The 144,179-nt window shown below is 37.9% G+C and overlaps 1 protein-coding gene across 2 annotated transcripts; it reads right to left on the bottom strand.

Moving 5' to 3' along the window:
* Window positions 1-36,909: 36,909 nt before the first annotated feature.
* Window positions 36,910-140,477, bottom strand: GABRA2 (gamma-aminobutyric acid type A receptor subunit alpha2; the record flags this gene model as incomplete). 2 transcript variants are annotated; one of them, XM_079772649.1, is made up of 10 exons in its annotated part: window positions 36,910-37,206; window positions 41,137-41,316; window positions 47,291-47,493; window positions 69,158-69,310; window positions 70,749-70,892; window positions 75,532-75,614; window positions 77,534-77,754; window positions 92,393-92,460; window positions 137,779-137,894; window positions 140,404-140,474. In XM_079772649.1, the coding sequence occupies 10 exons, from the start codon at window positions 140,472-140,474 to the stop codon at window positions 36,910-36,912; spliced, it is 1,536 nt and encodes a 511-aa protein (XP_079628775.1). The 2 variants fall into 2 exon arrangements, with proteins under 2 accessions (XP_079628775.1, XP_079628776.1); XM_079772650.1 differs by lacking the exon at window positions 41,137-41,316 and having other exon boundaries at window positions 140,404-140,477.
* Between the last annotated feature and the right edge of the window lie 3,702 nt (window positions 140,478-144,179).

The following is a 144,179-nucleotide window of genomic DNA, read 5'->3' as shown; positions in this document are numbered from 1 at the left end:
TGGGATAGACAAAGAGAGAGAAATATCTATGTGAGAGAGACACATCAATTGGTTGACCAGGGCACATTGCCTGACCAGGGCCAGGGATTCAACCTGCAACAGAAGTACATTCCCTTGAATGGAACTGAGCCAGAATTCTTTAGTCTGCAGGCTGACGCTCTATCCACTGAGCCAAATTGGCCAGAGCTATCCTTATATTTTTAAAAATCTGTAATCCAGTTTAAATTCTGCCATAAATATATTTATTGCTTTCTTAAAGTTAGTTTAAGACATGTGTCTTCCAACCCCAGGGTTGATGGACTCCTGTTGGGACTTACTAGTAGGGCTGGGTAAACTTCAAAGATCGAGGACTTTCTAGAATTGTTTTCAAAATATTGTAGTAAATGAATTATTAAAGAAACCCATGATCCTGAACTAACTTACTGAAGTTGAATCTCACTTTTCTTCTTATTAGCTGGTTGACCTTTGACAGATTAATTAAATGCTCTTCCTTATCTAAGAAATAAAAATAGCTAATAGGTCTATGACATAGGGTTGTTGTGAGCTCATTTACATAAGGTACTTGGTGCTTGGCACATAATAAGCAACATGTATGCATTGATTATTACTATAACAATTATTATAAAACTAGAGGCATGGTACACGAAATTCGTGCAAGGGGCTCGGCCCCCACAGCTGCAGCAGCTGGGGCCCTCTGCCGCCTTTGTCTCCTCTGCCTCAGCCCCCACCGCAGTGGCTTCATCCAGAAGAATGTCTGGTCTAATTAGCATATTATGTTTTTATTATTATAGATGCTTCTGAAATAACATGTATAAGCACCATCTGTGAAATTCCAAACTAACAGAAAATCAGAATAATGTGGTCCTGGAATCTGGAAGGCTTTGATTCCTACCTCTGCCCTTTAACAGCCTATTATTCAAGCTACTAGGTAAGCCTTCTGGGCCTCAATTTCCTAATCTGTAAAACAGGGAAAGTGACTTTACAGTATTGTTCTGGGGATTCAATGATATAAATAGAAGCATGCTTCCATGGAGCTCATACAAAATCCCCAGCATGAGTATCCTTTACTCATTCCATTTGTTTTGATACCTGCCTCAGGTGTGTTTTTATTTAGCCTATAGTCACTTGACAAGGGTAAAATAACCAATGTGCAAGGTGTTAGTAGATTAGAGGTAGAGAGACAAAATAAACCATCACACCTAAACCTGTCACATTTTACTCTACACTCCTGCTAAACAAAGCAACAGAAAAGCATAAAGTGTGGGATCTTCAAAAGAATGAAATCTGTTACACACATAAAATATGTCACATTTTATTCCTGACAGTTTCTGTAGCTCAGCAAGATTTATTTTTACACTCTTTAAACAAAAATATGGATGTAACTCAAGTTGGTAAGATTTGTAAACATCATGATATTAGATTAAAATAAAATTCAAGCAATGACTTATAATCACAAGGATTATTATTTTCTTTAATTTCAGAAAATGCAGTTGAAAATATTTAATACTCCAATTTTTTCTTTGCTGATAGTTTCAATTATAAAATACATGATTTGGAGAGAGGAAAAGAATGATCAAAATTTCAAGAACAATTAACTTGCTCTACAATAAAGCTGGTGACTTTTAAAGAACAAATTTCTAGAGATTTCATACATGTAATCATTTGTTAGTTACCGATGCTAATGGAAGAGAGTTAATGATATTAAATTGTATCCAAAAACCACCCAGCTGGGTGTGGCTCAGTGGTTGAGCGTGGACCCAGGAACCAAGAGGTCACCAGTTGGATTCCCCCAGGGTTGTGGGCTCCATCTCCAGTAGGGGGTGTGCAGGAGCTGTAGCCAATAGATGATTCTCTCTCATCATTGATGTCACCATCTCTCTCTCCCTCTCCCTTCTTTTCTGAAATCAATAAAGATATATTTAAAAAAATAAATTGTACCCAAAAAACCTCTTCTAAATATTCATTTTTTGCAAGATAATAAGAGAATAACCAAATAGCCACAAATATACATTGTTGTGTATGTATATCTACTAATACAACAAATCAGGTACTGCAATTTCCTTTTTAAAATAGAAGCTAATGAATGAACAAATGGATATAAGCTGAGAACCAGAATATATTCTTCTCTTTTAATTTTTAAAATTATAGCTAATGTCATTTTGGAAAGGGAGGAAAAAAGAAAGAGCAGAAAGAGATTTGGGGCTCTCAAATTTCTAAGTTGTTGTTTTTCTTGTTGTTGTTATTTTATTTTGTAATAATGAGAAATCTTTGCATCCATAAAACAGCTATACAATATACCATATTCTTGAAATATTTACTACTAAATATAATTATTCTTTAGACATCTTGAGATTAAAACACAGATGAAGTAAAAATACAGTGTCTATTATAGCAGGGGTCAAAAACAATTTGTGATTTCAGATTAAAGGGAACCTTGTGTTCTATATCTGGGTGCTTTGGTGTTCAACCCAACAGATAAATCCCATTTTCTGTCTGTCTTCCTGAAACTAGCAAAATTAGCATTTTTAAATAGTATAACTCCAGAGCCAGTCCATCCACGCAGTGGTTCTCAACCTTTCTGATGCCGCGACCCTTTAATACAGATCCTCATGTTGTGGTGACCCCCAACCATAAAATTATTTTCATTGCTACTTCATAGCTGTAATTTTGCTACTGTTATGAATAGTAATGTAAATATCTGTGTTTTCCGATGGTCTTAGGAGACCCTGCTAGCAGTTCTAGGGGGAAAGGTCAACTCAAGAATGTTGAGGAAGTGTAATACCTTTAATACCTTTAATATTTTAAATATTTTAAAAATTTCCTATTGACAGAACATTTGTAAAAGACATAATGACATTTCTTGTTCTCTTGGGGGTACTATTTGGATCCATATATACTGTTTTAGTTAGCATTGCCATATTTACTATCCTTTCAGTTCCTAAAACCAGAAAGATGGAATTAATCTTCCATCTTGTTTCTCCCTTTATAACCTACTAGAGGTCCGGTGCATAAAAATTCACTGGGTTCCTCAGTCCGGCCTGCCCCTCTTACAGTCCAGGAGCCCTTAGGGACAGGAGGGAAACTGGCAACAGGGGAAGGCGACACCCCATCACACCTCTGCTGCTGCCACTGCTGGCAGGACAAGCCTTGGCTGGCCCTGGTTACCTGAGCCTCGGGCAGCCCTGGGCAGCTGGGCAGCCGCCATCTGAGGCTTGCCTGCACCTTGGAACAACTTTGGGCAGCTGGGGGACTGAGGGGACTGGGGGACTCCAGAGGCAGGGGCGGGCCCGGCCTTGCCACATGCCTGCTGCCCCTGCCGGGCTGAGGGGACTGGGTTCTGCCATCTTGTGACTGTGGGCATCGCCATCTTTGAGGGTGGGGCAGTCAATTAGCATATTCCCTCCTTGTTGGTTGTGGGTGCTGCCATCTTTGCAATGGTGTGAGAGTCAATTAGCATATTCCTTCTTTATTAGATAGGATGCCTAATAAGTCACTGAGATCAATTCATTCAACCCATAATTGGCTCTCTAATCTACTTATGCCCATATTTCCATCATTTATGTGAAGAAATATCATTTCTTGCTAGAATCACTGCAACAATCTCCTAAGTCAGTGGTCGGCAAACTCATTAGTCAACAGAGCCAAATATCAACAGTACAATGATTGAAATTTCTTTTGAGAGCCAAATTTTTTAAACTTAAACTCTTTCTAATGCCACTTCTTCAAAATAGACTCACCCAGGCTGTTGTATTTTGTGGAAGAGCCACACTCAAGGGGCCAAAGAGCCGCATGTGGCTCACCAGCTGAGCCGCGGTTTGCCGACCACTGTCCTAAGTGATATCTGTGTATTCAGCACCCCCCCCAACCTTTTCCCATTATCCCCAGTATAGCCAGAATGATTCTAAAATGAAAATGTTGACATATTCCCATGCATAAACCTTTGATGTCTCCCCAAAGTACAGAGAATAAAGCCCACATTTAGAATAAATTAACTCCCAAGACCCTTTATAACTTGATGTTTCCTTACCTCTTCATAAAATCTTTAATATTTTAAATATTTCACTTCATCAACTTATATTCTAGTTACATGGTACTCCATTTTTTCCTTTAAATCCATACACTTTACACACCATCTTTCTGAAACATCCTCTTCCTCCCTGACTAACTCCTACTCATTATTCAGTTCTTAGCCTAGATGTCTCTGTCTCTTGGACTCTTTCCTGAACATTGTTCTCAGCCATACACCCCAAAGTCAGTGTGAGGAAGGCAGATTGGCTAAATTCAATGCATAATCTGCCTACAGGGCTATTACAATTAAAATGAGTGGCAAAATGTACTGTTAATTTAATATAGCTGAAGAAAAATTCTCTGCAACTTTAATTTTTATTTATCATAGCATTTTAATAAACAGAATTCACCAGTTTTCTAACACACCAGATAATAGTGCTCTTATGATTATTTAAAGTGAATCAAATATCCCTGAGACTGAATGGAGGAGAAAAGAGAAAAAAATACATGTAAACAAATATTTAGCAGGCTTTAAATTCCCACTTCAATATTTACTAGTTCTATGAATGTGGGAAGTAACTTACTATTAAATTGTTTGAATTTTAGTGTCTCCCTGTGGAAAAAAAACAACACATGATAAAAATATTGCCTATCTCATAGGGCTTTTGTGATAATTAAATGAATTAATACACAAAAAAGGATTCATATTATAGTGTCAGATACATAGTAATCATCCATAAGTATTATTAGAAGTAGTAATATTGGTAATTGTTTTAAGAAAAGTAAACTTCTGTAAATAAGAGTAATTTAGAACATTCAATAAACTTTATAAATTCAGCAAAATGAACTATTATATCAGTGATCTCCTTCACAGCGGGCCTTTAATATTATACATGAGGCCAACTCTCATTAAGTAGTTTTTATTTCTAGAAATACTGAATCACCAAAGAAATATATTTGAAAACTCATTAAAGCCAAAAGGTATTTGTTCTTACAATATGTTAATAAAATTAGTAAACTTTCAGTTAGAATTCTGTCTCAATAGAATCCCTCTTATTGGCTAGGCACTGGGTTGCGCCCAGAGTAATTGCTACATTTTTCAGCCTCTCTGGCAGCTAGTTTTATTCAACTTTGATTAAGATCTGAGCAATAAGATGAAAGTAGACTCTTCCTTATAAGACAGCTGGCACATGCCACATGTCCCTTTTTCTTTGTCCTTTATACCTTCCTTTTGGCTGAATAGAAATATGATGGGTGAGGATAAAAGAACCATTTTAATCCACGAAGTGCTTTAAGGAGTGGAGGCAGTGAAAGAGTGAACAACAGGCTGGAACAAGATGAATTCCAGTAAACCTGGAGCAAAGCCATGACTGCCTGCCTTCAGACATAAACAAAAGTAAATCCATGTATTTCCGTCTGACTTAAGCCCACTGTTATTTTTAGTCACTGCTTACTTAAATCCAAAATTACTTCTAATTGATAGAGATAGATATTTGTGGGAGGAAAAGACTCTCACAAGAGATACCTTCTATTTCTTTAATTAAAAATAAGGTGACTCATCAATAGAGAATTAATTATAGGGGTGAGATGAAGTTGAAGTTTTGAATAGAGATAAGAAATGAAATTATCTTTTCAGAAAGTAAGAAGATTAGGGAACAAGATAGTTTTGATAGATAATTCTAATTCACTCTGGCAGTAGTGACAGTGATTTAAGATTGTACTAGTTTAACAAGTAGTATAACTTTTCTCCATCATGGTTCAGATATCTGGATTGAAGTGCAGAGAAGGAAAATAAGTTAGAAACAACCAGATATGGGTTTTACCAAGAGACTATGAAGGAGACAAAGTATAGCAGAAATTGAGGGTGTTCGCCAGAGATTTATTATAATAAATGGAGCAGGGGACCTAGATTAGTCCAAAAGGAAAGATAAATGATGAGGTCAGTAGCTGTAGGTTTTACTGAAGTTTTAAATTTTATAGAAACTCAGGAAGGGACATGGAGAATTGAAAATTTTTGTCTGAAATCATCAAATTCAAGATTTTCTAACTTCTCTCCATGACTTTTATTTTCTTTCCTGCCCTTGTAAAAACAGGATTGGACAAAATGTTGGCACAACTGCCTTATGCATCCTATATAATAAAAGGGTAATATGCAAATTGACCCTAACGGCAGAATGACTTGGGAATGACCAGTTGCTATGACGTGCATTGACCACCAAGGGACAGATGCTCAATGCAGGAGCTGCCCACCAGTGATCAGTGCGCTTCCACAGGGGGAGCGCCACTCAGCCAGAAGCTGGCTTATGGCTGGCCAGTGCAGCAGCGGTGGTGGGAGCCTCTCCCATCTCCATGGCAGTGCTAGGAATGTCCAACTAACAGCTTAGGCCTGCTCCCCGTAGGACATCCCCCAAGGGCTCCTGGACTGCGAGAGGGATGTCTGGCTGCCTGCTTACTGAGGGATTGGGCCTAAGCTGGCAGGTGGCCATCCCCCGAGGGGTCCTGGACTGCGAGAGGGCACAGTCTGGGCTGAGGGACCCCCCCGAGTGCACGAATTTTCATGCACCAAGCCTCTAATACACAAATAAAACCAATACTGTATAATGAGAAAATTCTAAACCTTTAAAAAATAAATAAATAAAATGGTCTTTAAAAACATGTTCTCAGTGGCTATACATAAGGTCTTCTTGAGATATAGAATCACTATTGCACAAAGAATCATCTTAGTAATTATTATAAACATATACAATGCTGATACAAACATAGGCATCCCTTATTATCCAAACTCTCATATGTGCACTTGCAAACCCAATAGAATTGAATGTATTTTCTTTTTAGATTCTTGTGAAGGAAACTGTATTCCTTATTAAATAAATTCTTACTCTCAGGACTCTTTTTTTTTTATTTGAAATAGTAAGTTCAATATATCCATATAGTAAGTGAATATATTATATTTTTTCTCTCAATCTTCAATTTAAATAGCATTTTATTCAAACATTTTGAACTATCTGTAATAATAAAAGTGTAATATGCTAATTAGACCGGACATCCTTCCAGACAACCTTCCAGATGAAACCTGGGCTGCAAGGGCCGAGGAAGCCACCACAGCTCTGAGGGCTGAGCCCCTTGCGTGAATTTCGTGCATCGGGCCTCTAGTATTATTAATAAAGCTTAGTAAAACTCTTTAGCACTGTTCACATTTCTTATTCATTTGTCCATTGAATCTGTCTCTCTTATTCACTGATATCCTGCTTAGATTTGGTCTTAAGATTTTTCTGCCTCCTCAGAAGTTTTTAAGCCATTTTACTTTGATTCTTCATTTGACTATTTTTAAAAAGGAAATCTTGCCAAAAACACACAAAAAATCCATAGAAAATCTATGTTCCTGACATTTTTTCATGTAAAATGGCTTATAAGATTTCAAACAGCTGCATATGTCAGAAGTCATTTTCAAAGATTGAAGTTTAATGTGCAGAGCTGGCCAGGCTGGGCTGAGATTGCTACTACTAATGGGTGTCTACATCTCTTTTGTATTTCACAGGTGGTGTTCATTAGCATTGCCAAGTGATTTAAATTGGATAGGTTATGAGCATAATTTCACATGGTTGAAAGTCGGCAGACAAAGGAAGATCATAAATTGTAATATATGATCGTGGAAGTTAATTTCATTCCCAGGGGGATTAGGATTCTTGCAACAGACGTACACTTTAACCTTCTTGTTATTTCCATTAAGGAGGGGAGTTGAAAAAATGCCACCTCAGTATAATGTATAGATCCTGAAGAATTATGGGCTTTGAGAATTTATTAAAGGCATGATTTAAAAGGTCCTGCAGAAATCACAGCCATCCATAGGCCATTAGCTTCAGACACATTGGACAGAGCCTCAAAGATAGACTATAGTCAGATAGAAAATGAATATACTCCACTTCAGCAGAATCATTCTATGTTCTTTGAACATAAAAACTTATTTAATTTAAAGTTCTAATGAGGCAGAAAGACAAAAATGAACTCTGAGAAAATATGAAAAATAATTCACAGGAGAAGTTACAGGTGAAGCTGTGTCTTGGAGGCTGAAAGGGTTTTCAGCAAGCAAAGGTGGCAGGAACGTAGGGTGCATGCCAGAGAAATGGGAAACACACAAAGCCACACAGAAGGAATACATACAAGCTATGTAGAGATAGGAAATACCCCACTGCCCAGAGAGGATGAAGTAAGTGCGTGAAGGAAAGGGCAAAGGAAAATGGCAATGTAATAGGGTCTATAATTTAGAATATGGTCATTTTATGAAGGGCTCCTATGTTTAGTTTGAATGTTATCTTTGTGAGATGGTTAGCTATTAAACAGCACCCTGACATGATCGGACTTTGCTTTTAGAAAGAAACCACTGCTTGAGAGAATGAAGGGTGATAAGAATGGAAAGAGACAAGGTGAGGAGGTCTTTCGAGATGCTGAGGGAAAGAGACAGACGCTATGTGAAAGCAGTGGTATTAGGAGTGAAGAAAAGGGAAGGCTCCAAGGGACACTTCCAAGGAAAGAGCAACACTTTTTTTCCAGCTGGACACAGGGTATTTGTTCTTTACAAAATTGATGCAGGAGTGAAAACAAGAGTGGGGGGAAAATAGAGACAACGGTGACTGTAGACATTCTCTTTTGACTAATTGCAGGGGTGTGGCCACCCAGATGGCCAGAACCTCAGATACCTTTCTGACTGGGTGGTTCTGCCACTCAGGAATTTGTATGGTGGTAAGTATGAGAATACTCATGCATGTGAAGGTGTTCATGTATGTTCCCACAGCAGCTTTCAGATGTCAATCCTCTTTGAAATGGCTTCTTAACAGTAAACAAAACAGAACAATAAAGTTAAGTGGGTGGATAAGGTGAATACGAAATTACTTCACACTTACTGAAGACCCCTGGCAGTCAATCCTATGCTGCAAGGACAATTCATTTTGTGAAATTAAGACATTGTATAGTAAACCTAAAGCTCTTCAATATGATTTTCCCCTAAATTCCACCATTAGTATTTATTAACGCAAAATATATCTTAGGCACTCACTCGCTGGATATAAAATGGGGATAGGTCACATAAGTTACACAGAGCACATCTTTTAGAGGCTACCATGGTACAAAGCTCTGTGAAAGAACCAGCAGCCCTCGGAAACGTTTCTCCTTACTGAGTCCTACATTATTAACTGGACTTTACTCATGACTGCCTTGGAAATGGGCATATTTTGACTGATTTATAAATAAGGAGCCTCATGTAATCCATGTCAAAGCTTATTAATCTGAAATAGAGATAACAGAACAATTATTGCCACCATCTTCACAAAACCACACATTAGTTCATCATATTATGATTTTCATCCATCGCGGGAACTCTGGAAATTACCAAAATGAGAGTGCTACAGAGTTGTTCCAATAGCCTTTGGGAAGGAGATGCTTAATGGGTGAATGACAAACGTCCTTATCTTATTATGAAAGTCATTTATTTGTAAGTAATTGGTCTCTGTAGTTTAAGAATTATTTTTATAGAGTACTGTAAATTTTCCCCTCTTTATACTGTAAGATGACATTAATCAATATAAAACACAAAATTAGATCATCAATTTGCATTTGTTCCCACATCTCCTTGACCTCTCTATATTTATGCAATTAAATCTTTAGAGTCTACTAAAATATAGTTTTAAGAGGAAAAAGATTTTAATATTATCACTATATTTAAAAACACCTTCCAAAGTGCAGCTAAATTAGTTACTCCTTTTGAACATGACAATTTTTCCAACTTTTATCAAATCTGAAAATGCTTCAAAGACTCTATTTTACTCAGGACTTTAACAAATCAATAAATTGAGGATATTTTATATGTCAAAACCATTCAATAAGGAACTAGTACAATTTGTGGTTGTAAGAATCTAGTATAATAAGTGTGGTTGAATTTTAGCTTACAGTATTTATCTAGGGGTTTTCTGTATATCCCTCCTCTCAGGCACTTTTACCTTCTTTCATTTACATGTTACTGGGCTTTAGATATTCACTTCATAAGCAATCACAAAGACTATACATGACAGAAATATTATCATACATGCAAAGAAGCAACATTTTTCACCTTCAAGAAATGTCAGTGCTGCATAATGATAAATTGGTGCTCATGTCCCTTTCTTTACCTCTTCTTGGTTGTGTGACACTGGGCAAGGTACTTAACTCTACTGTGCCACAGACTTCCCACTGCCAAAATGGGCATAATATTAGTACTTTCCTCATATTTTCTATGATAATTAAATGAGTGGGTTCATTAAAAAATTATTTGTGCAGTGCATGTAAAATTAATCTAGCTTAATAGATGTTAGCTATTATTGATAAGAATTGAACTGTAGGGAAAGGAAGAGAAAATTGAATATCTTAAAAAGCAAATAAAGAAATGGATAAGTCTGAATCCTTGTAGATGGAATGGGGAGGATGAGAGTGAAGACCTCCCCATTAAGGGGACCTGAGAGCAGAATGGGAAACTGACTGAGGGCCAAATTGCTTGATGAATTCATTCCCATACCAGAGTCTGGATATCACAGCCTGTTGATAGTTAACCATTTGCTAATGGCCTTACTGGACATTTGGTCCTGGTCAAAATGTTCACAGAGGCATTTGTTTTATGTCAAAAGGTCCTTGATACTGGTTCTTGATACTTGGTCCTGTCCAAAATGTCCACAGACACATTTGGTCCATGACAGAAGGCTTCTGATATTTGCCCTCTGAAACACAAAGGGTTACTATTGGCAATACAGCCTCAGCATAATTATTGTGCCAGTAAGACATGTTCGTACTTTTATGTGTCAATCCTGTAAATAAAAAATAGACATAAACTTTGTGGGCTATCTGAACCCAGGGATATTTTCTAAGTGTGAATGTTTTGACAGGACCAAATATCAAGGGTCATTTGGTATGGGTCAAGTATGCTCATGAGTGTTTTGGACAGAACCACATTTCAAGGACCTTTTGATGTGGACCAAATGTTTCCACAAATTTTTTTGGACAGGACCTAATGTTTGCTAATCAATGATGAAATATTTTCCCAAACACGTCTGAACATGGTGATACAGCCACCTGGTAGAGGACCATGGCACATTAGGTCAGCTTCACCCTGTGATCAAGGTGGGACTGGAAATGAGTAGATAGAGATTTTCCTCTGAGCAAGGTCAGCAGTAAACACATTACCTCTGTTACACATGGTTCTGATGGTAGGGTCGGACACACTTCTCTGCTTTTGTGTGTGTGTGTGTGTGTGTGTGTGTGTGTGTGTGTGTGTGTGTGTTTAATATATTTTATTGATTTTTACAGAGAGGAAGGGAGAGGGATAGAGAGTTAGAAACATCGATGAGAGAGAAACATCGATCAGCTGCCTTTTGCACACTCCCTACTGGGGATGTGCCCGCAACCAAGGTACATGCCCTTGACCGGAATCGAACCTGGGACCCTTGAGTCCTCAGGCTGATTCTCTATCCACTGAGCCAAACCAGTTAGGGCTCTGCTTTTTAATTTAAATGCCAATGCATTTACACACATTTAAAAAGGAAGACACTTCAAACTATCACAATAGAAAAGTTTTAGCAGTTAACTTATTGCTTGTCCTATAAGGCACTTTTGGTAATTACAAGAATGATGGAACTTTATATAAAAACTAGAGGCCCGGTGCAAGAAATTCATACACTGGGTTGGGGGGGGGAGGTGTTCCTCAGCCCAGCCTGCACCTTCTCCAATCTGGGACCCCTTGGTGAATGTCCGACTGCCCGTTTATCTAGTTAACATCTGAAAGATGTTAACTAGATTTTAACGGGCAGTCGGACATCCCTCTTACCATCCAGGACTGCTGGCTCCCAACTACTCGCCTGCCTGTCTACTGATTGCCCCTAACTGCTTCTGTGTTCCAGACTGATCACCCTCTAACCACTCCCCTGCCAGCCTGATCAACGCCTAACTGCTCCCCTGCTGGCCTGGTCACCCCTAACTGCCCTCCCCTGCTGGCCTGGTTGCCCCTAATTGTCCTCCCCTGCAGGTCTGGTGGCCCCCCAAATCCCCTCCCCTGCTGGCCTGGTCACCCTTAACTGCCCTCCCCTGTAGGCCTAGTCACCCTTACCTGCCCTCCCCTGCAGGCCTGGTCCCCCCCAACTGCCCTCCTCTGCTGGCCTGGGTCCCCCCCCAACTGCCCTCCTCTGCTGGCTCGGTCACCCTTAACTGCCCTCCACTGCAGGCCTGATCACCCCCAACTGCTTTCCCTTGCAGGCTTGGTCCCTCCCAAATGCCCTCCTCTGCAGGCCTCGTCCCTCCCAACTGCCCTCCTCTGCTGGCCTGATTGCCCACAACTGCCTGCCCCTGCTGACCATCTTGTGGCAGCCATCTTGTGTCCACATGGGGGTGGCCATCTTGTGTGCTGGAGTGATGGTCAATTTGCATATTACCTCTTAATTAGATAGGATAAAATATGGACCATTTATGAAAGTCTACCATAAAAAAAAAAATAGTAGCAAGACCATTCTTTCTTATACCACCAGATATTTTTTCTAAATTATAAAAAGAAAGTCTATACTAATATTATCACTTCTGTACAGCAACTCATCAGAAAGTTGATTGGGAACTGGGAAATGGCAATGATACTTGCCATTGCATCCTGTAAACAGTTTAATTCCTAGAACTTAAGTGCTATGGATGAAGAGAGAAACAGTGTCTTCTGGTGATTGGATTTAAAATAATAATAATGATGATAACCACAAGAATGACAATGATTTCTAACATTTGTTGAGCAATCAATACATAATGGACACTGTATGTTATTTAATTCAGGGAGTACATGATAATGAATATAAATTGCATTAAATGCAACGAAGAAATATAAAGGGTAAATAACTATTGTGGTTAATTGAAGCAATAAGATATGATCTGGGAAAAATAAATATATGACATTTCTCTTCTTAATACAGCAGCTTTCCTCCATAAAGGACTCTCAGAATTCCACCTGTATCTTTTATAATGAGCCTATATCCAATATCTGATTCAGAAATAAGATAGTGCCAACAGATCACTAGCGGTTCCTCTCTTGGTGACAGACTCAGAGTAATTAAAATGTGAAAGTGATGTATACAATCAGAACTACCACAATGCTAATCTGTAATAACAAAGAATTATTATAAAGGCAAAAACATTTCTAGCCCATATATCTGGCACATTATTTCACTGTAGGCAGACGTAAATGAGAGTACAAATACTGATGAAGACTTAGCTCAGTGTGGAAGCAATCAGAACAAAGGAATATCAAATTGAATATTAAAATAAAATAGACTTATTTTGCCTGATGCACTCATCTGGCAATATCTTACCCATGGTAAAGAAACAGGGTATCTGATGTGATTGCTAAGTCTCCCTCTTTTGGGGTAGAGCTTGGATGGGCACTGAAAATGTTTGCTTCTAAGGATCTACTTTTGTTATTCTTCTGTGGCTGACAACAATTCCAATTTCAATTTTCTATTTTGAAATGTTAAAACTTATAATCAGGTTATATTTTTAGCCCATAAATCCTGGAAGATATTTTGCCACTTAAATATGAATTTAAAAATTCTCTTTCTGACTTTAGGTTTTAAGTCTCAGAGAAAATGTTTAGTTCTTTGATTTATAGTATTTTGAGAAGTAAGGGTAAATACCTAATTGAGCCTAAATTTTTGATGTGAGGTAAAATATTCTGGACCTACAATATAATATTGTCAATTATCTGATTAGTAAAATGCCTTTCAACGGAGAAATCCTGCATGCCATATGTGAGTTCACTATGTAATTCTTAAGACCAGCGGAAGAATAATAATTGGAATCGCATAAAAATTGAAAACACTTCCAGCTGTGATCCACTTGCTCAGATGCTCAGCAAGACAAATTTCATTTTTCTTGACTTTCAATCTGCAGTTGTTTTACCATAAATAACTTCTCTTTGTACATTAGCTTTAAATATGCATGCCCGCTCATCCCATTACTCTTAACCTTCGTGAACAGCTGGATTTATTAAAAGAACAGAGCTCTCTTTTTCTTCGACAGAGAATGAAATGAGAGGAAATTTTAAAACATTTACAACAATATTTGAATGAAATGGCAATTAGGAAAGATGTAGATGCCTTTCCTGGCTTTCTCACCCATTAGCTACTGTTTCCCAGTTGGCAGAGCGCTGCACTCTTCCTAATGAAGCCCGTGTGCCCTGTGTTGCTTGCCCTATAATTTTATGGACAGAGTGAGCTGTTGTCTATGCCAGGAGAGAACCACACACTCCATTATCTTTCCAATAAGCCTGAAAATTATTTGCTTAAAAATCTTCCCCACTGTCACCTTCAGAAGTGTTTGCAAAAGTGATTGCTATAGATTCCCCTCTAATTATAATTTCAGAGTTGCCGCATATTCATTCTCTCCTAAATTTCAATAAGACACTGAACTCGAGGTTTAAAAAGCACCTGTCTTCCATGGCTTTGTTCCTTTACCAAGAGTTGTCCCTTCTTTATTCATCAATATTTTGGCCCACAAATCACTTTGTTCTCATGCATTCAATCATTCCCTTTTCATTCTCATGAAAGCACTTCACAATGCATCTTCTGGACAGATTGTACCATGTCCTTAATCTCCCCCTTCACAACCCACAAAATCATCACATAATAGTGCCGGAAATTTATTGAGTACAGCATTTTATTGCTGATGTCTTTTTTAGCTTAAGGAATACTATTAATTCTGGGGTCTTTTTCTGCCACATTTGCCCAGTTTCCTTTCTAAATCATTTTTATCATATGGTCCTATGCAATTTTTTTTTATAATTTCAAGACCCTCATAGGGATTAAATTGTTCTTTGTATATAGATGATTTACATGTTTTTTTTTAAAACTCTGGCAAGACTTCTCAATTCCTTCTTTATTCTAGATCTATATAACTTCTCATGAACCAAACCAATTTGAAATACCATTGATTCCTGCCCAGTCAGTGTGGCTTAATGATTGAGCGTTGACCTATGAATCAGGAGGTTAAGTTTTGATTCCTGGTCAGGGCACCTGCCTGGGTTGTGGGCTCCATCCCCAGTGTGGGGCATGGAGGAGGCAGCTGATCAATGTTTCTCTCTCATCACTGATGTTTATATCTCTATCTCCCTCTTCCTTCATCTCTGAAATCAATAAAAACATATTTTAAAAAAGAAATACCATTGATTACTGACATTATATTTCAATATTCCATACATATTTTTCTTACCAAATAGATACCATTTCCCATAATTATCCTTTTTTCTTAGTCTTTCTGCAACATGGCAGGTATTTTTTATCTCTTTAAAGAATTTGCATTAAGTATCTCAAATCACTCTCTTTTTCATACTAGTGTATATCCATGATATTAAAAAGTAGCTCCAAACCGACTTACCTGCATTAGGAAGGGCAAGAAGGGATCGGAAAATGAGTAGAAATCTGAGTGAAATTATGTTCTGCTTTACTTGCTAATTAATTTTCAAAGATGAGTTTGCATATAATTATCATTTTAATATGTAGTTTATTTAGAGTAGATTTTATTTATAATACATTAGAAATAATGCCTTATGAAGAATTTCGTGGCATGATTCTCAACATCTACTGCACCATACTCTGCAGGAGCCAGGTTAGTATCTTCATTTTTCAGATTCCTATGCAGCTTAAGCTCTAGATTTTATTTAGATTCCACTAAATAAGTAAAATCACACAATATTTGACAAATGAAAGCCCAAAAAAATGAAGGACATATCGTGTTTCTGCTATTTTTCTAGCATATACTAAGAGATTTGTGTGTGTTTTTCCTACAATAATATTAGCAGTAATTTTACTCTTTTAGCTCCAAAGAAATTGAAAACAGGCACAGGCATTTTCCTGATTTTGTTTGTGGATCCCAGTATTGCCCTACATCTAGACGTAGTGGCAGTTACTTGGTTATGATGCTTGATTGTGATAATGGTATTAGTTTTGCCACCTGTGGTCTCCTGGTTAGAGAAGAGGTATCAGACTAGGTAGCTAGTCTGTAGTACATCTGAGAGAATCCAAACCCAGAACTTCTTTTTCGTAATCTTCCAATGGGCTCTATATAGTTCATATCCTATATTAAATGCATTCTTGGTTTTTTGTCTGCATATTAAAAATTATTGATAAAATAACTGATGACAGGAGTGTCATTCTTAACAAAATGATCATTTTGAGTTGATTAAGTGAACTAGGTGAATTTTAAGTTGGCAGTTTTCCTACTAACATGAGAGAGGACATGGATAGTCCATGGCATGCAATGTTAAAAGTATTACTTAAATTATGAGAGGTGGTATATGATACTGGTTGAAGTAGTAGATTTGGAGATTTGTGACTGTGTTTCAATCAGGTTCTACCATATACTCACTGGCAAGTTATTTACTTTATCTGTTTCAAGCTCCTTATCTACATAATAGTACTAATTTATAGCTCAGTTATGAAAATAATAAAAATAATATATATAAAGTACCTCAAAAGATGTCTAACAGGGAGTGGTTTTCTTTTATTTGTATCATCATTATATTTGTTACTACTATTGTTGTGGTTGTTGTTATTTGTCAAGATTCTATCCTACATGCAAGCTAACAAGTTAGCCAGCCAGACTTTTCTGAATAGTAGTAGAAAGATACGAGATTCTTGGGTCAGAGACAAAAGACAGATTTTTACTCAAAGCAATAGCAATACAGCACATCATGTTGGCATCCATTTCCTGAGCCTCAGTTCCTGCAGAACAACAATAAGTGATGGGTTACATCCTAGAATAGGTTACATTATAAAAGGAGAATTTCAAGCTAGGGAACTTGAATTTTTTGTAATGAGCAATAAACTTGTCTGACTTTTGTCCCAGACAGAGACATTATTTGTATCATAATGGACTGTAGACAACTTGACCTTTCTACTATCTTATCTTCCAAGGCTGTTGGCTAACCAAACATACTTGAAAAGATAGTCTGGGACAAAGGCAGGCAGTGTCTTTCCTGACAATATGTGTCCAAACATTAGAGGCTCACGGAGAAATGTTTCAAAAAGATCTGCCCCTTGTTTCTACACTGTCTTGGCTTCTGGTGAGTTTTTTTCATGAGTATATGCCACTTTATTGAGTCCTCTGGTAAATCTAACTGACAGAGGCTTGGATTATATGTCATTGTATGTCATACAGCATTTAGCCATGGCTACTATCAACTCTACTCCAAGAAGAAGGATGAAGCAAACCTGCCATACTGACCACAACAGTGGTCTTCCATATTCTCAAACCCAAATCCCATAAATCATCAGGTCTAGCTTAGAGACCAGGACCTTTTTCCTGTAAGTTTTTGTAGTACCCTTTCTACTTATCCTGAAGCATTAATCCATGCAGAACAGAATGTATTAACAATTGCACAGGCTCAGCCCTGGCCCTCAAGGAGAAAGTCTAGGACTATTCTATCATCCCTAACAACCCTGGCCAGCGAACTGAGGATGACCTGAATATCTTTATGTGCCAAGGTGGTGTCATTGATTGTTTCAGGTAAAGTCAGGAAACAAATTTTCTACCACCTTTTCTAACTGGATGACTCCCATTGCAGGGATAAACTGCCCTCAAGATGCATATAAATAATGAGTCAGGGATCTCTCTAAGAAGCCCTCCTGAACCATCAAGGATAACCTTATTTTGGAAAGAGCTCTGTAGTCCGAGGGCTAAATGATCTACTGGCAATGTTTCCTTAAATACTTGAAGGTCTCTAAAGTACAATTCACCATGTTTTATTGAGGAATGCAAGTTAGTGCCTGGTTTCTACACAAGAATTATAGTTTTGAAGCACACCTGGTTCCCTTGGGGAAAAGGTGTTATTTGCAATTGTCTAGGCTCTCCAACTGGGTCTTATATAAGTTCAGGGGCACAGGTTGGCAGTACTTCCAGTGAAGCTGAGAATAAAATAAACATAAAATGGTCATAGGAAGAGGAAAGTTATAACTATGAAACATAGCCCTATCATCAGTTGTAAAACAATGGACAGAAGTATCACTCATAATTTCTCTCTTACGCTGTATGTATTTGTATATATATTTTTTCTTTTTCTCTCTTTCTTTTGCCCATATTTTACATTTTTACATAGCCCATGGTTGTGGAGATAGACTTTATGTAATTATGAAATGTCAACACATAATGGATTGAGACTGAACACCTCCCAAAAAATATGCAATGACTGCCTAAATTTATTTCTTTTTTATTTTTTAAGAGTTGTTGAATGTGTATTTGTTGTTCAGTGATGGCTCTATTATGCTTGCTATGACCTTTTTGTTCTGTGTGTGTGTGTGTGTGCACGCGCATGTGAAAATTTAGGTATTGGAAGAAGGGTATTTGTGGAAACAGAGTAGCCAAATGAGTAAACTGTGGTAAATGTAGTTAACTGTCAATACAGTGACTTCTTATATTTTGGAAGTTTGAAAACACAATGTGGTTTTGGACCAAGCAACATCATACTGGAATCCTAATTAGAGGTCTTTCTGATTGAAGCAGTGGTGGTATAAATTTTGGACCAGTGATTTTTTTCAATCTTCACCCAAGGATATGTTTTTATTAATTTTAGAGCGTGAGGAAGGGAGGGAAGGGGGAGGGAGATAGAGAGAGAGAAAAAGAGGATGAGAGAGAGAGAGAGAGAGAGAGAGAGAGAGAGAGAGAGAGAGAGAGATGAGATGAGAGATGAGAGAAACATTGATCAGATGTATCCCATATATGCCCTAATTAGGGACCAAAACCATAACTTAGATATGTGCCCTAAATGGGAATCAAACCTGCAACCCTTGGGTATATGGGATGATGCTCCAACCAACTGAGCCATACAGCAGGGCAACAGTGACTTTTTTAATCATAGAAGTGATAACATCCTTTTTGCCCTGGTCTTATAGTGGAGATACTAAAATTTTCTTAAAAAGTTATCCAATATTTTAATTTAGTAACCTTCTTAACAATCTATACATTCCTTTAAAAACTCTTTAAAAATTATTTTGTGCTTAAAACACCTACAATGAACTGTTTTCTTCAACTTAATTCTGATTAACATAGTACCAAAGGTTTGCTCTATAAAAATAATTATTTAATATTTTATTTATGACATAGGAAACTTGAATGCCCTATACACTATTGGCACAGCTCATATAAGATGAATACCCTTCACATTCCTGTATATTTTCTTCTAAATATGTCTGCAGTGATTCTAATTTTTTGAAGCTAAAATCAAAATCAATTTATTTAAATTTTACTAGTTTCAGTAATTGTCTTCTTCAGGCATTGACTTTTTAAGTAGTTTCATATTTTAGAAATGAACACAATGTCTAAAGAGATATTTGCAGGTTTTTCATGAATAGTTAATTACAAATGAAGTGTGTGTGTGTTTAATACCAAATACTAACATGATTGCCACAGATGCATCCTACTATATGCAATCTGAAGATGTTTTCTAGGCACTCATCTATATTTATAAAGAGGTAATATGCTAATTGGTCTTAATGGTGTCCCAGTCACAACTGGTCAACGGGCAAGAGCTGGTGGGTGGGGACGGGGGTGGGGACTTCCGCCCCCAGCACAGGTGCACACAGGCCTGCCCAGCGCTAATGTCACACTGACTTGGAGGTGGAGGCTGCTCCTGAAGGAGGCACATGCAGGCAGGAGCTGCTGGGCAGGAACAGCGGTGGGGGAGTTGCACCACCAGGACATGAGGCTGCTGCCGGGGGCCGCCCCCCTGGCAGAGGCACACGCAGGCCCACGGCGCCACTGGGCCCAGAGGGGGCATCAGGTGGGGCTGGGGCCTCGGTGGAGAGCTCTCAGCACTCCTGCACTGGGCTCTGAAGGCACGGATAGGAAGGGAGAGCACATAGGCAGTTAGGGGGTTTAGGCCAGGAGGGGAGAGCAGTTAGGGCCATCAGGCCGGTAGGGGAGCAGTTAAGGGTATCAGGCAGGCAGGCAGGTGAGCGCCTAGGAGCCAGTGGTCTGGATTACTTTTTAGGGACTTATTCTGACTCAGGAAATCTGTTACCATTTATTGAGCATCTATAATAATAGAAGGGTAATATACTAATTAGCCTGCACATCATTTCAGACGTCCTTCCTGATGAAGCCAGGGCTGGGGGGAAGCCAGCTAGGCCCCAGGTGCCTACAGCAGCTGGAGGAGGGAAGCCTGGGTTCCAGATGCTGGAGGGAAGCTGGTGCCAGCAGCCTGGGGGAAGGAAGGCCTACTCTTGCACGAATTTTCGTGCATCGGGCCTCTAGTTTAGTATAAGTAGAGGACTTCAGTTCCTATGCAATAGAGCATAGGAAAATCAATTAATGCAACATTTTGTGAAATGGTGACACTTATTTGCCCAAGATGTTTTATATGACTGAAAGTACATCAAGAAAATTGAGCAAACAAAACCCTAAGAGATGGAATCTAAGGGCAACCACTTGACTCAGTTTTCCTGGATACCTTCCCTAGTGCTCTGCCACAGATCATAGTTTCACCTTGATTTTTAAACATGAAAGCAATTTATATTAATATAAATTCAGGGCAAGAGAATTGTAGAATCGCTGTGTAATATAATGGAAATACCATGGAATTTGAAATTCAAAATAATAAAACTGTGATATCAGGCAAGTTAATTAGCCTTAGTTCAAAAGAAATTTTCCAGAAATAGATACAGACAGTTACATGTTGAAAACAAGAAAGAAACATTAAGGAACTTGGGGGATAAAGTAAGAAGATCTAAAATACATTTAATGGGCATTTAGGAAGAAGAGAAGAGACAGGATAGAGCAGAAAGAATGTCATTGAAAGACTACAGGCCCAGTGCATGGGTTCGTGAGCTGGTGGGGTCCCTCAGCCTGGCCTGTGCCCTCTCGCAATCTGGGACCCTTTGGGGGATGTTGGAGAGCCAGTTTCAGCCCGATCCCCACAGGCCAAGTCAAGGGACCTCACTGGTGCATGAATCCATGCACCGGGCATCTATTATGCATATAAGATCTTTGGTTAATCTCTTCCTCCCACTCCTTCCCTCTTCCCTCTGAGATTCATCAGTCTGTTACATGTTTCCATGCCTGTGGTTTCTACTCCTGCATCGAGCGTCTGCCCCTGATGGTCAGTGTGCGTCATAGCTACTGGTTGGTGGGCTGGTTGGCTGGTTGGCCAGTCGCTTAGGCTTGTATACCTATAATAATAAAAGCATAATATGATAATTAGATCAGACATTCTTCCAGACAACCTTCCGAATGAAGCCAGGGCTGCGAGGGAAGCCCAGGTCCTGGGTGCCTGCTGGTGGCCAGAAGGAAGCCTGTGCTGGCAGCAGGGGGAAGGAAAGCCTACTCTTGGATGAATTTCATGCATCGGGCCTCTAGTACAGTGGTCGGCAAACTGCGGCTCGCGAGTCACATGCAGCTCTTTGGCCCCTTGAGTGTGGCTCTTCCACAAAATACCACGTGCGGGCGCACCCGTACAGTGCGATTGAAACTTCGTGGCCCATGCACAGAAGTCGGTTTTTGGCTCTCAAAAGAAATTTCAATCGTTGTACTGTTGATAGTTGGCTCTGTTGACTAATGAGTTTGCCGACCACTGCTCTAGTATATAGATATGATGACAGAGAATTTTCCATACCTGATTACAAAAACTATTCACAAATTAAAATATTCTCACTGAATTTCAATCAAAAACTTTGTAAAAGATGGGAACAATGCCTGCCATTGAAATATTATAGACTAATGGGGTAAACAAATATTGAGTAAGTGTGGGCAGCATAGGAGCCCGATGATCAACACAGGCACATGCAATCAAGTTTTCCACAAGGGTGACTTGGAACTTCATACACAGCCTAGGTTAAGGGTGGGCTATGGAAAGGGCACTAGCTTCACTGTATAAACAGGCCAGAGATGCAACAGGACTTCTCCCCTATAATACAATGCCTGTTAGTGGGATAGCTGAGGACGGCAAACAAGAAATTATGTGGAACCCAATGTTGCCCTATATAAGTTTACAGAGTTTTATGAGAGTTCATCTATGGTATACTCAAATCAAATAATAAACTCTAAGTTATTATCTAGTGTTTCAGTTCTATTATTATAAAAATATAAGCTATAGCTACATAAAGTTTGAAGTAATTGATGTTCAATATTACAGAAATTATAATAATATATCCTTAAAATGAGTCATTAATGGTGACATCTTGTATAAATAGAACTTCATTCTTCTGAGCAACTAGAGAAATTATAAAATACTGCTTTCAGAAATTAGTACTGTACTACCTTGAAATATGCTAATCAAATAAGTAAAGTTTATATTAAATATGTTAGATGTAACTACTATTCCTATGATATAAAAAGTATCCTAATTATAACCTATGAATAAAAAGCAGCAATATAACAAATGCACATTTAGTTATTTAAATTAATATTAATGGAAATAAAAAATTATAGTTTTTGAAAATATGGAAGACCAAGTGTTCAAATCTTTTTTAAAAACATTTAAATCATTTTTAAGAGAAAGGGAGAGAGAGAGAAACATGGATGTGAGAGCAAAGCATCTATCAGCAACCTCCAGTATGCCCCCTACTGGGGATGGGGGCCACAACCTGGGCATATGCCCTAACCAGGAATCAAAATGGCATCCTTTCCCGTGCAAGGGCATCCAACCAACTGAGCCACACCAGCCAGGGCAAGTTTCAATCTTGATTGCAGGTTCGTGATACTCAAATTCAAAGCCTGATTATTTTAGTCTTCTGCTATTCTCTGCTACAACTCCATGACTAAAATAATATTCTATTCACTTCTCATTACTTTATTTCATTTTATTTATTTTACCTCACATTAGTGTGTCCCAGAATGTATTGTGAGCATAATAGGTAATGAAGGTGAGGAAGCTGTAGTTCCATTGTTGGTCATCAATAGGAACTCTACCTCTTTCATTTACAACATGTGCTTCAATTCCATTCCAGTTCTCCTCATCTCTTCACCCTCTTGTTTGGCCTTGTTCTTGCAGTTTGAATGTATTGATTGTCCTTGCCCTAGAATATATTTCTTGCCAGAATAACTTATGTTTGACATTAAGCTTTAATTTCTTTCTAGTAACAGAGAGTAAAATTGGAGTTACTGGAAGCTAGGCTATGGTAAGAAAAGGAAGATGAAAAAATAAAGTGGCAGTTGCCAGGGGCTGGTGGGAGAGGCTTAGGGGTCATGGGGAATTATTGTTCACTAGAGGCCCGGTGCATGAATTTGTGCATGGGTGGGGTCCCTCAGTGTTGCCTGTGGGGATTGGGCCCCAGCTCGCACCCCCAGGCTTGAAGCCCCTGCTTGAGTCCCCAGCCTCACAGCCCTGCTACCCTGCCTGGCACCCCGCCTTGGACTGGCACTGCCCCCTCACCTGCTCCACCATCCTGCCTGCTGGGCAATTTATGGGGGCCAGGCCCCCCGCCCGGCTCCCTATCAGCGCTTGGGAGCCAGGAAGCAATCCCAACCTCCTGCTGCCACTACTGGTTGCCATCTGTGGGCAATCATCAGGGCAATTGGGCCTCTGCTTGCACCTACCTTGGCCTGGCACCACCGGCTCACCTGCTCCACCATCCCACCATGGTCCCACTCTCATTGGGGCCCATTGGGGCCGGCAGTGCCTCCACTGCTGCCTGCTGCCAGCACTGCATCACCAATGCCCACCATGTTCTGCGCCGCACCCTGGTGGTCAGTGAATGTCATAGCAAATGGTCAAACTCCCGGTGGAGGGGACAATTTGCATATTAGGCTTTTATTATTTAGGTTGAGTGAATATGCAGTTCAGTTTTGCAAAATGAAGAGAGTTCTGGGATTGGTGTTGGTGATGGCTGCATAACAATGTGAATGGACTTAATACCACTGAACTGTACCCTTAAAAATGGTTAAGACAATAAATTTTATGTTATATATATTTTTCCAGTTTTTAAAAATGGAAAAAATGGATGCCAATAGAATATTTATTTCCCATATGTTGCAATGGAAACATCATCCATTTACATTCTTCCAATAAAGTATACTTTTGTCTAATAGAATATAATTTCTGATACACTTCTTTAGTGATTAAAAAAAAACTGAATTCTAAAAGAACCCCACATATTAATCATGACTCAGTTACCTGAGCCACCGATCACTTCCACTTATTGAGGGATTTGCTGATAGGGGCAATTGTTAGCATAGTAAAGTAGATGGCCTGTCATCCCAATGTAAACCAAGCGTGAGTAACTTTAATAAGAGATGTATATAGCAAAATCTATAAAATACCTGTGTTCTTTGCTCTCCTACATGTTAATTAGTTGTATTTTTATGTTTTATATATTATACAGACATAAATATTAACAGTTCAATTATAAATCATCTCATCCTTAAGTAGTTGAGTTGTATCAATTGGAAAATGCAATGATTAATATGAACATTGAGAGCAAGTCTTTTTATTTTCCCCTTTTAAAAATAGTTTTAAATTTTATTTTCAGTTTTGGAGTTTTTCAAAGTAAAAAAAAAAATTATTTGACTATGGTAGTCAATATTTTGATGTATATGCTCAACCTTGGCCATCCTTTAATGGGCACTGCCTCTCTCCCTGCAGGGGGGTGGGCCAGCAACTGTGCTTATCATTTTTACTATAGATACTACAGCTGATTGGACCAAATTGCTCCTATTTTTATTTAACTGAAAACCAAAGTAAACCTTGTTATTCTAACATCCCTAAAGTCTGCAACCCTGTCCTACCTTCCCTGAGTTCTGGTGTTTTAATGTTTAGTATTGATTCGGGTTGTTTTCCTGAACAGGATGCAAAGGATGATTTCTTTCCTGGGTCCTTGTCCAGATAGATTTGAAGAATGAAGCCAGAGACAAAAGGTGGTAGGTGAAAAGGGTGGAAATTTATTGGAAGCAAGTAGATTCTCCCATGTAGGTAGGGGATCCCGAAGAGGTACCCCACAAAGCCCCCTTTTTCTAAGGTTTATAAATGCTGTAGTTCTTTAATGCTCTCTTGATGCTCCCTTCTAATTGGACCCCTTCCCCACTTTATGATCCTACCTCTTCTAATTGGTCACTTTTTTTGCAGAATATCAGCTTCAAAGCCCAAAACCCAGGTGGTACCTCCCTCTTTCTCTCCCCCTTACCTTGTAACATTTCTCTTAACTCCTGTGAAAATCTGTTTTCCTCTTTCTGCCATTTGTTGGCATTTCTCTATCCTCTGTGAAAGTATGTTTCCTTTTCCCCCCATACTCTGTGATGTTTCCTTATCTTCTATGAATGTAGTATGTCTTCCTCTCCCCTTATCCTGTGGTACCTTTTTTATTCTCTGTGAATGTATGCCTTCTGGCAGCTCCAAGCCCTCATTCATCCCCCATGGGTCCTCTTTGTTCCTAAGACTTCCTAAACCTGCCTATTTTATCCCTAAAATTCCTTTCAGTATGAGGCATGCTAGATCCTTTCCTTGAGTTCCTTTGAGGCTCACATTATCTAGAAGTTGCTCTTGTTCTTAATAAAAGGGGTCAAGGCGAAGACACTGACTTCTTGTAAGTCAAATACAACTTTCAGCATAATACTCTACCTTAATTTCAATACTACCTAAAGTTACCTAGAAGAGTTAAATTACTAGATAGGATACCAGAATATCAAAAAGAGGAGTGTAATTACATAAAGTAAAAATTAAAAAAAAAGAATTAGAGAATTAGAAATATTTTCTCCTCAGGTACAGATTCAGTCATCTGGAATGGATTTGACTTCAGATGAGCCTTAGGGTGCCCTTAAAATCTCCTTGTAAGCTCATTTAAGGGGCAGACATTATGACTTTTAAATATGGATAAATTCTTTCATATTTTTATTTTTTTTGCCAATTTATGTGTATTTTAGTTTGGAAGGAAAGCAAGAGCAATTAAAAGCTGATATGCTTCCATTATTAGTTAACATCTTTTTACTATTCTACATCTCAAGACATAATTTAGGAATTCTCCATAGATTATTTTATTGATTCATGGAATGAAAGTTATATAATTTCAAGACATTAACAGGAACAAGGTGTTCCACAAAAATAAATGTTCTCAGGTAAATGATCATCAAGAAATTAAGCTCCAACATGTTCACTGAAATTGTGAAATTAACATTCAATTAAGCTATAAAAAAGGCTATGCATACCATTTGTTTTAAGGTTGCAGCCAACCTTCTGGTCTATTAAGAGTGTATAAATAAAACCCCGTGCTTTTCTTTCTTATCTAGCCTCTTTCTGCAGCTCAAAAGAAGACTGTTTCAAGGGAGAAGGGTATGCCTGGTGCCACCCTAGAAAATCCACAGTTTTCTCCAGTAAAACTCCAAATTCAGAGAGATAATGCTGAAAAGGGAGAGGACACCTTGGGAAGCAACACTCCCTCCTCCTTCTCTCTACACCCAGGAGAGATGCATTGCCCACTCCCCTCCCCCTGGTCATTTTGTTCTGTTTTCACTCACCTCCTTGATAAAAATCCCTGGCCTGCACTGAGAGGGTCAGATGGGTTTGTGAGGACTAGGAAAAATCCCCCTATCTTCCCAGGGTGCTAGCACTCAAATAAACTCGTTTCCTTTTACCAGCACCTGTCTCATGCGTTTGGTTTTCATTGCAGCAGGCAGCAGAATCCGGATTTGGTTACAAAGTTATTGATAAAGAAAGGTTAAAATTATTTAAAAATACCCATTTTCCACTGCTTAAACTCAGATCAAAATTCAATGTTTTCTCAAAGGGCAATTGAAGGAATCAGTGCTATTTTTACTATTTCATCATGTTGTTTTCTTTCACTTTTCGCCTTTTCTGGCTGCAGCTAAAAAATCTCCAAGATTTAATATTGATCACAGGCCTTAGAATGAAAGACCTTTTCATTTGGCCGTGCAGCAGTCTTCAACGACTGCTATTATGTGATTGTTATGCTTTTGTTATCAGTGGGATATCCTCTGTGTCCCCACCCGTTACTGGTGGAAGTGGTTTCTTGGTTTGCTGTAGGAATAGGAATTTCCTGAGGTCCCCACGGGAGGATGCGTTAGTGTAGAAAGCTTTATTTCCGTGGAATTAAACCCCTGGGTTTCCAACATCCCGTCTCCCTCTGTCCGGCCATGGGAAAAGTCTCATTTTGTCTTCAGCAAGACTAAGATCAAAGCCACTGCCCAGAGCCTCTCTTCCATGTTTGCACAGCCCAGTCCAGCATCTGGCTGACTTAGCTTGTGTTCCAGCTGCAGCCTATTGCATGCAGGGTCTACATGCAGCATCTTGTGCCACATGGCTATGGAGGGAAGCCATGAGTGTGGGTCACTGAGCAAGCGAGAAACAGGAGCACAGGGAGAATGAGAGAAAGAGAATTCCTTTGTCTGGATTATGTATTCCCAAATTTTACGGGAATGCATTGGGATCCACTCCCTTTAGCCAATTACCATTTTTCTGATAAGCAAGCACCTTTCCAACTTCTTTGCACATGCACTTGTTTTCGCCTTTGTTAGACCCCTTTCCCAGGGATCTGTGGGGAATGGTGTTTCCCTGGGGAGTGAGAAATTGCAGCTTCCAGCTGAAGCTGCCCAGATGACCATGCTTACAATGTCTGGCCTCCCCTTTGCTCCTTTCCTATTATTAACATTAGCTAGCCGGTTACGACCAGTAACACTTTCACTGCAGTTTCATTCACTTTACATCCTAAAGGTGAGGTAGCTAGGCTGGAGTGGCTCAGTTGGTTGAGTGTTACCCTGTGCACTGAAAGGGGGCCAGTTCAATTTCCAGTCAGGGTACAAACCTGGGTTGCAGGTTCAATCCCCCGTCAGGGCAAGTAAGGAAGGGAACTAATCTATGTTTCTCTCTTGGATCAACATTTCTCTCTCACATCAATGTTTCTCTCTCTATCCCTCCCTCTTTCTCTTCCTCTCTCTAAGCATGTCCTTGGATGAGGATTAAAAAAAAAACAATAAAAAGATACAAAAACATAGAGAATAATGGTGAGATAAAACATCTAGCTCCATAGAAACCTCTTTGAAATATTAGTTCATCCCTTTGTGAATCCTTCAGAGCAAAGATGAAATAAATGCTTCCATTTATAGCATATTTTCATTTACTGAATTTGACAAAGCCTGCACTATAAATTGATATTGGGGAAACTAGCTAAATGCTATTGAAAAATGCAGTTTTTCCTGGCTATAATTTTACTGAGATTTGAATTTGGAACTGTAAATAGTTATTTATTATTTGAATTGAGCAAGATTTCCCCCAGGCAGATAGTAATTGTCTTAATATAATTTTTTAAATATATGATTAAAAAGGATAGGCTGAAAATTAAAATACTGTATATACTCAAATCTATAATAATAAAAGTGTAATATACTAATTAGACTGGACAGCTGAACGACCTTCCGGATGTCATTCCAGATGTCCTTCCGGACAAAGCCGCAACAGTTGGGGCAGAGTGGTTAAGGGAAATCAGGCAGGCAGGCAGGTGAATGGTTAGGATCCAGCAGTCCCGGATTGTGAGAGGGATGTCTGAGGGGTCCCGGATTGCAGAGGGTGCAGGCTGGCTGAGGGAAACCCCCACCCCATGCATGAATTTTGTGCACTGGGCCTCTAGTTTTTAATAATTAGCTATAGGCCTAGAGGGTATAAATTAAAAGTAGTAGTAATTTTAATTAACTGATTAGATAGTAAAACTTCAAGAATGAATACCTTATTTCACAAGATTGGATATTGTCACTTAAATTCACTGTACTATGTGCAAAATTAACTAGTAATGTTCATGTAATTTTGTGATTGTTCTTTATTTTTCTTTACTAATATAGACTAAACTAAAAGTAATAGAAAAGCAAGTATAGGTCTCCAAAAAAGAAGCAGAAATTAGAAAAAAAATCATAATTAAGCTTATAAAATAAAAACATTTATGCACATTGCTTTAGAGTAGAATTACTTGGGGAGTTTTAAATTTTGATCACAATTCCTCTGAAAATTCTGATATATTTGGTCTAGAGTAAGAAAAATGTCTTCTTAAAACTCCTCAGGTGATTTTAAATGTGCCTATTGTTGATAAATGTGAGGATTTACCACATTGATAAAAATTGCTCTGGTATTATACCATTTTAACATGTAAAAGTAATTAATTTCCCCCTGGTCGGTGCAGCTCACTTAGTTGGAGAATCGTCCTGTACACCAAAAGGGTGTGGGTTCAACTCCTGGTCAGGGCACATACCGGGATTAAGGGTTTGATTATTGGTCGGGGTACATACAGTAGCAACCGATCTATGTTCCTCTCTCATGTCGATGTTTCTCTCTCTCTCCTTTCCCCTTTCAATTAAAAAAAAAAGTAATTTCAGTGATATTTAGTAATAATAGCAATAATCAAGAGGAGCTCATTTACTAGTAAATAAAGCTATATTAAGAGAATGCATCTAACTAGAAAACTATAATATCTCTAGTTTACAAATAGAATGATGAACTGAGTCTACCTAAAATAAGGAAAATCTTATGTATTTTAATATTTTCATGTAAGTGTGACACTTTCATGATAGAATATAGTCAATTTCTGTGTGAACTTTTATTTTTCCATTGCATCATTTTCTTAAAGTGTTAAAGAGATAAACATTAGCAATTCATGATTCTCTCTAAAATTTCAGGGTAGGTTTATGTTTCTCCTGTCACCTCATAATTTTTTATTTTAAAAAGAAGTTTTCCCAGCCGGCCTGGCTCCATGGTTGAGCATCGATCTGTGAACCAGGAGGTCTCGGGTTTGATTCCTGGTCAGGGCACATGCCTGGGTTGCAGGCTCCATCCCCAGTGTGAGATAGAGGCAGCCAATCAATGATTCTCATCATAGTTGTTTCTATCTCTCCCTCCCTCTCCCTTCCTCTCTGAAATCAATAAAAATATATTTTAAAAAAGAAGTTAAGAAACTAACATTTCAAATCAAAAGTCACATTTATAGTAAATTCAAGTCTTGTAAGCAAACATGCAATGATTAAAATACCAAAAACACAATTTTTAGGTCAAATATATTTAAATTAATTTTAATAAGTACAAAAAGATAATGTTTAACATTAATTTGCATGTGATTAATCAGGAAATTTTTAAACAGCAAGCATAATGACACATTCAATAAAGGTCAAATTATCTTACATACATAAAAAGTAGCGACTTTTCCCAATTACAACAAGGTCACAAGTTATAAATATTATTAGCTCCTAAATAATTCCTCAAACCAGAAAACCTACCATACCAGGATACTGTCACCCCAAAATTTTCAAGTTGCACCTAATGTGAATATTTAATGTTTACAATTCAAACTTTATCATGTATTCTTTATGCATATGATTTTTTTTATCAACTTGTAGTAAGGAAAAACATTTTAGTCTTTTTTGTTTTGCTTTTTCAAATTTAGCAACAAATATGAAGCTTTTTATAGTTCCCATGTATGCCACCGCTAAGAAAAATATTTCATAATAGTCACGTTCCTCAGTTTGGAGCAAACTAGATTATATTTGTTCAGAAAAATCTTGAAAAAATTTGGATACCAACAAACTTGAAATTAACTATGGAGCAGGCACCCAAGATCAACAAACAATCAAAGACTTACGCATAGATGGTAAAGTCTAATTCATGAATATTATAGCTCAAAGTTCAATTTCCCTTAGACCTTTCTAATCACACATTAAACTTCTCTACATATTATGCTGGATATAAACCACAAGTGCTTCCACTACTGTGTTCAATATTTTAAATATAAATTAATTGTGAATAAATCCATGAGGCGTTATTCCTAAAGTACTGGTAATTCTATTTAACTACTTTGTTTTGCTTTCCAGGACCAATTGTTTGCACAAATACACTTTGTTGGACGTACTCATTTATCCAGGCTTGCATCTGGCAGCATGTTGTGGCAAAGTTAGTCTTCTGAAACAAAGCATGAAAAACTCTGATTTTCACACCAACTAAGCTAATTCAACACTTAGATTCCCTGCACTGGCATTTATTTTTGGTCAGTTTAGGCTTCCTTCTATTTATAGTAATTTGCAAGAAATGGTTTGATGAAATCAATATGTAATATTTGAAGTCCTATGGATTTAAATGTCATGAAACCCTCAATATGATAAATAAAAATCTCTCCAACCCCTTACAAAACTGGCAGAAAAGAGAAGGACATAAAAAAGTTTTTCTTTTGTGTGCTTAATCAACTTTAAGCATCTTGTTATACATTATAAGTACATATGGATCGAAACAGAAAAAAAATGCAGTGTATTCCCAAACCCTAAACTGTAACCGATGTTAGTAAACAGCTATTTTCACAAAAGTAGATTCGTGGTTGCTGTGCAGTTCAGTTTTAGTTTTGCTTGATTTTACTGTGTAGAAAGCAGATCGTGGCCTTTTTTTGGATTGATGCTCCCCAAAATATATGAATATAACGTTGAGTTAAAGCAAAGAAAAATATAGCTTTTTTTACTTTGCCTGAAATATGTATTAGAGTGGCATGCTGGTGTACTATACAGAAAGTTTAAGCTTCCACACCTTTAAGAATCACAGTGGTTACAGTAGCTGTGAGGACTGAGTGAGTAATCTATGTAAAGGGTCCGGAACTCTGACTAGCATGCAATGATAGCATGTGCTTTTAGATGAACTCTCTATAATAATATGCTTAGAACTGTTTCAATTTAAAAAGGTGTGCAACTAACCAATAGTGAGTGTAGATGACTTGCTATTTGCAAATGAACAACCAGATGTTTAACTTAATGGAAGCTTTCACATACCTTCACTGAGAAACTTGGAGTTAAAAGGTTTTTTCTATTATAATTTACAAGCAGAATTGTGATATCATGGTTAATTTAATGGCTCAAAAGAACCAAATAGAAGTATATCAGAAAAAAAAGGATATTTCTTTATGAGAAGGATATTTCTAGCCATTTCTATAGCTTGACTAAATTCCAATTAATGTTTGTTACAGATCTATTTAAAAAGCTAATCTATTGGCTAAGTGAACTGATAGTTTAATTAGAGCTACATTTGTGATTGGATCCATTAATAAAATAAATTATTTATATTTCATAGGTTTGTCTAAACTTCTCAAAATATTATTTCATAACTGGGAAATACATGTACACACATACACACTCATGCACACGCACACACATACTTATAATCAAAGTTAAGACCTAAATGTTTTTTTGGGCTACTGCTCTAAACTTAAACATAAATCTGTTGTTCATATTTACTGGCAATATTAATTGATGCAATGCATTAAATACAACATAGAGGGAATGATTTGAAGTGGGGTGTATAATTACATATATAAGAAAATGCTCTCTATAGAAGACAAAGATAGATTATTTCAACTAAATAAAATTGAGAACAGTGGTCTAAATAAGTTGGAAAGTTAAGAATTTTAAGGAAATAACATGATAAAAAATCTTATAAGTAGTTATTGAATAATTTATTGAATGTCACCTTCCCCAAATGCCTTTTACATGAACTTGATCTATTTCAGTGTTTTAATCATGGTGCCTACCTTGATAGAATCATGACTGTTAGGTATTTCAATATATGCTTATGTATGTATAATTTCTCCTCTTTATGAGGAAGTTAAAAAGGGAAAATGCTCCACATAGTTTAATTAGTAACAACTCATTATTCTGGTGGCTTTCTCTCTTCTTATTTTAGAGACCCTAAATTTGTCTTTGATAAAACTATGAGTGCTTAACACGAATGGAAAATATTAGTATTTTTATACAATGTTGATAAAACAAGATTATAAATATTACAAATATTTATTAAATAGTGAATTTAATGTTTTAAAGCATGCATAGAAGAAGCAAATATCATAATTTGTCTTTTTCATGTCATTATTAGTGATTTGGATACAATGTCTTGGGTTCCTAAGCAGATGGTCAAAACTGCATCATTTGCAATTTAATGTTTATGATTATGTACATTTTGGATTAATAAAAGGGAAGCCCAAGGTGCCTATGCAACCTCAATTAAAAGGAAAATAAATGCAATACAGGGTAGCAATGGGTCAGCTCATGATTCCTTTGAAATTCTGAATATTTTCATATGGAAAAATAAAATCAGGCAATTGTTTCAAAATATGTTGATAAATGTAGAAATGCCAGAAGGCTAAATACCAGAAGCAACCTGTGTAACAAGCCTGCCAGTATGACCCCAGGTTTTAAATTAAGCAATAAACATTTTAGTGAGTCACAGGCAGTAGTTGAAAAAAATTCTTAATAGATGCCTGAAGAACCATGACTTTGCAGGAGGTGACCTAAGCTACTCCCCTTGTCCTCCCACTAGAATGATGAGAGACCATGCCAAAGTCCACTCTCCACTGAATCCATAGAGCTTGGGTGTCCATTGGAACCTATGATATCATAGCAGAATTCTGTTCCCTTGGCCAGGAATAGAAAAAGAGCCACATCATAAACATGTGAAAAGTATGAGTGAAAGAAGGGCTTCTGTGTTCTTTTTAAGTAAAATATGAACCACTTAAGCAAATGTGGCTCAAGGGGATCAGTTATCCAAACCTGAGATGCATTCAAAATACAGAGATCCCTGAAAAGACTACTAAATATCGATTGCCACTTAAAAATCACTGAAGGTTAAAAAAAGACACATTAAATGGTTATATTAATTCCATTTTTATATTTAAAAAACATAGGAGCATGGAAAGGAGAAAAGAGAGAAACCGTTAGCATCTTAGCACACCAGTGATCTCATAGGCAATTAAGCAACTCTCAGTGCTAAATTGATTTCTATGTTCCATTTAGTTGTTTAAGTCTTTATAAGAATGAGATGCACTTTACTTTTTAAATCAGTTCTGTGGATGTGATGTGAGTGGTAGTAACAGCCTTCCCACTGCATAACACATAGTAGGAGGTAAAAAGTATTTGGTGAGCAATTAGCTGAATCAGAGCAGTTGCTATACAAAAATGAGATTTTATTTCTACACATGTACATGTATTTGTCTACATTTTGTACATTCTATAACCCTTTACATAAACATACAACTACATAAAATAAGCATAATATTATGAACCAAAGAGAACACATACTATATTTAAAATGTTTTCCCCCCAAATAGTCATTTTAACATGTCACTTCTAATTTGTATTTTAAAGTGGTTTATGGAAGAGAGAATAACTGTGAAGACTATGGTTTTACAATTTAAAGTCCTTTTTCCATGGAGCAACCTCCTTCTCTCCAGCAAGATCAAAGGCCCTCTTTGGTTAATCTAAACTTTGAAAGATTATGAAATCTAAGAAAAATTCACTGAAGTTAGAGAAATAATAGGAAATCCTGACCATAAAATTTAAACTGCCAGTATGTCATCAGGCTCAAATAAGATTTTAACAATTAAAACTAAAAATCAAATAACAATTATAACTCATCCAGTCAATCTACAATTAATTTTAATAAAAGGGGTGCCATCAAATGTATGCTCAATCCTTTGCTGAAGGTGTAGACGAGTCTTTTCTTTTGTCCTGCAGAAACTGCTATTTACATATCTACATATTTTTAAATTTATGATTTATAGTCAGACATTAAAGGGCTAATGCAGAACTTATAAGGACAATATTTTAAGGTGTCTAATAATGGTATATCATACAAAGCATTTTTATTGCTTGCTTTCAACACTGTGGACATTCTTGGACTATTGCACACTTCCCTAAACTATATAGAAGAGTTATGTTACATTTAAATGTGGAAGAAAATAGGATATCTTCCATTTCAATGTATACATAAAGTGCACATTTTAAAACTATTTAGATAAACAATAAGGTGTCACTGAAATGGGATTAAAGAACTACATTTATTGACTCATATAATAATTTTCTTTAAGGACTAGAGGCCCAATGCATGAAATTCGTGCAAGAGTAGGCCTTCCTTCCCCCGGCTGCCAGCACCAGCTTCCCCCCTCTGGCACCCAGGACCCCGGCTTCCCTTGCAGCCCCGGCTTCATCTGGAAGGTCGTCCGGAAGGATGTCCAGTCTAATTAACATATTATGCTTTTATTATTATAGATGATAGATTACTTTTTGTGAGTGAATTTTTACCGTCAAGGCTGTCTTCAGGGTGAATTATGTTAAAAAGATTTATTTGTGACCTTGGTAACAAGATAACCATGCAAAACACATAAGAAAAATCACACTAAAACAAAGAAAGTAAAAAACATTTTAGACTAGGCAAAGGAATAGCAATTTTTGTGACTTTGCTTACTTCGATAAGATAATCATTTTATTGATTTTATGAATGTACCTATTTATGCACTATTCTGAAATACTGTACAAAATTGCAAGAAATGCCACTATTTGACTACTGATGTTGCTACAAAAACACCATCATATCTACTAGTAAAAGTCAACTAATAACTGCTAATGTATATGTGAATCAAAAGGATTTTAAGTTTGCCAAAAACATTGAATCCAGGCATAAGACACAATTGTTACCTTCTATTAACATTTTTGAGGGGCATAAAGAGCATTTTATTAAGTATTAGAAGAAAAATAAAATTCATCCATAAAGAATTCTATAAAGTAGAAAATTTTAGTTTTAAATTTAGTCACTTGTTTTTGTACATGTTCTAAGTTAGCTAATTGTGTGTGTGTGTGTGTGTGTGTGTGTGTGTGATGTTTGTGCATATGAATTAATTTGCAATCTTGGTGATGCTTTGAAGTTGCAGTTTAAAAATGTTCAACTCTTACCAAAACCTCTCCTGGTATACAAAGCTGTTGTAAATTTGAGTCAGTGAAATTTAAAGTTGCAATTTACAAAAGCAGATTCACGCTCATTCTTATCTGAAAGTGCCGCTTTCAAGACAGAAAAATGTGCCAACTCACTGCCCTTTCCATTGTAATTAGTGGCTTCGGAGTCCTGATGAAAAGAAGCCTTAAGGCAGGATTTGCAGTAAACAGGAAAGAAGAGACTCATGTAAGTGTGCACCTACACATCTATATTCTGTGACACCTATGAGTTCTCAGTGGTGGGAGTTTTTGGCACAGTTTTCTACTCCAAAATGAAAGTTGCTCCCACAGCAGCCAAACTGGGTGCCTTTTCCAGTCTCCAGCACCAAGCAAATTGAGCTGATCGATTTCAATACAACACAAACCTGGAAAGAGTAAGACACATTTCCTTTTACTTTTTTTTCAAACATTTTAAGATAGTTCCCAATGATTAAAATGACCATAAGGATTTCAATTATTACTTTCAAATAAACGCTGATGCTAAACATGTAATGACCATGGCCTTCTGATAGTCACTGAATTCTAGGCATAACTGACATCCAGATAGGTGTTACTCGTAATTATTTGGGCTTGTCATGCAATAATATGTACATGGCTATAGATACTATGGAGAGTAATTAAAAGCTGATATCAGATCTCTAGGGTTCCTTCTGATGTGTACTAAGCTTCCAATTATGCTAGGAGGGGTTCTGACCACCCAGGAAGGGACTGAAGTTGCTGATATGAGGTTCTGTTATTTAGAAGAATTGATCCTGGAATTACAATGTTATCTTACATTACACTTAGGCAACAGTAGAAAAACACTCCTATATAAGACCCAAGTCAAAACAAAAAAAAAGTTCATAAAGTGTGGTAGAGGGTCTCCAGTTTCATCGCTGTTACAAGAAGAAATAAATCAGGTTGTCTGAAATCTACCTTAAGCCATTTCCTAGGGTAAGTCATGATTTGGGCATGAGATACTTTCTGCCTACAGTTCCACACATTAGCAAATGCGTGTCTCCTTTACAGGTGTACTGTTAAGCTATATTGCTATATACATACTGTACATGTTGGTTCACCAATTAGCAGTTATTAGTCAGACTGTACAGGGCAAAACAAACCGAGCTTAATGGTGCTACACATCCCAAAGTTAACCTGTGCCTACATTCAAGGACTGACCCCTAAAACAGGTTCCCTGTTTAAATAGGTAGCCCAGTAAACCAAATTAAATGTACCAAACAAAACGGGGAAAACTATTCTAGACATTCTGTCAATTTTGCTAACACTGTTGAAGGTTTTCTTGGCTTCAGCTGGCTTGTTTTCCGGCTTCTTGTTGGGTTCTGGTGTGGCTGCGCTCTTGGAGATGGTGGAGAGAACTGGGTCTTTTGAGAGGTTCGGGGCATAATTGGCCACAGCCACTGCATAGGCGTTGTTCTGTATCATGACGGAGGCTTTCTCTTTTTTCTATTGAAAAACATAAGAATTAACAGAATGTGGGTTGAGTCTGCTGCTTAACACTCTCCAAACTTCAGTTCAAATTGTGAAGTATTTTGATAAACATCATTATCCACCAGAAATAAAGAATTTAGGGAAATAAATAAAAGAAGTTTATAAAGTCCTAAAACCATGATGGTGAGGATACCCTCACAATAAGATCAATGGTACCATTTTCCTGGAGAGCCATTTTTGCTCCCATGGAAACAATAAAATACAACTGTAATGCACGACACAACAATTTTGACTATTATAAGGAACTCAAATATTTGTTGAATGAATGAGTGAGTAAGTAAAATGCAAAAAATACTTTAACAAGGGGAATGATAATCTATAATGAATGATTTCAGATTCTGAATAAAGAGATTTAATTTCTTTAACTTGATAGCAGGGCTTCCTCCCTTCATGTCACACTCAAACAGCAATGCTTTACTCAGATGGTAAAAAATTGTAACCATATACAGATGGCAGTGTAATAACCACTAAAAACATAAGGAGGAAGATGACATACAAACTTTTTTTTATTTTTGCTAGCTTATCCACAACCTGTTTCTCCTTATAATCCCCAGCAAGCTCTCATGACTCTAGTCGGGGTCACTGTTATCTCCTGCCTGGATGAATGGATATGGATATTCCTGTGTGCTCTCCCAGCCCGGCTTGACCTTGTCCAACCATTAGACACACTCTAGCCACAGGGATTTTTTTTAAAGACATAAATTGGATTATGTCACTCTTCTGCTTAAATCTCTTTAGTATGATATCTTGGAACTTGGAGTAAAATCAACACTTCTTACCAAGGCTTCTTTCTTTTACTTATTATATACCAGCCCACTAAAATAGCTTCCGTTTTCAGAATATTTCCTTGCTTGGTGCCTCTGGCCCTGCTACTTCCGCAGCCTGGAATTCCTTCCATCCATCCTGATCTTCACATGATCCATTCCCTCTCCAATGTGGATCTTGGTTGAAATGTCATTTCCTCAGAAAGGCATTCCTTAACTACTCTGTCTAACAGCGTCCTTGTTCCCAGGTAAGCTCTTTCATCACACTCAGCTTATTTTATCCCCAACATGGTATTTTTCAAAATGTGTAAATTCCTTCTTTAGTTGTGCGATTATTTTATTGGCACATAATATGTAGCTGAATTAATGAAGCCGGAAAATATCAGAAGTGTTTACCAGCATTTTTATATTAATAGAAATGTATTGTTAGTTATTAACATGCAAATGACATGGAGCAATGAGTTATACAAAATAGTGAATAGTGTAAATCAACAGACTTAGAGGACCAACTGGCCCAGAACAGGATCAGTTCATTTGAATGAAAAATTCTCAAAATATTTGCGTAAAATAAGATCGGAAAGTCCCACTGAAAGGCCAGGAGGTTCTGAAAACAGGATTGGACTTTCTGTCCTTCACTGGCATCCGGCTTTTCCCTCTCCTTTTCCCCTGATGAGACATCCTTCCAGGCCAGGCTGGAGTCGAACAGGAAATGGGGTGAGGGATTACCATTTGTATCCTTAACGCAGTGAGAAGATAGCCTTTCTTCAGTAGTGACACTTGTCCTTACCGTGTTACAAATGGACAGTGATGGTGAGTTGATAGCTAACACTTTTCCAGCGCTATGATGTGTCAGGTTGAATGATAAGCCTAGGTGTCATCTGTGACAAACTTCACTACTGGGTAAGAAGTAAGTTCTACTATTAACCCCATGTTACAAATTCAGAGAGGTTTCGTGACATGACCAGGTCTCGCTTTTATTAAATGGATGAAAGTGCACACACACTTAGATGTGTGTGACTTCTAACCTCTGCTTTAAACACTATGCGATGTAAGTTTCACTCTGAGGAAGGTGTTTGAAACTTGGAAGTACTTGTTACTAAAATAGTTCAATTTATGTTACTGGGTCAATTTTCTAAAAGGACTCTTAACCCACAAAGTATGTGACATATACTGGTTATATTATTTCAACTCTACCTAAGCACCATTTAAAATATCACATTTCACTTATAGAGAATTGGGGCCTTGAGAATATTTCTTAACATCTCCCTTCTTCAGCTTCTAGTTTGATTAAAATGGAGGTAATTATAACAAATCCATATCAAACTGTTGTGAGAATCAAATGAACTAATATAAGTATTTGAATCACAGTGAAATACATGGTATTTAGTGGAGAGTAGTGAGAATCAGAATTCAATTACAAGCTAGATAATAATTACTGGTATATAAGATGTATAGAAAATGTACTTTATATTGTTGGGGAAAAAACATAAGCACTGTACAAAGGAGCTGAAGGAAGGTTTGGTGGAAGAGGGACATTTAAATTGGGCTAGGAATTATGGTGTTTAGACTTTAGACAAAGAAACATAACATATTAATGTTGTCTGCTACAAGGGGAGCTACAGACAGAACTCTATACTAACTCTTACCAGCACCCATTCTGCCTGCCCCATTCAGTTGTAAGTAACCGCACAGGTGATACCAAAAATATGTAACAAACTCTAGAGCAGAGGCACTAACAAATCAGAACCCGAGAATTCTTACTCATTGTTTCACGAGACTTCTCCACCTACATAGCCCACAAGTTTTTAAAACATGAAATATCCATAAATGAATTAAGGTTACTTTCACTGCCAACCTAAATCTATATACCCTTCTGTATTCCCTAACCCTGCGAATAACACCTCAAGAAAGACAGGAAGAGTAATCAACCATATGGGTCCCCTATGTCAAGTACATTTTACCCAGACTCAGCTCAGAATCACATCTGTTAAGACATGAATTAGTCCCCTCTGAATGTGCTTCCACAGCACCCTCATGCTTGTCTCTATATGACATATATTTGTCACATCTTCTTTTCCCCCTTCCACTTGATTGCAAGCTCCTTGAAGGCATAGACTATGCAATGCGGAGCTCCTAGCAGGCTCTAAAAATGTTTGCTTAATGGTAAGTGAGTGGCAGGTACTAGAATGATTACTCTGATTTTATTTATATACATAACCATATATAATATGTACAAACATTAGGTTTTTGTAGAATATAATCACTTTCATTAGATTAATAAAAACAGATTTCAATAATTTATTCTACAATTCTATTATGTAATTTTCCTGAAATTTCTCAATTTTAGCATCTATAGATGTAGGAGACTGTGAAATCAAGAAATAAGCTCAACTGTAAAACAATGTTTGTGGAAGTTGTTTTACTGGTGATTAAAACTCATATAAGTGAGAAGGGGGATAATATGGCTTATGAACAAAATCAGTAAATGATGTATTTTTTACACTCTTTGTGGAAAATGTAAATTATGCCACTATAAAAGTTGTTGATGTTGCTATTAATGTGGAATGAAAAGAAAATATAACCAAAAATTAATTAAATTCTATTTTAAAAATGATGTTTTATAGAATTCAGAATATTCTGAGCTTATTACTTTACTGGAGTTCTGAATATATATTTAAAAACTCAAGTCTAGAAATTTTCTGCTTACGGAAATCTAAATGTCTTACACCAGAGTGGTTAACCAATCTTGGTTTCCTTATAGTACTAAGTAAAATAATGTGTTAATAGCTTCAGCAATTGCTCCAGCTAAAATATAGACAACTACTGGCCTGACACATAAATACAAAGAACCACCACATAGTTTTAGAGTTGGAAAGAATCACAGATATGTCCCTTAGAACAAGGAGCTTTTGTAAATATAACACTACATATAATAGACTTGGGAGAAAACACCGAGTCTCCATAGTGGTAACTCTATGCTCTTTCTACATACCATGTTGCTTTTTTACAGTCATTGTGGTGACTAGAGAGCCCATTACTTGTAAAACAACAACATGCTCCCTGGCCAGACAATGGTATTAACTATCTGCTAACCCTCCTGACTAAGAAAAGTGATACTTACAGAAAATCCTTTGAAGGTTATACAGTCCATCCACTTCTCTAAGTACTCTAAAGTCTTTCCTTGGATTAAATTGGGCCATGAGAAAGCTACATATTTGGACCATATTAGCTTAGATCCTTGAAGAATTGCCTTCACTGAGTTGTATGTTAATGTAATGCCTTCAGTTTTTATTGAAGGGGACTACAAGAAACATCAATATGAAATTAATTACTCCGTTTATTGGAAAAATGTTGACATTACTACTTGCAACAGTACCCAGTTTTCCCTGATATAAAACCCATATGATATTGTTTTAAAAAGAGAATTCAGTGTAGGAAAATCTTTATTTTTCTGAGGGAATTGATGCTTCCATTTTTGATGAAAGAAATATAACTACACACCCCGCCTCATGGTTTACTGTGGTAGCCAAGAAACTCAGAATTTGAAACTTAGTTACTCTACCTATGAACTACAGTTAATGTCTTGGCCCAAATGGTGGACAAATTGATAGTCTATTTTCCTTCATTCTGATGTCCTGCTTCTAATTATATATGATTTTATAATAATTTAAGTACATACATTTTTCTGGTAAACTGCCTGAAATGCTTTTGGAACAAGGCAGGATGTTTAAAAAAATAAGAAATAAAACAATAAAAAGACTTGAAAAGTGATGTTTTCCAAGAGTTACATGAAGTGAATCACAAAATAATGACACACCTCATATTAGCTTGGGTATTACATTGCTGTGTCTCTGCTTTAAAAATTTAATATCTAGTTTATTTCCAGAGAATATGCTTTGCTTGGACAGCATAGAACCACTGGTAAAGGTTTAGAAATGGAAACCATCTCAACAGGTTAAAGTTAATTATTTAAAAATTTTATCTCAAATAAATTATGTGCTATGCTAGGAAATGGCAAAGAAAATGATGAATAAAACAAAACTCTTAGAGCATGTAACCTGCTGTCAGAAACAGATTTATTTACAATAAATCTATAATTTGATGAGGTTACAAAAAAGAATTTGTACAGTCTGCAGAAACATTACGGCAATTAGATTTGTGTGGACAGTTTCAAGATTTAAGTAAAATCAGATGGATCTTATGAAATAAGTTAGAGTTCATTGGTTAGGGAAGGGAGGCAAGGGCATTTTAGCCAAGGAGGTCAGCACATCTAATGTCCTGGAGATGTGTGGAAGCATGATGCCTGAGATGTGTGTAATGGTTGGAGGAAGAATATGAGCATGGACTTTAGATTTGTGTTTAATATTGAGTCCACCATTTGTTAGATTTGTGATCCTCAGCAAGTAACTTTATTCGGCTAGTCCTATGTGCTCTCATTTCCAAAATGAAGATATTCCCAGGCACATGGTAGTAAGTGCCCAATAAAGAACAAACATTAATTTTCTTATTATTGATCATGCATATAAATAGATGAGAAAACTATATACTTGGACCATATTAGCTCGGATGTTTGAAAAATTGCCTTCAACAATTCACTAAACAAATGAAAAATTAAACAATGAGATTTCTGGTTTAGAAAGATAATTCTGGAACTAATTTAGAGGGTGGATTTGAAGGAGATATGATTAAAGATAATAAGAAATAAAGAGACTCAAACAAAAGAGAGATGGCAAGGGCATAGTCTACGACATATAGTTTGGAGAATGGATACCATTTAATCATTGGTTAGATGTTAAGGGAAACTTCTAAGTTGTTGGTATGTGTTACTAGGTTTTTCCATGAAATGAGATATACTTGCAAAATAGACATGGGCAGGGGAAAGATATACAAATCAATTTAGGAAGTTTATTTTTGTTTGTTGTTTCTTTCTTTTATAAAGGACATGTAAAGATTGAGATGTTATATTCAAGTTCAAGGGAACAGATTAGGTATGTGATCCTCGAAGTTAAAGGAGAGGCATAGACTACACTTATAATTACTGTGGAAGGTAAGATAAAGGTGTGGTTGTCAATTTGATTTGTTGTACTTTGCTAATCCATACCATATTTATTGAGCAACAAATATATACAAAGCCCTGTGCAAAGAGACAGGAATAAATGATTTATTAAAATAAGCAAGGTCATTGTTATCATGAAGGAGTTGAGACATGAATATGCAATTACAAGTTGTGATACTCTAATGCAAAATAAGAGGGTACTAGACACACTTACAAAGGGATTTAATTACTTGAAGGGGGAGCAAGAAATAAGGGACTTCCTGAGGACTGGCATTTGTACTGAGGATGAATGGGATTGTCTATTTGGGGACAGCAGATTGCTGGACAGTGTGCTTAGTGTGGCACATGTTCCTAGAAATATTGTCAGTAAAACCCTTGAAGTGAGAACATGTAGTGAATAGTAAAAACTAAAACAACATAACAGAAAGCCAAATGATGTCTGGGGATATACAAGAGCAGATGCTAGGGTGCCTGGATCCATGCTGAACTCAGGCACAGAATCTCAAAGACTAGAATGTATAGTGGCGGCAGCCAGATTTTGAGGGAAGGAAGTTTATATGCCAAGACTCTTTTTTTAAAAAAAATATTTTTATTGATTTCAGAGAGGAAGGGAGAGGGAGAGAGAGATAGAAACATCAATGATGAGAGAATCACTGATCGGCTGCCTCCTGGACACCCCCTACTGGGGATCGAGCCTGCAACCCGGACATGTGCACTTGACCTGAATCGAACCAGGGTCCCTTCAGTCCACAGGCCGACGCTCTATCCACTGAGCCAAACTGGCTAGAGCTCAAAAACTCTTTTTTTAAAGAGGAAAAGAAGATGAAATATTGCTGACTTGAGCCTGGAATGGAGTTCTGGAGTATAACAGTATTCAATGAGTTCCCCAATGGGGATCCATTGAGAAAAATGGAAAATTATTATCTGATCTGAAAATGTGAAGGTGACTGGTCCCCTTCAGTTAAAGGACAACAAACAGAAAGGGAATCAGGTTACAGTAGGTTGAAAATTAAATTGAAAGTGAGAACATAGCACTGCAAGCAATGCTTTCAAAAAGCTCAAATGGAGACAAAGAGGGGAGAATCTGAGGATAGGGGAATGGGTGACCTAGGCTCTGGAGTTTTATTTCTGTAATTTATGGCTAATTAAGCATAGTAAGCATCTTCATAAACAGAAAGGAAATAGGCATTTTAAAAAAGAAAATATGGCTTTGAATAAATAAGAAAAGAAAATAATAACCATGGATCAATGTTGAGAAAGGAGCAGCAAGTAAAGGGGATAAGCACTGAAGTGCAATAATTGGTCTCAGGCCAGTGGAAGAGCATTGGACATAAGGGAAGGTTCCAGAAGAACTCAGAGAGTTCCATAATGGGTACTTTTATATATGGAAGGATATAAAAATTTGGAGTTAAATCATTTGATCCAGCACTACATTTAGATGACAAGGTTTTGTTGTCTAATTTCACACCAGAGGCTAAAAGTGATGTAAAATTTTGACCAAGATCACAAAACAAGGTATGTTTTGTCTCCTGATAAGAGCGTTCAAATGTAACTTGAATATGAATTGAGATTTATTTATTTAACTTTAAAGATCATCAGAGCACAATCTACATGCACACTATATTAAATACACATTTCTTATTTTTAAATACATAACATTGATATATATATATATATATATATATATATGTCTCAGTGATTATTTTCATGACGCAAATTGATACTTGCCAGCTAACAAATTTTCAAGAAGTTTTCATATACTTTTCAGATACTCTGACAGATACTTTAATGGCATTTGTTCATGATTACTAAAGCAGAGAACTTCTGCCAGTTTGATTAGAATAAAAGGACACCAATATGGTCTGTGGCTTAATACTATTTCCAGAAAATTTTTCTTTTTCACTTAAAAATTAAATCTTGCCAAAACCGGTTTGGCTCAGTGGATAGAGCGTCGGTCTGCGGATTGAAAGGTCCCAGGTTCGATTCCGGTCAAGGGCATGTACATTGGTTGCGGGCACATCCCCGGTAGGGGGTGTGCAGGAGGCAGCTGGTCGATGTTTCTCTCTCGTCGATGTTTCTAGCTCTCTATCCCTCTCCCTTCCTCTCTGTAGAAAATCAATAAAATATATATATAAAAAAATTAAATCTAAAGAAAACCAAAGCAGAGGTAGACTGCACTTTTATATTTATTTATTTATTTATTTTTAGGCAGATGGTAGGCTACTCTACTTCATTTCCCTCCAGGTCTAAGGACTTGGTTATTTCCAATGTAGGTTTAGGAAATACCTCCCAAAATTCATTTGGATCATGAAATTGGATTGAGCACCCATTGGTAAATTCACCAATGTAAAGTCTTGAAACTTTTCCATGAAAGAAAAGCATTCTTCTCACTGATATTACATTGCCAGATTTAAAGTCAGAAACTCATTCAACAGAAATTTCTGAAGTACCTGCATTGTGCTGGGCACTCTAGCTGTGAATGAGAAATAAAAACAAGCAATGTGTCTGATGTAATGTTCCCACTGAATTAACCTCTAATCCTGAACCTCTGAGAACTGAAATAATAGAAACTTTATTAGTTGTTTTCCTGCATATTAGGTAGTAATATCAATTATTTGGACCTAGGTTTGTCTTCACTATGTGTGATCTGATATGTGGGTATACTTAAATCCAGTATTCATAACTCGTAGGTTATTGCATTTAAAATGCATTATTATGAATGAGTTCTTCTGCATTAATAAGTACTTCTATTTTCCAAGTTCAGGGGTTTAGAAGGCATATTATTTGATATGCCAAGTCACAATGTCAACTTGATTGGCACCCTCATAGCATTAAAATATATCAATAAGTTTCTGTATAGAACATTTATACCACAAACCACTGTTTATCATCTGTGACACACTCCCAAATAACTAACATTTTATCTTCAAAATTATGCTAGTAAGAAAGTGCATATATAACTAATATAATTAAAAAGATGTAATTTCACAGATAACAATGAAAAAGCAGTATACTACATGGGGAATGAAAACATAAATCAACAATAAAATGTAATGGAAATGCTGAAATAACATGGAGGTTAAAAAGAGAAAATTAATCAGATTCCCTTTAATATTTACTTGTTGGCTGTTAGTATGCAAAACATAGTTTATAAAATGAGATAAATCAGAACTAATTAAAACTTCGACAGTTTACAAAATTAGGTTAAAAAGCAGGGCTTTTAAACTATTACATGTTTGTATGCTTAGACTGCAATATAGTCATAGAAATTAGGAAAATTATTTATATTGAAATAACTGAAAAAAATCAGCAAGTGTGTTATTTCAAATGTAATGGAAGAGCACTTAAGTAGATATATTACTACAAGAAATCCTCCAACTAGAACTTTTTACTCTTATTAAGAAAACTTTGTATCTCTTTGTGGTATATCCAAAGACTGCTATTAAGGCAGATGAATAATAATCAATAGAATAAGAAAAAAACAAACAGCTGGTATATCAATGTACAAAACCCCCACTAGCTTCCATACTAGAAACCAACAATCCCCAAAGAAGTTAATCTTTAAAAGAAGTAACTTTCTCTTATAGACTACATGAGCAACTTAAAATTTCTAGACATTCCAGCACCTACCCACTTATTTCAGGCAACTTGGGAGAGGGAACAACGATGCAAGCAACAGAAATGCATGCGGGTAGGTGCAGAGTATAACTCAATCCACTGATAGGGCCTGAAATTCTATAATAGGGCAAGGGAATGCCCATTTTTCTTCCCAAATCTCTTTATTATGAATCACTGTGGTGTCAAGAGAGTCAACTTAACAACCAGACAGATTTGGGTTCAAGTATTCTTTTTCACTACTTGTGTGAGCTCTGGAAAGTAAGGAACTTCATTAAACCTCGGCTTCTTTATCAGAGAAGAAAAAGATAATTAAAAAGAGACTCTAGTTATACAGTTGATGTGAAGATTATAAGATAGAGCTTATGTAGAAAACCAGCACAGTTCCTGATACAGAGTCAGAGCTAACCAGATGCTAGGGAGAGGTTCTATCAGAAGTATTACTACTATAAGGACTCATAAAGGATTTCAGGCAAGAGCACATTTTAAAATAAATCTGTATGATATATATATATATATATATATATATATATATATATATATATATGCTATATCTGCTGCCAGGTATTCCCTTAATCATGGTGAGAAGGAAGTTCTCACTTACCTTGTCATTTACTACACTCTTCCCATCCCAAGCCCATCCTCTTTTGGTGAAGTAATTAACAGTTGCAAATTCAATTAGGGCAGAGAACACAAATGCATAGCAAACAGCAATAAACCAGTCCATGGCAGTAGCATAAGCCACTTTGGGGAGAGAATTCCGAGCACTGATGCTTAAAGTTGTCATTGTTAGAACAGTTGTTACACCTGCAGAAGGAAAAATAGAAACCAGAAACATCAACAGATTCTAGCTGGGAAGCATTATAATTAGTTTTTGTTTTTGTTTTCCAAAGCAACTTTCAGTGCCACATTTTTTCACTGTAAAAATAAAATAAAACAAACAAACAAGGACAACAAAAACACTACTGGAAGAGATGACCCTGAAATGCTTTGTTTTCACTTTTGTTTGTCTCTGTCCCTTTGTTCTCTTCTTCAGTACAGTTGAGGGTAAAAAGACTGGTGAGTCTGCAGTAGAATTTCCTATGAGGAAAAGTCACCACTTTAAATTGACCTACTATCCATTGATGTTAATTTTTTTTAAAAAATCCCACATCAAGTCTCACATTGATTTGTTCATCCTTTATTTGAACTATGCTAGGCAGTGGACCAACCCTCCTCACCGATGATTACAATGGAACTATGAGGAAGTTCTTCCTTCTAAGTATGGCTGCCTAAGTAAGAAGTTAATTCTAGATTGCAGAGCATCATAAGGACATAATCTACACTAATAAAAGAGTAACATGCTAATTGACCATACCTTCGCGACGCCCACCAGCCAATCAGGAGTGAGTATGCAAATTAACCCAACAAAGATGGCAGGTTAATTTGCATACACAGGCACCGTCCGGTTGGGGGCCGGCAGGTGTTCTGCACAACCCCAGCCACTCTGGGCCTCTAGGTAACTGGGAAGGCAGAAAGGGAGCTCTGGCCAGAGCGAAGGCGGTGCCGGCAACCAGGGGAAGGAAGGCCCATTCTTGCATGAATCTTTGTGCATCGGGCCTCTAGTTTCTTTCATAATGAAGTTTAAGATCTATCGAAAATAAAACAAGCAACTAAACCAAAACCTTGTAAAATGTATACTACTACTTTTAAAGAATATTTTACATTTCTTTTTGTTTAGATAATAACCTTGTTCCCCTTGTGCAATGTCAGTGGTCATTTTAAGCCAATAACACATCACAGGAATTTCAGTAAGAATCTGCAATGTTTCACCATATTCAAATCTTCACCATCTCGCAATTGTATATGTATTTTTTACCTGATGTTGGAAACTTGACAATGGAATTGCTAACACTGATGGTAAGTTCTTTCCTCCCTCCCTCCCTTCCTTTTTCTCTTTTCACTGGAATGATAAGATTCTCAGAGGCCAGCATCTCTGACTGCTAGTTCAGCTCAGCCTGGCCTCACTGCACTCCGGACAGAGCTGGGCGTTAAATAAAGTGGCAAACTTACCTGGGATGTGCACAAACCTCCACATGCCTGTCTCCCAACAATGGACATTTTCCTATACCTGGAAGGGCCTTCATAAATGTATGTTTCCCAAACATTTCTTTAATTGACTATGTCTTCCCTTATCACTTCTGTGTGACTGCTGTAAGGCAATGCTTTCAGAGATGTTTAAGTCTCTTTTTCAGTAAAATAAAAGGCAAGTATTTTAAAGTGCTTTCAGCACTAAAATTCAATGCATATGTGTGAACAATATATGACCATTCCCCGTACACAGGCAATGTCTAACATCAAGCTTTTAAAATATTCTGTTGTTATTCTGTGTAGTATTTCTTATTTCGAGGTGTAGGTGTCAAAAACCGCAACTCATGGTAGCTGAGCAAATAGTGTCAAAGGAAAGGAATGACAGGTATTGGGTGCAGACATGCACTTAAAGGAGAAAATCAAATCAGGGGCAGTGATTTCAGCATAGAGACGGACACTGTGGATGCCACGGCCAGATACCCAAGTTCTCATTTTGTGACCTTGGGGAGATGCCCTAGCCTCTTTGTAAAGTAGGGATTACGAACAGTGTTTTCCCATAGTGCTGTTAGAGCAATGATGAGCTACTGCATATAAAGCAGTGTCTCTATTTTAAAAAGAAACTTCAGCACATGCGTCAAAATAAAAATCACCCTGAAAGCAACGTCAAAACAGATTTAAGTCAAAAATTAAAATAAAATCCTCCTTTAGTCTTTTATCCCCATAGAATGCTTATGTGGGAGTATTTGTAGCTGGAGTGTGGGGTGCAAGTTAGGAAGGAGAAGTGTTAGGCACAAAAAACTGCAACAGAACAGAAATGTAAAATTGTTGGATACCACCTGCTGGTTACTGCTAGAAATGGCAGAAACAGCAGGCATTCTCATAACATGTGGGGGTTTTCTCCCTTTAGCCTAATGAACAAAGAAATAAAACCTCCCTTCCAAATAACAACAACAACAACAACGATAAAATAACATTTACAAATACAGTATAGATGCACTATGAAACGCTGCATTTTTTTCTTTATTTTTAAGGGTGTGATTTTAATTCATAACTGTACTACATCTGAATGGTAAAAATGGTGAAACTTCTATGAGACAGAAACTAGAACTTGGATAACATATCTTTGTCATAAGACCGAATGAACTCAAACCTCACTCATTTAAAATGTGTGAGACTTTAGAAACAGCCTATACGATCTAGAAGAAAATGAAAGGATAATTACAGTGTGGATAATACTGTGCGGGATTACACATTTTTTCTGTTAGCTTTACCTGAATATGTCATGGATTTTAATAAATTCAAAACGCATACCCCTTTCCCCAAATTATGTTCTTCCTGATGTTCTTTTCTCAGAAAAAAGCCCCTGCAATCTAAATGAAGCTGTTTTCATATTCCAGGTTGAAGTTGCGTGACAAGTGTTATCTGTCTGTTTCCTCCACCTAGAATCTTTTCCTCGTTACTCATTCCCCCTTTTTATTTAGCTAACTTCAATTCCCTCTCTTAATAAATTACTGGGTACCTACTAGAGGCCAGGGACATTTCTAGGCACTGGGAACACACCAGTGAGCAAAACAATTAAGATCCCTGCACCAAAGTGGTGCACAGTCTACTAATGCCGTGGTACTCACGGCTCAGTTTGTTCCTTCTGCGGGATTTCTACCCTAAAGGCTCCTATGACCTGGTCTTGTGCATACCACTATCAGATCATGTCCATTTTGTTGTTGTTAATCCTCACCCAAGGATATTTTCCCATTGATTTTTAGAGGAGGTGGGAGAGAGAGAAACATTGATGTGAGATACATCCATTGGTTGCCTCCCACACATGCCCCGGCTGGGGCCAGGGATGGACCTGCAACCCAGTACATGTCCTTGACAAGGAATTGAACCCAAGACCCTTTGGTGTGTGGGCCTAACGCTCTAACCACTGAACACACCAGTCAGGGGAAATCATGTCCATTCTGAATTTTCTGTTGGTTTGCATGACTGTATACTCCCATCAACGATATGGGTTATAGCCTCAGTGCCTTTTCCCTAAATTACAAAAGAACCATAGTAGCAGGTTAAAGGTCATTGAAGAAGCTTTAAATCAATTATGAAACATGTATTGAAATTACTCCCCCAGTGATCTGTAATTGATGACCACTGACCTAGTAAGATAATTGCAAGAATTCCCCTTCATTTATAAAGCGAGCGTGCATTATTCCGTCCCTATTCTGTGCTGGACTCTGTAGAACTATGAGTGGAAAAGTGAGCAAAACCAAATAAGCTAAGACATATGCCTAAAAAAAAAAAAAGCACAATGTAAACTAACATCACAACTGGGTAGTGTTGATGATGAACTGTAATCAGGTGATCTACCTAGACTCCCATGTTGGGTTAGGCTTCCCTCAGGAAATAAGGGGAGAGTTCCTTCGAGGGGTCACCAGATAGGGGGGAATAACTAGACTTAGAAAAGAACATGCGTGGAAGCCCAGGGACATGGGGAATGTGGCATTTCAGAGGAGCAGAAAGAGGCGTGCAAGGTAGGAAGGAAGCAGATAAGGGTTTCATGGAAGATGAGGCCCAAGGCGAGGCAGGAACCAGACTCTCAGAGCCTGTGACACTGTATCAAGGTGAGATCCTTCGTTTTCAAGAGCAGAGGGAAACCATTACATACAGAGTTCATTTCAAACAGGGTAGTGACGTAATCAGAGTTTCTTGTTTAAAAGATTACTTTGGCTGTTCTTCCTCTGTTGTTAAAGGTGATTTGTTGTTGTGTTTCTTCTCTTGTTTTTCTAACATTTTCTTTTTGCTTTTGCTTTACCGCATTCTGAATATGATATTCATTGACTTATTTTAGGCCTTCATGATTTCTTACCTGGATGATACCAATTACCTCTTAACTAGTTACTCTGCATCACTCATACCATTTCACTTTATTTTCACAATATTCTCCATAATGGTTTTCCCTAAACTCGATGCATCCATTTACCCTCTTGCTAAAACACCTTGCAAGCAGTTTCCATGGTTTTGGCACAGGATGTAAGCCTGTCCATGACCTGGCCCCTGTCTGTCCGGCCACCCTTACATACACATGATCCCCGTGCCTGACATTCACCAGTCCGTGATTTGTTGTTCTCCATACGCTCCACGATGCTTTTGATAATTTTGTCTCTTCTGCTTAGAACATGACGCTAATTTGCTAGGCTTGACTTGATGCTTCTTACCTTTGGGCTTCTCTGACTTCCTCAGATATAACTACTTCCTTCTTTTGCCCTTAGCTTATTTTGGGATATTTCTCTCCAGGGACCTATGGTCCGTCACTTTGTTTATTTATTTTCACATCTGTCTCACTCCTCCACACTGAGCAGCTTGTGGGCACATGGCGCATCAGACCTTTATAAAATGCTGCCACCTAACTCATATTCTGGCAACAGCAAACACTCATTACCTGTTGGTTCATCGAGTGAATGGATTAATTAAAAAAACTGAAAAGTAACATGGATGGATCATACTTACAGATTCTATAAAAATGAATGTACAAGTTAAGAATCTATTGAGCTTTAGAATGAAACAGAGGTTTAATCACATCACAATGTAAACGTGATGTAAAAAGAGTATAAATTGATGCCTTCTGTACATTAATCTCATATTCTTGCACTACTCCAGGTATAATAATAGAAAGTACCACTAAGGAGCATCTACTATATGCCATATCTATAATAATAAAAGTGTAATATGCTAATTAGACCTGACATCCTTCCGGATGTCCTTCTGGACGACCTCCGGATGAAGCAGGGGCTGCGAGGGAAGCCCAGGTCCCGGGTGCCAGAGGGAAGCTGGTGTTGGCAGCTGGGGGAAGTAAGGCCTACTCTTGCAAGAATTTCGGACATCTATTATAAGAACTCCTTACATATTAAAGTGCTTATTCCATATAACAACCCGGTGAGTTAGGTATTATTATCATCCTCATTTACAACAAGGAAGCTGAGGCTCAGTGATTTTGAGAACCTGACTAAAGATCACACTGTTCTCAAACAAGTGAGGTGGGATAGACACCCACTCAGTCTGCCTCAAAAGTCCTCATTCTTCTCCAAATTACTAGTATACTGCCTAATCTACAAATAGTATTCCCTTTCAATGCCAATGGTATGTCCATAGCATGCATTTTTCAGTGCCCTGAATCTAACCTCTGCATTTTCCTGCTGGGGCCCCTGCTAGCTTTGTAATTTCAAGTTTATATCACGCATTAAAGTATTTAAATTGCTTGAGAAGTGGCTGTGCGTAGTGACAAATGTGCACCAAAGTCAGGCAAGGATTTGGATCCTGCTTCTGACACAGCAGCTTCCTGATCTTGCTGAGCTCCTCATCCACAAAATGGAAATAACATTTCCTCAGGTTGTTGGGAGGATAAAGTATGAGCACATATGCTTCATATATAGAACTGCCCAGCAAATGTTAAGTTTTCCCTTCTCTCCCACTCTCTCTCTCTGAGCCTCGGCGACTTCATCTCTAAAATGGGAACACTAAATAATATCTGCAAATGACCTATTTAGAACCTGTCAAATAAAGGTCACTGGCTCGCCTGTTATTTCTAAGCACATTAGGCCCCCAAAGTGAGGATAAAAAAAGCTAAGACTCCACACCAAGGATGCAAGTGTCCCATCTAGTGGTGGTTTAGGAAAAATCAAAGGACACGGCATTGTACTGCTTAAATGGCTACCTAGAAAGACTTGGGCTATTTTATTTTAGTTATTCATTTCCCCCTTCAGAAATAATTGACTTGCCTCACAAGGAAAGAGAAAAGAAAGCTCTGAGCCAGATTCCCTGTATTCTTCCATTGTTCCAAGAAAGCCTGAAATCTTTTCAGAGTGGGTACTTGCATTTCTGGTCTTATTAAACCCATCATTTTCATTTCATTGCGCCCAGTCTGAACTACTCTGTTCCGGGAATTTTAAAAGGATACAATTCAACTCTTTAAAGTAGGCATAATTTGAGAGCCTGGTGCCTATAAGATGGATTCATCTGTGTCATTATTTCTTAAGACCAATCTTCTGTAAGAAATACCCACGTCATCATTTATTACCTTTGAGAAGTGACTTCCAAGAAATCTTGTATGATTCACATCTAAGCTTAAGTGAAATCAGAAATGAGTGGAAGTTCTCCATTAAGGTGAGGTTGGATCTAAAAATGGTTGAATATGGTCTTCCAGGGCCATCACTAGGGGACCCCTACACCAATACTCCATTACCCAAAAATGTACAACCTGAGGTAACTACAGTAGTTGTTATGGATTGCATATCTGCCTTTCCCAAAAACTTATGTTGAAATATCATTCCTGATGTGATGGTATTTGGGAGTGGGACCTTGGAGAGGTGATTTGGTCACGAGGGTGAAGCCCTCATGGGGATTAGTGCCCTTATAATAAGAAGCCAGAGAGCCAGTTCACTGTTTTTCCTCCGTGTGATGAAATGATGGAAAGTCAGCAGGTTACAAACTGAAAGAGGGCTCTCACCAGAACACCACCCGACACCAGCAGGCTGGCAGACTGATCTCGAACTTTCAGCCTCCAGAACTGTGAGAAATAAACTCCGTTGTCTATAACAGACCAGCTTATGGAGGGTGGGGGTAAGGGGGAGAGATCAACCAAAGGACTTGTATGCATGCATATAAGCCTAACCAATGGACACAGACAACAGGGGGGTGAGGGGGATAATGGAGAGATAAGGACACATATGTAATACCTTAATCAATAAAGAAATTAAAAAATAAATAAAATAATAACTGGGAAAAATGAACTGAAACAGTAATATTCTGATTTCATGAGTTTAAAAGAAAATAATATATTCAGCCTGATGACAATAAGATAATAAATGAACAAGAGACAACAGAAAACATGTGCTGTGTAAACTCCTCATTGTTTCCAAACCCTCTTATATTTCAATCTTATAATTGCATTGCCATAAATTTCAGGGTGACAGTTCAAACGCTAATAGTCTTGGTGATTTCTTATAGCTCCCTGAGTTATTTAAGTGGGGAGATATTATTTTATTTATGATGAATAATGCATTATTAAATATTTTTATTCACAAAAAGTCACCCGAATAGAGAAAATTTTCTTGAAAGACTAGTACATATTTGAAAATAAATAACTTTTATTCTCTTTTTGAGAGTTAGAAACTAAGAATAAGTATGCACTCAAAATTTGGTTATAGTGAAACTAAATATTTAATGGCTCAAACCTGTATAAATAGTAATGTAATTATAGTTGAAGAGTCATATTTTCACTATATACAAAGGTTAATAAAACAAAAAATATATTTAAAATAAAAGCCCTTCCTGTTGAAACACGGAATCTCCCTCATATATTCTATAAGGTTATCAAGATTTCACAGATGAATTTCAGGACAAGCTATATTATACAGCAATGCTAGTAATCAAGTTCTTCATCTCAGATTAAACTGAAGTTTTTAATGACTAAGGTCATCCTATTATAAGTAGTTATGCTTTTTTAAAGACCTGGATTAATTCCACTTAAAAATGTGACATATGACACCCAGGCAGGACTGAACTTTGAAAGGCCAGTTAATGGATTAGTTGCCCTACCATAATCTGAGAGTACCAATTTTTGGACAAGGAATTGAGCAAGGAATCCGAAATACTTCAATCAGTAACTACTGAAACGAATAGTTCACTAGAATTCAAATCTGAACATCCACCTCAAGTTCTGGTGATGGTCTATGTTTGGTCAGCCTGACTCTCAAACAGAAATTACCCAGAATATTTCTGATTTCAGTCTCAAAAAAAAAAAAAAAAGGTAACAGTCATTTGATGGCATAATGGTGCAGTATTAAAAGTGTAACAAGTAGAGTTGGAGAGCTGTAAGGTCAAGTTCTTTCTGTTTACTGACCTGCTCTACGATAATGGAACAGCCTCTCAACTGTTCTGGGTTTTAATGTTCTTGTCTGAAAAGGGGAGGTACTTACTGTGCTAACTAGAGATTTCTTTTCTTGGAATTTAACAATGAGTAAATTTGAGGTGCCTACGCAGTATATGATGCATAGAAAGTGCTCAAACAAAGACTATTTGAATAGTTTTTCTCATCACTATGACTATGTGGATGTCAGTGTAGGAAATGAGATTGGTTAAACTGCCCCCATGACTTGAGTGGTCATAACTGTAATGAAGTAATCTTTGCACTTTCTAGAAAAATCTAAAAATAGAAACCTCAAGGACAGACCCATAGCATACATTTTTAATTCTCTAGCCATAATTTTACTAATAATTCATTCTCATCAATCAAGCTCAACCAGGCTACCTATCTTCCTGAAACAACTTTTAAGCCTGCCTCTAGACTAGAACTCGCAAGCCTTACTAATTTTCCTTCCCATGGCTTATTATATATTTTACTTCAGTCACTTTCCTAATTGCCAGGGGCTGACTAGGATGAGAGTCTGACAGGAGGGGGGGAGGGGCAAGCTGGTGGGCTGGCAGCTTGCCAATCAGCATGTGCTGCTGAGTGCCAAAGTCAATTCTGGGATGCCAGGTATGCCGCCTGTTAGCACTCAGCAGCCAGGTCTACTGGAAGACAGGGAATTGGATGAGTTTTGCAGAGACTGTGTCTGCCCTGCACTGGCTTTCTGTTCATTGGTTTCATATCCTGCTACCACCCAGGCATCCTGCTCCCGCTGCCACCTTCTCTCTGCTTTCCAGTTAAAACCATGTGTGTCTCCCTCTAAGGCTGCCCCCGCTCTTCATCCTGGGCAGGCTAAAGCTGCACCCAGGTTACTTTCTGATTCTCTCTCTCTCTCTCTCAATTATTGCAGCTTTGTTGAGGTATAATTGGCAAACATAAAAACAGAGAGTAAAATGGGGATGGGAGAAACAGGGAGAGGCTTGGAAAAAGGGTACAAACTTTCCAATTATAAGATGAATAATGTCTGAGGATCTAATATATAACATGGTGACTATAGTTGATAATACTGTGTAACGGAAATTTTCTAAGAGAATAGAACTTAAGTGTTTTCATGAAAAAAAAAAGGTAAATACGTGAGGTGATGGATGTGCTAATCAACTCTATGGTGGGAATCCTTTCATGGTGTATATGTATTCATCACTTCATACACATTAATTATATTACAACTTTGTTGGCCTGGGGGTTTTGGGCCAGCCAGGTAGCAACAACTGGATTTAGTGTGGAGTTTTTAGATCATGACATATCAGCTTGACCTCCTGATGGACTGAGGTCATCTATAAGACCAGTCAATAGTGCCAAAATGACAGAGTCCAAGATAAACTCTGGACAGCAAGGTGCAGATGAGCTTTCCTGGTGGGCATATTCTGTATGTGTTTTCATACAGCAATGCCAGGAAAGTAATACTGACCCTGCCTCCATGGGGAGAAGACAATGGAAGCTCTGCATTTGGATCTTTGCCTGGAGTGTACTCTATGTGCTACTTCCCTTGGCCGATTTTAACCTCTTTCTTCTCTTTGAAATAAACTATAACTGTGCCTGTACAGATTTCCGTGTATTCTGTGAGTGCTTATAGTATATTACCCACCTTTAGGATAGTTCTGAGAACCCCCTGAATTTATGGCTGGTGTCAATACCACTGCAGCCCTCTGCATTATGTTCCCTCTAAACTTCAAAGTTGGCTAACCTATTGCAATAGACAATTTTTGTTTATTTTTTGTCTAATATCTATTAAACTTACTTTGAAAAATCGCACTCTGATATCACAAGTAAGAAAGTTAGGAAATTAATTTGCCTACATTGTTAGTCTATATGGTTTTAGATTTGCTAACCTAAATCTAGTTGAACTCACAAATGTGTTTATTATTTCTTTCTATTATCTATCTATCTATCTATCTATCTATCTATCTATCTATCTATCATATATCTATTTATGTATGAATCTGCCTATATAAAGTCATCTTCTCTTTACTTACTTATTGTCTCAGTATTAGGTCAAGTAAATTGATCTGCTACTTGGTCTTTAGATTCATTGTCCCTCATTTTAAAAGAAAGGCAAACATAATTGACTTTTTGGAATTTAAATTCTAATGAAGGAGACAAAAATTAAACAAAAATATATTTTCCTATAAAATATTAGAAGATCATATAGACAATGAAGAGAAAACAGAGTAGGACCAGGGGGAGCAAAAGAGGTGGGACTGGGTAGCAGTTTGCATTTTAAGTTAGATAGTCAGGTAGGCCCCTTTGAAAAGATAATAATCGAGAGAGCCCTAAGGGAGAAATGATCCACACAGATTTCTGGGGAAAGAGAAGTTCAGGCAGAGGAACCAGATAAAGCTGGTAGGTGAATGCCTTGCATGTTCATGAAATAAGGAGCAGGTCAGTGTGGATGTTAGGGGAAGGGTGAAGGATAGAAAGGGTGGCAGAAGTTGAGCTTGGAGAGGAAGGGAGTTCATATGGCATAGAACTTACTGATTTCTGAAGAAACTTTGCTTTTACTCTGGGTATATTGGTGAGCCAATGGGTTTGGAGCATGCCTGTGATATTATCTGACTTACATTTTGAAAGGATCACTATGGCTACCATGTTGAAAACAAACTAGCACAAGGATGGAAGCAAGACACAGTTTAGAGTCTAGTGCAGTGCTATGAACTGAATGTTTATGTCCCTCCAAAATTCACATGTTGAGGCCCTAACACCCAGTATGGTTGTATTTGGAGATGGGGGCCCTAAGGAAATAATTAAAGTTAATCCAGGTCATAAAGTGGGGGCCCTGATTCAATAGGATTAAATAGGATTAGTGTCCTTATAATAATACACACCACTGAGGGTGCACACACAACACACCCAGGAAAGGTCATGTGAGGACATGATGAGAAGGTAAGCATCTGCAAACCAGCAAGAGAGCTCTCATCAGAAATGGACCCTGATGGATTGGTTTATTTGACTATGGATTATTTGCCTCCAAAACAGTGATGGGGGAAAAGTATGTTATTTAAGCCATGAAGTCTGTGGTGTTTGTTATGGCCAGCCCACACAGACTAAGACATGCAGTAATTATGAAAGGAGATGATAGGGCTCAGTCTAGGTATAAGCAAGGTTACAAGTGGACTAGATTTCGAGGAGAAGATTTAAAGTTTGGTTTGTGCATATTGAATTTGAATGCCTACTGGATTCCAAGTGGAGATGTAAGGAAGGACAGTTAGATGTATGTGTATGGAGTTGAAGGAAGAGGTCTGGACAGAAACTATAAATTTGGCAATTATCACATGAAAATTGTAGTAAGCTATGATAAATGATGAAGTCCACAAAGTAAAGAGTACAAAGAAGAGTCCAGAGTACACTATATATTGAGCCCTGGAGCCCTCTGTTATTTAAGCAGTCTGGGAAAGAGTAGGAATCTACAAAGGAGACTGAGTAAGCATGAGAAGGGAGATAAAAATCAAAATTGGGTGGCTTTCATGGAAACCAAATAATATACATTCCAAGAAATTTTCAGTTAGTAGAAAGGGAGTGCTCTATCAAAGGCTGTTGATAGGCCAAGTAAATTGATCTGAGAATTGGCACTTAGAGTTAGCAATGCAGAGGATCTCAACAGAAATAGTTTTGGTGGAGTCAGGAAGATAGAAGCCTGATTAGAATGGTTTTAAAAGATTATAGGAGAGGGGAAATTTGGTACAGTAAATTATTTCAAGTTTCTGCTTAAAAAGTGAAGAAACTAAGTGGAAGCCAAGGAATTAGTAGAGTCAAGGGAATTTGACTTGAGAATTTGGTAAATAATGCCATATTTGTATTTCTGTTAAGGATGATTAAGTAAGGGTCACAGACACTGATGACATTAGAGGAGGAGGGCTGCTGGAATAATGTCTTTCAGCAGGTGAGAAGATATATGTTCTAATGTACTAGTGAACATGTTGGCATTACATAGAAACACAGTCAAGCAGAAAGGTATGAAAGCTTGGGTAGATGAAGTTGTGGGATTCTAGAGAAGTTCTTTCTAGTTGCTTCAATTTTCGCAATGAAGTAGAAATCAAGGTTATCACAGAGCTAAGTGAAATATAAATGATATACAAGATCAAAGAGTGAGGATATATGAGAAGTTACTCCCATTTAATAAGTCCTCAATTCTCCTTTCCTTCAGGAACTACTCATCTTCCACTTTCAAAAAGCATTTGACAATACCTACTGACTCAGAGTGGGCCTATAACCCAAGACTTGCTAAAAAGTGTGTACCTGGCCATGATGATTGTATCAGGGGTGAGAAATGACTCTTGACCAACCAGTAAGCCTCAATTATGAGATTTTGATATGGGATGCACATCTAAAACAGTGTTTCTTGTGGATGTCTATATAATTAATTAAAAATGAAGTTCACAAAGAGGCAGAAGCCAGTTTGACTTGGGTTTCATTTCACAGTAATTAAAGAAGTCTTGACTAAAACTGAACACACAATGATATAATTTACTTTTAAAGAAATGTCAAAGATTCTAAAATTCCCTCAAACAAACCAAACACCAATGATATGATATCAAAGAAGCTAGATTTCTGCCCAGTTATATCTTCCCTATAGTTCACAGCCTTCATTGCTCCTGGAAAGTGATTACTGCTATTCAGACTAAAAGAGATCTAACCATCTTTTACATATTTCTTGATATGAAAGAGAGAATTAAATATTAGATAATAAACACTAATAATAATAGCCAATTACACAGCATTAACTATGTGCCAGCATATTCTTAGTTTTCCATTTGTGTATGACTGTGTGTATGTGTTTATGGCTTAAACCACCTCACAAAGTAGATATTATAGTCATAGTTCTACCGAGGTGTGAAACTATGATGCAGAGAGGTTAAGAAACTTGTCAGAAATCACATAATTTAATAGTAGTAGAGCCAAATACGGTGGTTCCAAAATATGTGCTTTCAATCATTTAAGGCCTTGTAGCAAACAAGTCATTTTCTTATTGTAATAGAAACCACTAGCTAACAATCCAATATTTAGTCAATCCATAATATTAGAACACTGAATTTATTTCTCAGAATTTCTGGTTATGAAATCAAGTTCAGCTAATGCTATATGAATAGAAATTATCGGGGGAGGGACTTCTGGGAAAGCTCTTTTATGTTGAACAGAGAGCTGGAAGAGGTCTTTGCCCTTTCGGTCATCCCTTCCTGTTTTGGGGTATGAATGTGACAGTTGGAAACCAACAGTCTTTTGGGCCCATGAAACAAAACTCCATGCTAAGGATATCAAAGGAGAAAGAAAGAGACTGAGTGTCCTACGTCCAAGGTATTACCATACCTGTCTTGCACCATTTACTTGTGGACCTCTTTTACAAAAAACAAACAAAAAACACCCTTATATATTCAAGCCACTATATTTTGGAATCCATGGTATAAACAGTCATATTTAACCACAGACCTAACAAGAAAGATAAATAATCCAAAAATATCCCTTTTGGAGTTTTGATTATTTCAAAATTTATATAAGACAGGTGTCCAGGCCCTTTCACAGCCAGGAACTTAGTAGGCAATATAAAGCATTTGACCTCCCTGTCCTCGCCTACCAAAGCTACACCCTAAGAGATGTTGGGTATTTGATTTTAGTTGTTAATAGAAAAACATCTCTGTTCCATAATATTAATACAAAAATAACAGGAAATATTTATCATATATCAATTTATTCACATACTATATTCATATGTTCAAATATAAGCTGCCAGTCTCCTATTCATGTACTAACTTTTCTATAAATTTGAAAAAGTGTTTGGCTTAAAATATAATTGGTAAATTCCTTATGATTATTACTTATATACATAAAGTTCTGAAGGATGTTACACAACTGAAAGAAACAGCAGCCACAATTTCACAAAATAATCGATATGTTTATGCAAACACGAAGGGAGGTTTGTACATTGTCAATGTTCTGCTCATTCACGGGAGCCTTTAAAGCACAAAACCTAAAATATGAAGTTAAAAGTTTCCCAAGTGCTTTCTTATGTTACTGGCAACAGAGAGCAGCTACTTTATAATGAAGGAAGTGGCTTTTGGTTTTTGCTCAAGGATGTAGCCCAAGCATCTAGAACAGTGCTGATAAAAATAGCCATTCAATAAGCATTTGTTAATGCTGAACGAATTGAGCGTGAAGACTCAAAAGTCAAAGGCTTTCATCATCGCAAGATACATGGACAGCTCCTTTGAAGAAATACTCTTAAAATATATCAAGCTGGATCTACAACCATGAAATGAATGCAATATATGAAAAAAGAAAAGATAAAACCCAACACAATAGAGGAAAATCTCTAATATCAAGGGGCACACATTCTCATTTCAACTCCTCAGCTTACTGTCTTGTTTGCTCTGTTTTCTTATTCTATTCACAGCATGAAGCCAGACCTCAAAGGTTGAGAAATTTGACATCTGTCTCCCAGAGCATATTAATTTCTTAAGTGTAATAGTTTTTTCCTGGGGTGGGTTACTCATCACAGAAAGCCTTGGAGGCAGGAGGAGGGCAGGTGATTCAGTGATCGCTCATGAGCTTGTAAACATGACTGGGAAATTAGAATGAGAATCTTGGAGACAGTAGAAATGTTGCTTAGGTAACAGCTATCTATCAGTCAGATGATGATATTCAAACTCAGAAGGAGGAAGAAAACAATAAAGAATGGAATAGGGTTGTAGAAAAATGGAGCTCAGCCAAGCATCTTTCAAGTCCCATTCTAAAGAGAACATAAAATTTGTGTTTATCTTTTATATGAACACACACACACACACACACACACACACACACACACACACACACATATCACATGGAATTATGTTTATTACAAGTTTTACACAGAATAACTTGCAGAGAAAATATTAAGGATTAATTTTACCATCTAACAGTCTATATTTGCATGAAAATATGACTTTTTGACCCTTCAACTTATATTATAAATAATTCATATAAAAATTTACACATTTGAATATAGCTTGGATTTTTAATTTTATATCCATAATCAACCTTTAAAACTTTTGCACATTTGTTATAGATAAACCTAGCAGCCTTGACACTAACACATTCTGCTGATTCAAAGTTAAATACTTATTCTTCTATTTACCTCTCCTCTACAGACAGGTAGAGTCCTATACTTGCTCCTTTTAACATATTCATCTATGTGCTTCATGCTACAAAATCTCTTTATTTACCTCAATGGAATTTTATTTTATTTTCCTCATATTTATCAAACAAATATCTTATTATTTTATTTTGTATGACTTTACATAATGCAAAGTAGATTGAATGTACTTCCAGAAAGTAGATTGAATGTACTAAAAAAAAAAATATATGCTTATATATTTTTAAGGTATCTCACATGTTTGTATGACTTGTCATATATATATATTTGGGTCTTTCTGGAATATCAATTCTGTCCTATTCTTTTCCTCTCTGTTTTTACTTATTGTTACTCTTCTCTTAAACACTTATCTATGTACTAGCGTTCCAGTTGCAGGAAAAATCCTGCAATAGGATTTCCTGCTGCACTCTACCCCGCCTCCGCTCCTCCCTTGTCGCCCACCCCGCCTTCTCGGCCAGCCCGCCTGCTTTTCCATTCGCCCCCGGCTCCGCCTCCGCTCCTCCCTTCTCCTCCCCGCCCCCCACTTGCTTACTTCTCCGAAGCTTTACTCCCTTCTGCAGCTCTTGGGTTCTTTGACGCTGTCTTGATATGCAAATTAGCTGCCATCTTTGTTGGGGTAATTTGCATACTTGTCCTGATTGGTTGGTGGGCGTGGCTTGGCTGGTGGGCGTAGCGAAGGTGCGGTCAATTTGCATATTTGTCTATTATTAGATTAGATTACTTGTGCTCTGGAAATCATGTAACCTTATTTTTCAAGCCATCAGAATAAAAAACTTATTATTTTGGATCCAAATCCATCTAGTTTGTCTTTGATTCAATAATTTGCAAGTTTTGAAATAGGTATCTGAGAACATTTCTCTGAGCCTAAATCCTGGGATACCTTATTGTGTATATCCAATGCTCTGTTTTTCACTTTATGCCATTTCTAAATTATTTTACTGAGGTAAAATTCACATAATATACAACTCACCATTTTAAAGTGTACAATTCAGTGTCATTTATGCATTGACAATTGCCGGGAGCCAATTCCAGCATGTCATAATTACAAGAGTTTCATCAAGAGGTTGATGAAGCTTGGGAGCTCAACAAGGGCTGAGTCACATATGTAATCACCTGTTGGAACGGCAAAAAAAGCATCTCCTCCAAACCTGAATAGGATAATCGTTTGCTGCCAGACAGCTCAGGGCATCTTAATATACATGTTATTGCCTCCTGTTGGCCAAACAACCGAACAGCTGTAGGCTATTCCCCAATCTGACAATGCTTCTGTAAACCCTACCCTTTGAAACCCTACCCTTTGAAGTGTATTATCTCCACCTTACCTTAGGAAAAATTGTGTTATTAAAAAGTAGGGTCCTGAATCTAGGGGAGAGTCTTTAGCTCCTTTAGCTGAAGCTCCTCTGACCCCCAATGCCTTACAAAACTATCTTTCATCGGTGGACTCCTACTTAATCTATGCACAGCCCTTCTCCAGATTGCTGAACCCCTTTGTAATGCTGGGACAAGAACCCCAGCAGACAATGTTTAGCAATCTTTACCTCTCTTTAGTTTCAAAACTTGTTCATCACTCTAGAAGAACACCCTGTTCTTATTAAGTAATCACTTCCTGTTTCCCTCTGCCTCCATCTACAAAACTACGTCTTGTTTTTAGAGATTTTATCTAGTCTGGATAATTCATATGAAAGGAATCTTACAATATGTGACCTGTTGAGTCTGGCTTCTTTTATTTAGCATGGTTTTGGGATTCATCATGTTGTAGCATGCATAAGTACTTAATCATTTTTATGGATGAATAGTATTCCATTGTAAGTATATACCACATTTTGGTTTTTCATTCATCGGCTGATGAAAATATGGGTTCCTTACACCTTTTAATTCTTAGGAATGATACTGCTATAAACATCTGTGCACAAGTTTTCATGTGAACATATGTTTTCATTCATCTTGGGTATCTACCTAGAGGTGAAATTGGTGGGCATACATTATTTCTACGTTTCTTTATTTTAGGAACAGCTGAACTGTTGTCCACAGATGCTTCATCAATTTGCATTTCCAGCAGTAATATATGAGGGCTTATATTTCTCCACATTGTTGCCAACACTTACTTTCTTATTTTATTATTATGATAGACATCCTGGTGTGTGTAAAATATATTTTATTATGGTTTTGATATGCATTGCCTGAATGTCCAGTGAGGTTGAACACCATGCATGTGCTGGTTTGCCATTCATATACTTTCTTTTGTAAAAAGTCCATTCAAATTCTTTGTCTATTTTTGAAATCTAGTTTTCTAGTTTTTGGTCTTTTTGTTTTTATTGTGAGAGTTCTTTATTTATTCAGTATATCAAATCCTTATCAGATATATGATTTGCAAAACATTTTCAATCATATTTAAGTTGTCTCTTCAGACTCTTGATAATGTTCTTTGAGGTAAAAAATGTTTAATTTAATTAAATGTATCTATTGTTTCTTTGTTACTCGTCCTTCTTGTGTCAAATCTAAGAAACCATTGCTAGATTCAAGGTCATAAAAAACTATGTTTTCTTCTAATAGTTTTATAGTTTTAGATTTTACATGAAAGTTTTGTATCCATTGGAGTGTATTGTTGCATCTGGAGTGGGGTAGGGTTCCAACTTCATTACTTTGCATATTATGGTCTTCCAACTGTCCCAGCAATATTTGATTAAGAGACAGCTACGTATCCATAGAATGTTCATGGCACCCTTGTTGAAAATCAATTTGCCATATATATTTGAGTTTGTCACTGGACTTTTGATTTTATTCCATTGGTCTCTATGCCCGTGACTATGCCACTATCACACTGTTGATTAAGGTAGATTAATACTAAGTTTTGAAACTGGAAAGTCCACCAATTTTAATTTATTACTATTATCAAGAGGGGGATGAATGGAGGCATCTGAAATAGTGTCAACAATAAAAAATAAAATTAAATAAATTAAAAACATATTGTTTTGGTTATTTAGAGCCCCCTTGCAGTTGGATGTGAATTTGAGGATCAGCTTTTGCCCCTTATGTAAAAAAGGTCATTTTTGACTTTTGATAGTTATTGAATTGAACTTATATATCACTTTGAGATCTATTCTCATTTTAACAGTATTGTCTACAAATCCATGACCATGAGATATCTTTCCTTTAACTAGGTCTTCTTTAATTTTTTTCAGCAAAGTTTTATAGTTTTAATTGAACAGGTTTTTCAGCCACTTGGTTAAATTTATTCCTAGGTATTTTATTATTTTGGATGCTATTGTAAATGGAGTTATTTTCTTAATTTCCTTTTGAATTATTCATTGCTGATGTTGAGAATCAAACTGATTTTTTTGCACTTATAACAAGAATGGCTAACAGGTTTATATAATGTATTAAATACCAAGATTGTTCTAAGAGTTTTACACATGTTTATGTTCTCAAAACACTATCTATGGTAGTTTCCTATAGCTTACCAGATAAAGATAAATTGTGCTGACATGGCTAACAAGGTCTTTCTTATACACTTCTATCTGTATGTATCTCCATGGACACTGAAACAACACACGGTCACCAAACACACTATGTTCTTTCACCCCTTGATGTAGTTTCATTACACAATCTATCATTTTTGGCTAGAATTCTTGCTCCAGCTCATCTGTCTGGGAATCTCCTACTCTTCCTTCAAGATTTAGCTCAAATGTTAGCTCAGCTATTTAATCAATTCTCCTATATCTATGCTGCTGTTTTCTGTAACAATTTGTACATGTTTCTTTTATAGTGCCTTCACCTTGCCATGCCATTATCTTTTCGGCTTATTTTGTTGCCCTCCACTCTAGGGCCTGGTGCAGTATCTGGCACAGTAGATTCTCAGTGAAACTTTTGTAAATGACTGAGTGATCCAAATACAGAAAAGTAATTTATCCTATCACAAAACGTGCTCAGCCTACCTCATATATCCAAAGAGCAGTCACCAAATTTTCCTGCCTGGTTTAAATGAAGAAAATTAAATTTGAACCAGAGCTTTCTTTATCTGTAGCCAAACCCTCTACCAATGAGCTATCATCAGAGGCACCCACGTGAGAGGCAGCCACTATCATAACAGGCAGCCAGCATCACCAGAGGAAGACACTATTTTGACAGGCAGCTACTATGGGGAGAGGTAGCCTCTATCATGACTGGCAGCACCGCAGCCGGGCACTGTCTCTAGAGGAGCTACTATCGCCAGAGGCAACTACTCAGCTGAGAACTATCAGAGAGGCAGCTACAGGGGCCGGACTGCCACAGGCATCTACATGGCCATTTCTGTGATAAGTATAATAATAAGAGGGAACATACTTTATGGTCTGGAATGGAAAGAGCCTTAATGAGTTTATTGTTTGTTTTGTTCATTAGATCTCATGCATGAGTGTGGTCGTGGGGAGCTTGTCTTTCTCTGGCTGACTTATTGCTCTTGGTGTGGTGCTCTCCAGACCCATCCATGCTGTTGTAGGTGGTGGGACTTCTTTCTTTTTTACCCCCGAGTTGTTGTCCATTGTGTAAATGTACCTAATTGGGTTTTAAGCTAATATGTATTTATTTATGTTATATTTATGCATAGTAAAAGTCTGTGAGAAAACGCCAATAAAAAAGTCTCCCTAAAATTGGGAGGTGTTGGAAGCAGATCAGAGACATCGGATCCAACCAGTAGACGTCAAGAAGACCCCTGGCCAGCCTGTCCCCGGCAAGTGGGCACCAAACCTGTATGGGGCCAGAGCGGGAGGATGAGCATCTACCTATGAACCAGGAGATTACAGTTCTATTCCTGGTCCCCAGTGTGGGGTTTGCAGGAGGCATCCAATCAATGATTCTCTCTCATCATTGATGTTTCTATCTCCTTTTCTTTTCCTCTCTGAAATCAATAAAAATGTATTTAAAAAAAAACAATTAAAAAAACCTGTATGGGAGCTGCTGCAGAGATGGCAGCCTGCTATCCACCCGTGCCTCCCTCCACACGCCCAGCCCACTCTGGGTAGAGACAGGCCTGGTATTTGAAGGGTCTTTATTTTATTGAGGTCAGAACATCATTCCCTAAAATTATGACCTTCGGTCCATAATTTGCCTCAGCTAGTCCTTAGTTGGCCAAGAATTAATCCCTGAGGGACCTAGAAACCCAATTGGGTGATTTTCATGATGAATGCATAGAATGACTATGCTATTTAACAAGCGGGTCTTAATGAGACTCAGTGGGAATGAGGTAGGGATGAGGTGGGGCAGTGGATGACGGCGTCAGCTCTGGCAGGGGTGCTGGGAAGCCAGCAAGCAGCAGAGGGAATTGAACCTCAAGACAAAAAAGCGTGCAGTGCACCATCCCTGCTTTCCCTGGGTCTCTCCTGCCCTGGCATCTAGTGCATCAGAAAGGGAGTACTAGGCTAGAAGTTAGGAAATTTAGATCTGGGTCCCAGCCTAACCTTACTTGGAAAGGTCATTTAAGCTCTCCTCCACACAGTTTCCTCATCTGTAATATTGGTTAATTATGCCTAGTCTTTCAGGCAACATAACCTTACTCTGCTTTTATTTTACTTTTCGGCCTTTAGTTTTCTTTGCATTATGTAAAAACGTATTTACAATCTCTTGTTTATACATTTTTAAGGTATCTCATATCTTTTTGGAAATATGGTGTGGACTAAATATAAACATATATAAAATTTTTAAAAAGGAAGAAAATTAAATATGCAAGTAAATACACTAATGTAGTATATGAGATGAGTCTTTTTCTCTCTTTCACTCTCTAACTTAAAGTCCTAAGATCATCTTTGTTTATCTAAAAACAAAACAAAATAAACACAGAAAGTCTATAAATGTGGTACTGTTATTCTCTAAGTTAAAACTTCTAAAAATATTCTCTTTATACTAATATAGAGACAAATATTGAGAAGCAAAATGATTCAACAGAAAGTAGATTGAATGTACTTCCAGAAGATTTGATACTGTTAATTTTCCTTACTAGAGGCCCAATGCACAAAATTCGGAGAAGAGTAGGCCTTCCTTCCTCCGGTTGCTGACACCGGCTTCCCTCTGGCACCCGGGACCCGGGATTCCCTCCCAGCCCCCGGCTTCATCCAGAAGGTCATCTGGAAGGATGTACGGAAGGACATCTGGTCTAATTAGCATATTATAGATGAGCACCAATGACTCTGTAATTTACCTATCTGAGCCTCAGTTTCCTCATCTGTAACATGAAACAAATACCCCCTGCCCACACACTACAAACTACTGGTGTATCAAGAGAGAGAATACTTTTGAAAGTATGCAATGAAACATAATGTGCTGTACAGCAAAGCGTGTAGTTATTCACTCACCAAATACTGTCCTTGCAGGCACAGATTCTCTGTTAAGCCAGAATGACACTTGGGAGAGAATGACAGTCATGATGCAAGGCAGATACGTTTGAATCACAAAATACCCAATTTTTCTTTTCAAGTGGAAATGAGCTGTCATTACGGTATATTCACCTAGAAAAATAAGGTAGGAAGTTTAAGGAACTGTAATAGCCAATAGTTCACACATTTTGGAAATGGAGAAGATTAGACAAAGAACAGTCTCTGATTAGAAAAAAGTCTTTATCACATATATGACATGAGAAGTTTGTAATTTTTAAATGCCTCTTTAGCTCAGCAAGAGTATTTAAAAGAGGATTTTAATATTACCAAGAAACTTGCTCCGAATGTCTATGGTATGGCATTTGTTTTTCTCTCTAGGTCATACTTATTGACCAAAGGAGTACAGGTTAATAAATACGCTCAGGCCCCTCACCCCCACTGGTACCAACCTCAAGTTCAGGTCTCTCTGGTTTTTTAAAAGATGGATCGCTAGCCACATCTCCAAGGCTGATCTTCTGGCCCAGATTTCCCACTGCTGACCCTGTCACCAATTCTGATTTTCTCAATGTTGTATCTCTGCTCTCATTCTCTACAGTCAGTTCTATCCCATCCTCACTGCCTTCCTTCCTGCTCCCTGGCTTTACATCTGCTGGATGTAAGTGCATTAATACCCACAGCAGCCTTTTCTTAGAGGAGAGTGGCCCTTAGAAAGGACATCAGCTTCCTCACATTGGCCAATAGTAATGATCTGTAACCAAGAGTTGAAATAGCCTATCTAATAATAGAGTAACATGTAAATTACCATCACTCCGCTACGCCCACGATTGGGCGGCGGGAGGCTGGGGGGCGGGACTCGGGGTGGCCTATCCGGCCATTGAGAGGCACAGATCCGCTGCCACTGAGGGGGGCTACCCTGCTGTTGAGAGGCGCAGGGGGCGGGACTCCCGCCCCCTGTGCCTCTCAACGGCCAGATCCGCGGCCGCTGAGGGGGCCTGCCGCGGACACCCAGCTGCGCCTCTTAACGGCAGGGTAGCCAGGTGTCCGTGGCAGCCCCCCTCAGCGGCCGCGGACCATCAAAAGCGTGGGTGCTGGGTGCCTGTCTGCTCTGAAAGGCCTGGTGCACCATCGGACAGGCACCCAGCTCCACCGAGAAAAGCGAAAGCGTGTAGGGGACCCTACACGTGCATGATTCAATCATGCACTGGGCCTCTAGTCTAAAATAAAGGGAAAGGAATTGGAACACTAAGGGAACGGTAATGCTATTTGAAGGTAAAATTGACTTCTCTGAGAAGATACACACTTCTTTAATATGAAGTATATTTTAGACTAGTGTTTCTCAAACTTTAATGCACACCTAAGGAATCTCCTTGGAATGTTGTTAAAATACAGATCCTAAATTTATAAGGGGTCAAGCCTGAGATTCTGAATTTCTAGAAAAACCCCATGCACACTCTATAATGCTAGCTCTTAGACCTCACGAACAAATGGTTTTAATCAAACTGAGTCATTTCCAATGACTTTAACCCATGAATTTTCTTAACTAACTTTTCTTTTGACTCATTTTACTAACCTGTACTGGATTTAATTGTCTCCTTCCCAATTGATTGGCCCAACAGGTCATACTGATTTAACCTGGAGCCATCAGGAGCAACTTGTACTGAATCAGATGCATTATAAGTCCAAATATAAGTGACCTCTGAGGTTGTATATGCATCTGTAGGAAATCAGAAAAAAGATCTGTCTTATCATTTTAGTAAGAACCATCAGTAAAGTCCAACATCAAAAGTTGTATATTTCATAGAGTAATTGTTGACTAAAATAAATCATTGATATTTACAGATCATATTTTTTAGGGTAAAACGTGTCTTTGAAATTTATAGCTTTAATATGAAGGGTGTGAAGCAAACAAAGAGAGACAACCAAGATCATGATACTATTTTCTTTGCAACCACTTTGAGAGGTAAAGAACACATTTATCTTTAGAGTCTGCAAAAATCAGTGGGCCTTGAGATAATAAAACCCCCGTAGTCTCAAGGTGGTAGAAGTCACTGTGGTAAACAGATTATGAATGCCATAGCTCAGGTAATTGGTTTAGAAATAACACTCACTCATGAAATGACAATCATAATCCAAAAATAATATTGCTTTCTAGACATAAATTAATTTCATTAAGAATTAAATTAAAGCTATCATACATGATACAATGCATTTCATTAGAAAGATGAGGACTGATTATTGCACACCATGTAAAATAAATGAGAATGATATAATTTTCTCAAGTTGTAAATACTTTTTAAAACATTTTCATTTTAAAGTTAATTTATACACCCAGATCTCACTGGACTCTACTGTCATTGCCTTCCAGGTACGTTATGGATTGGGAAGAAAAGACTAAAGACATACAAACCAGGTATCATTTCCTGTTTTATTTGGCCAAGGAAGGAGAATTTAGCACAAGTGAGATGACTCTAGGACCAGAGGGCAGGCAGCATGCCTTACCTTAGCAGCCCCATGGCCCTGGCATTTCCTTTGCACTTGTATGCCCTGGTGGAGGAGCAGCTGAGTCTCTCCACAATTGAATAAACAGATAACTCTTGCTACTCTACTGACCTTGTGAAAAAATTCTATGCTCTTTTGCTCATGAGAATGTTTTGAAATATTAGTCACTTCTGGTCTTTGAGCAAAACTCAGTACCATGGTCACATTCTCAATTAAAAGAGAGAACGGACCAGCTGTTTCAGTTGCTTCTAGTCCTTGAGCAAAACGCACCACCCTGCTCACATTCTCAATGAAGGGAGAGGAAGGACCAGCTGTTCCTGCCAACATCTCTGTCTCTAACTACCCAGGACGTGGTGGTCCTCACCTTGATCCAAAGTTTTGGATTATAAACAGATTTGCATTTAAACTTCAGTAACAGCAAAAAGAATATAAGTTTGTGTCTTTCTCTCTCTGTGGTCTTTTGATAGTTTTCTGAATGTCACTACTAAATGTGAATATCTATAAAACACTGATTTCATTGTACGTATATTCATCTACATTCACAAGTAAATCATGTTACATAATTTTTGAAATAGGATTTTATATACCTATATATGTATATCTTTATGTATATGCATATTTAATAGTAGAGATATATTTATAGAGTTTACATATTCTACTTACTTTAAGGTTCAAATTTTTTTAATGTTAAATATTTCACCATTGATGACTGCTAAGATTAGATAAGTAACATCAGTAATGTGGATAACTAGCAATTCATTTGCAAATTATCAAGTAGCTTGTTTTGTTCTCTCATGAATACATATCATGGCCCTGTTTTCAACAAAATTCAAATGGCACATAATTTAATAAATCAAAGACACATCACATGAACTACTTTATGTCAGAAAGCCTTACAATACTCAAAGAGTTGTGAGTCTTAATAAATTATAAACTTTTTTTAAAGTAATTGCAACTTCGCTTTTGAGTCTGATGCTACTCTTAAACATAACTAAGAGGAAACGAAACCCTACCAAAGGAATCCCTAGTGAGACATAGATGGGCAGGGACTTTATCTGATTCACATGTATCCTTTAGCACTTGGTACCATGCCTGACACACAAAAAAGTTTTCAATTCATTCTTGCCCGATTAATGAATATACTCATAATATTTTGATTGTTATTTATTGTTAAATATAAAAACCTGGATAGGAACACAATAATCTGTTCAAGAAAATGACTGAGTCTTCTATACAAAAGAAATTATTTCATTAGTGGTATAGGAATATGTGGGTGTCTTTGTTTTTGTTTTAATTTGGGGTCTGGAGACAGAAGATAATAGCAGAAAGTTGTGAGGTGAGGAATAGAGGCACTCCCTGGTATATCAATACACATCTAAACCAGGAGGCCATAGCAATGTTTCTCAGTAAACTATTAAAGGAGATAAAGACAATTTATATTACAGATTTCATTATAAATTCCTTCTCTAAATTTTCTTTAATTCTGTTAAATAACACATTTTAGTGCTACTGTATATCTAACATCAAATGCATACTAACTCTTAATAGTTGGTAACCAACAAAATCCCAAGACAGTCTTTAATTTATTTTTATGCAAAAAGACAACTTTCCGTTTATTTTGGGCTAATGCACAAAATACACCAAGATTCCCATTCAGGGAGGGCATATATAACAATATGAAGCAATAGGGAGAAAAACCGAATTGAAAAGTATAAACTTATAGAGAAGATGCTTCTTTTACTTCAGAACAATGATAAAGTTCCAGAAATTCCATCATTTGGGGGAAAACAAAGGGGCTTTGGAACAAGACAGGCAAAGGGCATGACTTGCTACTGCCATATTTGTTGTGCCAACATCTTAAGGTTCGGGTTGGCCTGTGAGTCTATGTCTACATGCTGGTGTTCATTCCTTTAACACTTATGCCTCAAGTGCCTACCATTGGCAGGGATAAATAAAAGACTGTTTATTTACTGTGTCAAAAATAAACGTGAAGAGAACTACTTAAGAACCATTAAACAGAGAATGCCTAACAACAAACTTTACGTTTTGCCCATATTGCTTCTAGATACAGACAACCATATTCTCAAGCATGCACTATTCCACTACTCTGTAGAAACACTACTAAGAGTTTGTTAATTTCACTTAATATAATTTCAGGTGTATTTATTTCATATTCAGAATGGTAACATCACCTCGGTTATATTTGGTGTCTTACTAGCGCTTACTCGTCCACTGAAAATGCCTTGCCTCCTTACAGCATTACTGCATCGTGACTAAACCCTTTCTTTGGTCTCAAGGCTTTTTAAAATGTTCTCTTTAATGCCACTTATGCAATGCAAATGAGTTTCCCTCTGCCACATCTGCTGAGTTTTTTCGACATCATATTTACGTTGTGTAACATGATTGACTATCTTAAATAATTTTGGGAGAAATGCCAGGATTGAAGTGGTGGTTTCCATGACAATAAAAGAAGGCTTTGTAGTTAAACAAAGAAGAGATTCTCAAAGGAAATTGAGAGCTGACACTTTTTTGTAGAAATGGACAGGAAAAAAAACAAATCTGAACTTATTCCACAAAACTATGGTCATCAAAATAATTAGAGGCTTTGTCATTCCTACATGCTATCATCCTTCCCTTTTCTTGGTACTGTCTGTGGGGAGAAGGCAACTACTCAGAAATATTTTTAAACATGTTAGGGAACTGCATTTCTATTCATGAGAAGGAAAAGTCAAAACCTAACCCGGATTGGCAAAGGTAGGGGTGCCAGAAAGAGCAAAATTTCTGAAAAGGTCAGGCAATGGGACACGTTCACACAAGAGAGAAGCTCTTTAGTAGTGTCCATGAACTGATCCTGAACCTGCCCTGAATGCCTCGTGGGCCTAGGGAGATGACTTGACCTTCCCTCTTTTCAATTATTCCGGGAGAGCAAATGCTTCTGCTTGACATACAAGATATAACCTCAGTGACCTAAAGAAGGTCAAATGCACAAAGCCGTTTCTGAAATATTCCATGTACACAGAAGGAGCCTGCGTGTAGCAATCCAGCGACAGCATCTCCTTCAAATTTATTTTAAGAAAATAAGAAAAAAACACCACACTTTCCATTAGCTAGAAAGCAGAAAGATAATTGCATAGATCCAACATCTGTGCCTGCCATTTGCAACAGGCTGATAACTACTTTAATAAACAATAGAATCTATCCTTTAGAATTCATTCTTAGTTGACAAAAATGAAACATTCAGTTTGCATTTTCAGGGACTTTGAGCATTTTTTCATATGTCTCTTGGCCTTCTTTTTGTCCATTTTGGACAAGTGTCTATTTAGGTCCTTTGCTCATTTTTTGATTGGATTGTTTGTCTTCCTTTTGTTAAGTTGTATGAGTTCCTTATACATTTTGGAAATGAACCTCTTATCAGATGCATCATTGGTAAATATGTTCTCCCATGCAGTAGGCTCCCTTTTCATTTTGTTGATGGTTTCTTTTACTGTGCAGAAGCTTTATATAATGATGTTGCATTTTTAATGTGCTAGTATTTGGCAAATAAGATAAATGACATAGTCCTGATCTTCAAGAAGCTCCTAACCTAGCTTACACACTTAGGCAAACATATAATGTTTTTTATTAGCAATGATGTAAGTGATAATGAAACACCATGATTCAAATATAATGACATTTTGGAGTACAATAGGGTTAGCCAATTCTGTGATGGAAATCAGCATGCCTTTTAATTCTGCATCCTACCTGGCAAGTATTAAGCATTGCATAATATGAGAAAAACTATAACATTAAGTAGTGTTGCTGACTCTCCTTGATATTTTTTTACCCAAAATATGTAACGCCATTCCCATACTTACAGCTGCCAAATTTCAGAGGGCATGAATGAGCATCCATTGGAAAATCCTCCAAATGCATTGGACATTCAGCTTGAACTGTAAGCCTAAAAGTCAAAATCCCACTCTTTGTTTAAATAAATTGACAAGTCAGGATAAATCGCTCCTTACTGTTGTCAACAAAATTAATGAAGAGGTAGGACTTTCATTATAGCATCTTTGGTTAACTAACATTTAAACCTGATTCTGTTCTATCACATTTAGATGATCCCTCCGAAGACATTAGCATATACAAAATCTGAGCTCAAGTATCAATATTTATTTACAAATATACTTAACCATGTTTTACTCTGTGGTTTGTTAAAAAGTAAAAAAAAGTTATATATGCATTTTGAAGGGCTATTTTCCCATTAGCCTTACTGTTCTTATTTGAAATATTAGAGAAAAAATATCTATAATGAAAACAATGTCATTTTCTTCCCCATCATCTCATCAACAACCATATAATAAAATTGATATAAGAATTCAATATTGGCTCACAGGAGCTTCCTTCAAGATTACATAAACTTTAAATCAGTATTATATTTAGACTCATGAATATAAATATAGAAATAGGTATAGATGCACATATAGAAATATCTCCTAAAAATACGTTGTTAAGACTAGACTGTTGGCTAAATTATGAATGTTATATATAATTTTTTCTGTATCTTCATCATCATAATAAAGAGTAATCAGTAAATTTATAATAAGTTATTCAGTATTCCATGTCTCACAAAGGTAAAGTAGATAAAACAGGAACTAAATCAAACATACAGAAAAATCTCTTATAACGAGCAAAACAAATGTGATCAACAATTTAATTATAGATTATACACTTCTAAGAGAGTATTTAAGAATAACCCCAGGCAATATTTCCAAAACTATGTGTGTTCTCTGTCTATATTTTGTTTAAACCCCAGATTTCCAATTATTATTTGATCCATAGGAATGATCAAAGTGTGTAAAATCTCAGGAGTACTGCCTCTGTTTTGTAAGATTTTAGAGAAAAAGGCAGAAACAGTAGAAAACATTTTCATTTTAGGTAATGGTCATTTAGTAATGAGCCCAAAAGCTTTTCTTTTAAAGATCAGGACTGCATGAATACTCCTTCTTAAATAATTTTTGACATCTATCACTTAACATTTCTGATGAAATAATAAATACATCAAATGCCTGTAAGACATATCAGTCTATGGGTAATGCTGATGAAAGTCATCCATGCTTCAGAGACTTTATTAAACATTAAATTTAGAATATATATCATTTTTTTATATTTGTGATGATTTTCTTTTTTACATAATACCAACAACATTTTAAAAGATGAATTCATGGGAATAGTTAAAATGGAATAATAGTGTGAACACCTGTATATTTCTTTAGCTAATTGTTTAAAGGTTGAATCATTGAAATTGATGTTACATGACAGTTATTGATTTACAAAATGGCAATTTCATATAGTTCCATCTAAGACATATGCTTAAGGTATCCAATTTACTTCTAAGGTTTGGTAAATAAAAACTGAGTTTAAAAATATGTTTTCTTTAAAATAACTTCATAAGGAGAAAAAAATATTAAATGAAGTAAAAGCTTGCTTAAAAAATCACTTAACTTTTATGATGGGCTATCTAATGAGATATTAAAAATAAAATTACATGATGGTATAAGGAAAAATTGAAGTCATGCTATTAAACTGTACTTAATTAAAATGAAGTGTGAAAGATAAATAGCCAAAAATTAATCCTTAATAGTAAAGGCAATTCTTAAAATTTTTACACACTAAAAATGAGAATCAAACTCATAACTATCATTCCATGTTTATTTTTTAATGTGCATGCAATTACAAAGTATATTATAACTACAACAATAATCTGTTATGACAATGTTCACCTTGTGCTAATGTTGAACTTGATAACCAGGTTAGCCAGTTTTTTAATACATGAATTACTCAGTATTTAAATGCATCATAGCAAACCTACAAACATACCTCATTGTGTAGAGCAGTGTCCCATCATCCTGGATTCTAAGAAGTTTATTGGGCATTGTCATGTTATGAGCTACCGATTTTTTCCCATTGTGAAAGAAGGTGTCTGGAGTCCAGATTTTGCTAGCCATTAAATTGTTAAGTCGGAGGATATTCATAGGACCTTTAAATTTTAACCTTTCATCTTTCCACTTTTGTCGAAAGAACACATCTATTGTATACTCCTGAAATATAAAATAACATTCTTAAGGAAACAATAAATGTTGTAGATACAAGGACTACAAAACTCCAACAAATAATATAGTAGTTTCAAAAGAGAGAAAGCTGTATTGATAGAAGTAAATTTTGAATCAGAAAGATAATTCCTTTCTCTTATCCATAAATGTTGCCACTGACAGTGGGATAAAGTATTTGTACTTACACAATTAACTACATTTTATTATGAAGATAATAAATAAATATACTTCATCTGGTCTTTTCAGTTGAACAAGGTCTCAGTTCAAACTGCTTTACTTCACTCTGTAATTTAGAACTACTTGGAGAGGGGGCATGCTTGGGGCAGGGTTTGGGTGGATTGCTTTGTCATTTATCTTAAGGAAGAAATAGCAGGGAGCTTTCTCCACAGCAAAAAAAAGAAACAAGTATTAAACACACTGTCAGATCTGTATGAGTCATCATCTCTGTTGCCAAAGAAACGGTAGAATATCTTATTTTATAAAATACTAAAATAAATGGTGAGATATCATATTGTTAGCAAGAACGCATTAGGGGATAACAATTTTAACAAAGTTTATTTTATGAAATTAGTTGTAATAAAAAGACTTTGACAAATTATTAGTTATTGCATTTGGTAAGTTACTGTATTAGTATGCAAATACAAATAATTTACAATGAAACTCCTTCAGATTGAAATGTAATATTTATTATTCATACAGATCAGTTTGTGATTCATTTCTTTAATATCATTCTCCAGCATTTTTTAGCTGAATCTCTCTCTCTCTCTCTCTCTCTCTCTCTCTCATTACCTCCCTCTCCCTCTTCCTCCTTCCCTTCCTTCCTTTCACTTTTTTCTCTGTCTTTCTCAGCATAATAGAATGTACACATTTTAGGTGAGATACACAATTCACAATCGTGATTAATACTGACAATCTATTGGATGTTCACATTTCTGTCCATGTATGTTTTTTTGCAAATACTCACATGATAAATAATTAAAATTTTCAATTACACATTTGAGATTGGAAATTCAGGAACTGTCCTTTGACCACATGTCACAGTTATCACATGGAAGAAAATAAATGCTTCAGCAATTGGCAATTTCACTCAACTACGACTGTGTGTGTAAAAAAGGGCAGATTAGCCATGGCCAGTGTGGCTCAGTTGGTTGCTGGTTATCCTGTGCAATGAAAGGTCATAAGTATGATTCCTGGTCAGGGCACATACCCTAGATGCAGGTTCAGTCCCCCATCGGGGTGTGTTTGGGAGGCTCAATAAAAACATAATTCAAAAATTGCAGATTCAAAAGGTCAAATACTTATGAAAAATATCAAATCATTTGTACACATCTTAATCAAGCAAATGAAAGGAAATGATTCTCAGCGATCCCTCAGAAATGGAATGGATAGAGATGGTAAGTATGAGCCATGGGTAATGACGTATGAATAGGTCATGGAAGTGGCTCTGGGCTGTGTTCCTAATCCTTAGGAGGAGAATTCATAATCGAACCAGCCTCACTCTCCATGGTTTAGTCATTGTTCTGAAGGTTTAATCCCGTTAGATGAAATTCAATTAGCAACAACAAAAAACTAGATTAAGAAATGAGTCCTTGGGTAGGGTAAGTTTTTACACAGGTGTTTCTTTCCAACTGTGGTTCCCTGAAATTCAAAGTGAATGTGAATCCCTATGACATTTACTTTTCCAGGCAAAGAATGCATTGAACATCTTTTTATAAAATTTCCAATTCCATTTTTCCATTTCTGTGAAATGATGGTATGTTTTATTGGTTTTAGAATCCACTGCTATGGCAATCATTTCCTACAGACATATCACATAAGAAACACATAAGTTTGCCAAACAGTAAATTTTAGGTGATCTTTTTTTTAAAAAAAAAATTCAAGATCACCATTTGTTTTCCTGTTTTGTTGTTTTGTTTTTATATTTTTACTGATTTCAAAGAGGAAGGGAGAGGGAGAGAGAGATAGAAACATCAGTGATGAAAGAGAATCGTGAATAGGCTGCCTCTGGGGATCCAGCCCATAACCCGGTCATTCCCAGGCAGGTGCCCAGGCTGGGAATCAAACCTTGACCTCCTGGTTTACGGGTCAACGCTCAACCACTGAGACACGCCAGCCGGGAAACACCATTTGTTTCTGAGCATTCACAGTGAAAGAAGTTGAACTGTGCCAACATATCCAGTGTTTTCTCCCACTTTCACCAGGCACATTCCTGCTATTCTCTAGATAATTCTAAGGATCTTCGCACTTTACCATTCCTCAAATAGAGCAAATGCCTTATCCTCCCGAACCAAGACCTTACTCACAACCACACTCCCAGTCCCCTGAATGCCTGGAAATTCATGGTCAGGTCTCTAGCTAACTTTATTACTCATAAAGCATTTCATTATGGCAAGATCATACACTTCAGTTATACAGTTGTTCCTCTGCCTCTCAACTGGTTTGCAAATTGTCAAGAAAGGGACTGTGGCTTTCATCTGTATATTATTTTACTTTGTCTCCTGACATACAAGAGAGTATAAAAAATATTACAAATACCTTTTAACTATCAGCAGCAGAAATGTCATCACAGATGTTATTAAAACCTTCCCTCTCCTGTTTATTTCATCTCAATCACACTCCCTTACTATCTGAGGAAATCATTTTCTTGAATTTGGGGTGTATCGCACCCATACATGTACTTACCCATTTACCATACAAATCTATGTATCATATGTCACATTTTTAACGTGTACAGAAATGGGACCATACTATGTATATTTTTCTGATACTCGCTTTTTTTCAGTTACATAGTGGAGATTTATTCATGCCAATACATCTCATCATACTTTCATTTTCACTGCTACACAGCATTACCTTGTAAGAATATTTCACAATATTCACTTTTCTCCTTGCTCTTAAATATTTTTCTATTTCCAGTTTGTCACTATTATAAGCAATACTGCTATAAAAATTGTTACACCATGATTTTAGTACAAAAGTGTAACAGTCTAGAGCAGAGGTCAGCAAACTTTTTCAGGAATGGAACAGATAGTAAACATTTTAGGCTTTGCAGCCATATGGTCAGTTTCACAACTATTCAATTGTGCTATTGTGTGAAAGTCCCCACAGGGAACACATAAATGGGTGAGAGTGGTATGTTCCCACACATCTTTGTTCGCAAGAATAGGCAGCTGACAGGATTTGGCCCATGGGCCAGAGTATGCCCATTTCTGCTCCAGAGTAAATTATAAGTTGGGTTACTGGGATGTACTGCACGTGCATCTTCAAAATAACAAGATATTGTCAAATTTAAATCCTAAGAAGTGTATAGATGTATATCCCCACTAGCAATGTATAAACTTTCTTGTTTCTTTACAACTTGGGATAAAGATAATAATTCATTTTAGCCATGACGGTTGGTGTGAACTGTTTCATAGTGCTACCATTTGGATTTCCCTGTTAACTAGTGAAATTTAACACATTTTTATGTTTATTAAATTCCCTAGTTTTCTCTGATGGATTTTTTGTTCATTTCATTTACTCAGTTTTCTTAAGGTTGCCTTCTTATTGAGTTACAGAAATTCTTTATATTTTCTATATAGGAGTATTTTTTTAAACACAGACTCAATAAGAATGCTAATGAAGATCATAAGCTATACAATATATCATAAATACAGCAGTGGGTAAAAGTCAGTTAAATTGCCTGCCATCATTACCTAAAAGATAAATCATAAGTAAGAATACAATAACAATAATAATAATAAGACAAATAAATAATAAAATAATAAGACAATAATAAACTCTGTTGCAAGTATTCATAACTATAAACCTACTTTTGCCAATCCCTTAAATCCCTGTATGTTTCTTATAAAAATGTAAGTTATGCTTTTAATATTTAGGTCCTGGAATTATTCTGCATCACATGAAATAAAGATCCAATCTTTTTTTTCTAATGGGAAAAACAATTTTCTATTAAGCCATCCATCTTTCCCCACAGATCTCATGTATCTAGTGTCAATATAGGTATGAATCTTTTCCCCCCTATCATTTATTTATCTCTGCATTGGTTCCAAAGTCTTGATTACTGTCACTATATCATAATTATAATTAATAATATTTTAATTATAGTTCAATTAAAGACATTTTATAATTTCCATTATGACTTTTTATTTTCTTTATGTAGGAAATACTGTAAAGTGTGTTTTTATATTTCCAAATGTATTGCTTTACTTACTTATATTTCTGTCAATGATGTTTAATTTTATTGCATTTGTAATAAGGAACTATGCTCTGAAGATACCAATTCATTCCAGAGGTGTTTTTTTTTTAATATCTTGAGATTTCTTGTTGAATCTGACCATCTCCATCCTTTAATGGTAATTGAGTCTCTTTATACTTAATGTGATTACTAATACATTGAACATATCTTCACATTATATCATTTTTATCAGGGACAATTAAAATAGTGAAGATACAAGGAATAATTTATATACATGTTTCATGATTAACTGATGAAAATAAACCAGAAACAAACTCTAGAAAATTGAGGAGGAGGAACCATAAACACACACACACACATACACACACACACACACACACACACACACACACGGAAAAGAGGGAGAGAAAAGAAAATTTAAGAAGCATATAGAGATCAACTGTGTCAAATAGTGCTGAAATATCTTGAAAGTTTAGTAGAAAGAAAAGAATCCAAAAGCTAGAATACAATGGGTTGAGGAGTGGACAGAGGGTATAATGGGGAAAAAGTACTCTCACCCAATCCTGAGTTTGTAAATGCCATTATGGGAAATCAATGTTTCACTTGTAATATCTAGAGATTACCTAATATCATTTAGCTACTCCCAAGCAAGAAAACACCTAAAATGCGGGAGGTTAAAATAGCAATCAGTTATTATTAGCTCAGAAGTATGAGACTAGGGATCAGTGGATCTCACCTGGCTCAGTTGATCTCAGATGTTCTTACTCACACATCTGAGGATTAGCTGGCCATTGGCTGATCTGGACTCACATCCTTGTAGGGCCACTGGGGCAACTCAGCTCTGCTCCAAGTGTCTTGTCCTCTGTCAGGGACCACTGGGCTACCTAGAGCTGATCTTTCTCATGACAATGGCATAGTATACAGTAAGAAACCAAGCTGATTTAAACTCACTGCTTGTGTGTAATGTCTTTTAACAAGCCATTGGCCAAAACAAGTCACATGTTTGAGGTGAGTGACAAGTATTGTAATATGTCACCCTAAGCTTAGTGGAAGGGCATTACAAAGGGAAGCAGAAATAGAGCAGATATACAAAGAAGAGAACCTATCATTGAATCATTGCAACCTATTACACTAGCCCTTTGTGAGAGAAAAATAAAATATTTTTGTGAATAAAGAGTTTGAGAGCATCTAAAACTTCACTTCCCCGTGTGACTCCAATGAAAGACTCAGTGATCTAATACAAGGGAGGCAGGTTGGTTATAACTTAGTAAAAATAACTGTAATCAACTGTATTGTACCTAAATGAAAAGAAAACCTGTGAGCTGAAGCATGATTATCAAGCTTAGAGCAATGGTTAACAAAGTAGGGTGTGTACATCCATTTAGATATAGGAAGAAAATGCTACAATCTTTATTTCTACATAGAATTCTTATCTAAACATAGAAAGTAAAGAAAGCTTTGCTAGTAAACAATGCCTGGAATGATACTGATATTCTCACCATGTCCAAAAGTGGATGAAGGTCATGCATGTAAGAGACATCTTATGGGAAGGAAAGGAGCCTCCAACAGGGCACGCTCAGTGATGCCTCATTCATTTGTTCTCAGTGTACTGTCATTTATACATAATTAAATTTGCAAGTGATCACATCTAGTTCTGATTAAACCCCCTCTAATGAAAATAGACAAATGGCTTCAAGAGATTATTACTGAATGACACCATGGGTTGAAAAACACACTAATAATTGCAAACGCACAAGTGGACAACAAGAAACAGCATATCTGTTCTATGAGCTCTTCATTAGCCACATTAAAAATGATGAGCTAATCAACTCTAAAATAAAATCTTCAAAAGCAAATTTATAAGTATGCTAAAGCTACTTAAAATATGGGTTTAGACTCACTGTTTTAATGATGACTTTTATCTTGAAATACTGGTTAATGATAGCATAAGGCCATTGCAAATAATGAGTTGTTTGAAAACTAAACATTCAGAACATGAAGACAAATATCTAAAATTGGTTGTTGCATTTTAAAAATTAGTGTGATGATTCAGTAACCAATAGCCAATAATGCACTTCTAAATTTGAATTTATATACCTTTTTAACCTACAACAATCAAAACAAACATTAAAATATGAATTAGAGTCAGACCTTTTATTGCTATATTGTAATAAAGCACATTTAAACTTTAATTGCTAAAATATCACCATGAACAACAATCTTAAATGGTAGCAAAAACAAGTATATTTTATTAATAAATATAACACTTATTCCTGAACAATAAGTAATTTAACTTTCATTCCAATTTCTGCCTTGGTGCTTATTTTATATTTTAATATATTAGTACAACAGTATATATATATATATATATATATATATATATATATATATATACACACACACAGCTGATCCACTAGTTTTTGTGGGTTTGCTTTCTATATTTAAAAGGCAGAGTAAGTAGACAACCAAATAATATTTAATGGATATCTACTAAGAATAACAGGATTTCCAAACAAATTATTTAAATGTCATTGCCTCAAATTCATATAAAATGCACACTCTCAGTATTTGAAAAGAATAGAAAAATTTATTAAAGTAAACTTAGATTTCACCATTAGTATACTGTTATAGTAATAGTTTGATTTGTATGTTATAGAATATTGTTAGAGGAATACAGAACAATGCAACCTCTTCATACAAATTTAAGACCTGGACCCATGAACTGAGATTCTAAAAGAAATCAGTAATAACAAGAGCAGAAACAAAATCCTTTAGGGAATATACAAAGTAAGAAGCAAATTTAGGAAATCCCAAAAAATTCACAAGGACATATCAGCATGCAGCTACCCTATGGCCAATGTACTGGAGAAATAAGACTAATTATTGGGTAAAAATGAAATGAAAGAATTCACATAGTTCCATATTTCAAACATAATTTACCAGAAATGTAATCTTTTTAAAGATGGGGTTATAGATAAATTCAGTGAATTTCCTGTGTCCAAGCTTGTTAGGGCCAAAACTAAGAAAGGGATCCAATTTCCAGTCCAATACTGCAAACAAGAAAATCACTCTCTATTGCATAGTTTATTGCATAAACATAATTTCAAGGACACATTGACTTAGTGAAGACAGCATATTTTTAGTGCCTGGGTACATTAATTATAAGTCAATGCTTGTAGCCTGTTTCTGATGAATTATGTCCAAATGGCAGGGCTGTTCTTGGAGTAATTTCCCATTTACTGTGATCTACTGAGTGTATTTTAAAGTACCAAAGTTTATTTCATTATACCCTTTTGGCTAATAAAGGATAGTCTCCTCTGAGTAAATTCCAATCAGTGTGTTTCTTTTTTTATTATTTTATACATTTTTATTTATTTATCTTTTTTTTTGGCATCACCATTTATTCCACTATATTTTCCTCCACCATCACCTGCCCCGCCTCCCACCACAATCACCACACTCATGGACACAGAGTGTGTTTCTTGTATAACCTCCCTATCACCTGGTGTTCATCAATTCCCTCCCATAATACACTTTCCTGCAGCAATACTGATATTGCAGGGCCTCTAATGCCTCATGCTCAATCTTAGAATCCAAACTCATTGATCTCTGCTGCAGTATCTCTTCCCTATCGACCCCTACATTTGGCCAAATGCACTTCACTTTGAGAACAAGGGTCATAACCACCTTCTTGCATGCATAGGAAATAAACAATAATTAGTCTATGAATGAATGAATGAGAGGACTCATTGGAAATTAAATATTGCAACAAGGATTCTGGGAACAACAGCACAAATGGTACATAAGGAGAAAGGCATCATCAGAGACAGATAGAAGAAAAACTCTCAGATATCTTATAGCAAAGAGTCATCAGTATGCGATACCCTAATTCTTAAATTCACAGGTGAGAATGTTGGCATGTGTGTATTTGAATAACTATATTAAGCTAATCACAGTGGGCATTTATTGTATATAATAGTAATATTTTAGAGAATCTTGACATATATCAAAAAAGCCATGCCATAGTAAGTCCTCTAGTAACAGAGATCTACTATATTTTAGTTTTATTTAGGAATACTTTGGCTTTGGGGAGGCAATTGGCTGTAAGTCTCTTTTGGATGTGGCTGAGAGTTATGTTCTAGTCTCATCTCCTTTCATATCCTTAAGAGTATTCTAGGCTTCTATCATACTGACCTTTCACATTTCACTAAACTCAACAAACTCTTCTAACTTTTGCTAAAACGTTCTTCTCATTATATAGCTGGCCAACCAATCCTTATTTGTCCTCCTTAGCTCTTTCCTTTTTCTAGAATCCTTCTCAGGTGTAGATATCCTCAGCACACATCCCCTCTACTACCATATTAATTCATGAACACGTCAATAAAAATATGATCACACTGTTTTAAAATGATTTTTTTTTTCTTGGTCCCACAGCCCCCATACACGCTGTGAACAACTTGAGGGCAGCACTGCTTATACCTCCGTATTTCAGCTCTCGGCCCTGTGACAGACACAGAGTATGTACTTAGTAAATCTTGTTGACATGAACAAACACAACTCATGCCTTCTCGTAGCTCAGCGTGTAGTAAAAAGAAAGTTATGTGAAGGTTTTTAGTATCCAGTGTGAAAAGTCAGAAGAAATGTGTGAACGCCATGTGGCGGAGCACACGGACCAGAAGGGCTGACTCTACTTGGAGTAGCCTGGAGAAACATCAGAGAAGATGAAATGTGAGCTTGGCCTTGAGTAAATGAAAGATCTCCAGTTGGCAACAGAGGAGCGAAGCATAACAAAAACAGGGGGAAACATGTGCCAAGCCAGAGAGTTGTTAAAGATAATGGCATGCTCGGAGAACAGTGAGAAGTTCAATGCAACCTTTAAAAATAAAAGCCTTACAGCCACTGCCCTCTGTCTCGCCTCCTCGCCTCAGCCACGCTGCTTAAAAATGCCTCCACCACTCTTTATCCATTTCCTCACCTCCCACGCGCTCAACCCACGGCAATCTGGTTGCTGTTACCACAATCAGCAAATATCTCCTTGTTCTTTATCTAATGACACACTCGAATCCTTTTCTTGACTTTACTATAATATATAACACCGTGGTCATCTCTCTACTTTGTCAATACCCTCCTGCATTGGCATGGAAAGCACATTCTCCAGGTGTTGTAGGAAACCCTTGGGAAAATCCTCATCCTGGGACCTGATACCTTCTGTGTCTTCCAAAAATCGACCTGGAATGATGTCTCCTGGAAAATGTATGGGACTAACACCAATGGATAATATCACATTATTCTTAATCAAGACATAAAAGTTCAGTGCAGCTCTCCCAAGAAGACAGATTCCACCCTGGCAACCTGGGGAAAAACATGCAACCTCTGCAATGTTTTGGAGTTTTTTTAATCACTCAGGTTCAGAAATCATAGCTGTTTGTTACTTAGTTTCTACAAAATAATTGAGGGTGAGGGGTGATAGGGAGTGCTATTTTCTGAAGAAGCCAAGAGAGCTATGACTGGATGTACTTAGTTCTCACACCCTCCCTCCTGCAAGATGAAAAAGGATGGAGTCACACTAGTCAAACTACCTTTACTTGCCCTCTTTTGTGAAATTCTCTAGGCGAGGTTTTACTGTGGGCAATACCTATGGGTTCATCCCATTTCCGAACAAATCATATCCAATCTTGACTAAGGGCTGCAAGTGAAAAATATACTGATCATTGCACATCATTGCATCTAATCCTACCTAATTAAAGGCTAATATGCAAATCAACTGAACGGCTGAAGGACCGGTCGCTATGACGCACAGTGACCACCAGGGGGAAGATGTTCAATGCATTTTGAAAAACTATAGGAGGGTGCTGAAAAATATTGGCTGAATGAATGAATGTTCCCCAAGTCTAAACCCTATCCTTCTACAATATCAATGACCTTCCAATAATCAACTTCTACATGCCAATTTTAAAGTGAGTAAACATTTTGTAAAAAAATATATATATATGTCTTTACTTTTGATATGTAATATTTGCCATATTTGCAGCGGTCATTTACAAATGACAACTTCTGATAAAGGTTAGCATCTAAGTCCAGTATCAAGTTTTGACCAAATATTGACATATAACAACTCTCTGAAACCTTCCTATGATATTAACTAAACAAACAGCATAATATCCCAATGGCTTCTGGAGGATCTAAGTGATACTGAACACTGTGTTTTGGTAACATAAAAAGTAAGGTCTAGAAACCAAGGTCAGCACTTACCCTGCCTGGCTACTTCTTAATAGCCTAGTGGTAAACTCTGAATCAGTAATGTTGAGATGACTTCCAAGTTCCCATTGTTCAAGTTGTAACCTTAATACTTAGCACTGCAAGAGATAACCATTTGAGCTGAGGTTCTTAGCCTAATTGTTGGTGCAGTAATTGGTGGCTATACAATCAATTATGCCTTAAAAATATGCACACACAGTAAAAGCATTTACTAATATGGGAAAAGTCATCTATATAGAAACCAATGAGAAAAATTAGCAACAAGTGAGTTATAAATTTCTGAAATGCACCTGCCTACTAAAAACTTTGTCATTTGTCAACTACTAGTACATTCCAAAGTTTAATTACCTTCTTACTCATGAATTGTTTAAATGTTGAAATAAAAAAAAGATTAAACTTAATTGCAGACACTGTAATTAGAAACTTTAATTATAATTTAGAACGTCACCTTTCTCTGGACAATTACACTGGTTAATGATTCTGAGATACAGTTTACGTGTGCGTGTGTGTGTTTGTTCTCTTGGTTTTTTAATACGTTCTGCTATGCTGAGTTTTCCTCTCAAGCTAATGTCACAGCATATCTACATCACTGACCTGAACAGGAAGACTCGGGGGTTTAAGTCTTGCTATTCAGTGTGTGCACTGCATAGAAATGAGTGTATCTGCTAAGCTGATAAAAGTAAAATTAAATTTATCCTTTGCTTTTCTTCCATTGTCCAATTGCTTCTGCAAGCCACTTTTATATATAGCTGATAATGATATGGGTATATTTTCCCTTACCATTACAATAACTTTCTACTTAAAGTGTCACAGCCAAGTGTGGTTTCTTGACCAGGCTCTGTATACTAATATAAATTCAAACTTTCCCTCATTATCTTACTTTCAGGCAAAAAAAAAATAATATCAAGGTTGAAAATCACTCCATTTGATCATTAAAAAGACCAAATCGTTTCTTTTCACAAAATACATACATGCTTTTAGATGGAGTGCTGTCTTCACTAGTAGATGTGCAATATGACTGAGTATGTATATCTGTATATGTCTGTGTTACATTTGTATATAGATAATTCAGCTTTCATTTTCCCCAGCTTCACCATGCTTCTCTAGATTTGGACAAATAACACACAGTACCTGTTGCGTGATCAAACCATCTCTTGGCTCTCATTCAAAATCCTCCCATTCCACACATTATTATGTATACCAATGATCAGTGTATTGCCTCTCAGCTCCAAATGCACTCTCCTTTCCCCTTCTCGGCGATACTGCCGACGGACTCTGTAAACACTGGTCCTTTGCCAGCTGGCACAATGTTCGGCTTTGTCAGTAAAGGTATGGGAGGAATCTTTTGATATCCCAGCAAAATAAGACTACTCTCTGTGCTTCTCTTGGTGGTTCAGATGCCTTGTCATTCTTTGCGTTGCTTCAAAAGGTTGGTATGCGAGGAGTTTTCAGCCACCAGGCAGGATATTCTTACACACCAGCTTCCGCAAAGACCCTCACAGGTTCCTTCACCAGCAACAGCGGCATGCTCCCGGAGCACCAACCAATTCTTCACTGAGGTCTGACGCAGCCCTCAGGGGCAGGGCACTCTGCCAGGTCCTCACTGTCTCCCTTGTTCATGATGCTTCGCTCCTAGAAGTAGACGTTGCCTTCTGCGTTTGCTGGTTCTACGTTGATTGGTGTTCTTTTACCCTGCTTTATTATTTAACCACTTGTACCAGTTCATAATTAATGATATTGGATTTTCCCTGTTCATATGACTGTTGTGGATTCTCTCCTCTGACTGGATTCTGATGATAGGTGCTCACTTGGTGGTCTTGCAATTAATCAGACTTCCTCCGAGCAAACTACTGGTAAGACTGAACAAGCAGGTGAATAAAGATGGAAATAAAGTAGAAAATTGGACATGACCAAAGAGAATTCTATAGGACTGTGTTAGGCTGGGGTATTCAGGGAAATGTAACATTAGAAAACTGCCGAGGGCCCACAAAGCTTTCAAGAGCCTCTGAGATGTAAAATATTTATTTCATTTGGTAAAATATCTCAATATATAGATGCATGTGCACACATACATACACACACCCACATACATATACATTCCAAAGCAGAAAAATAAAATTAAAAAACCAAACTGATTTTTTAAATGTTGCCAACCACAATTCCACTCAACTCAATTGTATTTAGTTTGGAATGTAAGTCAATTTTAATGTTTAATATAAAGTGTGGTAGGGGCCTCCAAAATAAGAAATCAAATATTGAGTGTGCTAAAATTTTTTAAAGTTCTTGGGTGAAGTTCGCTGAAGAGACCAAATTTTGCCCGGCTGGCGTGGCTCAGTGGTTGAGCATTGACCTATGATCCAAGAAGTCACTGTTCGATTCCCGTCAGGGCACAGGCCCGTGTTGTGGGGTTGATCCCAAGAATGGGGCATGCAGGAGGCAGCCGATCAATGATTCTCTGTCATCATTGATGTTTCTATATCTCTCTCCCTCTCCCTTCCTCTCTGAAATCAATAAATTATATATTTTTAAAAGAGACCAAATGTTGATTTCAATTAAAAAATGAAGAAGTTTAAAAATTTTTTTGTTGCTAATGACTACATGCCTAATATTAGCTACCAGCCTTTTATTTTTATTTATTTATTTACTTGCATATAAACACTAACATTTATTTTATTTTATTTTTCTCATTTCAATGTTTTATTAAACTACTTTTTTGTTTATAAGGACAACCAAGAAAAAGATACATCATTTATATGTAAAATACAATGAACACCGGCTCATGGGAATGTAGAATAGATTTTAAATTTTTCAAAGAAGCTTTCATAAACATAATGACAGCAGCAGACAGGACCACGGACACACAACAGCATGATTGGCTGCTCATGACTACTTCACTGGGACATGTTATCCTTAATCTTCAAGTCTTAACTTTGCACATCAGCATCCCCTGTTCTGCATTTCAACTTGACATCAGTAGATTCCTTATGTTAACTGCTTAATTTTAATTGCAGAATTATAATGCTTTTTCCAGTTATTTTCCTTACTTGACTTTTCTCATAACTCGTGATTTGTAGAAATATATAAATTTGCCAACTTTCCCTCAGTCATACATGGAAACACTAGCTAAATAATTGCAGTTTCTTTTCCTTCCCTTTAAAAAAAAATTCAGCTTCATTGAGGTATAAATGACAAATAAAATTGTAAGATATTTAAAGTGTGCAATTTAGCAATTTAATGTACCTATACATTGTGAAAGAATTCCCCCCCATCTAGCTAATTAGTACATCCATCACCTCAACTATTTATCGTTGTGTGTGTGACCTTTGTTTAAGTTCTACTCTTTTAGAAATTTGAATTATACAATACAGTGTTATTAACTATAGTCACCATGTTTTACATTAGACCCTCAGACCTTTTTTATCTTATAGCTGAAAGTTTGCACTCTTACACCCACCTCTCCCTATCCTCACTCCCAGACCCTGACAGCCACATTTTTACTCTCAGTTTCTAAGAGCTTAATTTTTTTATTTGACATAAAAGTAATACACATGGAATTTGTCTTTCTCTGTTAATTCACTTAGCATAATGCCATCAAGATCAATCCATCTTGTAGCAAATGGCAGGATTTTGTTATTTCTCATGGCTATATAATATTCCTCTGTGTATATATACCATGTTTCTATACCTTGATTATTGTGAATTAGCCTATCCTGAACATGGGAGGGCAGATACCTCTTTGCGATCCTGCTTTCATCTCCTTGGGATGGATACTTAGAAGTGGGATTGCTGGATCCTATGGATTATATTTTTAAATTTTTTAGGAACTTCCCTAGTGTTTTCCACAGTGGTTGTACCACGTTACATCCCCACAAACAGTGCACAAGGGTTCCATTTTCTCCACATCCTCTCCAATACTATTAACTCTTGTCTTTTGGTGATACAAAAAAAATATATAAAATAAAAAGGACTAATCGGAACACCCAAGCTACAATGGCGCACCACAGATACAAAAGGATTAACATCCTTAACTCTCATGTATTTGGCTAGAATAAATAGGCATGAGTCAATCACATAATCCTTTAACACTAAAAATACTCCTTTCTTCTTAAAAAATTATCCCTCCCAACTTTGCATATATTAAGTAAAAATAGTATTTAATGAAAAACTCACCATATCTGTATCTGAGACAGGGCCAAAACTGGTCACGTAGATGTTAGTGAAGACTTCAGTAATACTGTCTGATATAAGAAAAAGAGATTGAATATAAATATTATGTAATGAGAGGCACAGGAGACAGAATGGGTCAAGTTCATGGCATGGTTAGAAAACTATGTGATATTTAGGAATATTGCTCTTTCTTTTCAATTTTCAGAACCAACAAAAATATCTATGTTGCTCACTTATTTCATAGGTTCTAGCAACCCTAAATGCAAAATTCCTAAAAGTATTAAGATCTTCTTACTTGGAAACTACAACTGACTAGAACATTCTTTTGTAAGCATATTTCTCAAGATTAATAGTTTCTTAGAATCTATCATAATTGAACTAGTTTTCAATAAATTTTCCACAGGTACTGAAAATAAAATATAGTTAGTATGATTACTCTGTGATATAGTCCTGTATTTGATTCTTAAACTAAATATTTCAGATGGTACTTAATGATAGTAGAGATTTAGTTTTTAGGTTGTAAATTAAGGACTCTTCTGAATAAAGCACAAAACAGATTGTTAATCATCACAAATAAATATAATTCATATTAATATAAAATTATTATTCAATGATATAAAAATAAAAGCAAATAACATACATTAATCACAACAGATTACTTCCAAACAAGCTTGCTTTTAAATGTACTTAGCGTGGGGGTAAGAGGGAGAGATCAACCAAAGGAGTTGTATGCATGCATATAAGCCTAACCAATGGACACAGACACCAGGGGGGTGAGGGCATGAGGTGGAGGGGGTGGGGGGCAATGGGGGGGGGGGGTAAGGACACATATGTAATATCTTAATCAATAAAGAAAAAAATATTTTAAAAAAGAATGCCAACATTGCCAAGATTTATTTAGCATTCATCTTAATTGGATTGAATTAAAGTCTATAGTTATGTCCCTTATTGACTGTAACAAAATTAACTGGATTGCTCTGTTAGCCAGGTAATTTTAAGTAAGGCAAATGGTGAGGGGGGGAAGTTCAAAAGAAATATTTTAAGAGAAAAACACTTTAAATGTTCTTATAGAAAAAAAAATGCATCATTAATTTCTACCATCTTATAGTCAGGGGATAAATGATGATGGAAACAAATAAAATAAAAATTTCTATCATCATGAAATGAATGTCTTATCTAGTAACTATCAAATTTTTAATTCTAGACAAACATTACCATGAAATATTTTAATATTATATGGGACATTCATTTATAATCATGAAAGAGAGAGGAAACTAAGTCTGGGATATTGAATCCACTATGGCAAAACAAAAAAATAAAAAATAAAAAGAATATGAAAAAACGGAGTAGACTTCTTCAAAATGCTTTCCATATACTAATCTGCATAACAAACCTATGAGATCGGTGTCCGCTTATCCTCATGTGTGTGTACACTTATGTACAGAAAAGTAAGGGATTGTGCCCAATGACCCACACTTAGAACCCAAGCAAGCAGGCTCCTGAGCCCTCAGGGTAAACCAAAGCATTATACACACTCCATAGTAAATTTGAAATAAAAGTGAGTTCTCATTAACTGCATATTTGTATTCACCACAATACTCTGTGCCAAAGACATAGTTATAGTGTTCCAAATAAATATAGTCATACAACTTTATTATATGTATATACTATTCTATTATAAAGATTATATTTATGAAATTTTATTATAAAACTGATTTGAAACCTAAATATATTTATAAAGTTAATTCTCAGCTGCCACCTGCTCCAAAGACCTGCACAGGGTCAGCTTCATGGATATGCAACTTGTGCAACTGCACAGGACCCTCTGCTCAGAAGAGCCCCATGCTCAGTTTAATGTTCTATTATTAGTATTTTTAAATTTAATTTTTAAAAGTTTGTTTAAATTGATTTTTTTAGAGAGAGAGGTAGGGAGAGAGAGAAACATCCATTGGCTGCCTCTGGCATGTCCCCTACTGGGATCGAACCTGCAACCCGGGCATGTGCCCTGACCGTAAATCGAACTGGTAACCTTTTGGTGCACAGGATACCCAGCCTACTGAGCAGCACCACCAGGCTATTTTTAAATTTATTAATCATTTTCTTACTAAAGGCCCTGTATTTTCATCTTGGACTGGGCCTGTGCTGGACCTAAATTATATATGCGGAAGGAAGGAAGAAAGGAAGGAAGGAAGGAAGGAAGGAAGGAAGGAAGGAAGGGAGGGAGGGAGGGAGGGAGGGAGGGAGGAAGGAAATGAGACCCAAGTTTGTTTCTCCCTCCCTTTATTTGCACAAAATCAATAATACTATCACATTTATTCAATAAACAAAAGAATAAAATTTTAGTAATTATAGATACTGATTTAAAATATTCCAGAGCAGAGAAACTAAAATGTTAAGGTAGTCTTCACCCAAATAGAAGCAAATGCAATTGTCTTCCTTAGTCTGGAAGAGTAAACTTGAAAAAGAGAGATGGCAAAAATGTGTGAATATATTTATGCTTAAGGATATGAAAAATATCCACCACGTGCCAAATGGAAAGTGAAGAGTAAGGGAGAGTATTATCAGTACCTAATGGCTGTAGAGAAATGCCAGCTAATAGTAAGAGTGAAAAATAAGATTTTTACCATTAAAGCTCTAAGAAGAGCAAAACCTAAAGAGGAAGAAGATAAATATGCAAAGTTACCTTAAAGAAATGATTTCATGGTTTACTAAAGAATGTATGCATTGGAAGGAATATTCTTCGGCTATGAAAGTTCAGAAAAAGAAAAATCAGCTAAGCACACACTGACCACAAATATCCAATAGGTACCCGAGATTGGAAAAATGATTCTTGGTAATAAGACTTCGAGGATATCCATATAGATGGATGCCCAGAGCTGTAACTAATCAATAGGCATTAGTGAAATATTCCAGTGTGATGACTGCACATATCTGATATATCTAAACACAACTTTCCAGGGTTCTGCATTTGAAGTGCAATCTTGGATGATGATTTCGCTTTCCATGAGAGAAAGAAAGGGAAGCAAAGGGGAGGCCAGGGAAGTGGGGTGAGATTACATGAGGAGGGTAGAGGTAATTTTTGGATTTTGTCAAAGTCCATAGTATCTTCTGGTTTTATTTTGTTTACTCATGTGCATGTAGGGCAGGGCAGGGTTGGGTTGTGTTATTAATGCCTGTTACAATCCTCTGATCCATGTGATAGAAGTATGTCACAAGTGAACAAATACCACTGACACTCTGCAGCCATCCCAGTCTCCGCATTTCAGGTACCAGGAGTGACCCTCTCAAATCCTGATCGCTTTAGTGGACTCAACAAGCACTCTCCTGCCTCAGTGCTTTCACATTGGTTTTTACTTCTCTTTCATTTTAGTTAACTGCTACTCTGCCTTTGGGTCTTGATTTAAATGTTCACTCTGAGCAGGGCTTTGCTACTTTTCCTGTATAATATAAGTCCTTTTCTCTCATTTTCTCTCTCTGACACTGTTGTGTTTTCACAAGGTGTTTTAGAACTTGCCCTTATTGTTATGCCTTCATTTTGTTTGTTTTGTTTGTGTTTTGTCTGCCTTCCCAACTAGGATTTAAATTTGCTAGAGACAGGGGCTATGGCTTTTCTGTTCTGTTATTTCACCAGTGCCAGCAAACCTGCTACATACTTGGTGCTTTATATTTGAAAAAACAAGTTGTTTCTAATTATAGCAAATACAGAACATATAACTCTCCCCAAAATATTCCATCAACATACAAAATGGCCCTGAGAGCTATCACTGCTTGTAAAGAAAGGGCACTGTCTTATGTAAAGGCTGAGACCAAACTGCCCATCGACAGAGAGAGGTTGAAAGTCTAGGAAATAGGTTCTCAATGAAGAAACAAAGTCAAGGAAAAGGGGGAAATGTATTTAAAAGAAGCCCTGTTGGTAGGAACTAAAATTTAACTGCTGAACAGTAAGAGGATTTTAACGGAAACATCCACCATGCATGACCTCAAAATAATTGCTTATCAGCTAAATTTTTGGCTTTAGAAATATCAAGAGCATTATATGCAAAAACAAGATCTTCTAGAGAGTTTTTCCAAGGCCAAATACCATGAGTCTAATAACAGATACTTAAGGATAAATAAACATAGAAGAATGTGTGATCCATAGAACAATCATCAAATTCAGGGTGACAGCTAGCTGGGGAGAGAGGAAGAGGAATAATCTGCCAAGAGGTACCAAGAAGATTCTAATATAGTTCTAATATTCTCCTTCTAAAATTGACATTAATTAATTCTGTCAAGGTTTTAAGATTAGATAAAGCTGATCACAGAATCAATCATATTATTCTCTGTACTTTTCTGAACCTTTGAAATACTTCAAAAAAAAGTAAATGGCCCTGAAGCATACCCAAGGTGAACCCACAAATAATTTCAAGAAAGGTTTAAATTAAGTCATGGAGATTACTCTTTACTAGGTAATAACAATCAAACTGTCTTTAAAAAAACCTTTTGCCAAAGTCTTTTAAAATAGTTAAGTTTGGCTTATGAACCATGGTTAACGTGTGCAGAAGTGTGGGCTATTTGGCTGTAAAGACAGACAGCGGTTGTATTGAAAAAGGCCTGCAATGAGAATGCTGCCTTTCTCTCACTCTCTCTCTCTATAGCAGCATAGCATTCAGCGAAGAACTCAGATATAGAGAATGTTATGTCCAGGGCTGTTGTACTGGAAATGTTATGTCACATTTATAACAGTGGGCAAACTGAATCAGGGGAGATTAAAGAAAATATATCCAGTTTGAAAGATGTTGCAGTAGCTAAGACAAAAGGGAAAAAAAAATGACATTGAGAACAGGAAAGCATAGAAATCAAGAAAATAGATGTTTTTTTTCTAAAGTGGTATTTTTAAAAGATGCTGAAATAGGCCCTATTGTTTTACTATTAAGAGTATATTTAGAGCCGAAACCGGTTTGGCTCAGTGGATAGAGCATCGGTCTGCGGACTGAAAGGTCCCAGGTTCGATTCCGGTCAAGGGCATGTACATTGGTTGCGGGCACATCCCCGGTAGGGGGCGTGCAGGAGACAGCTGGTCGATGTTTCTCTCTCATCGATGTTTCTAGCTTTCTATCCCTCTCCCTTCCTCTCTGTAAAAAATCAATAAAATATATTTTTTTAAAAAAAGAGTATATTTAGAGCCTAGAAATGAGCAGGTGCATAAAACAAATGAAAGAAGACTGGAGAGTAAATGGATGGTGAGCACATGAAAAAAACAAGCGGAAAACATTTTCGGTAAATGCTTGTCAAAAAATACTTGAAGTCATAAACAGTTGAACTGTACTGAGTAATGTAATACACTAGCAATCAAACCTTCAAGCAAACATTTCTAACATTTAGCAGGAATTAAATCATGTCTTTCTGTACAGCATTTTATAAATGATTGACATACATTTGAAATTAGGCACTAATGCTTGTTTCCAGTGGTTCTTCATGAGTGGACAAAGATTTCAACACAACTGAACATAGCAGTGGGCTTTCTGTTATCTCCTCAGTGAGGCCCACCTTACCATCCTACTGAGATTTGCAACCAATCCATATCTCCCCCTAACTCTAATATGTTCATCTACTTACTATGTTTACTATTTGCTGTCTATAGCTACCAATATAATAGACACAAGCCACACATTGCTATTTAAATTAATTGAAATCAAATAAAACTGTTTCTCAGTCACACTAACCACATTATCTCCACATATGACTTTGGCTACCATGTTGGATAGCAGAGTTGAACATTTTCATGGTCACAGAAATTTCTCTAAGGTAATACTAGTCTATATCCTCCCACTAGCAGATAAGCTCCATGCACACAGGGATTTTTATTTGCTCAAAAAGATAAAAGTCCAACGCTGAACAACCCCTGACATAATGTATATTTTTAATGGATTTTTGTTGAATAGGTGAATTCTCATTCTTTCTCACAGAGTCACTTAAAGTAGACATGGCCTCTGTTACAATGCAGCTTTCCATAGCCTAGTAAAGAGAGATATCAGGCAAACAGCAAATAAGTATACAACTGCAGGAATTATATATGCTATGAAAGAATATAACAAGAAAATAATAACTCTCCTGGAAATACTTTCTTCACTTGGTCTCTGAAACACCACAATTTCTTGATTTTATTTGAATCCCATTTCTCTGAATCCTTTACTGCTATGCCACCAACCTATTAATATTGGAATGTACCAACATTTATTAGAGGGGGGGTCTCTTTATTTAGTACTCGATGGTTCCTTTCATGTAGTCATGGACTCTTGAATTTTTATTTACAGTTCAGAGCTTTCTTCTAACATCTAGACTCCTATATCCAACTATCTAGTTGACATCTCCACTTGACTATCTATTAATTTTCTCAAACTCATCGTGTTCCAAAAAAAATTTATTTTTCTTTCCAAAATCAACTGTACTTGCAGACTTCCCTATAATTTTTGTTGTTATTCCAACCCTCGGCCACAAATCTTGGTTTCACCCACAACATTTTTCTTTTAAATAGTAAGTCTGGTTGAGTCTAAAAAATATCTATAATCCTATCACTTCTCATCTCCTTTTAAAGCTGTTACTATTCTTAAAGTTAACCTTATCTCTCTATAAAAATACTATTTCCCCAGATTCACCCTTATAGACTCTTATTTTGTTATAAAGGCTGTCATGAGATATAATTCACATTATATAAAATACATAATTTATAAGTGTCAGTTCAGTGTTTTTAGTATAGAATTGTGCAACATCACTACTCTCTAACTTCAGAAAAAACTTTATAATCAGAAAGAAACCCAGAATCCATTCACAGTTATTCCATGTCCTCCCTCCCTCCAGGCTCTAGCAACTATTAATTCAGTTTCTATTCCTATGTATTTGCCTATTCTAGATATTTTATATAAAATGAATCCCTTCTATGCCTACTTTATAGAGGGGGTGTGTTTTTTTAAGTCATAAATGGGTGTTGGATTTTGTCAAATACTTTTTTTGCATGTATGCAGAAAATCATAAAGAATTTGCCCTTTATTTTATTAATGTGACACTTTACATCAATTTATTTTCATGTGTTAAAGTAACTTTGCATACTAAGATAAATCTCACTTGGTTTTGGTGTGTAATTTTTTATATGTTGCTGGATTTGATTTATTAGCATTTTGTTGAGCATTTGCGTGTCTGTATTCATAAGGGATATTTGTCTACAGATTTTTTGCACTGTCTTTGTCTTGTTTAGTATCAGTGTGATACTGGACTAATAGAATGAGCTGTGGAATGTTCTCTTTTCTTCTATGTTTAGGATGTTTTATGAAGGATTGGTGTTAATTCTCTTTTAAATGTTAGACAAAATTCATCAGTGAAGCCATATGGAACTGGAATTTGCTTTGTGGGAAGTTGTTTTGTTACTAATTCAGTCTCTTTCCTTGTATGTCTATTTAGGTTTCCTATTTCTTTTTGAGTTAGTTTTAGTATTTTTCATTATCCTAGGAATTTGTCCATTTCATCTAAGTAATTTAATAATTGTCATTTAGCCAGTATAGCTCAGTGGTTGAGCATCGCCCCATGAACCAGGAGGTCACTGTTCAATTCCCGGTTCAATTCCACATGCCCAGATTGTGGGCTAGATCCCCAGTAGGGGGCATACAAGAGGCAGCTGGTCAATGATTCTCTTGCATCCTTGGGGGTTCTATCTCTTCCTCTCCTTTCCTCTCTCTGAAATCAATAAAAATAATAACAATTGTCATACAAATATAATACAAATGAGTTCCCTTACAGAATTTATGTAATATTTCCCTTAGAGATTCTCTGCCTGAGGGTTTTCCCTGGCTGTGCAGGGTGGACCAGAAGTGCAGAGAAGTTTATGCTCATAGAAAAAAAATCAACCAATAACCGATGGTAGTTGAAGGTATTATAACTCAGGTTTCTCTCCTGCTCAGTGGAGACAACTCTAAGGAAACATTTCTGAGAGATCTTCAGTGGGATTAAACCTCAATTGTCCTTGTCAGTAACCTGCTCATTAGTATACACTGCTCTGCCTCCCATCCCTTCCCTGTGTCACTTTCCCACCCCCTCTGCTAGTGCCTCCTGGTAATCCCAAATAATCCACATCATAGAGTCTCCTTCTGAGGGAAACCAAACACCAACTATAAACATCAATCACCTGAGTTAATTCCCGTACACCTCTATGTGCCACTGGTCATCAGTCAATTTCATAAAAGTCAATCGATACTTATTAAATGACTTTTGTTTATATGGCACTTTGTGTTCCCTATTAAGAGTTGAAAACTTTGAATTTGATAACATATTTGCCACTATTCTACCACAAAGGAATTGCTGCACCTCACTCAGTATCTTCCTTCCCGTAAACCCTTCAATACATGCTTGATAAAAAGGAAAGACTTGAACAACACTCCATTCGTTCTGCCTTTAGATGGTCAATAAATTGTCCATTATAGAGGAAGAGTTCAGAAAAATAATAAAACCATTATGCACTATGTTTTGTTACAATCATTTTTCATTATAGTTCTAAATTTTGGTCTTTGATTTTTTTTTTAATTTTTGCATCTTGATATATTCTGCTTGTTCTTATAGTTTTCCTTGTTTACTTTGTGTTTTTTTTCCTACTAATGTAAATGCATTGATATTCATAGTATATTCCATTTGAGAATCCTGAACAAGAATTAAGATGCCTGCATGCTTTGGAAAGGATACAAAAAACTCTTAAAGGAGAAACTAAACACTCCCATCATGACAGTAACTGTTATTGGTTACAAATGAATTTGACTTTGAAATCACTTCAAGGTCTATCTGTTCCCAACAGGCTTTGAGACTGTTCTGGCCTCTAGAGCCATCAGTAGTAGAAGATCTGTAGTGCCTTCAATACCTGAAGATCCAGCTTATTCTGGTGAGGAAGCTGAGGACACACGTTCTCCCCAAAGTACTAGTAAAGGAAATCAGTGGGGAAAGGGAAGAGAAGACTGAGTGCACATTGAGTCCCATCCATTTAGTGGGACCATTGGCTCAGTTAACAAATAGCTACTAAGGGCTTACTAAGTACAGTCCTGAGACATACCCAGACTGACAGACAAGGGAGAGAATGCTCCCAAAGGGAAGCTGTATGCGGTTCCAGAATCAATTGATGTCCCTCAAGGTAATGTTTCATCAAGCAGTTGCTTCATGTTCAGTCTGGGACTCTGACAGGGGAAAGAGTAAAGATGTTCTCCAAGAGGCTACTTCTGCTAATACAAATTATATTCTCTTGGAGGAGATTCTAGTGACCCAACCCCATTTCCAGTTGTTAAAGATGGCATCTAGAGCACATGGAATGTCAGAATTCTGAGTCCAAAGTTCAGTCTGGGCACAAGCTATTATAGACTTAATATCCCTGGGTTAGTTGGTAACTTGGAGCATACTAGCCACCAACTAGAAATCCTATGCTGTTCTTCAAACTAGCTTAGCAAGTTATAAGAATTTAAAAATAAAAACTATGCTGATATAAATTTACATTTTGTTCCAAAAATACATATTAATAAGATTCTTATACCCAATATATAATAAAAATGAACTTTTATCTTTTAAGATTAAAATTATGTTATAGATCAATATAAATTGAGGATTCTTAATGCACTAAAATATAATTCATATGTAATCTTACCTAAAAATAGAGAAACATGTAAATTGACTGTACCTTCGCTATGCCCACAGCCAATCAGAGTGAGTATGCAAAGTAACCCAACAAAGATGGAGGTTAATTTGCATACATACCTGGGTCCCGGGAACCTCCTCGGCACCCAGGTCACTCTCAGCCCGCTATCGGAGGAAGGGGCCAAGCCTGCGATTGGAGGGGCGGGGCGGGGGAGGGGGGTCGCTTCCCAAGCCTAAAGCCTGGGGCAGAGGCTTTAGGCTTGGGAAGGGGTGGAGCCTGCAACCAAACGCAGACCATCCGGAAGTCAGCGCTGGGTTGCCCAGCTGCAGCCTGTCAACCCAGCACTGACTGCCCAGGTGGCTGAGACCCAGAAAGTGAGTCAGGGTCTGATCTGCAGCCTCAGTGAAAGCTGTTGATCAGTGTGCTTACCTCTCTCTTTCTCTCCCTCTTTCTTTCTGATCTTCACCAGCAGCCAGGCTTTTCTTTCTCTCCCTGCCTAGGAGGGGGCTGCTGTTAAACCCCGCCTCTTTGATCAGGCCCAGAGATAGGCCTGGAGATGCTGACTGGCATAGGAACCAACCAATCAGAACCAAAGGTGGGTGCTGTGGGGAACCAATGGCTGCCTAGGAGGCGGAGCTTCTGACGCTGACTGGCATAGGAACCGACCAATCAGAGCCAAAGGTGGGTGCTGTGGGGAGCCAATGGCTGCCTAGGAGGCAGAGCTTCTGACGCTGACTGGCATAGGAACCGACCAATCAGAGCCAAAGGTGGGTGCTATGGGGAGCCAATGGCTGTCTAGGAGGCAGAGCTTTTGACAATGACTGACATAGGAACCGAACAATGAGAACTAAATCTGGGTGCTGTGGGGAGCCAATGTCTGCCTAGGAGGTGAAGCTTTTGATGCTGACATAGGAACAGACCAATCAAAACCAAATTGGCCAGCAGAGGAGGGCAGTTGGGGGCGACATCAGGCCTGCAGGAGAGGGCAGTTAGGGGTGATCAGGTTGGCAGGCAAAAGCAGTGAGGGGCAATCAGGCAGGCAGGCAGGTGAGCAGTTAGGAGCCAGTGGTCTCGGATTGTGAGAGGGATGTCTGACTGCTGGTTTGGGCCCAATCCCTGGGATTAGGCCTAAAATGGCATTTGGACATCCTGAAAGGAGTCCCCAATTGGAAAGGGTGCAGGCTGAGTTGAGGGAATCCCCCCTCCGTGCACGAATTTCGTGCACCGGGCCTCTAGTTCATATATATTACCGATATCAAGGGATCAGAAAAATCTTACTTTATTCATTTTCTATATTAAAAAATGGTATTAAGTTAAGCACATTAACTGACTTTTTCTTTTATGACCTTTTCACCATCATCACAGAATAATGCTATCAACAATAATATTTCTATTGACCTTGCAAAATAATTTTTGTTATTTTTTACCATTTTGTAGAAGAAAATTATTTAAGTAATAAATAAAATAAATAAATAAAAATAAATAAAAACTGTAATAAAGTATTAACTTTTAAAATACACCCCAAACAATTTCAAAAGCTCTCACATAAGGCCATGGCTTTTAATCATTCAACATTTCTTGTCTTGCTTTCTCTATGACTAGTCTTGGTGAAAGGCACCAACATCTTGTCACTTGTCGAGATTTTACACTCAATCTGAATCTCTTACTCATTTCTACATTTTAATTTTTCACTGGGTTCTATTGATTATGTTTCCTACATTTTTTTTTTTAATATCCCTTTCCACCCTATCCTCACTGGCAATAGCCTCTAGAACAGCTTCTTTCAGTCTTCCTGCTTCTAGTTTCACCAACTCCTATCTACCCTCCTTAATACTGCTAAAGTGTTCCCTCCTTATCAATTGTGTGATGCCTCTTCTCTGATCAAAATTGTTCTCACTGCTGCCCCTTTGCCTATAGATCAAGTGCAAAGTTCATAGCATGGCATATGAAACCCTTCATAATCATCTTTGTGTATCCTTCCTGGTACCGTTCTATGTTGTGTACCTTAGCCATGCCACACTCCATGCCATTCTCCTTCACCCTTCCTTTCTTTGTAGTTGCCCTTTCCTCTAGTTTAATCTTCACTCTTAAAAAACAAACAAACTCAAATAACACTTCTTCTCTGGGGTATTTAATTAGTCTTCCTGGTAGTTACCATCCCTGGGGTATTTAATTAGTCTTCCTGGTGGTTTTAGAAAAATTTACTTCTTCAAATGAAATAATCAACACTATGTAACTTTCAATGCATGAGAAGTTATTAAGTGGTGTGTCCCCCACTCTATCCACCATACAACAGACAGCTCCTAGCAATTTGCTCTATGTGAGTAACATAGATAATCATAGAATGATACAAAGCCACATCCTAAAAATAATTTCATCAATCATTGTCTATGATGTAGTTCACATATATTTTCTTTAGAAATGTGGCTTTTAAGTTGGGAATTCATTTTGAGCTCCTTTTTGTTCGACTCTAAATGGGTATCAGACTCTGAATGAGGGTAAGGCCATGCCAATCCTGTCACACTTAAATATGAAAAAAAATCAAAGTATTTATCTTGACATCTATGAATAATCTGAACTAAATTAGGCAAATTATGATGATGATAAATTACTGAATAACTTAATCATACATGGAAACAATTTTAAAGCAAAATTTTAGATTTTGACGCTAAGAACATAAGATCATCTGATTTTATGTCAAGTAGACTTTAATTCTCACATTCAACAATCCAGCATTTTTCATCGACAGCATTCCATGATTAAAGGCATGGAGAGCCTTGCTGGCAATATTACAAATTTTGCTATCTCCCCGAATCTCTTGGAACAGTCTCAAAAAGAAACTCTCTTCTCACATGGATCTTGTTGATATTCTAATTTGATGATAGTATCACTTTCTTCCTAAAAATAAATTTAGCTTAAAGTAACATAAGAGGAAAAAAGAACTCTCCTAAAGTAATTAACTTCATCACCTATCACTGGATGGTATTTCCTGAGGGCATGCACATTGGAAAATGTTATGATTACTCTACACCTAACATGCAATTAGGACATTTTAGAAATTTATGTAGCAACCTTTAAGTACTTATCCTATCTGCTGAATTCCCATTGTGTGATACTACAAGGAACTTACTACCTATTAAGCTTATATTCTATGTGTCTAGTAGATTAAATGTTCATATATGATCCAAATTTATTTTCATGATCACTCTATAAACTGCATAATTATAGTCATTGTACCCCTCATCCAAATTAAACAGATAATAAAACATATAGCTGAACTGAAATATTATTTTTGACTTAAAACCCCATGCTCATAACTATTTCAATAATAAAATGCATTCAAAACACAAAGACTGGTTGGTATCTTGAGTAGTGCCAGTATAATCCAACCATATAGATTGATTACATACCTGTCATGTGCCAACCTCAAGTCATATATTTGGGGAGATAATAATATGGAGTAATACTAAAGAAACTTACATTTCACTTTAATAATCATTGCTCGTTATGCAAAATATAAGGCTGTTTCAATTTTAGGATAAAACTTTTACATTTGTGAATGGGACACACATATATACATACATACATATACATATAATATTTAGTAAATAGACTATATAAATACATATTTTTACATGTTATATATGTGTATGTGTATACATGCAGATATATACATCTGTGTGTATAAATATGTGTGTGTGTGTGTATATGTATATTTATATATTTCTGTGTGGATATATACATACCAATATAAAATTTTGGTGTTGCACTGCCTTATATTTAAGTCAAAAGACATATTATTCTAACAAATCTGCAACTTCAGAAGAGGGCTACATGTAGGATGATACTGAAAATGAATAAATGCATTTCTTTCTTTCTTCCTGTTTTTCCTCCTTCAAAACAAAGACATATTGAGTGTGTTTACACTAAGTAATGCACTTAGATAAACGATGAAGAACATGTAATATGTCACCATCATGTCTCAGAGAGAAAAAAAACACAAGTAAATATATTATTGCCTGTGCAGTGTTCTTAAATGGTAAATATAATGAAAATGCTAAGGTGTGGTGTGAGGAGGTCGATGGTGGGTGATGGTAGGGAGAGAGGAGGCACTGAATTCAAAGCTGGGGAGTCAGAGAAAGGCTGACCAAGCCATCCTTCTATCTGTAATATGCGCTTCTTTTTATTTATTTTTTTATCTACTCTCAGAACCTTTCCCTTCTAGCACTTTAACTCAATTTAATCCAGACCTCGTGTTTGTAACCTAAAAACAAATTATAGCTATTATTTTTAATGAATAAAAATACTTATGATAGGCCCTTTGAAGAAATTTTAGAAGATCTAGATTATTACTTAGAAGAAAATTCTAAGAAAGTAGATTACAGCACCAGGCTAGGACCTCAATGTTAATTCAGAAACCGGTAGTAGAAGAAACTACAAGAAATGTTTCATTCTACACAGGAATGAAATAAAAGAATAAAAAATGATAATTATGAGATTAAAATGATGGAAGAATTCTGTGGTGGTCTTGCAAATTGTTTTGGAAGCTACACTTAGATCTTGTCAAGAAATGTCCATTTGAAACATCCAAATTCTCAAACAGCATTTTTTACTTTGTTCTAAATATGTCTCTGAATCCTAATTATGTCTTTATATTTTTCAGAACAGTAATTTTTATTTTAGACATTTTCTACTAAAGAATAAGTAAAGATACAAAAAATTATTTTACAATCAAAATTTTAAAATCAGGACATTTGAAAAGATATGTATAGGTAATAACATTCAAGGCTCACACATGAAAAACTGACCTTTTAAAGGAAGTGATTATCAACCATATTGGAAATAAAAAAATTGGATTTGCTACTTATTAGTAGCAATTAAGTATATGGTATACCTTAAATTTCTCAGCTCTGATCATATCTCTTACAGAACATATTTTAATACAAGTATTCAGGTTGTTTTCTTCCTTTTTGATTTGAATTTAACTTTTACCCTCTTTCCTTCTTGGCTTTGATATACTTTTATGAACAGTTGATTACTCTCTGCTGTCCTAAATTCCATTTCCAGCAGTGCTGCCTCTCAATGTATTGTTATATAAACCTGTAAGTTGGTACATTGGGGTTTTATAAGAAAATAATCCCCACTTGTCCACCCTTACTTGTTGCTGACATTACTGGTAGTCTTTTAAACTGCTGTTTTAGCTCTCCGGGCATTTTTACAAGGTAGCTGTGGTACAACCTCCGCTAACAGAGCAAAGACATATTCACCCATGTTTGTCTTCACTCAGCTCAGAACATGGGACTCAGCCTTTCCCTGTAAGGGCATGGAATCACTGATCAATGAGACACTGCACCTCATGCAATAAAAACACACCCAGTTCATAGCCACGGGGACGGTGATAGCTAAGTCAGGGATTTCATTTGTGCCCTGATACGCTTCATCTGTGGCTCTTCTGTTTGGAACCAACACAACACTTCTGCACTCTATTTACAGCTGTTGGGGCTTGACATTTTGCTTATATTTGTGACTCACAAATTATAATGAAAAAAAAAAAGCAAAAACAGGCATAATGAGTGAGCTTCATCATTTATTTTTCCTTTGGTCCTCCCAGAAATAACAATGCTTGTTTCTCCTCTCAGTGTGAAAGGTTTTATGTATGCCATCTGTAAATGTCCACAAGAATACAAATCCAATACAGAAATGAATCACATAATTTCCAGAAAGTACTGTGACGGTTCTCAGTAGTTGCCTAAGGATATCTCACCACATAAAAAGACGAACTGATCCCCTTTTTTCCATGGAGGAGAAATTTCAGACTGACTTTTCAGGACTCATTCGGTCAGATAATTTCATCCATTGCCATTTTTATTGACTGCACAGTACTTGTCTCTATGTGGCCAGAGAATAATGAAGCCAGATCACTACTAAGGCTCTTAACAAGGAGACCATTTTCTGCAATCAAGACGGCTGTAGGCATCCACATTGATTTTAGAGAAAGGCTGCAGCAAAGTGCCTGGATCATTCGATGATGGATACATAGAAGGGCTGGACTTCGATTAAGCAGCAAAGCAATTTTTTTTTTTTTTTCTGGAAGGCCATATTATCTTTTAATGCCTTACTGTTTTCTCTGAGCAGTAGAGTTATTCCTGTACCCTCAAAGATTCAACCATCATTTATTCCAAACCTACTCTGTGCATATATCATTTTCTTTCTGCTGTGGAGGATGCAAAGGAGTCCAAGTGAGTCCGCTGTTCTTTTTTGAGAGTACAAAATAGGAAGCTATAAATTGTAAAATAATAATAATAACCATTACATTTATTATAATCCTTACTGATTCTTAGGCCAAAACCTTATAATTATCCTTGACTTTCCTCTTTCACACTCTCATCCGTTCCCACAGGAAATCTGTTAGCTCTGTCATCAAAAGATACTCCAAATCCTGCCACCTGTAAATATCTCTACCTCTACCACCCTGGTCTAAGCTGTCACCAGCTCTCACATGGATAACTGGTCCCCCAGGTGCCACCTTTACCCTTGGAGAGTCTACTATCATCACAGTACAAAAGGTGAGTATTACAAAACTAGAGGCCTGGTGCATGAAAATTCGTGCACTTGCGGGGGTCCCTAAGCCTGGCTGCACCCTCTAACAATCCGGGACCCCTTGGGGGATGTCCACCTGCCAGCTCAAGCCTGCTCCCCGGGGGATCAGGCCTAAGCTGATGGTCAGACATCCTTCTGACAGGCCGGAAGCCCTCAGGGGATGTCTGACTGATGGCTTAGGCCTCAGGGGGAAGGGGAGGGCTAAACCTTCAGTCGGCCATATCCTTAGCGCTGCCGAGGAGGCAGGAGAGGCTCCTGCCACTGCTGCTGCACTCACAGCCATCAGCCTGGCTTGTGGCTGAGCAGAGCTCCAGCTATGGGAGCACACTGACCAGCAGGGGGCAGCTTCTGCAATGAGCGTCTACCCCTTGGTGGTCAGTGCACGTCATAGTGACCAGTCATTCCCAGTAGTTCCGCAATTAGGGTCGATTTGCATATTACCCTTTTATTATATAGGATTATTATATAGGACAAGGAAATGGAATCATGCCATGCCTCTGCTCAGAACTCTAAAAAACAATTCCCCATTTCAGTCAAAGTAAAAGCTTGACTTCACAGGGTGGCCAATAATACCCCAAGTGATGTGGGCTATTGTGGCCATTACATAACTTCATCCCTACTAATTTATCCTTGAATGGTCCTGGCCTCCTTGCTCTAGGCACACCCTCACCTTAATGCCTATGAACTGGATGCACCCTTTCCCAACCTAGATGCTCTTTTCCTAGCCATCCATGTAGGTAAGTCCTTCAGCCTTCTTTAAATATTCATGGAAATGTCAGCATCTCAATATTGATGAATCTATATTAACTAGAAAATACTCATCATACTCCCAGTTTCCCCACTACTTGTTTCCCCTCTCTACTTTTATTTATTTCCATTTTTTCCCACAGTATTCACCACTCACGGCCATACCATATAATGTACTTATTTACTGGATTTATTTCTCCTTCATTCACTCAGCTGTAAACTTAGGGGCAGATATCTCTTTTGTTCACTGATATAGTCCAATGGGTTAGAACAATTGCAGACACGTGCTTGGCATTCAGGAAATACTTATGAAATAAACGAGTAAACTTATGAAAGAATGAATAAAAAATAGCTCTTTTACTGAATGCATAAACTATATGCCAGTGCTTTGCTAAGTATTCTGCATATGTAAACTTTAAAAACCCTGTGATCTAGGTATCACCCCTCCTTTTGGCAAATGCAGAAACTGAAATTTTGAAAGGTTTGTTAGTTGTCCAGGGTTACACAGGAGGTGAGTGGCAGGGCCAAGATGGAAACTCGTGTCCGACTCTTAACACTTGAGATGTTAGCCACTGCAACATGTGGAAACTAACGACTTCTAGCAAGTTTCACAGCACAGCTCTGCATAATCACAGTCTACAATGTGCAGGAAAGAATTTAACCTTTGTGTCCTGGGAAGCAAAGTGGAAGTCTCAAGATATACCTAATTTAGAAACTTTTTTAAAACAAGAAACTGGCTCATGATTTCCAGAGAAAAAGAAAAACAAACAACACAGGGAACATGGGTGAATTTTAATTTGTTATCCTTTTAATTTACCTCATCATATTCTGTTCTCAAATATCTCCTGGGAATTACTCCTAAATTTCCCTAATGTTCAACATCTGTTCTTGAATCTTCGATTACTGTGAGACCCAAGCCATTTGGTTACTTCAGCACTTTAAATTCAGCTAAGTGATTTTAAAAAATCACACAACACATTCAGACTACTAGTTTGGACTTAATGTAAACCAACCCACCAACTGATCCTCAGCCGCTCTCAGTGGTTCCTTTTGGATTCAGCTATGGTCACACGAATGAAATCACTCGGTCCCACCTTGATGAAGCATGGGAACCTTTTAACTTCCCTCACTCATGGGGGCCAGTGTATACCTGTGTGCGTATTATCTCATTTCAAATGTAAATTTGTCATCCACTTTGCCCCATCTATGTTAGAATTTAGATTCCAAAATTCTTTAGGATGAAGAGAGGCCTGGATATAATTATACACACTAACTCACTTTATAGATACCTTGCAGGCAGCCGTGAACTGAATAGACTCTTAATATGTACATTGTGATAAAAATATCTCTGTCTACTCTTTTCCAAGACATGCTCCACCCACCCACACCAACACTTCACTTTCTCGTTTGTCCGGTGAGTCATATCGGTACTGGCAATTTATATTAAATGCTTCAATGCCAATCTCTTGCTATTTTTGCCACTATTTTCTTAACCTAAATAGTCCTTGTAACTGCAATTGTTCACTTCTTGAGCTCTAAACGTGGAAGAATGAATAAAGCAGTCAATATACTCCTGGCATTCCAATGCACTAAACAATATTTTTTAGGATTAAGCATCTATCATGTTTTAAAAGCATTCCAACAGAATGTCTTTCCAAATGGTGCCTTAAACAGCAGTTGTCCCTTCCTTTGTAAGCACAGTGAAGAGAAAAAATATCCTTTGGGTCAGGCTATGTTCAATTCTGCCCCCCTCTCCCCAGTAGGTTCTTTCACTGCAAATAACTTTTCTTAAATGTATTCTCAAATTTCTTTTTAAATCAAAATTATGATTAAATTAAAGAAAACAAGAGAAGAATTTTTAAATGCACAAAGCATTTACTTAAGCAATTCCTGCAGAGTAGCTCATTTTACATGTAGGACTCCTGATTCCCCCATTGCCAAAGATTCCCCGGGGCATAAGAATCCTCAAATAATCAGGTCTATGCCAGGCACAGCACTCCCAGAAAAGGACTGCAAGAAAATACATTACAGTCGAATATGCTATGCATTCTATGCCTTGTTTTCATTTATTTATAATTTCCTGCATTACTTTAAAATATGACTAGGCCAATTAGAATGACAGTTCAATAGTAAAACCTTTTAAGGCTCTAAATGCATGCTCCATCAGCTTATTCGACCATTTAGAACTAAATGTGGTTACAGAAGTTTTGTTTACATTTCTTTCCATTCTTTTCATAATGGCACTGATGCACTGCCTATTTCAAGAGTCATGCGCACTCATCTCCATCTTCACTGAACCTGCTGAAATGTGACATTTCTTGCTTCGCATAAGGTGCCAACTTCAGATCCCTGTAAACTGCTATCGGGATCATGGTGCTCAGTGCTCCCATCCCCAGCAATCCTCATGAGAGAATTCCACTTCCTCCCAAAGTCACCCTTTACACTCCTGAAATCGATTTTTTCCCCCCAACCACCGCTCTACTGTGCTCCTCAGAAAACTTTAAGAATGCTGGGCTTTTCTGAAAATCAACATCAGCTTTCTCTGGCTCTGCTTGTCATCGCTTTGCCCAGGACTTCTGATTATGTCCTCCTGTCCAGTCCCTCATCACGGATTTGCCAAGCCCATCTACTTCTCGATTTCTGACTTTCTTGATCTTTCCCATTCAAGAACCTGTGTGCTGCAGCCTCTTCACACCCATGTCCAGGCAGAAAACGTCTCTGCCGTTATCGGGAGACTCACTGAGCAGAAAGCACCACTGCTTTCCAGCCTTGAGAATGTACAGTATCTAACAGCTCCTCGCGCTGATGTTTATCAAGCAATTACAGGGTTTCTGGCAGCAGTGTTAGAGTAAGTATGCCTGTGAGGAGCCGCGCGTCTGCACATCAAAATCACTTCTGAGATTCACATGAACCCTGGGTTTGCAGAGGTTGTCACAGGACAATGAGGAACAAACCAGTTTCAGATTGAGCATCTTCTATTTTCCTAGGAAGGGAAAAGGAACAAGACATAATTGCTTGTTCCTCCCAGTGGAGGCTTGATGTAAAGTTGGAGGAGCCCAGATTCCAAGTCCTCACATTGTCATGCAGATTTCCCTCTCTAGAGGGAACAACATTGAAAAGCTTCCAGCCCCATTCTTCACCTCGTCATACCTCCCCAGATAAAGAAGTAACTTTTGTGACAAAATTGGGAGAAGGAACTGAACATGCTCAGCACTGCTGCTCTGTTTGGTGCAGGGGCGGTCTGTCTGTCCCCAGCAGAGCTGTGTCTCCTTCTCTTCTTGCTCCCTGTGATCACACAGTGGAGCACAGGCCTGGCGCCTAGAGACAAATCTGAGAGTGTCTCTTTCTGGCTACACTATTGGGGTTCTAGACACATAAAGAGTAACCAAGAGGATGTGTGTCCATCTGCAAGCCCAAAGACACCCTGGGGTGAAGAATTCTGGGGCCTAACTATAAGCACACATCTAAGCCACATTATCTCACCTAGCCTCACATCGTTAGTAACGAAACTGATATTCTGATCTCCACACGTGAACTTTCTATGTCTAGTTTTGTGTGAGTAGGGATTTAAGAGAGGAATAAAGAGATTGTATTACTGGCTTCATAGATGCTCAACAGCTGAAGAGAAATAATTGTGCCTGCTTTTCACCCACAATGGTGAGTTTGCACTTGATTGGAATGTGTGGAGTTTAAAGATCTCAATTTGAATCTGAATTCTGTCACTTACTATCTGCATAACATTAGGCAAGTTATTTAACCTCTTAGTGCCTCAAGTTTCCTCAACTGTGCGTTGAACTACTATTTAATGAGCACATACTGTGTGCCAGGCACTGTTTTAGAGTCTGAGAACACACTAGGAGAAAACGGACCAAAATGTCTGTCTTCAGGGACCATTCATTGTGTAAAATAGTTCTACAACATTAAGATCAGTAGGAGGATTAAATAGGTTAGTATATGAGATGCAGTTAAAATGGTGCCTGGAGCATAGTAAGCTCTCAATAACTGATGATGATAATGATCTTGGCTTCATTTAGAGCAGCAATAGCAACTCTAACTGAATAATTCTTGCTATTAAAGCAGTTCTTCTTTCTGTGTGATTGTCTCTGAGCTTTAGGATGTCCCATGATGCAAGGATGATTCTCTGGTGAAATATTTTATAGCTTCTGATTTCTAAACTCCACTATCAAACCCTACACTCAGCTCCTTAGGGGATAATGTTATTTAATATGTTATGCTGTTTCAGGCGGAATTGGTCTTTGACTTTGAAAGTACAGAGCTTTCAATATGTATGTATGCTTGGTTTTGCAACATTTAGGTAAAACATGCTCTGCATATAGTGCTTTTAATTAGATGAAGATAGGCGATATTAAAAAATATATTTTCTCATAATCTTCTTTGTAACAGTTGGAGACAGCTATGAAGCCAATGAGGATGTTGCTAAACGGATTAGACATTTCTTTCAAAATATTTTACACCCAGTATGGCTCAGTGGTTGAGCATCGAACTATGAAATAGGAGATCACAGTTCGATTCCTGGTCAGGGCACATGCCAGAGTTGTGGGCTTGATCTCCAGTGGGGGGCATGCAGGAAGCAGCTGATTAATGATTCTCATCATTGATGTTTCTATCTCTCTCTCCCTCTCCATTCCTCTCTGAAATCAATAAAAAAAATAAAAAGAATATTTTAATCATCACTATAGTTTTTGGCTAGTTGGGGATTCCAGGCTCACATGTTTGCTGGGTTGGTACTAGTATAGAAATGGTTACAGTAGCACACTCCAGGTCTACACAGAGCCAATATTTACAATGCAGCTCATCTAGATTTCATCTCAGACCAAACTCTCTGCACATTCTTCTATTAGAGTTATTTTTATCTACATGCAACACCAGTTATAAGGATCTGATGTACTAGCTTGGTCACGTGTTAGAATCTGTCCATTTGAATTCCTGTCTAACCATCTGAGATGGATCCATTTATCTCAGGCACATTGATGTTCTTTTTTGTTGAATTTATTGGGGTGACACTGGTTAACAAAATTATACAGGTTGCAGGTACACAGTTCCACAACACATCATCTGTACACTGCATGGTTTGTTCGCTAACCGAAGTCAGGACCCCTTCTATACATAAGAAATGATTGTTTTCACAGGTAATGGGTAACTATCAAATACAGCTCATTTCTCCATCCATTCATTCAATCATCAAAACACATCTGCACTTTAATCAAACACTGGTATCTGCAATTTTATCTTCATTTTGAAATGGGAAATCAAAACTGGGTGAACTTAAACATCATAATGTGCATGAGGTCCTAAAAATAATTAGTAGATCATTATCCAAAACGTTTTCCTCCTGACCCAAAGTCTATCAAACTACAGACATGATCTGCAGACATTTACCAAAAACTGTCCATTTATGTTGTCAAATCTAATAAATATCACTCACTGGATTTTAAGGAGCTTTTCTGAAGCAAAACCCTATGGGACCTAGCATTCTTTGACACTGTACGGCCCGCCTTCAGTTGTGGATACTCATGATATTCATTATAGTTAACTCCGTATGACCCAGGAAAAGGGCACTGTCAGTCTTTCTAAACCAGCCAAACATAAGATGATTGACAAGTGTCATATCTTTCTTTTCTCTGTAATGTGTTGCTAAAATAACATATCTACAAATGCCTGCTACTATTTTCTTAATAAAGCGATTAATATTTGAACAACTTTTGGTGAGTTCTCCATTTTTCAGAACTCTATTTTTTCAAAATAATTACTTTCAACTTGGAAGTACTCATATAGTGATATTTACTTTTCCATTACAATCTTACCTAATAATAGAGAAACATGTAAATTGACCATACCTCTGCTACGCCCACGGCCAATCAGAGTGAGTATGCAAATTAACCCAACAAAGATGGCGGTTAATTTGCATACATACCTGGGTCTAGGTACCTCCTAGGCATCCAGGTCACTCCAAGCCGGCCATCGGAGGTTGTGGGGGGGTCACTTCCCAAGCTTAAAGCCTGGGGCAGAGGCTGTAGGCTTGGGAAGGGGCCGAGCCTGTGACAAAACACAGACCATCTGGAAGTCAGTGCTGGGTTGCCCAGCTGCAGCCTGGTGACCCAGCACTGACTGCCCAGGTGGCTGAGACCCAGAAAGTGAGTCAGGGTCTGATCTGTAGCCTCGGTGAAAGCTGTTTATGAGTGTACTTACCTCTCTCTTTCTCTCCCTCTTTCTTTCTGATCTTCACCAGCAGCCAGGCTTTTCTTTCTCTCCCCACCTCCATGGGGGCTGCTGTTAAGCCCCATTTCTTTGATCAGGCCCAGAGATAGGCCTGGAGATGCTGACTGGCATAGGAACCGACCAATCAGAACCAAAGGTGGGTGCTGTGGGGGAATCAAGGGCTGTCTAGGAGGCGGAGCTTCTAATGCTGACTGGCATAGGAACCGACCAATGAGAACCAAATCTGGGTGCTGTGGGGAGCCAATGGCTGCCTAGGAGGTGAAGCTTTTGACGCTGGCATAGGAACCAACCAATCAGAACCAAATTGGCCAGCAGAGGAGGGCAGTTGGGGGTGACATCAGGCCTGCAGGAGAGGGCAGTTAGGGGTGATCAGGCTGGCAGGCAGAGGTAGTTAGGGGCAATCAGGCAAGCAGGCAGGTGAGCAGTTAGGAGCCAGTGGTCCCAGATTGTGAGAGGGATGTCTGACTGCCAGTTTAGGCCCAATCCCAATGGCAGTGGGACATCCCGCAAGGGGTCCCCAATTGGAGAGGGTACAGGCTGAGTTGAGGGAATCACCCCTCCATGCACGAATTTTGTGCACCAGGCCTCTAGTGAAATAATAAAAGAGAGCATAAAAGAACTGTAGGAGAAGGGGAAGCTCCACTCACATCCCTGAAAAGAGGGGGAGGTGGAGAGAAAAAAACAATTAGAACTGTCCTACTAGTTCTGGGAGCAGAAACGAGGTAAAATGCATTCTGGCTCTTTGGGAATGATAACAGAACCATAAAAACCTACTGAGTAAAAGGTTTGAGATTATCTCTAAACTTTTCATCACTGGTTGTAAGCATATGCTATATGGATACTGGTCCTTATTAATAAGAGAGAAATTCAAGTCTTAGCAGACTTATATTCAGTAAACAATGGTTGGCAAAAGGACAAATGATGATAAAGTTAAACTGGTTTATTCAATTATTAAACACTAGTGGCCCGGTGCACAAAATTTGTGCATGGGGGGGGGGAGGTTGTTCTTCAGCCCGGCCTGCACCTTCTCTAATCTGGGACCCCTCGAAGGATGTCCTACTGCCGGTTTACAGGGATCGGGCCTAAACTGGCAGTTGGACATCCCTCTCACAATTCGGGACTGCTGGCTCCAGCCGCTCACCTGCCTACCTGCCTGCCTGACCGGCCTGCTCACCCCAACCACTCTGCCTGCCGGCCTGCTCACCCCAACTGCCCCCCTTGCTGGCCTGCTCACCCCCACCATCCCTCCCCACTGGCCTGCTCACCCCCAACTGCGCCCCTGCTGACCTGCTCGCCCCCACCTCCCCTCCCCACTGGCCTGATCACCTCCAACTGATCCCCACTGATGGCCTGCTCACCCCTAACTGGCCCCCCTGCTGGTCTGTTTACCCCCAATGGCTCCTGCTGTCCCATCCTAGTCTGATCACCCCTGGCGACCCAAGGTCCCAGCCCCTCCTTTTTCTTTTTTTTTTTTTTTTCAGCGCCTCCTTGAGTGGAGGCCAGGGCCAGCTGGAAGCAAGTATCTAGGATTTATTTATCTTCTATAATAGAAACTTTGTAGCCTTGAGCGGAGGCCAGGGCCAGCCAGGGCAGGCAGGAAGCTTGACTTCCTCCATTGCCGGGGCAACCCAAGCCTCCTGCTTGCTCCAGCTCCGTGGCCAGCACCATCTTGGTTGGGTTAATTTGCATACTTGCTCCTGATTGGCTGGTGGGCGTGGCTTGTGGGCATAATGGAGAAATGGTTAATTTGCATGTTTCTCTTTTATTAGTGTAGATTTATTCAGTGATACTCACTGCAGGATGTTGTGCTAAGTGTTGTGGGAAAAAGACAATCAAGAAGATAATTCCTATAGGCAAGAAATTCTTAACCTACTCAAGAAGCTAAGGCATATACAAACGTAACAATAATACAGATCTTTTCTATTTAGGTAAATGTCAGCAGTTTCCACCCATTTACCTACGTCAAAAACCTCTAAGCCAGCCTTGATTTTTCTTTCTTTCTCATCTCATCTAGCTAACAAGATAGATGAGAAGGGATGGACAGTGAGTGAATGTGGGAATGAAAGAATAAATTATTTCCATAGTCCCGCAAGGACATAAGTGCCAGAAGTGTTAAGAATTAGTGGAGAGACAGGGAAACATCGATCAGATGCTCAAACCTCAGGGGGAAGGTAGGGGAGAAAGGGGGTAAGGGGGAGAGATAAACCAAAGGACTTGTATGCATGCATATAAGCATAACCAATGGACACAGAAACCAGGGGGGTGAGGGCATGAACGGGAATGGGGTGGGGGGGGCAATGGGGAGATAAGGACACATATGTAATACCTTAATCAATAAAGAAAAAAAATGTGAAAACACACACACACACAAAGAATTAGTGCAAACAGCTAATAGGTAGGCATCAATGGATAGAACCAGGAGATGTTTACAACTACATAAGTAGAATAGGCGGGAGGTATTAAAGCCGAGAAAATACTTCGAAAACATGCACACAGGAAGTCATCTGAATCCTGGGGAACAGAAGAATGAGATCACTATCAAGAATGAAAATGGGAGCAATAAATATTTACATGAATTGAAGGAGAAAGAGGTCATCAGAGAGAGAAAAAAAATCAGAAACTATTACTAACTAAAAAATATGACAAGATAATGGCCTATTTGAGACTATGTAATAACTTATAACTAATTTAAAGAACAATTTAGCAAGACAAGGCTTAAAGAAAAAAATAAACTTTATTATCTAGCATTTCTAATGTTTAATAATTTAGCCTTTCAGCTATAAAGTTAATATTCTGAGACTATTTTTAAAGTATTTAATAAAAATACAAGAACATTAACAATATTGTAATTGTTTTAAAAGCCATTTATTCAATGTCGGCAAAGGTGATAAAAATAAAATTAAACATTATGAATGTATCAGTAATGCACTTTAAAAGTCAGTCATTGTTGAATATATAATTTAATTCAGATTAATGACAATTTGGAGCCATAAGTGATAAGTAAAAAATTGTTGAATACATTTAAACTCTTCCATAAAATCTTTAAAGGAAAATAAATTCACATATAATGCATATAAACTATTACCTCTAGCTGGTAATCTTGTCATATAAAAATAAATTGAAATTTCTTTATATCTTGCTAAGGGCTCATAAATAAGATATTTTGTAGCTCACATGTCACATCCTGTCATATCGTATCCTACAAATGGCATATTATCACCTCAACGTAATGTCCATTCCTATACAATTAAGAAGAGGTTTGTAAGATTCCATAACTTGGAATCAGAGAAATCAAAGTTTGCATCTGAGTTATACACTAATAATTCTGTGATGCTGGGCAAATTACTCAAATTGCATGTGCTGCAATTTGTTCACAGATGGGCTTCATAATGTCCATTCTTTACAGTGCTTTTATAAGGAATGAATGAAATGGTGTCTGTGTACTGTGCCTGGCACAGGTTAAACACTAACAAACGGGTATATGTTTTACCAGCAATAGGAATTGTGTTAGTTTTATATTGTGTAACAAATTATTACAAACTTAGCAGCTAGAAACAATACCTACTTCTTAATGCATAGTTCTGTTGGTCAGAAGTCCAGCATGCCCTGGCTGGCTTCTCTGCTCAGAATCTGAGGCTGAAATCCAGGAGTCAGCTGGGCTGTGTTCATTTCTGGAGGTGCAGGGGAAGAATCAGCTTCCCGCCTCATTCAGGTCGTTGGCCAAATTCAGTGGCTTGCAGAGTTCCTTGTAAAGCTAAGGTCCCCCTTTTCCTTGCTGCCTCTCATGGCTCGTGTCTGATGTCCACATTCCCTCCCACGTGGCCCCCTCCAGCCATGGAGACGCTCCTTCACGTCAAAATCCTTTTCTGTTTCAAATCTCCAGGACTTCATTTCTGACCACAACAACCAGGGTTAAAGGTCACATATGATTAAGTCAGCCCCACCTGGATAATCTCTCTTTCTTAAAGGCACAGTGCCGTATATTGGACTTCTGTTGGATTTGGGGGTCCTTAATTCTTGATTGATCAGACAAAAGTCCTGGAGAAAGATGCATCACTTGGAATGCCCACTCTATCACAAAATTATTGTGAAACAATGGGCAAATCACTGGTCTTGAACTCTTATTTTCTTACTAGTAAAGTGAGGATCATTGAATTACCTACTTCATAGGACAATTAATAAATATTAAATCACTAGAGGCCCGATGCATGAAATTTGTGCAAGAGTAGTCCTTCCTTCCCTCGGCTGCTGGCACCGGCTTGCCTCTGACACCCGGGACCGGGCTTCCCTTGCAGCCCCGGTTTTGTCGGGAAGGTCGTCCGGAAGGATGTCCCATCTAATTAGCATACTATGCTTTTATTATTATAGATAGGTAGCATGCTTAGTGTAATACCTGGCACTCAAACCATGTTAGATATTATTGTTAATTCATTATGACTATTACAATTTATGTTATAACTAGCAGCCCAGTGCATGAAATTCGTATGTGGGTATGGTCCCTAGGCCTGGCCTGAGATCAGGGCCATCTTCCCCGGCTGCTAGCAGCCGGCCCCACCTCCCACCTTCCCCACCCCTGGTTCCCCGTTCGCCATTGGGTAATTGGAGCCTGTGGGCTGAGGGGGGGAGACCGAGAGGTTGGTCAGCAGGCCCTAATCAGGTGATTGGAGCCTGCAGGCTGGGGGCAACTCCTGCATTGAGCATCGGCCCCCTGGTGGTCAGTGTGCGTCATAGTGACTGGTTGTTCCACTGTTCAGTCCATTTGCATATTACCCTTTTATTATATAGGATTATTATATAGGACTAGAGGCTTGGTGCACGAATTTTGAGCAGGAGGGTGTGTGTTCCTCAGCCCAGCCTGCACCCTCTCCAATCTGGGACCCCTTAGGATCGGGCCTAAACGGGCAGTTGGACATCCCTCTCACAATCCTGCACTGCTGGCTCCCAACTGCTTGCCTGCCTGCCTTCCTGATTGCCCCTAACTGCTTCTGCCTGTCAGCCTGATCACTCCCTATCCACTCCCCTGCCAGCCTGATTGATGCCTAACTGTTCCCCTGCCAGCCCAATTGCCCCTAACTGCTCTCCCCTGCCATCCTGGTCACCCCTAACTGTCCTCCCCTGCAGGCCTGGTCACCCCTAACTGCCCTTCCCTGCTGGCCTGGTCGCCCCCAACTGCCCTTCCCTGCAGGCCTGGTCCCCCCCCCAAATGCCCTCCCCTGCCGACCAGGTCACCCCTAACTGCCCTCCCCTGCCAGCCTCATTGCCCCTAACTGCTCTCCCCTGCTGGTCTGGTCCCCCACCCCTGTCTTCCCCTGCAGGCCTGGACCCCCCCAACTGCCCTTCCCTGCTGACCAGGTCACCCCTAACTGTCCTCCCATGCTAGCCTCATCGCCCCTAACTGTTCTCCCCTGCAGGCCTGGGTTCCACCAAACTGCTCTCCCCTGCAGGCCTGGGTCCCCCCCAACTGCCCTTCCCTGCAGGCCTGGTCACTTCCAACTGCCCTCCCCTGCTGGCCTGATCGCCCCCAACTGCCCTCCCTTGCAGGCCTGGTCCCTCCCAACTGCCCTCCCATGCTGGCCATCTTGTGGCAGCCATCTTGTGTCCACATGGGGGCAGCCATATTTGACCACATGGGGGCAGCCATCTTGTGTGTTGGGGTAACAGTCAATTTACATATTACTCTTTTATTAGATAGGATATTCAATTAGATAACCTCTGAAAGACCACTGAAAATTTTAAAGAGTCCATATAAAACTAATAGTAGTTCTGCATGATCTCAACATTGAAAAACACTTTAGTATTATACTACTCAGGCTTTTGAAGTACATTTTTGTAGTTTTTGTACTGGTTTCTATCATGTTCATGTAGAGGTTCTTCCAGAGCTTTCATTTTGACATTAGCATGCAGTGGCATATGCCCTACAAACAACATTCTTTTGTTCAACAACCATTACTCACAAAGTCCCCAATTCAGTAACAGCGAGGGCTACTGAATTAGTCCATTTCACTATATTAATTACACACTCATCCTAATGGTTCTAATTTTATGTGGTACTGAATTTAAGGCTCAGCACAACAACTGAAACCATATATCAATCAACACAGTTTCTGACAGGGATGACTCACTGTAAGGAATGCCAGAAGTACAAATCACTAAAATTGAAAGGTAAAACTGATTGTTAAATGCCTAAACTGAGCACCCCAAATAAGTAGGCGTGCAAAGTACAGATGTGTCCATGTATTTTTAAGTATATGATTGTTGGATTCACATACATAATCAATTGGTAAATAGTGAATTCTAGGTACTGTGCCAGGCACGGAGGAGACACAGTGACAAACTAGAAAGACATGGCTTCTGCACCTCCGCCATTTACTTTCACTCTCCCCACCAATTACTGTCACAGAGGTCTGAGATTTCAGACTAACACTTCAAAGACTATCTCCTCTTCAATATCTGCAGTTCAGGCTATGGCTTCCCAGCCCACATGCCAAAGCTCTTTATTCCTGGGAACTGGGAAAGAAGCTTTTAAAGGTACATCCAATCAGTTGTGTCAAAGTAGCATAACAACTTCATGAAACACTCTATGTAAGTTACACACAAAACACTGTTGCTGAATTATATATATTTTCAAACCAGACTTGACCAGGGTCACCAACATTCTAGTATATTATCTGTCACTACTGAAGATACGTTACAACCTGAGAAATAGGTGCTGTTTGCTAAGCTGCCAAATATCTCCAGTTCTTCTACTTCTGGGTAAACGGTAGAGTTGACTTCCCTGCCCCATGAAGCTAAGCATGTTTATATGGCTTCCTTTGAGCAACAGAGTGTGAGCAGAAATGATGTTAGGTCACATCTGGGAAGAAGCTTCGAGTGATGAGATGGCCACATCTTTTCCCTGCCACAGTCACCAGCAATGTTTTAGACGGTGGAGGTCCATCAGCCTGAGACTCTACGTGAAGACGATGTGTAGGAGAGCCCAAACCCCACACATTCAACCTCAGTGGACCGTGTGGGTCATGAGCCAGACAAATGACAGAGCAATAAACTTGATTGTTGTAAGCCAAGAGCAGTCACTGGTACATAAGCCAGTTCATTCAGATGAATATACCTGGTAAACAAAAGTAGGTCTCCGACACTATAACAATGAAAGCCAGCTTGGAACAGTGATGCAAAAGCCCTTTTTTGAGGTTATCCAGGAAGTTGCGAGTGAGATCCACTTGATAACAGAGTGATCTTATTAGACATTTTCCTTTTCATGTTGAATTAAATGGATACAAGTAAAGTACTAGGAGAGAATGGAGGAAGGCACCATCATTTCTATCCAGAAACTTGGAGATAGATGATTGAGTCCAGTGTTTGAACAACCAGAACCAAAACCAAGAATATTTGATGAAATGCAGATTCCTAAATCGAAACCCAAACCCAAACTGAAGGGATACTTGAGGATTTGTTAAACTTGTATTTAACATGTTATGCAAATGATTTCTTCATGGCCTTCATGAGAAATGTTGGTTTAGGGCCAGAGGCTGCAAAGTAATAAGGCTCAAGTGTGTCTTGTTTGAGAAGCACAAGATTTTGTTTGTTTTCATTTGGGTTAGGATTGTTTAGCCTTTAAAAATTAAGAACCGTCCCATAAAAAATCAATATTTCCAATGACTTTTGAAAAATTACTGGAATATCTGGCAACTCTAATCTCAAACACTTATATTCCAATCATCAGGTAAAACCCAGCTCCCTGCACACAATGAAGGCACATTCCCTAGTTCTTCAGTCTCTATAATGTCAACTCAACGCATCCCTTTATCTGCCCTGCCCAGAAGAAGCATAAGGGTTTGGTTCCCCTTATTCTGGTTTCTGGACATGGTTAAACATACTGGAGATTATGTTCTGAAAAAATGAAAGTCATTGAAGAATGTTGAGCAAAAGAATTACCTACTCAAATGTAATTAAAAAATAAAAATCTGGTCACATAGAAAATAGGATAGAGTGAAATTTATGTACTCAAATGTTTTATGGGGTGTTTTTTTTTTAGGGATAGGAGGTCTTTACTATTATTTAATGGCCAGATAGATAACTTGACATGGACTAAATGAGATTTCTAGCTAACCGTAGAGGGCACAACCCCTTTAATAAGAAAACCGTTGCTTAGTTTCAAATTCTGTCATCAATTTAATTTCATTTTCTATTTCTATCAGGAATTTTAGCCCAGGGTCACCAGATCTGCCATGATTAGAAGACAGAAATATCCTCATTTCTAAATTTTTAAAGTTAATTATTTATTTAAAAGCAAGCTGGCCAATCAGACAGATGTCTGTGTATAAGAGGATAGCACAACTAGAACCAGGAGGCTAGAAAGGAGTAAAGATAATTGGAAAAGTTATTCTCAGATGGATTTTCAGCTCTTGCAACTTGACAAATAAGGATGCTACTAACCATGCAAGGGAACGACAGTATGAAACGCAGTTTTAGGTGGCAAAATTTACTTTCTGGAAGTTTGAGAAATTCCATGTATGAAACAACACAGTTTATCATTTGTCTATTCATCTATTCGACAAATATCTTGATTACTATCTACCTCCTAGAAGCATTAAACATTCCTGCGCTAGAGCAACACACAAGGAGTAATAAATGTCTGCCTTTAGAGATCTTACAGTCCAATCGGTGGAACACGGAGTTACAAAAGAGCACAATGATTTGATGCCAAATGTAGTAATGGGTGATTTGTTCAATAGAAATGTGGTGTGTGTGTGTGGGGGGGGGGGGGTGCATATGTTAGTCATATAAGGCTGCTAGAAAGTAATAACATCTAAGCTAGAACCAGAAGAAAGAAAAATGTGTTCCCAACAGAAGCAAGAGCCTGCCTAAAGGCCCACAGGCTAGCGAAAGCCAGATGCATTAAAAGATAAACACTGAAAGAAGGTCGGTGAACTCAGTCCCCTCGGTGCAAGACAGTGATACGTAGTGAAAGATGAGGTCAGAAGAGTGAACAGAGGCCAGAGCCTATATACACTACATTAAATTCTCCGGAGCGGATCCTGAAAGTGATGGGTGGTCACACAAGGGTGTTCATCTGGGCAATAAGGAGCAACTTTGCATCAGAAAACAGCATCAGGACGAGAGGTCATGCACACATAGGTTAATGTTTGAGGTTAAGGGATGAACAAGGACCTTATTTTCTATTCATTTGCCGAGGGAAATCCTTAAGGTGGAAAGCAGTAAGAGTTAAAACTACAGAAGCTTAGGAAGCACATATAAGAAGAGAGAAGAAGATACACAGGAACCGAAGAATGAAACAGATGAAGAATGGTAAAGGGACGCAGATTCCGGAGAAGGGAAGTGTGTTTCGAGAGGAGCTAGATCTCTGACACCAAACAGAGCACTTACAGGGCCTCTTCTCTGCATTCCATTCCATTCGCTATGATGCACCATGGGCTTGTACTTGGGCAGCCTTAGCTGAGTACCGCCTTGCTCCTCAGTATGGCCCAAGCACTAGCAGCATCAGCAGCAGCTGGGGGCCTATTGGACATGCAGCCTCGTAAGGTCCAGAGGGACAAACCAAATCAAAATCTGCATTGTAACCATCCCCACCTCGGCAATTCATAAGCAATTCAACTTTTAAGTACTCTGGATGTATCATCTTATCATTGTCACTGAAATTTTTCATGTTTCAAAGCAGGAAATTGAGGCGCAGAGCGGTTAAGTAACTTTTCTGTTAGCATTAGTAGATCTGGTAGATATGGCTTGCAAGTTAACTGACTGAACATCCAACCAATCTTCCTTGTAAGAAACCTCCAGTTTTGTTTAGGGCAGAAATGTGCCCAAGCCCAGGAAAAAAACACTTCTTTTCTCAGATGCCCTCCTAGCAGGAAATAGCTATGAGGCAGAGGTGAAAACCAGCTGCAGGTTCTGGGAAGGGGTATTTTTCTGATGAAATGAATGAATGGAGCTGGTGCCTTCTCTTCCTTTTACTCCAGGCTGGGTCATGGAGATGATAGCTAGAGCGGCAGCGGCCAGAACTAAACACTAAGGAACAAGACATAGCGAAATAGAGAGTCTGGGTTCTTGATGCTGTCTTTTAGAACTCAGCCAGGACTAATAGCACCTACCTCTTGACTTCTTTTGTTTGTGAGAAAAATTGATTCCCACTGAAATCGCTGTAGATAAATATGTTTCTTTCTAACACATCCTTAACTGATAAAGGCTACAATGATATTCTCCTGTCACGTATATTTGTTATTCTATCCCAATGTTAGGGAGCAAGGCTTCCTTTGTTCCCCATTGGCTTCCCTGTGCACTATAAAAAGTCAGTGGGATTATTGTGCCTTCTTCTAATGTCTTCGGACAGAAATATGTGAAGTGTCACACCGCCCTCTCTGAGTGGAGGGGGAAATTACGAAAACGACAGGTCACAAAACGGTTCCCTAGAGGGAAAGGATCTGATGAAGAGACATGTGCCTTCCGCCTGACTAACTCTCATACCCTCTCACTTAAACATGCACCTGCCCACTTTCCTCATCCGCTGATAGATTCTGCTTAACCTCCCAGCTGTTCTGAGGCAGCAGGGGCAGTGGCGGAAACTGCCCCCTGTGACTGGTGGCAGTCAGAGGTCTGAGTGTGACGTGCCTGTATTAGAAGATGTCACCAAAAATGGCAAAGGGTAGACTGAGTGTGGCAGCAGCTAAAGGAGAGTGACAAAGGCTGGCAATATCCGTGTAATAAGCAGAACTGCATCAAAATGTAAATATCTCCATCCTGAGTTAATGACTGGGTCCCACTGGAAAGCCTACATGACTCTGGCCCAGCCAGTGTGGCTCAATGGTTGAGCGTTGCTGTCTGTACTAGGAGGTCATGGTTCGATTCCTAGTCAGGGAACATGCCCGGGTTGCCAGCTCGATCTGCAGTGGGGGACACGCATTCTCTCCCATTGATGTTTCTCTCTCTCTCGCCCTCTACCTTCCTCTCTGAAATCAATAAAATAAAAATATTAGAAAAAAAGGAAGTCTACATGACCCTCCGTGCTAAAGCTATGAGTCATAAGACCAGTTTGGTGGCAGCCAAAAACACCTTCAAGAGCCCTTCAGATTATCTGCGAAGCTTCAAAGAATGCAAGTTGGAATGGATTCTTCTACAGCAATATTCTTACTACTTCATCTTCCTGATACGCTCCTTTTAAGACTTCTGACACCGTCATTTTGGTTTATACGTTTTAAGAATAACAAGTCATGTTTGATATTTAATCTCTTTTAAATAGTGACATACTTTATTATAAACACTATTAGTAATATGTTTCTATTTACTATTTCCTGTTAGTTATCTTTGATCTTCTATCTGTAATGGTTATAAAGGCAAAAGCTACTCACAATGCTAAATGAATATTCAGTTTTAATTTTGAGTGATCTAGGGACTTACTGTAAAGTTCTAATACAACATCCTTTAAAATGGCTCTACATTCACCCTTTCTAACATTTCACCACCTAAGCTACCCCATTTACTCTCTTAAGATCCTAAAGCTCCAACTCCTCTAGCATGTGTTGGGCCATTCTTTTGCTATTCTACAAAGCACAGTCTTCAGCCACACATTTTTTGCTTTGATGATTATTCTCTCACATGCCCTAGATAACTAATTAAATCTACCCTCCTATATTCCCCTCTACCTGACCTGAACACCAGCCTCGCAATTCCATTTTCTTTTAATTAAGACTTCTTCCCTCTTGGTATCCAAATTTTAATCTTCCTTGTAAATCTGCCTGGCATTTTAGTTCACTATTTTCCATCTTAAGAAATAGGAGAGCTGCTCCATGCAATCACGGTAACAAAAATTAATTTGTTCCATTTACCACAATTCTCTGACTATGGCAGATTTGCTTAATTCTATGTAAGAGCTTTTAAAAAATTCATATAATTGAAAAATTTTGGACTCCCCAACTCAAATTTCTGAGCAGTAATTCAGCATCTTTTTACTTCAACTCTAAAACCTTCTTGTGAGTACCTAGGAGTCAAGTGGAAACTTTTCATCTCTTTCTAAATGTCTCCCATGACATTGTTCCCTTTCTCCAACCACTCCTCCAATTCAGGCCTGGAGATCTCTTTGCCCTGGAAAGCTTTTAATACACACCATTCTAAAATGGTCCTTTCACCTTCTTAATGAGAGGCAAAGGCTTCCCCAATACTTACTAAAATACTTTTGATACCACTATAAAACATAATATAGATAATGGACTTGGGAATGCTATTAAGAGACATTTATAGTTCTTATCCTTTCTTCAACCTTCTTAACCTCATGACATATCTCTACTCCTCTACTCATAGAAGAAATTCACTGAACCACTCATTAGATCATATTTCTGAAATATTTATAAAATCTAGTAGACTTCACTAACCATCTCCATCAAATAGTTGAAAAGAACAGTATCTTAATTTGGACATATATTTTTCTGTGAATACTAAATCAGAAGAAGAAAAACCTTACCTTTTTATTATGCTTTAAATCAAACTCATAATATGCTAACTGATAATATCTTCTGATACAGAAAGAATGGCCCCATACACATGACTGGAACAATCTTTGTGCTACATTTTGCATTCGTTTCCCTAACAGGGAGCTAACATTCTGAATGTTATTAAAGTTGTTTATAAAAAGAATGTTCTTATAACAGAATACTATATTTTTAAATTTTATCTGAAATCATTTTTTGTGTGTTTAATATGTTTTAAATATTAAAAAAACAAGTAGAAATGTAAAAAAGATAAAACTTTACACCACTTAACTTATGTCAAATTAAGGTAAATATGGCCTCATACTTTCCTACATGCCAGTTTTTTTTTAATTTTTAAAAAGATATAATAAAAACTTACAAAGATTTGAAAACTACTACCTATGATAAATTACTTAAAATTAGAAAACTCAATGGGGAATTCTAAGGGACCAATGTCTTATGATAAGTTGATTTCCCTAATTTGATGAGCTTCTACATGAAATCTTTTTGAATTTAAACATTAATTTCACTCTCTTCATTCCTTACTCTTAAATGATAAAATATGTACCTCAAGGGATGGGAGTATATCAAGTTAAAAACAAGTTTTCAGAATTCTGTTTTATCAGGAATATTAAAAATCCAAATACTTATTATATTACACCTCATGTCATTTATTTTCTTTATTGCATAGGACATATCTAGTTATTATTTAACTCGTCTGCAGCTGAAAACAAATTAAGAAGGGCAGAAAATAAGTTGTCCTTAAAAGGAGAACTGAGTAGTATCCAGAAGTTTCCATTGGGATTAACACTTACTTTCTTACCTCTGGGAATGCCACACAACACAAACACTCTCATCACCCCTACAGCAGACATGCTCTCTGATTGCTGTTTAGTTCCATAGATAGCACAACTCTCATCCTGGCAGTAAATATACCAGAAATCACTCCCCATTTCTGGGATAAAACTTAGAGTTCAATAAAAGAAATATGGGATGATTATACAATATTCTTAATTAAGAAGGGGGAAAAAAGAAACTAAAAAAAGAAACTAATGTCTAGAACACTCAAAAGGCAGAAAGAGCCAAAATCTGGTGTGATATAAATTTCTGCAATGATTGGTTCTTATTCATCATAGTATTTAAAGTAGGACCCAGCCAATCTTTGGCCCTTAGTAAGAACCAGTTGAATAAATGAACTCTGCATGTAGGAACAGAACTATATATGGTATAAGTAAAAGTGAATTCTTACTTTTCTAAACATCAATAGTATGTTCTTATAATGGGACAATGTGTTCTAATGTTTCAAGTTACATTAACAATTATAGTGTATCTACCTTACCTGTCCTCCAAGGAAGGTCATCCCCTGGAGGCCATCACTACACGTTTCCATTGTTATATCCTACAAATGTCTGGAACATAGGAAGTCTTCAATAGACATGTGTTAGGAAACAGAATGCTAGAATAATTTCATTTGACTCCTTCTATGCTGATACATTGAAGAGTAATGAATTACTGACTGGCCAAGCTGTTTACTTGGCCATCTCCACTACTAACATAGATTTCTACAATATGATTGAGCTGTAGCAATAAAAAAAAAATAATACTAACACAAATGGATCAGTCATGCTTATGGTCCAGTTTATCCACTGTATGTTTAAAGTGGAGGAAAAACAAAAACACTTTGGTCGCACTTGAGTTTAAATCCTAGAGGGCAAACAATACAGTGGGTGAGGCATGTTGTACCTAAGAAAGCAAAAACAGCAATCCCTCAAAATTATGGCTGAGGGCAACACCTTTCTGGAGACCATGGTTGAGAGAACAAACTGCTATTAGCCAAAAATGTTTTAAGGGAAAAACAAAGCCTTAGTGTTAGATCATTAAAACATAGGTAGTATGCTCTAGGTCACATACTTCAATTAACTTACTTGAATTTTGCTGGAGAGATGCTATTTGGGAATATAAATTCCACCAAGCAATCTAAGGCATAGTATTGCTTCCATGTACTCATTCTGCCTTTCCTGTGAAATAATTGCAAGCTACATATCTAGTTAAAACAACAAACTGAGAAAATGTTCTGCAAAATTACCTCACTCTAAACATTTCAGAAGTCTGTCTTTGTAAGATTCTCTGATGAGGAGTGGGCAAGCAACACACAGCGTTAGCGAGGGTGTGCAGAAACACTAACATGTTCCTTAGTCTTGCCTTGAAATATTAGAAAGGATCCAAATATATGTGCATAACATTCCCATGTTGTGTGTGTGCATGTGTGTGAGTGCGTATGTGTGTGTATGTGTGTGTGAGAGTGCATATGTGTGTGCGTATGTATGTGTATGTGTGTGCATATGTGTGTATGTGTGTGAGTGCGTATGTGTGTGTGTGTGTGAGTGCGTATGTACGTGCGTATGTGTGTGTGTGAGTGTGTGTGTGCGTGTGAGTGCGTGTGTGTGTATGTGTGTGTGCGTATGTGTGTGTGAGTGCGTGTGTGTGTGTGTGTATGTGTGTGTGTGTGTGTGAGTATGTATGTGTGTGTGTGAGTGTGTGTGTGTGTGTGTTTTTAACCTAACATGCACTGTGATGAAGCCCATATGATTTCCGTGCCAGAGGGAGAGCCGCAGGCCAGGCGACAAAACTGAAGGAACGGACTGTGGAAGGCAGGCCCAGAGCTTCAGCCTCCCCCAGAGCACCCTACTGCAGGCAGCGAGTACCTTTCTTCTTTCTATGTTTCATGCTTTCCACAAAATAATTCTAAATAACTAGGAAATGACAAATGACTTGATATTAGTCATTTACCCATTTCCTGAAAGCTATTTACACCCTTGTGTGAAATCACCCTAACTCATTTCCATTTCTCACTCATCAAATAATCAACTGCGGCATTCCCATGACCTTTAGGCAAACTCAAGAAGAGTAGAGAAGATCTGGTGGTAGGGAGTGAAAAAAATCTCTGAAAGTTTCCGATGCCAAGGCTTATTCTGAAAATTATCATCCCATGAACACTTCTAGGAATCCCAGAAATCTAAGTCAGATGGGAAGATAGACCGGAATCTAGCTTTCTCATGCCGCTTGGAGAGCATCAGCCCCAATCACAGCTGCTGAATGAGGTGAATCCCAAATATCACAGCTTTTCAAAGTAGCAGAGTCCCCAATACATTCCCTCCATCCGAGATTAGAACTTCTTGACAGTTCAATCTCCTCCTTTGTGCTCATTTTGCAGCCCACTTTTCCCCTTTTCCCTCCTCAATTCTTTAGAGAGATCGCAGATCCCTCCAGATGCCTCAACCACCCCTCACCTCTTATGATGCTGTCAAGTATCAGGCATACACCTGATACTTGACAGCATCATATGAGTTTAACGTCTCTAAAATCACCACTTATGTCTTATCACGAGCTTTTTTTCCTGTAAATATAACTTTGCTCTTACAGGTAAACCTATTATCATGAATTGTGGATGCCAGATTGTTACATGTCATGATAATAATTATAAAAAGCACTAAATATGTCATACCTCTTTTGTAATAGGTTTTGTTTACAGAGATTCCATAAATATACACAGGTGTATCTGCCTAATGCAACTAATTGTATAAGAAAGACAAACATCTCCTTGCTTTAAAAGTGGGTTATATGAGCTACAAGTTTATTATTTTTTGGAAGTCACAGCTGTTATAAATTAAGTGAAACAATGGGTGATGCCCTCTATTGCATTCATAGAAGGAGTAATGTAACGGGACCAACAATAACAGCGATGATATCAATATGTATTGAGGTTTTAGTCTGCATGTCAGAAACTGTCTGAAGGATTTCGATTTTAAAAAATTAAATCCAAGAAAACCAAAGTCACATAATTTCCTCTCATTGTACAAATAAAGGAGCAAAAGCACTGAGAGGTTGAGTAACATGCAAAAGTCTTGCAGTTAATATATGGTGGCAACAGAAGTGAAGTCCAAAGATGTTGGTATCCAGAGGCATTGATCATAACCATTATTTATAGAGTAATAAGATGTTATTTTGAGGTCAGACTCCTCTTAGGTTCTGGAAGAGATCAGATTTTTCTATATTATTTTTGCCACTGAATAGCCTATACTTTATTTTTATAAATTTGAGAGTAGTAAAATGCATAGAACATGTTAGCACACATCTCCCTATAGCTTGAGAATAAGTATCCAAGAGTGAAGTTGAAAATTCACCCTCAGCCACTAAGTCTATGATTGTACATCATGTTTTTCATGGCTTTAAGCTGAAAGATTCTTCAAGGTTTCAGAATATAAAATGAGAGAATGGGGGTGGGGAAGGAAAAGGTTCTTCAAAACAGCTTTTGAAATGCAATTAAGCATGGTACTCAATCCAAATTTTCCAGACTGAATCTATAATTTAGATACCAAGCCTTGTCATTTCTAATAGTTGTCACTATTTAGCATTGTGGATGTTAGCTGTCAAAATATACAAGGCCTGTCTACACATTCATTTTTCCAATGACCCCGTAAAATTCATCCAAAAAACAAATGTTGCTCCTTTCATTCAGCTAACAATTGGAAAGCCTTTTATGGAATAAAAATAGATGAGCCATATGATGAGTTGTTAGCTCCAATGGCTAAAATGAAGACAAAAGGGGGAAAAATGATTCAGTTATTCGTTCTAACTAATCTGAATGTGTGGTCTTGGTAGATAACATATAAAGGCAAACCCATCTCAAGTTTCCAGGCTCACAGGGAAGTAAACCAAAAAATGCACAACACATACCAATATTTTCTGGTCAGGATTTTAAAGGATAGATGATATTCTCCTTGAAGAACTCTGCTATTCCTAACAATATAATACTTATCAAGTGTATGTCACATTATGCTTTCTTAAGAATTTTAATTTCCTTGACCCCCACATATTCCTGTGAGACATAAACAGAGTAAGAACTTCTCCTTCCATTTTACAGATGAGAAAATTAAGTCACAGTTCAGATAAGTGGATCATCCGAAATCACAGCTTGTTCATGGCAGAATTACATCTCACATTAAATCAGGAATCTGAGTAACAGGTGTAACAAAGATTCCAATTCACCAAGAACTCGGCCTTAAATATGTTGATATTAAGAGTGAAAGTCTAATGTGGTAATTGAATGACAATCGCTCCATTTATTTTAAGAATAAGTCCTATAGTTGATTCTTTTCCCGGTAGCATACTAAAATAAAATTACATAAATAAATACAATTAATATTTATTCAAGATCTGTTCAATTGAGTGCTTACCAATGCTTATGAACCAAACAACAGGTGGGCCAAAATCCCTGACCTCAATGAGCCTATATTCTAGCAAAATAGACAAAAATAAGCAATTGACATAGCATTAATAAAGATATAAATTATCTTGTATTTATGTGGTTGGTCAGGATAGGTCTTATTGAGAAGGTGAGATCAATGGCTTTCCAGGGAAAAGGCTCCCAGGAGTGTCCTGGTGCTCTCCAAGAACAGAAAGGGGGCCAGTGTGACTGCAGCAGCAGCAGCAGCAGCAGCAAGGAGAGCTGTGTGAGGGGAGGTCAGAGGGAGAACAGAGAGGCAGATCCTGCAGGCCCTTGGAGTCCAGCACAAGAAATTCCGGCTTAATTATGAATGAAGTGGAAACCATTGCAGGGTTTTGAGCAGTTGAGTGGCATGATCTGACTTAAATTTTAAAGACCTATTATTAATCATTAAATATCTTAAAATTTTATCACTCAATATATTGCATAACCTTTGTTATATATTTGAATCCCAATTTCCCTTCCTTCTCTCAGAATAAAATACAATTATGTCCACATTCCCACAGAAAATACCAGCGCTCAGAATGTCTAAGTATCTTGTCGAGATAAGATCTAGTAAGTGGCACAGCCAGGTGAAAAGGATAATTTTTCTAACTCCTGGTCCAAAACTGATTGCTATTTCTTAATGTATTCATTTATATGAAACTCACAAAGGAAAGCAAATAATAATTGAGATTAATTACCCAAATTATTCATCAACAGAGATGCTCAGCTTGATATATTAAAATAGAATCAAGCCCATTTTTCCCTTATTAATTTCTGGGACATAATGATACAGTAATTTCCCTGAACTTTCTATTTGGAATGACATATGAACATTCAGGCTAAGAATTTTGGATGCAGAAGTAACCATAATAATAATTTAAATTTACAACAGAACATTCAGAAAGTTTTTCAAATTCTTTTAGTTATTATTATTTATTAACTCTCTACAATATACTAGTTGCTGTGCTAAATTCTTTGCATATGTCATTGTATTTGCTATTCATCAAAAACTTTTAAGAATATCACTATTAGTAATCTCCTTCTATACAGGACAAATGTGACCCAGAGAGGCTCAGTGTTCAAAGGTCATAGGAGACTGTTCAGTACCAGAACCAGGATTTTTCCGGAATCACCGCAGTCTAAAGTTCTCTTCACTAAGCAACACTACAATTCTGCAGCATGATGCTCAACACATCACTTCAACATGGTCAGCCAGATATGAATAGCTCCATTTTACAGATGATTAACTGGTCACAGAAAAGTTAATCAAGCCATCAACATTTATTTTACGGCCACAATATGCAAATCAATATTTAGTTGCTGAGGCACACAGGATTTATGATACAATATCTTGCCTCAATGAGCTTGCAATCTTGTTAAAGTAACAAGAGACACATAAAGAGGTAATAAATAATCCAAGAGAGCACATAATAAGTACCAAATGAGATATAGAGCCAACAACTGCTAAAGAATTTCAAGAGAGAGAAAATTGAATCTGGGTGTTTCGATTTAGTTATGAAAAATCTTTCCTAAAGAGGACTAGTGTTGAGGTGGTCTTTATAGGAAAGGTAAAATTGAGATCATCAGAGAGGATGAGGAAAAATAATTTCAGTGAGAGGTGGATAATATGTCCAAAGGCCATGGGAGAAGACTCTAATGGTAATCAAGGGAAAATGAACTGATGCATTTGAAGTGCAGGACACATGAGAGGAGAAACAAAAAATGAAACCAGAGAAGCAGACTGCAGAAAACATTGATTGGCAACTTCGATATCTAAGGGAGGAGAGACAGAATAGATCTTTGTTGAACTGCTAGTGTGTGGCACCAGCTTTATGTATACTTTTTGTTTGTGGGATCCAATCATCAAACCTATGAAGCAGAAATGGAGATATAGCATGGCTACTTTAAATAAAATGAAGCAGAGACTGGCTAAGGCTTTGCTTTGGGTGTGGGTGGAGCAAAAACTTCAATCTAGATCTATCAGCCTCCAAGGCCCATATTCTTTCCACTACTCCTCACGCCATCTACTGAAGGCAATGGGGAGCCAAGCAAGATATCGGATCAAGAGAATAGAGTGACATATAAAAGCATTGTAAGAATAAAAGAAGACAAATAATATTACCATCTTACCTATTAATAGACAAACATGTAAATTGACCGTACCTCCGCTACGCCACCTGCCAATCAGGAGTGATATGCAAATTAACCAAACAAAGATGTCGGTTAATTTGCATACACAGGTGCGGAGTGACAGGGGCAAGATGCTTGTGTTGTTGTTGCGACGATGCAGGCGTTCTGACCCACCCCTGGTCTCTCAGGGCCTCTGGGCAGTGTGGGAAGGCGGGGCTGGAGCGGAAAGAGGTGGCTCCAGGGCCTGAGGGGAAAGGGGTTGGGCCGGAGTGGAAAGGCAGTGCCGGCAGCCAGGGAAAGGAAAGCCCATTCTAGCACTAATCGTCGTGCATCGGGCTTCTAGTATGTATAATATCAGATAAAGTTTAGGGAACAAAAACACTAGGCAAGGAGATCCATTTAATCCATTGTATTAACCCAAATAATATGGTGACAGGGCCAAAACCGGTTTAGCTCAGTGGATAGAGCGTCGGCCTGCGGACTGAAGGGTCCTAGGTTCGATTCCGGTCAAGGGCATGTACATTGGTTGCGGGCGCATCCCCGGTGGGGGGTGTGCAGGAGGCAGCTGGTCGATGTTTCTCTCTCATCGATGTTTCTAGCTCTCTATCCCTCTCCCTTCCTCTCTGTAAAAAATCAATAAAAAAAGGGAAAAAAATATGGTGACAGGGATCTATATTTGAGTCCTGACAATAGCAGTAAAAATGAATGTACGAGATATTACAAAATAAATATAAAGAGATAAATGGCAAAACCCATGTCCTCCAACAAGTAGTTTCTACTACCCACCATACAACCACAGTGTAATTCTTTCTCCTAGAGCCTCAGAGACAAAAGCCAAGGTCTAGCTCAAATATTTTTGATAGCACATAATTTATTTAAAAATAGTAAAATCTATGGCTTAGAAAAAAATATCTGCCTTGGTGCAATCTAGCTCTCAAATGTCTATCATGAATTGTGAAAGCCTTATGCTAGGCATATTTCTATTGTATATGTTTGGCAATGGCTCATGGTCATGTATGCTAACATGACAGTAGTACCTTATATTCATGAACATTAGACATATTAATTACTAAGGAAGTATTCTGTTCCTTTCCGTTTTTTTTTTTCTTTTGGAAAAATAAATGTAGATTACTCAACTGAATTATTTGTGATAGATACAATGTGTCATATTTCTGGTTATGACATTTCTCTCTTACAATGCAAGGTGCTTCTCAGGATTTAAATAAAAAACAAATAGCGATTAAATGGCATTTGTTTAAAAACAAGTTGTTTCTTTGCTGGCTTTTTCTGATTCCTAGATAATTAAAAACCATTCAGTTGCTAAATATATATAAAATTAACAACCACCTACATTTTTCAAAGAAAATATTTACATAAACATACAGGCACTTAGTTGATTACGTTTCAAGGGATTTAATATTGCTAAGTTGCCAACCTGGTAATAACCAGGCTAACTATATAAATCTTCCATGAATATCAAGGGTTCAACTAATTCGTCTTCATTTTGAATTAATTGCTAAACTGAACATCCTCATAAGTACCCCACACATGTGGCAAATGTGTACATGCAGACATATATATCTCACGTTAGAAGGGATGAATAACAATATTTTGACTCAGAACCCCTACTCTCACCTAATCTCCTTATTATCATCCAGCTATGCTGAAAGATAATTAAAATTTAACATATTAGCCAGGCCTAATTTTCTTTACCTTCGTGAATAAAAATAGATTGTTTTTCTGAGGTGAAAAATGAATGTTTACATTTCAAGTCAAACTGTGCCACAGCCCAGTAAATGTAGGCCTACAGCTAACATATATGGAAAATGTCTTTGAAACTTTCACGAATGCCAAACCTGTGCTGCGTTTTAGAAATGCCACATGCTGCATAAGAAATACCATCACAGAATCCTGAAAAGAGTATGTGTTGAAATACAACTCAGACACTCTATTATTTATGCAGCTTAGTTTTGCATATCTGTACTGATATTAAAACGGGCATCTGTAAAATGTGGTGAGGGAAACCAAAGGTGTTACAAGCATTTCTGCCCAATAATGTTACCCTTTAGCATACTCTTAAGTTTACAAAACTTAGCTATTGTAAATGAGCTAATTTAAAAGCTATTCACGCCAAAGGACAGGACTTACTTTCTATTGACTATCTTTTTTTTAATACATGAAATGCACTTATACATGAAATGTATCAAAATATACATACTGACCTTAACTTCTAAAGGCATTATTTCATGAGAGTTTAACAAGAAAGTAAAAATCATTTTACCTCCGAGTCCTGGTCTAAGCCGATTATCATAACCATCCAGGAGTCTGTCTAGAATTCTTGTAAAAATGGTGATGTTGTTTTCTGGCCCATCTTCTTGGATGTTAGCCAGCACCAACCTAAAGAGATAATTTTACAAACTGATATATAGATATATATACACATATATGTTTTCTGCAAATACCAACATGCTCTTCTTTCTTGATTTGAATTGTAAGGCTCCCTATTAGTGCAACCCATTTTCCTATTCTTTTCACTTCTATAAATGCCACTATGTCTATGGGGAAGGTAAACATGCTGTGGAAAATGGGTACTACTATTAAATACCAGATTATTAGAATGTTTGATGTCAAAATTTTTCCAGATATCTACTACTCAGCATTGTGTGTGAGTTATCCCTTTTTTCCCCCTAAAATCCATTCTCTAGAATACGTTATGATTGTAGATGATCACATGCAGATACTATTAATAATGTTATTCCAACTACAATAATCAAAGGGTCTCCTGAAATCATTCTTCAGTGATTCGAATATTAATTGAGAAAAACATTGCTTCCTTTGAGGCACTAATTTTTCTCTGTCTTCCTCATGAATGTCTTCCTTTTGCTCTTTATGTCTTTTTCTCTTTTAAAGCAAGATGATTTCCTTACTTTGGGTATACCTCCACCCAATGGCCAAGTGCAATACAGACATCAGGGGAACTCTGCTGGCTGGGTTCCAAGCTCTGTGCAGCCAGGAGGTGGAGGTGGGCTCTGAAAGGACCACAGCACTCACAGAGCAGCAGAGAGCCTTAGAGGAGATCCTCCTGCCTGGACTTAGAGGGGGCAATAGGGGCCCCCCAAAGATTCAGATGTCCAGCTATTTTTGTAAGCCTGTGTGTGGTAAATTTGTGGAAAGAACAAATGGTCTCGAATTATCACAGGAAAGAGGGTTAAAAACAGTGACTTTTCTCCATTATTTGTCCATCAGAAAGCCAGAGATCTGGTTTTGTGACATCCAGCAAATTGGTGCAGAAGCAAAGGATGTATAAAACAGAATGTCCCTTTTCACTGCCGTTTTCCCCAGAATGAATCAGAGATTTAAATTATTGGTCATAAATAAATAAATAAATAAATAAATAGAGAATCGTTTATATAATAGAATAAAATACTGGCATGGGCATTACTGGTTAGATAGAGAACAAAAAACCAATAGAGAGAAATACGGTTAAGCTGAGGATTTTTAAAGATTATTAATTGATCACTTTTGTTCACTCCTTTAAAATAAAAGATTCTATGTAATCTGCATGCTGAGCAAGGTGTATTGTGTAAAATATCATTCACAGAGTCCATTTGCATTTAAATGATTATACAGCTAATAGTTAAAAATAGTCACAATACATCAAAAATTGGTAACTAACTTAAAATATTGTCTTGAAAGCAGAAAAACTATTAAAATACCGATATGAAGATAAACATTTTAAAATTATGTAAGCAAATTAGTTCATACCCTCCAGCCTCAAGCTTCTATATTGCCTTAAGCTAATTTTAAAACCAATCACTGAGATAGTCACAAAGTTCCACATAGAGATTTTCAGTCAAAAGTGTTTTTTAAGCACATGTTACAGTTTCTTTCTAAACCCAGTATTAAGATGTTAATGAGATATTCTCCAAGTAAAATAAGTCTTTGTAAAGAGATTTTTCTCTCAATTCTAGAAAATATTTTCATACTTGGACAACTGTTTGGACAGGAAAATGAAAAATTTTAAGGGAAATAGAGATATAATAAGGCTTATTTTTTTCTAAAATAAAAGGAATGGTTACATGAACATTTTTATGAATCTTATATTTTAAGTCCCCTGTTATTTTAAAAGCATACTAAAGGCAATAAATAAAAGATGCCCATTGGTGATAAACAATCAGAAAAGACTACAGCTATGATGAAGTTACTGAAAGCAATAAAAATGATTTCATGTTTGTAGAACATAAGCCAAAAAAAAAAAAATAGTTACATGTTTAAAGTCAGTACTCTTTATGGTAGTAACCATTTTAAGAACAAAAGATATCCAAATGAATAATGTAAAAAGTTGATTAATAAATCAAGCTTTTATCTTATTGTTTGTGATTGTGAAGTTGTATACTACCTCCACCTAGAGGCTTAAGGCTCACATATCATTTAGGTTTTCTGTGTTGACTAAAAGAGCCAAGACCATTAAAAAAAAAAAGAGAGAGAAGCAGAAAGAAAGAATGTAAGAAAGAAAGAAAGAAAGAAGAAAATATTCAGTTAACACTCAAATCATTTTAGTTTGTGCATTTTGTGTGGCTTAAAGGAAAACTGTTGACTTCTTCAATGAATGTTGGTGTTCTGATATGCATATAACTTAACCTCTTCAATTCCTTGCAAGTACATGCCATTCAAAGGGTATTGTTTCCTTCAGTGATTTTTTTTTTAAAAAAGACAATGGTTCTGTTCACTTTTGCATTTATAGCTAAAAGCATGAAGCAGTGAACTTTTTATCATCTCTGCCCCTGCATAGTTTAGTTTCTTGGTACAATCTTTTTTCATCAGAAATAATACTGCAAAATACTCTAGCTTCTCAAAAGCCACCTTAACCCTGAAATAAAAGAGTCAAATATAATAAATGTCTCACCTGATTGGGTCCCACATCAAGAAAACCAGAAGCAGTAACTGCATGTTGTCGATGTTCAATTTCATCTTCATTGCAGCTCTTGGAAAGCCCTGAAGGGAAACCAAAATACACTAACAATTAAACTCAGCCCCACCGTCCAAATAGCCCCCAAAGACTGTCATTTCAGCTGGTAATTGGATATACAGCGATGGAGGCTATTCCAGCGGAGTGAGTGTGTGGTACGACGACTGGGTGAGCGAGGGTTGTATTTTGTGTGTTTTCTTCTTACTTCTTTCCTTTCCTTTTTTTCCCCCTATTTATTTATGTATTTATTTATTTATTTATTTATTTATTTATTTATTCATTTATTTATTTATTTATTTTTGACAGATGATCAAGTAATCACACTTTGCCCATCCTCAGCAAACACGGTTTTGTGCTCACGCAGAGAGACATTTGAATAACAACACACGGGACCCTGAATTGACATAGGAGCTAGAGAAGAGTCTGCGTTGGAGGGGAGAATGCAAAGGGGGAGGAGAGATGGGCACTTCAAGCCACCACCCCCCTTCACCAAGACCACCCCCGCGATCAAGGCGAGAAAAGCCAGGGGGGCCGCCAGCCCACTTTCCCGATTGTTATTCTTTCCACTACAGCGAGCTGCAGCCCTCGCACCTTCCCTTCTTCACTCCCTCTCAAATAAAATAGCATCAAGCGCCCTCCCTGCCCATGCACAGTTGCCAAAGACCACGTCTTGGAGGAGGCAGCCGGGTTGGGCTCAACTGCTGAGAAACGCCGCGTCTGCCAGCTGTTCGGGGAGCCCAGGACCACCGCGCGGGCGGGAGCGCCAGGCTCCCGGGTGCAGCGCGGCCGGCAGGCTCCCGGGCGCGGCGGGCAAAGTTGGAGACTGTAAAAGAGCCGGGCGAACGGGCGGCCGGGCGGGCGTCTCGGACCGCACGGGACGTGCCCCTACGCTTCTCGAGATGGGTTCCGAAATTGGTTCTTAGATGGGCTCGGGAGGAGGGGGCGACCCGAACCATCCGCGGCTCCCAGGGCGCGGGGGAGAGAGTGCGGGAGCTGAGGCATGCACGGGAGGCAAAGGCAGAGGGGAAGAGGGTCCCTGCTGGGGTCAGCGTGGGCGACCTTACCTGAAGCCACCAGCAGACGTGCGTGCTTTTCCTCCCGGTGCTCTGATCTCGAGCTGATAGGAAACTTGAGAGAGCAGAGAGCGCGAGAGGCGGGCTGCGGCAGCGCAGCGAGCCGGAGCGAAGGGCTGGTGGGAGCCAGAGCCGCGCGAGGAGCGGCGGCGGCGGCGGCGCAGGAGTAGACGGCGAAGGCGTCCGTAGTGGCGCTGACGGGCGGAGGAGGAGGAAGGGGAGGAGGGGGGAGCGCTGGCAGGAGCGGGCGGGGCGGGGGGTGGGGGCGGGGGGCGCGCGAGCGGAGGCGGCGCGGTGCGCGCTGGCAGCAGCGGGCGCGAGCCCCAGCCTGGAGGAGGAGGAGGAGCCAGGCCCCGGAGGAGGGCTCACGGAGATCCAGGGCAAGTGAGGACCCCCCACCCTCACCCCGATCCCGGGTAACCGCTCCCCCGGTACCTGCAAGCGGCACAGCCCCGGGCGGCGGCGGGAGTCTCGGTGCGCCTGGAGCGCTGCTCGCGGGCGTCCACGCCGCGCGGGCGGAGCGGAGCCCACGGCCACCACAGACTGCTCCCCGCGGCGCCCCCCCCCCCCCCCGGGCTGCCCGAGGACCCGAGGTTCCTAGGGTGCTGCCGGTGGGTATGGGTGAGGAGTCGCTAATGCAATGTCTGTGGGTCCCTAGATCCCCGGAGCCGCGCCCTGTCGCCAGCCCCCCAACATTTGGCTCTGGGGCGACGTGGCTGCGGGGGAGAGGTAAAGTGGTACCGCGCTCGCTGGAGGGCGAGGGCACTAATCACGCCTGTACTTAGTCATCAGCGCTTCCACGCAGGACCAAGTTCAAGGCAGATTCGTGAAATCTGACGGCAGGAAGTTTCTTTGATTTCCCTAAGCCCTCGAGATACATCATTCATTCCTTCACACTCCTGCCATCAGAGCTTGCACCTCAAAGCTCTGAGTGTTGGAGACTTCACTCGAGACGGTCAGGAAAGTCCATGTGCAGATTATACACCTTGGGAAACCTCCCGTTCACTCTCGGCAATTGTTTTCCCCAATCTCTTTTCACAGGCACCCTCCCTACCTGGTGATCAAAATCAATCAACAGCTCTAAAAAGTTTACATCCCCCACCCGCACCCCCGCCCCGGAGCAAAATTAGACAAACAGTGTTTCTACTACTTTTGCAGTTCTGGGATTCTTCTCCTCCTCAGGGTGGGCAACAGAACAGAGCAGAGGGTGAGGTTTTCCCCTCTGGGCTTTCCCCCCCCTGGATAAAGGGGACCTATTGTAATTCCAGCCCCGTGGTACGCTTTCAGCATTGTGTGTTTGTTCTGTCTCTTTTCTCCTCCATTTGATCTGAGGCGATAAAATCCAAACGTGCAATTTGAACGAGACACACACACACACACACACACACACACACACAGAGAGAGAGAGAGAGAGAGAGAGAGAGAGAGAGAGAGAGAGAGAGAGAGAGAGAGGTTTCCCTTTTTCCTTTTTGTAGGGCACATAAGACAGAAGGTTATGCACATCCTACTGAGGCAAAGCAGAGTGGTTGTTTATCTCTTGGAGAAATAGTTACAAACGTTGGACACTTTCAAAGGAAAAAGAAAAAGATAAGTATACTGCTATGTTTCTGTCATATCACATTCGAAGTCGATATGTGCCAAACTGTTCAATTCCGTTAGTTTTTGAACCAAAAATTCTGATGTTTTTTCCTAGATGGTACAGTTTTCATAACAGCAGACACTGCTATTCCACATACATTTCAGCTTTCCTTTAAAGATTAGGTGAGGAGGGTAAGACCTTTACATTGTAAATATTTCAAGCTGCTCTTTTTTAACCTATTAATTACCGCATTCTAAATGCGTATTTAATACGCTAACAACCTAAACGAACATTTACTCTCCTCTATGCATGCTCTGTAAAGAATGGAACACCACCTTTCTCCTCCATCGTTAGTATTTCCTGCCTGGCATGCCCATTGCAGAGTCTAATTGAAATTCACAAAGATAAAAAGCATGCCATTTAAAACCCTGCAACCAGAGGATCTAAGCTTCTTCTACCTGGTGTGATCACTTCACTTGCTACTACTGTATTTCCTGTCTTCCATTTCTATGAGTCAATCTTCCTTAAAATCTTTATCACTTCACCATTTAGGTTACTGCCAAGTTGTTTATATTTCGATAATGGAAGTTACGCAGTGCGTGGTTCCTTCCCAACTTGAATTGCTATGCGCCAACAAAATTTATCTTTCATGAATGTCACAATTTTTGTCAATATCAACATAGATTAGTCTCATACTTACCACTCCAGTTTTGCCCTGGATTCTAATGCCAATTTATGGATTTTCGTTTAGTTGCTTTATCTCAAAATTTTTTATCTGTTGGAATGAATCATACCTAAAGAATTAGCCTTATCCAATTGGCACCCTTATTAAATACGCAGTTCCGTTGCCATCTGATCCACTTACATGTAACTTCACAAGCTGTTTTCAATTATTTTTACTTTTTTTTTAACCTGTATGTTTAAACAGTCTATACATTTGGATATGCCCCTATTTGAGAGAGACTCGCAAAACAGTGCATTACAACACCATGACCTTGTTTTTTTCTCACAAAACACTTCGTAGTTTTATTGATGTCAGAGAGCTGTGATTTAAAGGGAAC

The sequence above is a fragment of the Cnephaeus nilssonii genome (assembly GCF_951640355.1).
Source record: "Cnephaeus nilssonii genome assembly, chromosome: 1".
In the NCBI taxonomy this organism is placed as follows: domain Eukaryota; kingdom Metazoa; phylum Chordata; class Mammalia; order Chiroptera; family Vespertilionidae; genus Cnephaeus; species Cnephaeus nilssonii.
The sequence above is the reverse complement of the archived record's forward strand: the minus strand, read 5'-3'. Positions and strand labels throughout refer to the sequence as shown.